General features: G+C 36.6%; 2 long non-coding RNA genes, 1 other non-coding gene and 1 pseudogene across 7 annotated transcripts; all 4 read left to right on the top strand.

Annotated features, from left to right (window-relative positions):
* The first annotated feature begins 35,532 nt into the window (after window positions 1-35,532).
* LOC119865342 lies at window positions 35,533-86,014 on the top strand. 5 transcript variants are annotated; one of them, XR_005376825.1, is made up of 6 exons: window positions 35,556-35,679; window positions 35,870-36,003; window positions 52,823-52,985; window positions 64,448-64,538; window positions 66,519-66,627; window positions 85,775-86,014. It is a non-coding gene; the product is annotated as an uncharacterized LOC119865342 (long non-coding RNA). The 5 variants fall into 5 exon arrangements; XR_005376827.1 differs by lacking the exon at window positions 35,870-36,003 and adding an exon at window positions 42,660-42,728 and having other exon boundaries at window positions 35,558-35,679; XR_005376826.1 differs by having other exon boundaries at window positions 35,571-35,725.
* Window positions 86,015-125,103: 39,089 nt separating this feature from the next.
* LOC100685466 lies at window positions 125,104-126,976 on the top strand (annotated as a pseudogene).
* A 2,789-nt stretch (window positions 126,977-129,765) lies between these two features.
* Window positions 129,766-132,094, top strand: LOC111091907. Its single transcript, XR_005376832.1, has 2 exons — window positions 129,766-129,963; window positions 131,423-132,094. It is a non-coding gene; the product is annotated as an uncharacterized LOC111091907 (long non-coding RNA).
* An 11,936-nt stretch (window positions 132,095-144,030) lies between these two features.
* LOC119865475 lies at window positions 144,031-144,166 on the top strand. The gene has a single exon (XR_005377305.1). It is a non-coding gene; the product is annotated as a U4 spliceosomal RNA (small nuclear RNA).
* The last annotated feature ends 13 nt before the right edge of the window (window positions 144,167-144,179 follow it).

Here is a 144,179-nt window from a genome sequence, read left to right as displayed (position 1 = left end):
TGTATTTTCCCCTCACAGAGCACTGTGCTTTTCCTTATCGAATGAATGAAGAAAGGATCAGAGTTCTGATCTAACCTCTTAAAAGCCTAAGTGGAATTGTGGTATTTTACTAATTTAGTCAGTCTCAGTTGTCTTATTTGTAAAAAAGAAGGAAAAGTCATTTATGACACAGGTTTGTAAAGATCTATTGGAAAACATAATAATGAAAGCACCTTGTCAAGCACCTTAGTCAATATTTATTATTTTCATTGCCATTGTAATTTGTCATGAGCATAGATCCAGGAGCATATGCTAAACCTGAAGGTAATGCCGAATGTAAAATATGCTGCCCAATTTCTGAGGTGACAATGTAGATCTTTTTGAGAGGATTGGTGCTAGAAAGCACTATGGTGCCAAGCTGTCAGTGAAAACCTTTAATAACCCTCTATTTATGTGCCATCATGGCTTTCCCCAAAATTATCTTCTGGAACCATGACTAGCCCTCATCTAAGGGTTTGGTAATTGCTTTTGCCCAATCTGAGTACAATCTGTTCCGCTACTTTTGAGTTATGCAAGGGTGAAATAAATACAGAACAAGCTTGCAAGTTACATTAAAGAAAGTCAAGATGTGCTTTGCAGACGGATAAAACTTAAAAATGCCTGAACTTTCAAAGTCAAAACTTCTACAAGGAAAAGTATCAGAAGTAAAATTTGGAAAACCCAGCAGAAACAGCCTGTGGTGCTTTGAATACAAGAAGCGATATTTAATCCTCCGACTTGACTTCTCAGTGTGAAGCTAGACCCCTTTCCTCCTTAACAAAATAGGGAAATAAAGGATAGCTTTAATCACTTCTGCTCCCTGAAAGACCTGCTTCTCAAGAGGAATATCTATATATATTTGTATTTTTCCCCCGTCAACGACAATGTAACTAATCACATTTCTTTTTCTTCCTCAAAGCAATATTAGTAATTTGCAAAATGCCTCACTCTCTTGACCTACTTTAAACTGTCTTGTATTTTTATATTATTTAAATTATCCATATTTGGCAACACATATTGTATTTTTAGTTGTATCATTTTTGTTCTAGTTTGATTCCATTGTGACCTTTTTGAAACAGTATGGAATACAGAATGTTTAAGAGCATACAGAAAATAATTTCAATCATAAACTGTTAAGCAAGTCAAACTCTGGTAAAACCTGAATTAAATTAGTAATCAGTTAAAAATGACCTATGCTCAGGAAGAGTCTAGAAATTTATGACTGAGAATGTGTGACATTGCTGGATCGGTTAAAATGCCCAGGGCAAAAACCTCAGGAAGATGAAATTTACCAACATACCTGATAAACCATAATTTAACCAATTACAATAAATGTATAAAATGGACATAGTCATCATCAATTCTAACAATGAGGCCTGAGTATACCCTTATTGGTGATAGCAATAATATTAATGTATGAGAAAGCATTAACAATAGAAATGACAAACAACAAAAGCAATAGGTATAATTACTAGCTTTATCCAGTTTAAAATATATAGACCTATTATCACTTAACAGAGTTCCTAGTAATACTCTTAATTAATTTAAATTGTAAAGATAATTAACAATCATGTTCTTCTCAAATACCGAATTTACTGAGTGCGTGATTAAACTCTTTTAAGAGTTAACACATAGTAATCTGTGGTTAGATACTGGAAGTAAATTAATCTCGGTGACTTTTCCTAAATTGCACTGTCTATAGATTTGTTTCACAAGTAAACTCCGTGTCTCAGAATAGACCAAATATTAGATAGTAGTGAAAATCTTCCTTCTCAGGAACAATAAGCACATTTGCTGTATTTGCTGTTATTAACTTGTGCCCCCAATATCTAGCGCTACATGGATCACAGATGTAATATATTTTGCTCATATTTTGTTTTTCATGTTGATTGTAACTTATTGACTATTTACATTGAGCATCCATCTTTGATTTGTCCTGCATTATTTCACTAGTTTTTATATTTCCAATTGTTCTTTTCCTTCTTTTACTGTTAGAAATTCTTGTACAGTTTCTCAAAGTTCTTACACATTTTTAGAGGTCTTAAAGTTTAAAAACATGTAATAAATTAAGGAAATGCTCACCTACCAATTTATATGTTATTTCAAATTTTAATCTCTATGAATTTTGAAATAGTTGATGTGTTAAAAAAAAAAAGTAACACTCAAATGCATGCAATTTTTAGAGTGGCTTCCTCCCTGCCACCTCTCAGTGATCAGTACTCGATTACCACAAGTTTGCATAGTTATTGGGTTGAATGGCCACATCAAAGCAATGTGTAGTTGAATCCAGGTACAAATATAGCGGAATGAGAGAGAGACAGAGAGAAAAGCATAAACAGAGAAAACAGTCTCTATGTTTTGTTGTGTGTGTACTATGTGCTGAATGTAGGACTAGGTACATTATCTCTTCTACTCTCACAATATAACTGAAGATTAGGTATTGCTTTTCACATATTATGAAGTAGGCTAAGAAAGCAATCAAATTGTTTGAGTTGCTCAAAGTCATTCATAAGTAAATAAATAATAAGTAAATAAATAAGTAAATGCTGGCCTGACTCCCAAACTTACTTGTATGGTGAATTGCATTTCATAAGTTGATGTGTTTTGGGCCACAAATGAAAATGGCAGCCTGAATGGTGCTCAAGGAAAGATGAGCAAAGATAAAGTAATTAGTGACCATAACAAGAATGTCTATGAGAGATCCACTCCATTGAACAAGGCAAGGTACTTTCTACATCCAGGGAAAAAGCTCTGAGGTGAAGCAAAAACATTTCTGCTGGTTTTGAACTGATGAGTTATGCCTATAACCTTCCTTCCTACTGTCTATGCCCTGATATCATGTTTACCAGATGTCTTTTGGTCTTATATGGCTCTGATTACCCTAGAGAGGTGTATAATTCAGTGGACATGAAAAATTGGGTCAATTCAGAGCCATGGAAATTAAATTAGTTTCCTGGTTTGTTTATAATCCATTTGAGAGTTCAGTTAAGATAGTCACTTCCTGTGAGTCAGCTCCAGCACCAGGACAGCATCAGATTTCCTGACCAGTACAGTTGAGTTCCAGAACCAGGACTGCAGTGACCCAAATAAGGAGCTTCTTTTGAAATTACCTTAGCATTTAAAGTATGTCCGCAGGCAACATCTCTCTCGCTCTCTTTTGTTCTCCCTAAACACAAACTGAAGTCTAAAACATGAGGACAAAGCAGAAAGGACTTTGAGTCATAACTTCTTTTGTTGAGGCTTTGTGCCTTACCTTATAAACATCTTTATCATACCAGAAGCTCCTAATAATGATCTGCAGAAAGGACTGACATTTCAGGGGACCTACTCTCTGAGTGTTTTAATCTGCAAAGTTGTATTACATCTATCATCCAATCAAATGTACCTACTGAGCTAATTCTAGGCACTCAATAATGTTCTAACTATAAAACCCAAAATGTTATTTTTGTTTCCTCCTTAGTGTATCTTTCTTTGACTTTTAAAGGGAAGGACTCCTCCTTAACACTACCTTTATTTTGATAATATCCTTTCCAGATTCTGCCTCTACCTCTCTGATATGACTCTAAATTCTTGGGACATTTTTCTTCTACTGTCTGACCCTAAATTTTGCTGTTCCCCAGCAGACTGTTTCACTACTGTCTACATTCTGTCATCTCTGAGTGGGTTCTGACACCTTGTATGAATTTAGTACAGCAGGTATACTGCTGACCACCCCCCACCCCAGTCTATACCATTAGTACAGTGTCTTCTTCCCACCTCTTATTGAGGATCCCTTCAAGTCATCCGTACAATCACCCAGAAATGACAGTATCTCAGGCCCAGTGTATTCCAGCTGAATGCATTATTCTCATTCTAATGTATTTTTTAACAGTTTATCTAATTTGGCATTTCGACTATAAACTTTATTTTAAAAATGTGCCCTCATCCTGTCTCAACAACAAATCACTTTAAAGTCATGATCATCTTTACCATCCAGGTATGTCTCTTTTCCATCCAAACTTTCCGTGTGGCTCAGTCTCCCATTATATCTTACCTACAGTACTGCACTAGTCTCAAAAAGCTCTCCATGCTCCAGTGTTCTTCCTCTCAAATCGCTCCTTCTGCAGTTAGGAGAATGATGGTTCCAAAATACAGATCTATTCATTGCAACCCTCCAAATAAAACACTTCGATGTCCTCACTATATACAATATAAAATGCAATCTCTTTAAAGAGATAGGGACTTCTTAGGATGTAAATAATAATAATGATGATGAAAATACTAATTATTATTATTATATCATCATTATTTTATATGCAACCATCTTTTTTTAAAGATTATATTTATTTATCCATGAGAGACAGAGAGAGAGAGAGAGGCAGAGACACAGGCAGAGGGAGAAGCAGGCTCCATGCAGGGAGCCTGATGTGGGACTCGATCTCAGACTCCGGGATCACATCTTGAGTCAAAGGCAGACACTCGACCACTGAACCACCCAGAGGTCCCTATATGCAACGATCTATAAGGCAAAAAAAAAAAAAAAAAAAAAAAAAAAAAAAAAAACCTCTACAGACACGAGTTGTTCAGAAAACAAGCCAGCAAGCTTCTGGAAGGGCAATTACAGTAAGAGACTCAGAAACAAGCAGAAATGACATTTCTCTTCATCTCTCACTTCTGCTTCCTTCTGATATATAGCATCATCCAGGCTCCTTGCTGTCATCTGGCTTTCATCCCATGATAAAAAGCATGGCAGGTCACAATGTTTCTATGCTTTATACCTTACTTCAACTACCTTGAAGAAATAAAAACAATAATATAAAATAAGTGAAATAAATGAAATATGTGTCAGTCCAAAGAGATGCTTGGTCCATTTCAGTTCAAGTGCCAGCTGCTTAACCATAACTATCAAAGCATTCAGGACAAGGTCCTAGCACAGGAATCCAGTGGCTATCAAGAGTCAAGCATCTCATCTCTGTTAGGCAAAGTATTAGGCATTTATATGCACATCTTTTCATTTAACACTTATGACAAAAGTATAAAACCAAGAGATGGAATTTTTTGTCCAGGCTTCCACAAGTGATGTAGCTGTGAATCCTAGATGTTGGACTCCAAATTCCATCTATATGAAAATATTTCTATTCCTTTCTTGCACAAAAGTTTATTTAAAAAGAATAGATGTTCTGTGTTGGGATGGGGGGGACCCAGTTACCAATTAAACTTATTGGTATAATAGTATACAAATTTCATAACAACAGTAAGTCCTGTTGGCTTTACATCTTAAATGTTTCAAGAATCTGATGTGCTTTTGGTATCTTTAAAATCACCACCTGGAACCAAGATATCACCTTTCATCTGTCTCATTGCTTCCTAATTGACCCACTAAAGCTGCTGATTGTTCACCCACTGCTTCTCTCCCCAACCTCTGCCCCACCAATCTAGTCTCAAGATAATAGCCAGAGAGATTTTGTTAATATGTAAGTCAAAATATATTCTTACTTGGAGTAAAAGCCAAAGTCCTTACCATGGTCTTAAAAACACTACAAGGTATACTGCTTCCTTCTGTCTACCTCTACACTTCTTTCAGGTGGTTGAAATTAACAAGCACACTTCTACCACAGTGTATTCATTATTCACTCTTCCCTCTGTCTAAAATGTTCTTCTCCCATACCTCCTCCTATTCCCCTCCTTCATTTGCTTATACTTGTGTGCTCCATTACCCTGTTGTCTAAAATAGCCACAGCTTGGACCAGCAGGGCCATCCTTTCTCTCACATCTAGAGGGGGGCAACACATACACAGAATGCAATGTATGTCAACCTTGAAGTCTAATAAAGTGTTAGATCCTCTATATCCTCTGTACACTGCCTTATTTTTTCATAAACTCATGAAACTTGAGGTTTTTATATGCATTTGTCCATTTGTGTAAAAAGTAAATTCCACAGAAGAAGAATTTGTTGTTGTTTTACTCTTCTAACCCAAAACCCAAATATTCTAGCATGCAGTAAATAGGTAATAAAAAGTGAATGAATTAATGAATAAATATGTAAAATCAAGTAATCAGGGTTCTTTGGATCATACTAACTTACCTTTAGTCTGTGATTTACCCTTGGGAATGTCATAAACTCCCTTACCCTTTCACTTATCTATCAAAAATGCCAGCCTTGCATAAACCCAAATAGTCACTTTTTATATGCCTACAAGATGAGAATTTGAGCACTTATAGAGAATCCTACCTAATAGCATAAACTAATTTCATTATAAGTTTGTGATAACCAATTCCAAGTGGGTATGCAACACTGCACACCTGTCCTACTATATTTCTTAGTCAATTTAGTATCTAACTCTCTATGTAACATTGCACTATTTTTTATTAAAAATAGTAGATTTTTAGGATTAATAAACAAATCTCTATATATCTATTCTACTTATCCTTTCCTTTTAATTAATTTATTCCCATGCATTTAAGCCTGTTCAAGACTCTCTCATTAAAAAGAAAAAGAAAAACTCTCTGTTCTTCTTTCTATTTTCTACTTTTTTCCTTTCTTTTTTTTTTTCAAATAGATTTTATTGTTAGAACAATTTTAGGTTTACTGCAAAGTTGAAAAGTAAGTATGGAGAGTTCATAGATACCACCCACCCCCATATATGCACAGTTTCCTCCATTACCAACATCCTATACTACGATGGGACATTTGTTGTAGTCTGTGAATCTGCATTATTGATACATCATTATCAACCAAAATCCTCATTTCATATCAGGTTTGCTCTTAATTTGTATTCTATGGATTTTGAAAAGTATATAATGATATATATCCACTATTATAGTATCATAGACAATAGTTTAACTCCCTCCCTTAAAATCCTCTTTGCCTTGTCCATTTATTGCTACCGCCCTCTAATCCTTATTAGCCACTGAATTTTTTATTGTCTCTACAGTTTTGCCTTTGCCAGAGGGTCATACAGTGGGAATAATACTAGGTATCCTTTTCACAATGGTTTATTTCACTAATAATATGCAATTTACTTAGTAATATGCATATTCCAGGTCTTTTTGTGCCTTGATAATGTATTTCTTTTTACTTACTTACTTTACTTTTATCTGAATATAGTTGACATGCAATGTTAGCATTAGTTTCAGATATAATAAACCTTGGTGATTCAACTTCTCTGTATCTTACGCTATGCTCACCACAAGTGTAGTTCCCATCTGTCACCACACAGCACTATTATATCACTGATTATGTTTCCTATGCTTGCGTTTTGTTCCCATGACTTATTCGTTTCACAGCTGGAAGCCTGTATCTTCTACTCCCCTTCACCATTTTGCCCATCCTTTTCTCACCTCTCCTCTGACAACCATCAGTTTATTTTCTGTATTTTCAGGTTTTTTTTTTAATAAAATAATTTTTTATTGCTGTTCAATTTACCAACATACAGAATAACACCCAGTGCTCATCCCGTCAAGTGTCCCCCTCAGTGCTCGTCACCCAGTCACCCCCACCCCCACCCTCCTCCCCTTCCACCCCCCCTAGTTCCTTTCCCAGAGTTAGGAGTCTTTATGTTCTGTCTCCCTTTCTGATATTTCCCACACATTTCTTCTCCCTTCCCTTATATTCCCTTTCACTATTATTTATATTCCCCAAATGAATGAGAACATATAATGTTTGTCCTTCTCCGATTGACTTACTTCACTCAGCATAATACCCTCCAGTTCCATCCACGGTGAAGCAAATGGTGGGTATTTGTCATTTCTAATAGCTGAGTAATATTCCATTGTATACATAGGCCACATCTCCTTTATCCATTCATCTTTCGATGGACACCGAGGCTCCTTCCACAGTTTGGCTATTGTGGCCATTGCTGCTATAAACATCGGGGTGCAGGTGTCCCGGGGTTTCACTGCATCTGTATCTTTGGGGTAAATCCCCAGCAGTGCAATTGCTGGGTCGTAGGGCAGGTCTATTTTTAACTCTTTGAGGAACCTCCACACAGTTTTCCAGAGTGGCTGCACCAGTTCACATTCCCACCAACAGTGCAAGAGGGTTCCCCTTTCTCCACATCCTCTCCAACATTTGTGGTTTCCTGCCTTGTTAATTTTCCCCATTCTCACTGGTGTGAGGTGGGATCTCATTGTGGTTTTGATTTGTATTTCCCTGATGGCAAGTGATGCGGAGCATTTTCTCATGTACATGTTGGCCATGTGTAGGTCTTCCTCTGTGAGATTTCTCTTAATGTCTTTTGCCCATTTCATGATTGGATTGTTTGTTTCTTTGGTGTTGAGTTTAGTAAGTTCTTTATAGATCTTGGAAACTAGCCCTTTATCTGATACGTCATTTGCAAATATCTTCTCCCATTCTGTAGGTTGTCTTTTAGTTTTGTTGACTGTATCCTTTGCTGTGCAAAAGCTTCTTATCTTGATGAGGTCCCAATAGTTCATTTTTGCTTTTGTTTCTTTTGCCTTCGTGGATGTATCATGTATCTTGTAGCCGAGTTCAAAAAGGGTGTTGCCTGTGTTCTCCTCTAGGATTTTGATGGAATCTTGTCTCACATTTAGGTCTTTCATCCATTTTGAGTTTATCTTTGTGTCTGGTGCAAGAGAGTGGTCTAGTTTCATTCTTCTGCATGTGGATGTCCAATTTTCCCAGCACCATTTATTGAAGAGACTGTCTTTCTTCCAGTGGATAGTCTTTCCTCCTTTATCGAATATTAGTTGACCATAAAATTGAGGGTCCACTTCTGGGTTCTCTATTCTGTTCCATTGATCTATGTGTCTGTTTTTGTGCCAGTACCACACTGTCTTGATGACCACAGCTTTGTAGTACAACCTGAAATCTGGCATTGTGATGCTCCCAGCTATGGTTTTCTTTTTTAAAATTCCCCTGGCTATTCGGGGTCTTTTCTGATTCCACAAAAATCTTAAAATAATTTGTCTAACTCTCTGAAGAAAGTCCATGGTATTTTGATAGGGATTGCATTAAACGTGTAAATTGCCCTGGGTAACAATGACATTTTCAGAATATTCTTCCAATCCATGAGCATGGAATATTTTTCCATCTCTTTGTGTCTTCCTCAATTTCTTTCAGAAGTGTTCTATAGTTCTTAGGGTATAGATCCTTTACCTCTTTGGTTAGGTTTATTCCTAGGTATCTTATGCTTTCGGGTGCAATTGTAAATGGGATTGACTCCTTAATTTCTCTTTCTTCAGTCTCATTGTTAGTGTATAGAAATGCCATTGATTTCTGGGCATTGATTTTGTATCCTGCCACGCTACCAAATTGCTGTATGAGTTCTAGCAATCTTGGGGTGGAGGCTTTTGGGTTTTCTATGTAGAGTATCATGTCATCGGCGAAGAGGGAGAGTTTGACTTCTTCTTTGCCAATTTGAATGCCTTTAATGTCTTTTTGTTGTCTGATTGCTGAGGCTAGAACTTCCAGTACTATGTTGAATAGCAGTGGTGAGAGTGGACATCCCTGTCTTGTTCTGATCTTAGGGGAAAGGCTCCTAGTGCTTCCCCATTGAGAATGATATTTGCTGTGGGCTTTACGTAGATGGCTTTTAAGATGTTGAGGAATGTTCCCTCTATCCCTACACTCTGAAGAGTTTTGATCAGGAATGGATGCTGTATTATGTCAAATGCTTTCTCTGCATCTAATGAGAGGATCATATGGTTCTTGGTTTTTCTCTTGCTGATATGATGAATCACATTGATTGTTTTACGAATGTTGAACCAGCCTTGTGTCCCGGGAATAAATCCTACTTGGTCATGGTGAATAATATTCTTAATGTACTGTTGGATCCTATTGGCTAGTATCTTGTTGAGAATTTTTGCATCCATGTTCATCAGGGATATTGATCTGTAATTCTCCTTTTTGGTGGGGTCTTTGTCTGGTTTTGGAATTAAGGTGATGCTGGCCTCATAGAACGAATTTGGAAGTACTCCATCTCTTTCTATCTTTCCAAACAGCTTTAGTAGAACAGGTATGGTTTCTTCTTTAAACGTTTGATAGAATTCCCCAGGGAAGCCATCTGGCCCTGGACTTTTGTGTCTTGGGAGGTTTTGATGACTGCTTCAATTTCCTCCCTGGTTATTGGCCTGTTCAGGTTTTCTATTTCTTCCTGTTCCAGTTTTGGTAGTTTGTGGCTTTCCAGGAATGAGTCCATTTCTTCTAGATTGCCGAATTTATTGGCGTATAGCTGCTCATAATATGTTTTTAAAATCGTTTCCATTTCCTTGGTCTCCTTTCTCATTCATGATTTTATTAATTTAAGTCTCCTCTCTCTTCTTTTTAATAAGGCTGGCTAATGGTTTATCTATCTTATTAATTCTTTCAAGGAACCAACTCCTGGTTCTCTTGATCTTTTCTACAGTTCTTCTGGTCTCGATTTCGTTGAGTTCTGCTCAAATTTTAATTAACTCTCTTCTGCTGGGCATGGGGGTCCATCTGCTGTTTTTTCTCTAGTTCCTTTATGTGTAAGGTTAGCTTTTGTATTTGAGTCTTTCCAGTTTTTGAATGGATGCTTGTATTGCGATGTATTTCCCCCTCAGGACTGCTTTTGCTGCATCCCAAAGATTTTGAAGGTTGTATCTTCATTCTCATTAGTTTCCATGAATATTTTTAATTCTTCCTTAATTTCCTGGTGAACCGTTTCATCTTTTAGCAGGATGGTCCTTAACCTCCACGTGTTTGAGGTCCTTCCAAACTTCTTGTTGTGATTTAGTTCTAATTTCAAGGTATTATGGTCTGAGAATATGCAGGGGACGATCCCAATCTTTTGTTATCAGTTCAGACCCGATTTGTGACCCAATATGTGGTCTATTCTGGAGAAACTTCCATGTGCACTTGAGAAGAATGTGTATTTAGTTGAGTTTGGATGTAAAGTTCTGTAGATATCTTGAAATCCATCTGGTCCAGTGTATCATTTAAAGCTCTCGTTTCTTTGGAGATGTTGTGCTTAGAACACCTATCGAGGGTAGAAAGAGGTAGATTGAAGTCACCAAGTATAAGTGTATTATTATTTAAGTATTTCTTCACTTTGGTACTAATTGGTTTAAATATTTGGCAGCTCCCACATTTGGGGCGTATATATTGAGGATTGTTAAGTCCTCTTGTTGCATAGATCCTTTAAGTATGATATAGTGTCCCTCTTCATCTCTCACTACAGTCTTCGGGGTAAATTTTAGTTTATCTGATATAAGGATGGCTACCCCTGCTTTCTTTTGAGGACCATTTGAATGGCAAATGGTTCTCCAACCTTTTATTTTCAGGCTGTAGGTGTCCTTCTGTCTAAAATGAGTCTCTTGTAGACAGCAAATAGATGGGTCCTGCTTTTTTATCCAGTCTGAAACCCTGCGCCTTTTGATGTGGTCATTAAGCCCGTTCATGTTCAGAGTTACTATTGAGAGTATGAGTTTAGTGTCATCATGAGATCTATTCAGTCCTTGTTTTTGTGGATTGTTGCACTGAACTTCTTCTTAAATGGGAATTTTAAGAGTCCCCCTTAAAATTTTTGCAGAGCTGGTTTGGAGGTCACATATTCTTTCAGTTCCTGCCTGTCTTGGAAGCTCTTTATCTCTCCTTCCAGTTTGAATGAGAGCCTTGCTGGATAAAGTATTCTTGGTTGCATGTTCTTCTCATTTAGGACCCTGAATATATCCTGCCAGCCCTTTCTGGCCTGCCAGGTCTCTGTGGAGAGGTCTGCTGTTACCCTAATACTCCTCCCCATAAAAGTCAGGGATTTCTTGTCTCTTGCTGCTTTAAGGATCTTCTCTTTATCTTTGGAATTTGCAAGCTTAACTATTAAATGTCGAGGTGTTGAATGGTTTTTTATTGATTTTAGGGGGGGATCTATTTCCTGGATCTGGAATGCCTGTTTCCCTTCCCAGATTAGGAAAGTTTTCAGCTAGGATTTGTTCAAATACATATTCTGGCCCTCTGGCCCTTTCTGCGCCCTCGGGAACCCCAATTAAATGTAGGTTTTTCTTCCTCAGGCTGTCGTTTATTTCCCTTAATCTGTCTTCATGGTCTTTTAATTGTCTCTTTTTTCCTCAGTTTCCCTCTTTGCCATCCACTTGTCTTCTATGTCACTCACTCGTTCTTCCACCTCGTTAACCCTCGTCGTTAGGACTTCTAGTTTGGATTGCATCTCATTCAATTGATTTTTAATTTCTGCCTGATTAGGATCTAAATTCTGCAGTCATGAAGTCTCTTGAGTCCTTTATGGTTTTTTCTAGAGCCACCAGTAGCTGTATAATAGTGCTTCTGAATTGGCTGACACTGAATTGTAATCCAGATTTTGTAACTGTGTGGGAAAGAGGACTGTTTCTGATTCTTTCTTTTGAAGTGAGGTTTTCTTTCTAGTTATTTTGCTCAGTGCAGAGTGGCCAAAAACAAGTTGTATTGGGAAAAGGGTAAAAAGAGAGATAGAGAAGGAAAGAAAAGAGAAAAAGAAAAAAGAAACAAGGAAGAAAAAAAGGAAAAAAGAGAAGAAAAAGAGAAAGAAAAAGAAAGAATGGTGAAAAAAAAAAGGGTGGGGGAAGCAATCAGAAATGAAAAAGAAAAAACCAAAAGCACGGGGGAGTATCTTCTGATTCTGTGTACTTTAAGTCCCTTGACTTCCCCTGGAACTTGTCCGTCTAGCGGGTCTTCTGGGGGAGGGGCCTGTTGTGCTGATTTTCAGGTGTTAGCACTTGGGGGAGCTGCTCTGCCCCCTGCCTGGTGCAGGGCTCAGTGGGGGCTGTTTACCCTGTGAGGCCCCGGGAGGAACAACCCCAGTGGCGGGGCCAGCTCTAGAGCCCCGGATTCAGCCCCCGCAGGAACTCCAGAGCTCTCCTCCGTCTGCAGGGCCTGGAGGCTCCGGGCGGGGCCGCTGATCTGCTCAGCTCGCGGCAGGAGCGTCCTCGCTGTCCTGGGCCCTCCCGGCCTCTGCCTGTCCCGGGGTAGGCCGGATCCTGGGCTGTGTCTCGGCGCCCTGTGCTCCGGGGCTGCGCTGTTGGATTCTCTCCCGCCCCGCAGCCCCCTCCGTGGAGCCGCCCCCGAGCCCCCCGAGCTGCTCCCGCCCCGCAGCCCCCTCCCCGGAGCCGCCCCCGAGCCCCCCGAGCTGCTCCGGGTCCCCCGTGCGCGCTGCAGCCCTTAGGGAGCTCGGCGCACTCTCCCGGGGCGCAGGTGCCTGTTAGTGTCCCCGGGAGCCCGAGGGCATCCCCGCCCTCCTGGGTCCTGCTCCACCTCCCCGCGAGCCCCTTTCCGCCCGGGAAGGTCGGTGCAGCTCCTGCTCCTCCGGGACGGGGCTCTCCTGTCCTGGGGACACTCGCCCCGGCCTCAGTCTAGCTCTCGCGGGCCCCTCCCCCTTGGAGGCCTTTTGCTGCTTTATTTCTTTTTCCCCGTCTTCCCACCTTGATAGAAGCTCGAACTCTTCTCACTGTAGCATTCCAGCTGGTCTCTCTTTAAATCTCAGGCCGAATTCGTAGATTTTCAGGATGATTTGAAGGTTATCTAGGTAATTTGGTGGGGACAGGTGACTTGGGGACCCGACTCTTCGCCATCCTGCCCCTCCCCTCCTGTATTTTCAGGTTTGATTCTGATTTTTTTATTCATCTATTTTGTTTTTTTAAATTCCATATATGAGTGAAATCATATGGTATTTGTGTTCACTTAGTATAACACCCTATAGGCCCATCCTTATTGTTGCAAATGGCAAGAATCTCATCCTTTTTATGACTATGTAATATTCTTCATGCATGTGTGTAAAAACACACATCACGTCTTCCTTATCTATTTGGCTACCTATAGGTACTCAGTTTGCTTCCATATCTTGGCTATTGGAAATAATGCTGCAATAAACACAAATTAGTGTTTTCATTTTTGGGGGGTAAATACGTGGTAGTCGAATTACTAGATAATATATTTCTATTTTAATTTTTTAAGAATTCTCCATACTGTTTTCCACATGGCTGCACCAATTTACATTCTCTCCAATGATGCCCAAGGATTCCTTTTTTTTCCACATCCTTGTCAACACTTGTTATTTCTTATCTTTTTGATTTTAGCCATTCTGATAGGTGTGAGGTGGTTTTTATTTGAACTTCACTGGTAATGAGTGTTGTTGAACAGAAAATACATTTCTTTTTAACACTGAATAATATTCCATTGTCTGTTTTTACCACAGTTTATCCATTCACTGAAGGACATCTTGGTTGATTCCAAGTCTGGGCAATTATTAATAAATCTGGTATAAATATCTTTGTGAGGCTTTTGTGTGGCCATAAGTTTCCAACTACTTTGGGCAGATACCAAGGAATATAATTACTGGATTATGTGGTAAGAATATGTTTGGTTTATAAGAAACTGCCAAAGTGTCTTCCAAAAATAGATGTGTGTCATTTGGCATTCTCACCAACAATGAATGAAAGTTCTTATTGATTCACAGCCTCACCAGCATTTGAAGTTCTCAGCGTTTTGGATTTTAGCCATTTTTATAGGTGCATCTAATAGTCACAGCTCATTGTTTGATTTTCATTTCCCTGACTGTATATGAAATGGAGCATCTTTTCATATACTTCCTTGCCATCTGTATATCTTTTTTGGTGAGATGTTTGTTTAGATCTTTTGCTCATTTAAAAAAATGGATTATTTTCTTATTGTTTAATAGTAGTTTTTGTTTTCAATTGTTTTGTTTTTTTGAGGGGGCAGGGATATTTTGAATACCAGTCCTTTATCAGATATGTCTTTTGCAAAGATTTTTTCCTGGTCTGTGGCTTGTCTTCCCATTCTCTTGATCTTTACTGCTTTTTACACCAAAACTTCTCTTTCCCTGTACTCCATTCTCAGCCACTTTACTCTCTCCTTCATTTGCACTTCAAGCTGAATTCTGCTGCTATAATTCTACCAAAACCTAAGAGTAGTGATGGCTATTAAATTTAGTGATTATTTTATAGATCTTATTTTATTTGATAATTGAGCAGCACTTGGAACTTTGGGCTTCTTTAAATAGGCTTGTGTCTGGGTGTCTGTGGCATATTATTCTCTTGGGGTTTTTTTGTTTTATTTTGTTTTTTTGTTTTTCTTCTTTGAATATTCCTCTTCTCTGACTCATTTACATTGTTTTCTCTATGGTAAAAGTTGGAATTTCTCAACATTGGGCCTGTGGTCAATGGGGTGTTTACTCTAAATGACTCCTTTTTTTAAATACCACCTTCTGAGATTTGTCCTTCAAATTCTAGCCTGATGTAATAGACAGATGACCTCACATATTCTCTGGGATATTTGAGAGATGCAAACACAGTACCTCCATATTCCTTTTCCAGATCGACCATCACAGGAACTCCCATAAGCTTCTTCAGTTCTTCCCATCTTGGTGAAGGGTTCCACCACTCATGTACTTCAATAAGCCAGAAATGTAGTTATTCTTACTTCTTCCTTTTTCCCAATCTTATCATTTAACAAAATCCATGTACCTTCAATTTCTTTACTCCTTAACCTCTATCTCTCTACTTTTTGTTAGCTTAACTTATGTGCCCTTTAACAAGCTACCAGCCCCATAGCAGGACCCACCATCCTCATGCACCCTCCTCACTCTGAATGCCTTTCTATACTAAAACCACAGAGACTTTTTCAAAAATACATATCTTATTTACTATCTGTATCTATCTTTAATTAAGACACTACATTTGCTTTTCGGATGAAGTTAAAAATCACTTAAGGAGATTTAACAAAATCCATGTCTGACTTTTGCTCAGTTTCATCTTACACTACATTCCCCGCCAGTTTTGTCTTCCAGTCATACTGCATATGCAGTGTTCTTTCTTGTCACTGGGACTCTAACCATGCTGTTCCTTCTGCCTACAGGAGCTCTCTCTCTCTCTTTCTTTCTAGTATTAGTTAGTTAGTTCACTTCTAACTGAATGTAATGCCTCATTACATTCACTTCTAACTGAATGTAATGCCTCATTATGTTATCATGCTTCTCCAGAGAAACAAAACCAAATAGATAGATAGATAGATAGATAGATAGATAGATGATAGATAGATAGATAAGAATAGAGTTATTACTGGAATTGGCTCACATGATTATGAAGGCTTTGCTATGCTATGATATGCTGTCCATAAGCTATGGAACCAGGAAAGCTGGTGGTATAACTCAGTCCAAGTCCCAAGGCCTGAGAACAAGTGGGGCCACTGGTATAAGTCCTGGAGTCCAAAGTCTATAGAACTAGTAGCTCCAATGTGCAAGAGTAGACGAAGATAGATATCCCTGCTCAAGTAGAGAGTGTGAGAGAATTTGCTCTTCCTCCACTTTTTTGTTCTATTTGGGCCCTCAACAGATTGTATGATATCTGTAATCATTAGGGGGCATACTCTTCAGTCTACTGATTCAAATACTAATGTCATCTGGAAACACCCTCATCGACAAACCCAGAAATGTTTCACCAGCTATCTGAGCATCTCTCAGCCCAGTTGTGTTGACACATGAAATTAACCATCTTGTTCACCTTGAGCATTACATTTTTAGGCTATCTTCCCTCAATATACCAGATCCCTATAACATTGTAGTTAAATTTTCAAATTTTTTTACTTGTTTAAATTTTTCATCAATCTCTTCACTTAGAAGAGTGTATGCTCTATCAGGAATTTCGATGTTTATGTTCTTACTTATGTTCTGTATCTCTAGAACCTAACTCTGAACCTGGGTCATTGAATAAATGAATAAATCATCTTTATGCACTTGATGTCCATAAAGCCTCTTGGCTCTTTTATGTTCATATCCAAGTATAGTATTGAAATGGTGGTAAATTAATGTTATTTTTGTATCTTGACAGTTCTATTGCTTGAAATGTGTTAAAATCAGGTGAGAGTTATCATATTACTGGGCTTTTCTTACATTTGGCATTCCCCATTTTTCTAATTGTGAAGTGCACATCCTACTGACTTAACTCCTGGGATTGCTATGCAAAATAATGTGTGACATAAGACATTTTACTCTTCCAAAGTGCCACACAGAAGCTCAATGATGGACCATCATCATCATCTTATACTATAAAGTCTTCGTGCTCTGAATCCTTAGGAATAAAAGCCAATAATTCCATCATAGGGGCTAACAGAAGAATATTCTAAGACCTATTTACTTTTGGTTTAATGATTATTTTATTCATATAATGTATATGGTAAATGCAAAATATAAGTTAACAAGAAAATAAGGAGTTAATAAAAGCTCCAAATTAATTTTTTTCTACTGAGGATAAGGTATTTTATCATAAGGATTCTGTGTTGAAAATATTTATTTAAGTAGCCTTCTGACACTTTTGCAATCAAACATGGCATTTACAAACTTATCAAGTGGTCATGTTCCCTTAAGCATCGAGTATTGTGAATTGAGCCAGGAACATTGGAAAAAAGCTGTCTTTGAGGACTTGCTCTGTTAGTGACTTCTTGCACAATCTTGGGGAAAGCACTTCACTTTCTGAGACTTACTCATGAAGATGTGAAATCACAAGGCTTCCCCACTAAGTTTGCTGGGAAAACTACAAACCAGTATTTGAGATAGTATTTATTACTTACAGACTGTTGTGTGGTTATCCCCTTCACTATAACCAAGCCTATCAGGTTAATTGTGAATCAGAAGAGGCAAGGATAAATGTGGAAGTAGTTTTCCTTCTCATCTAAGGAGAGAGACTCGGGACTGCATCAGAGTTCTTTTGAACTCTTGTAACATAGATTTTCAAAAATATTCTCTTAAACGGTGAGAAACTACCCACTCCCAACTGTATTGTCTATGAGGTACATGGCACTGAAGTATTTGAAACATATTTCAATCTAAATATTCTATATTTTAGACACAGAGCTGAACTGATTGCTTAGTCTCTTATTTCTTAAAGTACCTTGATCAGTTTCTTTTCAGCTCCTCTCTAGTCTTTCACAGCTCTATTTCCTATTTAACAGATGAATAATCAGATTCAGAGAGATTAAGTGGTTTGCCGAAAGTCACTCCTCTGTAAATTTATTGCTAAAATCTTCTAATGATTATAATATAATCTGATTTCCAGAACAGGTATCCTACACATTCTCTCACCCATAAGCCAGGCTGCTCTCTGAAAACAGCCTGACTTTTCATGATGAATTATGATCCTTTCTAAAGAGGCTTCTTTGTTTTTGCAATTATTTTTCCTCCTTAGAAGCCTAATTGGTTCTAATTAGCCTAATTAGATAGACTAATTGCCAGAGTGCTCATCACCTTCTGACCCCATCTCTAGTATAGTAAGAACATTTTATCTCTTGTACCACCTCTAGTCATCAGATAGTAATTTTCTGGAGGTCTGTTCAAAAAAAATTCTGAAAAAAAAAATTTGCCAAAATCAATGAATTGCATCTGCCATGAAGTTAGAAGAAGATTAGAGTCATTTGCCATCCCAAGGTCAAGTATGTATGTGGTCAACAAATACAAAAATATTTTTTTAAGACAAAGGTGTTTGTGGGATTCAATGGAATTTATAAGGCCTTGAAAAACTACACATAAACCATAGTATATCTAAATGGAGAACCAGGCTAGAGCTCTAATAATAAAAATATGACAACACTCCAACAATAGCTCAAATATATTTTCTTACTATGTATCAGATACTGTGCTAAGTTCATAATATATGGGAATATAAATATATTCTTATTTTATCTTCAACAACTCTATATCACAGATATTATTTTTACCCCTATTTTACAATTAGAAACAGAACCAAAGAGAGTTAAAGAATGTGAACATTATTAGTCATTTGTGAAAGGTGGGGTTTGTGATATTTTGACTCCAAACTCAAACTTCAGAGCTACACTGCACTACTCTATTTATTCTCTGTGGTAGATTACAAGAATGGTTGCAAGCTTTTGCCCACCTATTGAGAGTTGGAATCTATGTCGCTTTTCCTCTTCTAATATTTGATTTGAATTGTTTAATAAAATGCAATCAAATGTCATTTTGTAAGTTCTGAGGCAGTCTCAAGAGAACTTGTACATTTCCTGTCAGCACTGGGTTATCCTGCCCTGGACTCAAGTGAGTAGGCCTGGTCTTGCCTGCCGAAGGATGAAAGAGCAAGTGAAACCAACCAACAACCTGGGCCACCTTTGACCAACTAATCCACAGCCAGTCTGGAAGCTGACTCCTGACAAATGGATGAGCCCAGTTGAGAACAACCAACCCTGGCCAGATAAGCAGAACTGTTCAGTTGAGCCCAGTGCAAACTGACAATGCATAGAATTGTGAGCTTAACAGATGGTTATTGTTTTAAGTCATTAATTTTGGCATGACTTGTTTTATAGCCTAACTGATAAATGTCTCAGGAGAGAATAAAAATATGTGTTATGATATCCAGGAAAAAAATAAAAGAAGAACAAACGTGTCCTTGAATCATAGGAAAGAAAGATGACTATAGGATAAGGAATGTAACAAAAGCTGCAGAGCTTCCTTTTTTATTTTTATCTGAGCTCCCCTCCCTTTCCATTCTTTGATAGTATTTATTGTGTGAAGGACCTGAAAGAATAAGCAAAATCATAGCAGTCAAGACTTATTACATTTAGGAAAAAAAAATAAAGAATTAAAGGATGGAAGAAGGAGTGAAAAATGGCAAAAGGAAAAGAGAGGAGAGCAAAAAGATTATATACGATAAGAGGCAAATGTCAACTTCTCTATTATTTTTCAGCATTTCCACATCTTACAGTGTTCCCAGGTGGTTAAAAACAACAACAAAAAAAGTTACTTCCTTGGAGAGAAAAAAAAAAAGTAGACAAGAAAAAGTTAGAACAAATGTGCTGATGTTAGGTATGCTCGCTTATGAAAGACCAAAAGCCAGATTTGAAAATATGGCCAAAGGCCAACTGCAGCTCTATGTCCTATATATAAATCCCCCGGGTGGAACTTTACTTGGGGATGACAGCACTTGCAGAAATGGCATCTCAGAATATAAAGAATAATTTTGGGTGTATAGAACAGGCTCTCTTTTAACCAGGGGATAGATAATCCTAAGGAACTTCTAGTCTTACTTGGGGTGAGTAACCTCAGTCCAGAATTCTTAGACACTATGACATACTGGACACAAATGTGCTGACTTCCCATTGTTTGTCTCTGGGATGCCTCTCTTAGTTCAACTAAAAGAATCTGGGGGTTTATGTTTAAGGCAAGAGGATGCACACCAAAGAAAAACTCTAGACATGTAGTCAGTATGAAAGACCTTTTAGTCAGGATCGAACACTTATTTGACATTGGCTCATCCATAAAAAAGAAAAAATGTTATCAACGTCTTGAATGTGGAGAAGCCTTCAGTTGGTATTTGACCCTTATTAGCTATCATCAAAGGCACAGCAAACAAAACCAATGCACTGAACATGGAGAATTCTTTAGTCAGTATGTATATCTCTTTCATTATCAAAGAACTCATACCAAGAAGGAATTTTTTGAATATAGAGGATATGAAAAAACCCTTTAGTTTTAAGGCTATTTCCTTATGTCCTCTTCAATTTCTTTCATAATTGTTCTATAGTTTTGAGAGTATAGATCTTTTACTTCATTAGTTAGATTTATTCCTAGGTATGCAACTGTTTCTGGTACAATTGTAAGTGGGATTGATTCCTTAATTTCTTTTTATGCTGCTTTGTTATAGGTGTATAGAAATACAACAGATTTCTGCAGAATGACTTTACATCCTGTGACTTTGCTGAATTCTTGTATGAGTTCTAGGAAGTTTTTGGTGGAGTCTTTCAGGTTTTCTACATGGAGTATCATGTCATCTGCAAATAGTGACTTCTTCCTTGCCAATTTGGATGCCTTTTTTTTTTTTTGTCTGATTGCTGAGGCTAAGCCTTCCAGTACTATGTTAAATAGTAGTGGTGAGAGTGGCCATCCTTGTCTTGGTTCCTGACTGTAGAGGGAAGGCTCTCAGGTTTTCCCCATTGAGGAGGATATTAGCTGTGGGTCTTTTGTATATGGCCTTTATTATGTTGAGGTAGAGCAAACATTGTTAAAATGTCTATACTACCCAAAGCAATCTCTACACATTTAATGCAATCTCCATCAAAATGCTACCAGTATTCTTCATAGAGTTAGAACAAACAACCCTAAAACTGTATGGAACCACAAAGACCAAATAGTCAAAGCAATTCTGAAAAAGAAAAACAAAACTGGAGACACCATGATTCTGGATTTCAAGCTATATTACAAAGCTATAGTCATCAAGATAGAATGGTACTGACACAAAAACAGATACAGACATCAATGGAACAGACTAGAAAACCCATAAATGGACCCACAACTACATGGTCAACTAATCTTCCACAAAAAAAAGGAAAGAATATTCAATGGAAAAAAGACACTCTTCAACACATGATGTTGGGAAAACTGGACAGCAACATACAGAATAATGACTGGACCACTTTCTTACACCATACAAAAAATTAATTCAAAATTGATGAAAGACCTTAATGTGAAATGGGAAACCATCAGAATCCTAGAGGAAAACACAGATAGAAGTCTCTGACATCAGCCATAGTAACTTCCTACTAGATACTTACTTCACTCCAGGCCAGGGAAACAAAAGGCAAAATGAACCATTGTAACTTCATCAAGATAAAAAGCTTCTGCACAGGGAAGTAAATAATCAACAAAACTAAAAGGCAATCTTACAAATGGGAGAAGATAATTGCAAACAATGTATGTGATAAAGAGTTAGTATCGAAAACCTTCAAAGAACTTATGAAGCTTAACACCCAAAATACAAATAACCCAATTAAGAAATGGGCAGAAGACATGAATAGACACTTTTCCAAAAAACACATCCAGATGGCTAATAGACACATGAAAAGATGCTCCATATCACTCATCATCAGGGAAATACAACTCAAAACCATGATGAGATACCACCTCACACCTGTCAGAGTGGCTAAAATTAACAACACAGGAAACAACAAATGTTGGTGAGGATGTGGAGAAAGGGGAACCCTCTTGCACTATTAGTGGGAATGCAAAGTGCTGCAGCCACTCTGGAAAACTGTGTGGAGTTCCTCAAAATGTTAACAAATAGAACTACCATATGATCCAGCAATTGCCCTGCTAGGTATTTACCCAAAGGATAGAAAAATACAGGGATCCCTGGGTGGCGCAGCGGTTTGGCGCCTGCCTTTGGCCCAGGGCGCAATCCTGGAGACCCGGGATCGAATCCCACATCAGGCTCCCGGTGCATGGAGCCTGCTTCTCCCTCTGCCTGTGTCTCTGCCTCTCTCTCTCTCTGTGTGTGTGACTATCATAAATAAATAAAAATTAAAAAAAAATTAAAAAAAAAAAAAAAAAAGGATAGAAAAATACAGATTTGAAGGGATATGAACACTCTGATGTTTATAGCAGCATAATCAACAATAGCCAAATTTTGGAGACAGCCCCCATTCACTATTGAAGGGCTAAAGATATGATATGTACAGGACAGGACAGTGGGGTTACAGGATGACCAAGGTAAATAATTTATAGGTTGGCTCAGTCATTCCAGCTCCTTCTCTGGTGAGTTTGTAATCCCTTGGATTTATGTAGCCTCCCTGTCTAGCAGATTTGCAGGATGAGAGTCACTCTGATTCCATATAATATACATTAACTCACTGGGAAGATAGTTTGATATTTTCACAGTTTAAGAACTAAAAACAAAATTGCTGATCCATCTTGTTCTCTCTAATAGTGGCCTAAATAATGTCAAGGATCTCAGTGATTCTATAGACACAAAACAAGGTTTTCTCAGAACAGGTCCCTGTCTCCAAGATAGGTGTTGCAAAAATATTACACAGTACATAGAAATATTTCCAATTATATTCTTGGCCAAAATGACTAATTATAGAGTCCTCAGTCAATATAGACTGTTTTATTTTATGTAATCTGAAATCTTAGTTTATATAAACTGAAATTCAGAGCAACTTTCCTGAATTCATTCCAGAAAATGTTAAGTAAAATGTAGTGCTTTGTTTGAAAAGCACCAACTCTCACTTTAGAGACAATTGTTAACATACTAAAACAGATTCTACCCCTGCAAATGCCCAAACTGAGGATTTGTGCAGGAGTAAGAAAGTAAGAAAATTAGAGCAGCATCAGACCAGATAGCAACAGCAACAGCTATATCTTCTACGAGCTCTGAAGTCCTAAGCAGAAATGAATACTGTACTTAAATATTTCTCTATTTTAAGATCTTATTTATTTATTCATGAGAGACCCACAGAGAGAGGCAGAGACACAGGCAGAGAGAGAAGCAGGGTCCTGGCATGGAGCCCGATGTGGGACTCAATCCTGGGTCTCTAGGATCACGCCCTGAACTGAAGGCAGATGCTCAACTGCTGAGCCACCCAGGCGTATCCTGTACTTAAATATTTCTGAGCCAATGACACAGAGAAATATTTAGGAATAAAACCTGACTTATAATATGAAACTTCCATTGCAATGAACTTCAATCTCAGAGTTAACTTTACAGCTTCGTCAGCGTAAATGGTTGGACGAGAAATTTATCTTTCAAATTCTTTCCCCCCATGCCACAAACTGAGGTCAGTTACCTGTTCTGTGACTTCACGGTTTATTTTGTTCATCCTTTCTCATACAAAGTCCAGGGTTAAGCTGATAGTTACTGGAACTAACCAAAATAGCTTAGGTTTCCTGGTATCATTACACCCATTCCCTCCCTTTATAAGTCACCTACTTTAACTTTGGCAAATGTACTATTTAGTTAATTGTCCACAGATGAGTAATGTTAACTGATTTCTGTATTCTAACCTTAAAACTTGGTTATTGAATTGGTTGGTGATATCATGAAAGATTAGAGTGGTACTGTTTCTATAAAACTGTGTATTAGGTAGTTAGGCACATACAGATTTCTAGAGAAACCTGTGCTTTACCTCATGCTCAAATGATAAGTTATCATGTGGATGATACCATTGGATGGTGGAGATTTTTAAATGGTCTGTGTATTCAACATACATGCTCTTTTGCTGTTACCACAGGCACAGAAACTCATCCTAGATTATTAAGGTACATCCCATGGCTGTGTGGTTCAGTTGGCAGAAGGGCTCTGCATTTCTTCTCAGGACTCCCTCCATTACCTATCTCCCTCCTTGCAATGTCAGTGTCTAACTTTTTTTTCCCCACAAGGTCTTCAAGATAAGTCAGGGAGGAATGCAAGGACTGAGACCTTCATAGAAGTCTGAAATCATACAGGAGTATCAAAAAATACAGTCAAGCACTTAGCATTATGATTAATTTTCTGTACCTATAGCTTCTGTATCTTATTCTTTTAAAAGATTTTATTTATTTTTTCATGAGAGACACAGAGAGATAGAGAGAGGCAGAGACACAGGCAGAGGGAGAAGCACGTTCCTCCCAGGAGCCTGATGTGGAACGCGATCCTGAAACTCCAGGATCACGCCCTGAGCCAAAGGCAGACGCTCAACCACTGAGCTACCGAGGAGTCCCTACTCCTTCATCTTATTATGCTGGAAGAGAGTCTAGATACTTCTTAGACTTGAAAAACATTAAAAACCATCCCATTATTTCCTTATTCTCAGTGAGGTCCAGAAAAGATGAGGAGATGGGCAAGAACTGGAGAATCCATTTCAAGTGGCAAAGTAATAGAGAAGGTAGAGTGAATGGCAAACCTGGGAGTCAACCAGTGGCAGGCACCAATGCAGACCTGTCCATGAATTCCCTGTTAGGGTCTAGGTCTCTGAGGGAAAGGATCTGAAGTTCTATACTGTCCTTAGCAACTGGCACTGTGTTTGGCACACATTAGAAACTCAGTAAAGAGTTTTGGATGATGTATTTTTAAAAATACAACAAGTTACATGTAGGCCAAATTTCCAATTGGTACAGAGATGAACATTGAGCTCATATCTATTTATTTTCCCTAGCTCTTAATTCACTAGGTCATAGGCCATCTGAAGAACATAAAAAAAAATAAAAAATAAAAAGATTTGAATCCTTTCCCCACAAAATGCAACTATAAAATTTTGAATATCACTTCAGGGGTTCATGTATTCTCCAAAGTCCATCTGAAAAATTCATAATCCATGGGAGTAGTAGGAAGGCAGTATCCTCCTCACTCTTGCAAAATGCTACAAAATGTCTGCTTGCCAATTTTATTCAAATAAAACATGAATCTTTACTTAAAGATATAGATATACTGATTCTATCTTATTGTTCTCATTTTCTACTGTACTAAATTGCTTTGCAATGCTTCATAAGCATGCACAGAGGTTAGATTCATCCAGCTATGAAAAAAAATGATGGGGCATCTACATATATTTCTCATCTTTGATCATGAAAGGAAAGCCACCCTAAACCCTAAACCTGTGATAATCTGTGGAGACATTGAATGGTTCTAGACTGGCCTGATATTTTTCATATTCTTAAGATATTTGCTAGGATTCCAAAGACTTCTATAAAGAAGCCCAGGATGGGGAGAAGGAGGAAAACACAGAGATGGCACATATAGAATCTAGCTCAGGCTGCAGTTAGTGAATCAGAATACCGCAGCACATCACACTCAGACCTAATTTTTGGAAATAGTTGTTGGCAACTCAGGAAGCAGAATGTACTTGCTGTCTGGAGATGTCTGCTGATATAGAAATGCAATGGCTGTACAAGAAAACATCAGAAAAAAGAACTCCTTCAGAGAGCCAAATGATTTTTGACCAAACAAACTTGGCATGTTTGACATAATCATAAACTCCTAGGAGTGTTGTAAAACAGAATTCTTAATAGAACAAGAGAAAAACACCTTATTGTTCCTTGTGTTTGAATTAAGTCAGAAGTCAGGAAGGAACCTCCTGAGAACGAATGTTACAAACTGTGAAATGGGTTCACAAAACATAAAACTTGTCAATTTTAGAATTCTTTCAGAATTACCTAAGGGATTAAAAGTCACATATACTCTAGTTTCCTTTCCCCTGCTCATAATCTGAGAGGAGCCTGGGAAGTAAGTGTTGGACAAAACAAGAAGGAAAACAACATTTAGCAGGCTTTACCCTGTGCCTCTTTAACATTTCACCTTTACTATGTTCATACTACATAAGAATGAATGTCCCTGGAAGGAGACGTAATTTTCTGACTTAAATAAATTGACTTAGAAAACATGGCCTGGGTTCAAATGCGGATGTTCTCACTTAGGTCTTTATCTTTTTCACACTTCAATTTCACATCCTAAAATGGAGATAGTTGTAGTCTGAGTTACTGGGTGATTATGGGCATTAAAATGGGTGAATTCATATAAAGACCTTAGAATGGAATTTGTCATAGAGTGACCATCAGGTAAATGCTGGCAATTACTCTTAGCAAAATTTTACAAGTGGGAAAATAGGAGGTTTGGAAGGTTAAGTGGTAGTTAGCTGAGGATCTGGAGATTTTTAAATGGTTTTAGCACATTGATAACCACTTGGGGACCCATAAAATATAGCCTTGAGGTGGGAGGATGATTTGCTATCTTTTCAAGAGCATGCCAGACTGTATTTACTTAGAGTAAAGGCTAAGTAAGGGAGCAGGGCTATACCTTTTGGGACATTTAAGTGAGTTTCCTTTTTGGAAGTACAAATAATAAGAGAAAATAATGTCACAATTATTTCTGTGAAAATCATCTTATTTAATATGAATAGATGCTTTGCTTGGCTCATGTGCTTCAACCCCGTGTATGCACATGAAGAAAGCCACCTAACCATTTTCTAATGCTCTGGCTTTGAGAGAGGTGAGGATTCTCAGGATCAGCGTCCCAAACCAAGCCTTGCTCTAATTTCATTGCCCTAATAGTTCTCCTAGCCCTTGCTCCTGAAATTTGGAAAATACTGATCACCACAGTGGTCTGCAACTCTGAATATCAGGCCTCCTTGTTATCACTCTTGACCAATTGACTAGACCATCATAAATATTCCACATTAATAACCCATTCCTAGCCCCAGCAAGCTTTTCCCTGAGCACAGAGATTTGGGGATTTTTCTCTGGGCTCTAAATTCCAAATTACTTTCTCAGATCTGTTTCCTGTCTGAAACTTTGCTTCTGATCTTGCTCTCACTCTGGACATAAAAGACGAGACTTTCTCGTGCTTGCTAGAGACTCTTGCCTGGGACACAGATTTCATTTTCTCCTTGCTTCATGTGCCATACTGAGGAGTCATGGTATCTCTCTTAAATCTAGTATCTTGCATAATCTTTCCTTGGACAGAGGTGAACACTCACCGAACCTATTTGATTTGGTTTGATTTGATTCAGCTTAATTCAATACAACTCAAGAATTCTGAGTATCTGCTTTGAGACCAGCCCTACTTTGGGCACTATTTGCTTGAAAATCAGAGGATAAAAATGCATAATAAGAATAAAATATCATGTATTAATGTGAATTCCTCTACCTCTTTTTTTCTCTCAACTTCAACTTCGAATAATTCCATCTATTCACTTTCTTTTCTTTCTTTTTTTTTTCTCCCTAGAACAAGCTATCAGGCTTTTAAGAGTCTTTGTCACATAAAAGGCGAGGCTCTGGTTTGAGATATTACCAGAGATCTGACAACTGCTTTGGAAGCAGAGTAATAGCACGCCTTTCCCATGGGTGCCCCGGGCAATTTGATTTCTCTCATGTATGTGTGAGAGTGTGTATGTCTGGGACTTTTGCTTTAAAAATGCAGCTGTGGGAATGAAGCTACTTCTACCTATGTGCACCAAATCTCACGTTAAATTCCACCATTCAAATTCTGCTCCTGCTTGGTGGGCAACGGATTTAAAAAACAGTACCAATCCACACACACTCCTACGCTCACACAGTCAGATCCTCCCTTGTAGCTCGCACACTGGCACGTGCGGCGCCACTGCATCTGCTAAATGTCTGCACCACTGACATCTGATACTGTTGTGCCAGTCACTTCCCCAGAGGTGGGACTTACACAGCAACAGACTCAGCAAGCTCCATGAAATCTCTTCTTACCCTTTCCACAAGGCAGTAAGTGCCCATTAAGAAATCCCAATGACTCTGCATACCCTTCTGAGTCATCACTTAGACTTTCAGCTGGCTGCCTGGCCAGCTGTGCTTCATGCCTGTGTCTCTCTCAGGGCCGGGGCGGGCATGTGTGACCACACTTTATTAAACATTCCTCAGTCAGAGGTTGGTGTAACAACTTAAGACAGGCAGAAATCTATGTGGTGGTAGCAGTGACCCGCTGTTGGTGGTAAACTTGTGGTTACCATCCAGGCAGTCACTGCTAACACTAAGGGGCCAGGACAAAATGAAATGCACCTTAGAAATGAGGTTCCAACACAGTGAGATGGTCCAAATCAAATATCTTTGGAAAAACTTACCCTCAAAACTCTTCTCTTAGAGAAGCATTGTTCACCTTAGTCTATTGAAGGTTCTGATAAGGTTTGCAATTGAAAATCTACTTAACTTTGCTTGACACAGTCCTTCAAAATTTTGACCTTGGAGAGACAGATCCCAAACACATATACATACTTAAGCAGACATACCATGTATTGCACCTTAGCTCAGGCTGCTGTAACAAAATACCATAGCCTGGATGGTTTAAACACCAGTTTCTTTCTCACAGTTTTGAAAGCTAGAAAATCCAAGATCAAAGTGCTAGAAGATTCAATTCCTGGTGAGAATCCTCCTCCTAGTTTGCAGACAACTGCCTTCTGGTTACACTCCTACATGGTGAAAAGAAAGCTAGTCTGGTATATTCTCTTTTAAAGACACCAAAGCCATCATGATGGCCCCACCTCTGGGACCTCAACTCAACCTGAGTATCTCCCAAAGTCCCTATGTCCAAACACTATCACACTGGGGCATAGAGCTTCCACATATGAATTCTGGGGGAACACAAACATTCAGTCTGTAACAGATTCTGTGTACTTGATTTTTTCTAAAGCTTATTTTCCTTAATAACTTGAGAGGTATATTACACAGTGTCTAGGGCACAGATTCAAGAGCCTGCCAGAGCTCCATGGCCTGGCAGGGTGACCTTCAGCAAGTCTAAAAATAATGACTATCTTACAAGGTCATTGCAACAGTTAAATATATTAACAAAAGGACCAAGATCAGCACCAGGCTCCTCATAAGCAGGCAATAAATGTTAATTATTGTTAATTTCCTGTGTAGAAAATATTTTAGGAAGCACTAAACTAAATTATGCTTGCTGGTCCACATTGTTCACTTTTCCTGCACCAAGTCAATTTTGATTTCTGATTTTTTAGCATCTGCCAAAATGGGGTCTGTTATCAGTATTAAGCTCAGCATTTAATTTTTTATCAGCAAGGTAGCCAATGCAGTGACCTCCTGGGAACCCAGCCACAAACATATCATGCTCTGACTCAAGCAGAGCTAATGCTGGTCAGGAAACACAAGGGCTCAGTTCCTGCTGTGTCATCTGGGTTCCACTTTACTTGGTGTGCATGGCTTTGAATTGATATTCTTGGGAAAATGGAGGAAGGGCTCTGGACCACCCTGTGAAGTGCAACTCGTGCTGCTGAGATAAAGGGTCAAGAGGGATTTAATGGAGCTCATTGGGCCTATCGTCATGTAAATCGCAGCTCTGGGGAAGTGACTGGCCAAACAATGTGAGAACAGAACATCTCCATCTCCTCTCTTCAATCCCTAATTAAGATTGTCCATAGCTTGCTGTCAAAGTAAATAAAAACAACCAAATAAATAAAAATCTTGCAAACAACCAAACCAAATACAATCATTCCAGTTAAGCTCTGGGCTTAACAGACTTTGTGTTCTGCCCTGATGTTTTCAATTTCATGGAACAGTAGGAGGTTCTTCTACTTCCATGGCCTTGTAAGGTCCAATGGCAGAGGCCTCCCCTACTTTTTGAACACTTCTGGTATCTGCTAGCTTAAGCCAGATTCAGACTGCTGAAAAATGAGATTGAACATATGAAGATGATCATGGAGTTACAGAGCCTGGAATGGGATGAGGCAAGTAATACACTCAACTTGGGTGCAAAATTAAAGAATCCTCAAAAAACTTCAGTAACACAAACGTAACTTAAGCAGAAGGTTTGGAAGGAAGAAGAAACTCATGACGTCCGGAGGGTCCTTCCTTAGAGCGCGTGCCTCGCTTGCTTCGTCTGTCTTTTTCTTTATTTCTTCTTCTTTCTTTCTTTCTTTCGTCTTTCTTCTTTCTTCTTTTTCTTTTTTCTTCTTTCTTTCTTTCTTTCTTCTCTTCTTTCTTTCTTTCTTTCTTTCTTTCTTTCTTTCTTTCTTTCTTTCTTTCTTTCTTTCTTCTTTTTCTTCTTTCCAAAAGTAAGCTCTACACTCAACTTGGGGCTTGGACTTATGACCCTGAGATCAAGTGTCACATACTCTACTGAAAGTGAGGAAAGTGTCCCTCAATGTAATATATATATATATATATATATATATATATATATATATATAACTTAAAATTAATGTAGAAAATTCATGATGAACCAAATATCAAAATTTTAGGCTAAGACAAGATCAGCAATATTGAATGTTCCCTTAGCTCTGGATCTAGCATGGCCTCACTATGAGATGGAATAGGAATATGTGAGTGATAGAGAAAGATTAGGTCAATAAGTAAAATTAATGAATGATTTCCATCAGACTATCTTATGTTTCTCAAGCCTGGCAAATTTAAAGAAGCTGTATATAACAACAAAGGTAGTAACATCTTTCTAATTGTCATAAAGCAAGATCAACATTCAAGATTTCCATAAACAAAGCTAGAAAATGAAGCAGAAAAGAAAGAAGATTTATTGGATACTTGTTATTCCCTGATACATGATCCTTGACACTTCATGACAACTCCAGAATTAGATATTTTTATTACCATTGGATTGCTGGGGGACGCAAGCCTGGAGAGGAATGCCTGAACTAAAAGCTAATGTGAAGATAGAGGCAAAATTTATGATGGATCCTCTTTGCTCTAAAGCCCTTGTTTTTTCTTCCATATTGTTCTGTGTGTGCCTTGGCTTTTTTATTTGTAAGGCAATAATAGCACCAATTCCTGCCATTTCTTATTAGGGCTTAAATAAATACACTTTTAAAGAAACTTAAAAAGCACTACAGAAATATAAAGTTCGTTTATTCCTTAATTCATTCATTGCCTGTTTGTTGAGTACCAGTGAGTTAACTATTTTGAGCTGGAATATTGCATAGGAGGATAAAAAGCCTATCATTTGATCTTAAAGTTTTTACAGATTTGCAGATTCTGAACCCTGGAATTGACTGTTCTTACTTCTCCTTGGTTTTCATGCCAGAAACAAAAATGTATCTAGTTTATTTCTGTCTAGAATTGTTTATGAAGGCAGGTAAAGTATTCTCTAAATAATTGTTCAAATGTTTGTTTGTTCTTTGCTACTAGAGATTTGGCCCACAGGTACAAATGAAGCTTCACATCTTAAAAGTCCCATTATTTTCTTTTGGTTCTTCAGTTTACCAAATACAACAAGATTTCTCCAGGTAGGGTGACTTGTTGGCATTCTGTAGGCATATCTCGAATGAGTAGACAAACCTCATATTTGTCTTCACAGCAACTGGAAATTGAATTCTGGTTTCAGAATTCAGTACTGGGTTTCCTGAGCTGGTTATAAGTTCATGAGCAGAGTGGGTTGTGAGAAATGCTGCTTCAAGTCTTCAGTTGGATAATTTAATTATATTTAATAACGTATGCCAGCACATTCAAAGTGTGGTCTTTTATAGTGAATATCTCTGGTAGATAGTTTATTATTTATTAAACTAATGACTTAAAATTCTACAATAAAAGCTTTGGTACATGAGATTGTCTAGCTTTACCTGAATGACTACTAATGGGTTGTTAATAACTGTTACACTGGTAACAGGTCTATTAAATTATGTAGACTAAAATTGCAGTGATGACCTCAGGTGAGCAGCTCTTTTGGGAATGGAGATACACTTGAGCAAGCAGGAGCAAAATCAGAATGCTCAGACAGGTTCTTTTAAATACAATATCTCCCTTGACAAAAACGTTCAGGTGAAAAGGACAGTTTATACGAGAATCTGGACTTTGATGTTCTTTTTGGAATTGTACCTCAGGAAAAAGTAGAGCAATACCATAGAGTTAAGGAATGGGCATCAAGAGCAGAACATCTGTCTCTAAATCATTATTCCTTCATTCACAAGACTATCTACTATAACCTTGGACAAGAATTTGACCTCTCTGTGACTTGCTGTCCTCACATGAAAATATAGTTATGGTATCTAACCCATAGAGTTGTCAAGAGAAGTAAATGAGGTCACAGGCTTGTGAGAGGAAAATATTAATAAGGAAGTACTAAGATATTCATGCCTTCTTCACTCTACCGAAAAGAATACTTCAGTTGTAACTCCAAATTTCCAGTGTTTGACCCATATTTAGAGTACATCTCTGCCAGAGAAGTCTTGTGATACAGAATAAGCCCAAAAGAATCAGACTTAAGACTCAGAGTAAGAGCCTATCAGATGGGAAGAAGATGGGAAGAATTTAGCAGAGAAGTTAAATGAATAAACAACAGAGTAAAGAGATGGGAGGAGGGCGTATAATGAAAGCCTGGGGAACACAGGAAGGCCAAGAGCTAGGAAGGTGAGGAAAAGAGGCAGACTAAGTTTCCATTTGTACTCTTTGAGAGATTGGAATAAGGAATTGGTCTCTTCATTTTGTTTTGTTTTATTTCATTCTGTTGAATTCTGAAGCTTTGCATATGACCTTATTAAGGAACCTGTCCAAAGGCCCTAGATTTCAATGGCTGTAGATGTAAAATGATTATTATAGAATATGGCACAAAGGAACTAGTGAATACATTAAAATGTTTATAATAATAGCTACAGCAACAGTGATGATGATGATGATAATGTTGATTATAATTATAATCATCATTATTATGTCTGAAGTGAAATTCCAACAAAACATGTGTGTTCTTTGGGCACCTCATTAGAGAGAATAATGATATTTCATTATCCCTTTCCTATTTGAAATATATTTACTTAGGAAAATATTGGAGGACTTTATTATTGATGAGATGGAAAATGAATATAGGCTGCTGGATCTCCTTTCTTAAAATCAGAATAATACAAGGGTAAGAGGATTTGGGGGAAATATAAGGCTATCATGCTCCAGGGTGTGTGTGTGTGTGTGTGTGTGTTGTGGGTGAGGGTGGTGCTAGGGACTTGAGGCAGTTAAGAAGCTAGACATTTACGGAGCTATTTCTTGACCTTTTCCCACAGAAATTGCAATGACCAGATTGTTGGTGTTGAATGTTTAGTATAAGAGCAGTATAAAAGAGCCTGTGGGGTGAAGGCTTGATTAAAACAACTCTTGAGTATTCATTATTTTAGCCCCTTCCGCCCAATTCTCATGGCTGGTGGATTACAGTAATGAAAAATATCTTTATATCATTTTACCTTAAAAATCTAAAAGTGATTTGCTGACTGGCAGCATTGCTTGTGAGTACATCCAAAGCCATTCTGTGGTATCTCAGTGGGGATACACACCAAGACCAGACCTTTTACCCATTACATTATACATTATATATATATGATATATATATCAAATCAACATGACTAGACACCTGAAAGTTACAAGTGCTTTATGAAAGAAAGAAATAGTCAAACAGATGACTTTTTAAAATGAGTACAATAAATATTCCTCAAGTGAGGGAAATACTGGCAATATGAAATGAGGAAGAGAAGTCTTAAATTTTAAACAAGTAAAAATATTTTGTAGCAAATACTTAGTAGACAAAATATAATATTTGGTGGATGGTATAAGTACCAAAATGGACACAGATGAAACTGGTTAAAAAAGTGAAAGACAAGATGGAAGAATTTTCTTAGAAGATAGCAGGGTATGATACAAGGAAAGTAAGGTGAATTAAAGTAGAGGTGGTAAAGACTGGATAATAATGTTCCAAAAGGAGTCAAAGAATGGATCATAGGAAATACTTGATGAATATACATTTTCCATAATTAAATAAAAATAAAAACCTAAGATGGAAGTGGCTCATAGAAAGTCTAGCAGGACTAAGAAGGAGAAAATGCATGTTTCAGCATAATGAAGTAAAATCCCAGAACAGAAGAGACACAAAGAATGCTCTAAAAGCTTTCAGAGAATATAGACCATGTACAAAGAAACAAAAATCAGACTGACATCAAATTTTTTAACAGAGCCTTTTGTACTCTGCCATCCTTCCTGCAACTGGTGGCTTGTCACTCATCCCAGCACAACTGGGACTGTGCACTATCACTCATTCTTGAGTCTGGATGAGTTTTAATGACTCACAGTCAATAAAACATGGCAGAGTGACACAATTCCTCTGAGGCTAAGGTCAAAATAAGTTGCAGCTTCTGCTTTGATCTGTTGAATTGCCCATACTCTAAATCATCCCTCTCTAAAGTCAGTCCCCATGTTGACAGAAGCTCAAGTCCCATGTGGGAGTTCTCCTAGATAAGCCCAGACTTTCAGCAATCTCCAGCAGCACTACACTTATGATTGAAGAAGGATCTTGTAAGTGCATCCCTCAATTCCATATCTTTCAGTGTCCAGCTGTAGAAGTCATCCCCAGTTGAGGCTCCAGGCATTCAGGGGAACAAAGAGCTCTCAACACTATACTCTTCTTGAATTCATGACTCACAGAAATCTACCAGTATAAAATTTTAAATGATTTTTTTTTTGCCACCACATTTTAGGGTTATTTGTAATAGAACTTTAGAAAACTTCAACATGTAGGGTGTGCTTTCTCACGAGGCACTTTTTAGCAGATGTGAAGAAACTTAGGTAGGCCTATTGTGTCTCATTCACATGTTCATCATTCATTTGCTCATTCATTGATTCATTCAATTATGCCCCAAATATTTATTAATCATGTCCAAAGTGTTAAGGATATAATAGTGAACAAGATAGACACAATCACTGAACTCATAAAAAGTATATCCTTTTCTTCCTTTTCTGGATTCTTGGGGGAGAATAGAGCTTGACTTAAAGCTGAATTCACACACACGCACACACACGTATTGTATATTGTACACAATAAGTTAGATAGTTTCTTTGAATAACAAGCTACATAATCAATAGTAAATGATTACATCAATAATACTTCTAGTGGAGGTTTTCTTTTTTTCTTTCTTGCAACAGCATAGTCAAGCTTAATCATGAAGAACTCTAGAAGTATACTCTGTAAAATTCCTAAGACTCATAACATTGTGAAGCTCACATTAACCTTTGTGCTTGCTGAGTCCAACCCTTTCATTTTATAGCTGGAGCAACTGAGCCCCAGCAGTATGAACTGGATGGGTCATACTATCAGTGGTGGTGCCGAGCAAGCTAAACTCTGTGAGGTCGGCTGAGGTCTTGTGTAACCCAGAGGAATTCTGGCATGAATTTCAAATCGTTTTCTCAATTCTGGCACCATTTCTAGTATCCATATGTCTGTGCATACATAGAAGCTGAGGCAGAGAAACTCGTGAGAATTGCCAAGGTCTTAGAATCCTGAAAACAGTTGCTATGTCCTGTTGCCATGACAACCCACTCAGGAAAGTACCTAGGTGCCAGACTTAGATGTTTTTTTTTTTTTTTTTTTTTTTTCTTTTTGGGTCCCAGAGGAGTACCAGAGTGAGTTCATAACTCTTTTATTGCTACCTGGAGAGAAGCCTTTCCCACTCAGTGTGGCATCCAATGGCAGATCAACACTCTTGGAATGGTAACTGATGTGACTGTGGCTGGATTTATCTTGTGTAGAGACAAAGGTCACTAATGATTATTGTGTTATGAAAAATAAGGAGCTTGTATAAGCTAATATGTCTGTGAAAACTTGTGATTTCTTTAGCCCCAACTTCCTCCGCATTTATGAGTCTCCCTGCTTTATTTCCCCCCTCCTTGTTTTCCACCAGAGCATCTGCTCCTTTCTGCAGAGGAAACATTTGTACTGTTCAAATGGTTGGACTATGAGTCACAGATTAAGCATAAGGGACTTTTCTGAATGATGCCGAGCAAGGCCATAATTAAAAGAGAGGAAGAAGTTCTGGTGAGTGGGAGCAAAGTTGGGGTGTTGAGAGCTATGCAGAGTGCCAGCTTCTCCCTGGGTGCCACACTTTCCTTCTGGCAGGAAAGCATCATCTACTTTTAGGATGTACAAGATATTATACATTCTCTGGAAATTCTCAGATGCTACCAGACTGTCCACCTGGATGTTGGAATAAGATAATGATTGCCAACACTCCCATTGTGTTTCCTATATGTCAGACACTATTTTAAGCACTCTTACATTTTAATGCATTAAGTCTTCACAATAACTCAATAAGGTAGGTACTAGAGAGGTAATGTCTCAGGATGGTAACTATGTGACTTGGCTGGTTTTATTTCCTCTAGAGATTAAGGTCTCTGATGATTGTTGTGACATGAAAAATGAGAGGCTTGTGTAAGCAAACAAGCCTATGGACACTCAGCAGAATAAGTGGCGATTCCAGGATTCAAATTCAGGCAAAGTGTGCCCTCATCCACCATATCATGTCACCTCTGCTGGTTCATCCAGTTGGTGTTAGATGGAAATCATATGCCTACATCACCATATGTTCAGTAGACCACCACTTTCATGTTCTTTGCTCTTCTCCAAAACTCCTTTGGCCACCATCTTCTTCATCTCTATCCCCCCATATTCTACATTATGCCCTAGTTAAAGTATGAATTCTTTCCTCAACTGGACAGTCCAACAGCCATGTATCATATCCTCCTGTCTCTCATGTTGGTTTTGTTCAGTCCATTCCCCACATTATAGACAAAGAGATACTTTGGAAATATATCAGATATGTTGCCACATCCTTTCTTAGATCTCAAACCTTTGACAGACTATCCTTGTGTCTTATGCATACTTTTGCTATAATTGGGTTCTTCTCTATTTTATTTGTCTATTTGTTTGGGGTTAACTGTGATCTAATCCAAGGCAGAATTTTTGTTCTTTATCCTTTTTTCTCCACTTCCTAAAATACTTCCTGACCTCTGATAAACATAGAAGAAGCCAAGGGAGGTTGATTTAATGGCTATTGAATTAAAACAGCTAGTTAGGCCTTGGTCTCCATGTTAGGAAGCTATCATGATACACTCCTGGTTGTATTTTAAGCCTCATTATGGCATTAATATTTTAAAATATTACATTTATCTCAACAGAGCAACTAAAGAACATGAATCTGACAGCTGCAATTAGTATACTACTCTGAAGACAAAATTTTCTCAATCATAAAAAAAGTGGCTTTCAGTCTCAATCCAGGAATCACTCTCAGAAGCATGTTTTTGTTTTTGTAAATTAATACCTGCCTTTTCCTTAGGTACCAGAAACTGTGCTCATTCTGCTCAGCTAACATTGCTCTAATTGCTTTTAATGTACATGATCCATTAATGTCATATGTCATAATACACCTCATTAGAGATCATTGTTTCCTGGTCTCAGTCATCATCAACCACATTTTTGGGCACATTGTATTGAGAGCCAGATATTAGGCCATTATTAGATGGTTCAGTGAGGAACAAACAGGAAATGCTCTCAGTTTCTTAAAGAGAATTTCCTCATTTCACTTGGTGCACCTTCTTCTTTGCAGCCATCTGTCTACCATTTTGGGTCTTCCTTCTCCCTCAATTACCACATTCAGTGGCAGATCAACAGCTTACATGGCTGTTGAACACTCATCCTCCTCATCTTCACTGCAACTGCTTTTACCTGGCCTGGCCTCCTTAGTGGGAACTGCAGTTTCCTCTTAACTCTTGCCCCTCCTTCCTGTCTTATCCATTCACAATACCTTTAGAGTGTTCCCTATAAAGAGCAAAGCCTACTATGTCATTTCCTCATTTAAATCCCTTTTTAAACTTGCCGTGATCCAAGAACTGTACCCTAGCATTCAAGGCCTCCTATTGTTTGGCTAACAATTAAAGATTATTTACTGGGTGTTGGGAACTAAAAAAGTACAGCACTTTAGATATATTGACTCATTAATCCTTACAACACTTCTATGAGGGAAATGCTATTTGATCACTCCCTAACTCTCAAGTTTCAAATTTTTCCCACTGTGTGATTTGATGTACCTTGTAAGATTTTGTTCATATTCCTTCCTCTTTCCATTTGCTTCCCATCTTACTTCTCAACTGGTTATTCATCCTTTAAAACTCATTATGGGTCTATTATTTTCTTCCTAAAGTTCTGTTCTTCCCTCTCTCCCTAAGGCAAGCAAGAAGTCATGTCTGTGCTTCTACAACACCTTACGTAAAATCTGAACATGGTATTCACTCTGCTGAACTTTCATTGCCTATGGACATGTAATTATCTGAGTCTCTAAAGGACAGGGGTTTTATTCTGTATCTGTATCTGGCTTTGTATCCCACCTCTTCCCAGTGGAGGTCCAATGAATACTTTTAAAGAGAATGGGTACTTTGAATGAGTATTCATGAAAAAGAATATTTACCACTAGTGTAAGAAGGATGTTGGCAGGGGCAAGAAAGAGAAGTAGGTAGAGATTAAAGTAGAAAAAACAGGTCTAAATCATGTAAAAGATTTGAAATAACAGGGTAGTAGATAAAAGAGTGAAGGAAAAGAAAAATTACTGCAGTGGCTAGTTTCCTGTGGTGTATTTGTAAGATGTTATTAAGGGATGAGAATAGGATAGGTTTTACCAAGCTATAGAGAAAATATTTGGGAGAATGGTAGTGCTATTGAAGAGTGCAGTAAAATATCTTAAATATTAGCCATAGAAGAATTAGTGTTATTATAGGCAATGAAGAGCTACTTATGTTCCTAAGCTGGCAATTAAGAAAGATTATTTAAGCAGCTGTTAGGCAGAGGAGATCAAATAAGATTCTATAGCAAACTACAAAAATTAATTATGGAATATTTAAGTGATAGAGTACTATATAGCAGTGAAAAAGAATGAACTAGAAGTACATATGTCACCACAGATGAATCTCTGAAGCATAATGCCAAGAATTAAAACAGCATGATAACACTTACATGAAATGTAAAACATGAAAAATATCAGTTACTGCTTAAAGAAATAAATATAAACAAAAATGTATAGCTTTACTTTGAAGTCATGCATGGGAAAGATAAAAAATGAATTTAGTAAGTCGGTTGTTATTTGTGGAAAAAAAGACTGATCACAGAAGAGTGCATAAGGGGCTTCAACATTTTCTAATATTGTGTTTCTCATTCTGAGTGGTAGGTATATGGATATTAGATATTTCTTCTCAGTATACTTTATATTGCAGAAATATTTTATAATAAAAGTACTAATGAATAATCAGAAAACAATGGAAACATATCTTAATGTATTTCAATATACTTTGTTGCAAATGCAACTGCAGGTGGAAAACGTAAAGAAAGATCCAAGGAATTAATTAGTATAAGAAAAAAAAAAGTTAAGATCTTTGATGAAACATTCCAAGGGAATGAAAGTAAAGAGTGAAGACAGTAGAATAACTTAGGCAAGTGATATCCTAGTGAGAGAGTTCCACATTTCTAACAGAGTTATGACAGATAAAAAGAGATTGAGAAATAGCAAGGAATGTAAAACTGTAGAAAGAAGGAGAAATGAAGAAAACCAGAGGAAGCTGGGTACAATCTGAGCCTGGGTGATAGCTACAAACACATGAGCAGGGAGTTCATTGAGGGATAGTGCCTTGAAGAAGAAACTAAAGAGCTTGGAACAATGCATCGTTAGTGAGCCTGCCAGGAAGGGGAGTCAGCAAAGGAAAAGTGTGTTTATTTGCTGGCAAAGGCTCCAGAGACAAGTCAGCTCTTTATTGAGTTCGAACATAAGGAGAAGTACCCAAGAATGTAAGCCTTTCATCACATTTGTTTCATCTGTCACTTTATTTACTTTCTCTTGAGAATTGAAATGGAGAGAGATCTGAGTGAATTTGAAATTTGGTATTTTATAATGTTAAGTCCAAAGCTTCTAAATAGTTTTGAAAAATCATCAGGTCTGTTAGAGATTTATTTAGAACACTTTTAAAAAATGTGCCCGACTCTTAAGTTTTAAGTCCCTCTTCCATATTTTACACATTGTCACCTTCATTTGACTTTCAATAAGAAAAAGATTATGATCACCACTAATATTTGTTGGGAGATTTCTGTAAAACAATACACAATGCCAAACCTTGTGCATAGGTGACCCCATCTAACCTTCACAGCTTTATAAGCAAACAATTATCTAATTGGCAGCTATTTATTGAACATGTATTATGTGCAGACACTGCTCTGGGTGCTGAACATACTGCAGTGAACAAAATAGATCCATATTCCTGCCCACATGGAGCTTACATTCTTGTGGAAGGAAAGAGATCATGATATAAATTGGCATAATATAGCATATAGTTATTTTTGTATTGACAGAGGTAATGAGAGAAAGGGCACGGTGTTCAACTTCCAGTAAGATGGTCAGAGATGGCCTCACTAGAAAACAGTCTTATTAGAGCTTGAGTATAAGGAGTCAACAGTAAGGATAATGTGGGGAGCAAAGTTGGGGCCCTGAGAATAGCAATAACTAAAGCTCTCACAGTTCTAGCACATGGTGGTTGATTGTCTAGAGAGGGAATTGTACTCTCAGGGTGAGCAAAGCAGTAAGAAACAGGGTGGAATAGAAGAGAAAGTGAAGGAAGAGAAAGCAAGCAGGAAGGTGAGAAGGATCCCAGAGACACTTGAAGCCCCTCTAAGTGAGATGAGAAGGCCTTGGCAGGTTCTGAGCAGATGATTGTGATGTGAGTTCTGTTTTAGCAGAATAAGTATAGGAAACAAGGGCAGAAGGAGTGGTGTTCAGGGAGAGAGCAGGTACAACTTCAGGGTGACTTAGACCAGGGTGGGGGCAGTGGAAGTTGGAAGAAGTGACATGTTTCTGGCAGAGCACTCTTTGATGTGATATAAATATGAAATTGCTTGCTAATCCATGTGTGATTTTAAGGCTAGCATACTTGTAAGGTCTATGTGATGGGACCTTTTATTTTTCTCTCTCTCTTTCTTTTTCCTCCATTTTTTTTTTTAACAGTTGGGAAACCATCACTGTCCTACATGCTATGGCTACACTTGCATGCCATGACTTTCATTTTTTGTCTATAGATGGTTGCATACTAAATTATTTTCTATGCTTTTGTTGTTCATTAGACAACAATGAAATTAATTCCATTGCCTCCTTTACATTGGCATTTTCATGATGTCAAATCAATGCCTCATTTTATTAAAAACTTAACCACAGAATCTCATTCTGTAGAACTATCCTCTGATTGTGAGTTATTATTGTGAGAAGAAGTGTATCTACATTACTGGTAATTTAAAACAGATGTAGGCCTGAGATGACTTTGGACAAGTTGACATTAAAACACACCCTCCTGATGTCAGTCAGGTTTGCTTACCAACACATTAATAGCTAAATGCTGTTACTATGAATACTTACTTGGTATCAAAATAATTGTAAATATCAAGCAAATGCAATCACTAAAGTAACACAATGACTCCTATAAATAAACCGGCCAGACAGATGATCCAGGATATAACTTTGTATCTTTTTAAATTCCTTTCCATCAAAAATTATGAAAATAAATAATAATAATTAGCTCAGATAATGATTAATAACTTACTGACTTATAATTGTAAAAATAGGATATTATTTCTTTAACTCTCAGAAAGAATTTGATATGTTAATCACACACTACTACACTAATACCAGGTAACAAATTACTTCTAAACTCAGTCTCTTGTAATAGCAATCATTCATTTGCATGGATCTCAGCAGTTGTAGGTCTGTCTGCTCAAGCTCCGGGAGACGTTAGCAGGGAGGTTCTGCTTCAGGTTGCAAGCTTGTGAATAAGCTGGGAGACACTGCTTCATGTCTTTATTCCCCTTGAACCAGTGAGCTGGCCCAGATGCTTTCTTCTCAGAGAAATGGCAAGGATGAGGTGGAGCATGGCCAATGAGAAAAGTTCATTTCAAGCAGAGGTGTGCTGCAGCTGGTTGTACTTATTTATAAGAGTTGATTGTTACGTTTTCAGCCTTTTGTAGGCTGATTGTTAAAAACAGCCATTATTAAGACTTAAATTATATACAGTTAAATACATTGAAAACAAATATTCAAAACTCACCATTTCTGCTGATTTTTTTTTTAATATTCTCTTATTATCTAGAAACTTGAGGTCATTTAGGTCTATTGTATCTGTATGGTAGGGGCCAAAGGGCAGGCTGACTCCAAATGTGCCACTTTGGCAAGCTGATTATTTTAAATACAAATTACTTAAGAGACAGCCTGTGCAGGAAGGACACTAAGACCCTCTGTCCCTCTGACAGCAGGAAATAAATCTCCATGTGAAAGATGTCGTCCATGTACCAAGAGGTAAAGAGACATCCTCATCACCAAATATGGAAATTTAGAGCTGAGAAGTGTATATATAAACAACCCTGTTTCTTTTTATTAATTTATTACCTCAGTCCAAATAAGGCTCAGAATTTCTTACTAATTGAAGCTCACCTAAGTTAAGTTGTCTTTGTTCTGTCAATTTCTCAGATTGATTATCTCTTTGTCTAAAAAGTATAAAAACTGCCTGCCTTGGTCATTTCTTTAGGTCTCCATTTCATTATTGGGACTCAGTGCACATGTAATAAATCTTTAGGTTTTTCTCCCCTTAATCTGTCTCACGTCAATTTAATTCTAGTCCAACTGGAAGACCTTGAAGCGTAGAGGAAGGATGTTTCCGTCCCTTCATTGGACATCCTATAAAATGGTATTGTTACTACATATTTCTTCCCAGTTTCACATTCACCAGTGTCTCATGGGTAGCTTGAAACTGGCTATGGTGGGAGTATTTATATCATAGAAATCATTAACTGCACCAAATCAGAAACTTTTTCCTTAAGTTGTTTAACAGTTGGTTCTGCCCTTAAGCTGTTAAATAAGCAGAGTCAGTTAAGCATTTTCAAGCAGCATTCAGAGCCTTTGCTTGCATCAGATCTGCAAATATCCCATTGTCCAAAATCAAGCAGTGGGAAACGCGCTCTACCTTTAGTGAAAGAGACAGCAAAATGACATGGCAAAGGTGCATACAGATGGGAGGATGACTTGTTGAAGGTAATAGTTCAATTCTAGCACATTTGGGAAAAGGTATAATAGGCATGTAAACAGGCCATCAGTGTGTCCGTGTATGTGTGAATGAGTGAGTGTGTATAACTTTGATATTCCTAAAAAGTGATTCTTCCTCATTATTTTTAACATTTCTCAAAGGAAAATAAATATTTTAAAGTGATAATCTGAATTACAAAATAGATTTTTATTTATTTGCACTTATAAAATGCTCTTTAATTATAATAGTACACAAACCTAAATAGGCTGGCAAGAGTTTCTCGTTTATGATTCCTGAGCTCTATAAGCATACTTCGTAGTAAAATTTTATTCCATTCTAAATCTATCATATTCCACCCCAACCATGATTCTTTTCAGACATGGGAAAGCTGATGTAGCCTATGAGAAAAAGCCTCCAAACTCAACTGTAGAATGTTAATAGTCTTACTTTCCTTACATGGAGATTTATCTGTTAATTGGAAATAGCATTCCCAGCTGCACTGAGAATGTTTTCTGAACAAAGGGAGGAGGACATCTTAAAGATTGCAGTGGAAGTCAAGGCAAACCATAATTTACATTTCAGAATATGAATGCTCCCGGGAAGCCTTCTTCCCCGGCTGCCTAGAACTTTGATTGACATTTCAATAGGACTCTACCAAATTGGAGGTTGGTCCCAGGAAACCCATCCTCATGGTTACCAATGACTGTAATTCCAGGAGTCTGATCTGAAAAAAATAATGTCTAAGAGAACAGGACATTTAAAAAGTCAAGACGACTGTGAAAGCCAATGAGAACCAACCCGAGGAGGAGAGCCAGGACATGAGTACTGAGGATATGTAGACGATTCATTCTGGAGATGACATGTATTGCTAATTTAAGTTAATCTTGCTTGTGTGGTTGCCAATAAAATGGCAAAAAGCAAATATATTTCACTTATCCCCACCCCCAACTCATCTTCCCCAGAGAGGATTATCTACCATAATCTCTTTTTAAACTTAAAGCATTATAAAAATTGTAGTTCTGGGAATATAAAATTGCTAGAATTTTTTTAATAAAAATTCTTTTTTACTTCCTTCTTTTCTTTGGTCTTTAATCATTTTTATGAAGATAAAGTAATCTATGTTTTTATAAATACGAATAAAAATAGGAACATACAAGAATATGCCTGCTGACATGGAGAAATCTAGTTTGCAAGGTGAGAAAAATAAATCTAATAGTGTTCCCCCAAAGGTTACCAATAAATTATCAACATATTAATTTATTAAAGAGTCTATTTTGACCTCAGTGATTTAAAGTGTGAAATTAATCATAAAGATCATTTTCAGTTAGTTATTCATGGGTCTTTCTCCATGGAGTCTGGCATTTACCTATCTATTCGCATGCTAATATTACAGTGGACTAATTATTGTTTCTTTAGAGTATTTTTTCTGCATACTGACAAAGATCTCATAATTTCATAAACATTGTCTTGACTTTTCTTGCACTTTTTTTTTCTAGTGGAGCAGATAAATTTTAAAATATCCTTTCCAAGAGTCTTTAAAAATTCTTTTGGGACTTCAATCATGATGAATTTGGAAGGGATTGACATCTTTATAATTTCACATTTTACCATCCCATAATGTGTATGTCATATTTCATTTCAATCTTATTTTATGCTTATTTAAAGCTTCATTGTTGTTTTCTCTTTGAGAGCTAAATCAAATTTTGGAGTTTTCCTTAATCTTAGGCTAAAATCTAGCTTTCCAAATGAGCATTTTAAAAAATCACCAATTGTATTCTTGCCATCAATTGAAATGACATATTCCTACACTTCCCACAAACATTTCACTTTGCTATTGTAGGGAGTTACATTACAGATGAGATTCTTACTCAGAATTTTTGCTAAAATTATTAGGAAAGAGAAATTCACTTTTACTTGCAATTGCTATACTAGTAGGATGCAGATCTGGAAATGCTTGATATTGTTTTTGCCAACAAGCATAAAATCAACACTTGAAAAAGACCACATAGAACCCAAGGCTGAAGAGACAAAATGTGAGGACATCCCTTGAAGAACTTGGACTCATTCATGTCTCAACTAAATCCACTCAATGGACACTTGCATATGGTGAATCCTAATTGATTAAGCTTCTGTCATTTACATACGTACAGTGTTTTGTGTTCAATTTTTTGATTTTGTAAAATTATTATTATAAAGATAAATCCTATTTTGCAGAAAGATGGAAACAAACATACACTTTCCATCTCATTCTCCAGGGATAGTTTACATTAAAACTAATGCAGTTTGCCTGTTATATTTTCTCTGACTACTTCTGACTACATTTTGTGTAACCAGGGACAATAATTTAAACTTTCAGTGGAAAGATACTTGGGAGCTCTATTTTTTGTGTCTGTATGTTCATTTCTGTGTCATGGTCAGGAGAATAGCATTTATGATTACTGCTTTTTGTAACTTGTGAAGATTTCTTTGCAGCCTAATATCACATCATATCACATGTGATGTGGGAAGTATAGGCAAAAGAAAAATTAAATTTTCTTACTACTTACAGCCCATTCACAAGTTCTTGAAACAAGCAGAGCGACCTTCCTCTATGAACTCAGCTGCCTGGATGTTAATACATTGCTAAAGGCAAAAGATATCTTAGCCCAACCTCTAGGATCCTGTAAGTCCACTTTCACATGTAAAAATTCCTTTGGAAACTTCCTTTATCTCTACCCCCTAAGATGCATGTTGGCAATCATCCCCCAAGCATATGACCTACCACTATACATCTGAAGGGTCTTATGACTACGGTTTTATTAGACAGCAATAAATGACATTTCCCCAACAATAGCCAGTCTTTCATGGCCCTGGAAATCTTTATTTTTTTTTTAAGATTTTATTTATTCATGAGAGATACAGAGAGAGAGGCAGAGACATACACAGAGGGAGAAACAGGCTCCATGCAAGGAACCTGACATGGGACTCAATCCTGGGACTCCGGGATCACACCCTGAGCCAAAGGCAGATGCTCAACTGCTGAGCCACCCAGGCATCCTGGTCCTGGAGATCTTGCTTCTAAAATTCCTTAGAGACTTATGCTGCCCTTGACCCCCTCCCAACTTGAAGGTCTATAATGGGCCAAGCCTGACGACCTCAGTGCAGCTCTTTCTACAATCCCTGTCCTCGTGTTTTAATAAAACCACCTTTTTGCACCAAAGACATCTCAAGAATTCCTTCTTGGCCATGGGTTCTGAACCTCACATCTTTCTTACATCAACATGTATTTGATATCATAAATACATTTGGTAAGAATTAGCATTCTATATTTACTGGACTCAAAGATTCTTTCCTTCCTTCATCTTTCTTTTATTCTTACTGCATCTATGAAATAAGACTTGTTCATTTTTAGTGTTCAAATTTCCTCTCCCTTTAGGTTTTTTATTTTCTGATCTGCCAACTTCTGAGAGAGGGACATGAAATTGCTCTATTATTATCATAGATTTTGCTTTATTGATATAAAAGATATGTTGCAGAGGCCCTAAATATTGGAGGGAAATGATTTCTCTTCAAATCCTTTATCCTGCTTGCCTCATGTCAATTTTGGCCAATGTTAATATTGCTTCACTTTTTTTCTGTTCAGCATTTCCTTGGTATAACCTGTATGTGTGTGTATGTTGTGTTGGGTTATGAAATCATGCATGAATAAAATACCCATTTAACATGCAAGATAGAACAATGAGTTTCAATATAACAGTATGAAAATTTTCATTGATATGGTTTCAGATTCTACATTTTAACTAACATTTACAAAACGAGCACTTGAGAAGAGTGGCGTGTTTCAAAGAAGAATATCTGTATTTACCTGAAAAGGCTCTGAAAATCACCCTCCCTTTCCCAACTGTATATATGTGAGGCCAATTTTTTTTTCACTTACTTTAACTAAAACAAAAGGCCACAAAACATTTCATGCAGAGGCAGTATGAGAAACCAGTTGTCTTCTTTCAGTTGGAAATTAGAGATATTTGTAAAAGGTAAAACTGTGTTTTCTTCTCAGTAAATTCATTTCGCCTTGGGGAAATATAGTTATTTTTTAATGTGTCATTTCTGTTAAAATTTAACAGGTTTATTCATGTTATTTTAAGATAATAAGTAAATATTTTCAATTATTTTTAGTTTTAATTCTGAAGCCATGAAATAGCTATAACCCACATGAACAAGAGAAGTGGAGGCCACTTGGTGAGTTCTTCACAAGTTGGTCACATCCTATTCCTAGTCTCTGTCATCTCTAGACTGGAAGTACCAATGGGGCTACTGTCTTCTTTTACTGCCACTTTTTATGGAAGTCCTCTTCTTAGTATGTTTTGGGATGTTATTTCCTCAATCATGTGGGTCCCATTAAAGTTTCATTACCAAGATAATTTTCAGCAACTTTGGTATGCCTTACGAGATACAGTACAAGGAGCAGAGAATGTTCCACATCCTGTATTTGATCCTAAGCCACTATTTTAAAATATACAAGTATAAAACATACTAGTGATTTTGGAGAGATAATGATGAAGGGGATATTTTCTTTTGGTTGACCATTACTCAAATCAGAGTGGGGATTCAGCTAATATGCACCAGCTTATCCACACTAGCGGTGTTTAGTCAGCACCTATTTTGATCAACTCCTGCCCATGCCATGCCTGTTATTAAATAGTATGAATATCATATTTAGCTGCGGTGCTTGCAAGGTATGAAAAGAACAATCTGACAGTCTGGAAAAAAATGATAAAGAAATAACACTTTGGAAGCCCTTGTTTTTATTTTATTTTATCTTTTTTTTTTTTTTTTAATTGGTAAAGTTGCCAACATCTTCTCTGCCTTTTTGCTACAGGAACCTACCAAGGGATCAGAGGAAGATGTGCGTATGCATTGAATGGAAAGTGATATGTAGGGTAGACATCCCCAACCAAACATCTTGTTTCTTATGCTGCTGCTGCTGAGCCTTACTTTCTACCCAGTAGAACCACAAAAAGTGGTCTCATGATTTTTGTTTTCTTCTAGTTATCTATTCTGATGTAGCCTAATGCCTATATGGCCCCAAACTTTAAGCAAGCCATTCCCACATAAATCTGCTTGTCTTTACCTACTGGGGTGAGAGGCAAATACCAGAAAGGATTAAATATCTTGCTCAGCATATCACTCTCTTGTGTTTCCTCTTTGATTTTATTCTTAATGTATCACGAATGCTATTTTTTGAAGATGGTCAGGGTCTGCTGCCCATGCTCTCATACATCTGCAGCAGACTGCCTGGAGCTCACTCTGAGTACATCTCCAAGGAGTCAGAAATAAAAAGATTTAAAAAAATAAATGGGAGTTCATGTGTTGGAATCCTAGGCAACCAAAGGGAAAATTCTGGAAATATCATTTTGTCTTGAAGAATGAAAGCTTGAGATCTTTGGGACACTGGAGGTGGTTAAAAGGAACTTCAAATTGCAGGCTTGGAGATTTCCTCAAAATGCCTCCTCCACAGCTGTCCTCCTAATGCACCTTTCAGAGGCTCAGCTGTGTTCTGTAATGGTTTTTAAAAGGTTACGTTCCTGTGTAAGGATTTTACCCCTTTTTTCTGTAAGCAACTATTATTGAAAGTATAACAAAGTAGGCCTTTGAAGTGGGGAAAAATCAAACACTGAAGACATACAAAGAGCGATTTCAAATTTGGAAGATGAATACCTCCTTTAGGACTTCATTTTGGGGGGCCAGTCATGTCTAGTAATTTCTGATGGCAGTTTGATGGCACTTTGTGCTGGGCATTGAAAATAGGAAACTTGCAGATAAGACAATACCACCAATATGCTGATTTTGGAGCTGTAGTAACTGCTTCCAATTGTAGTTAAACTAATCTCCATCAACAGTGGTTCTCAGAGTGTCCCTGGTTGAGCAGCATCCGCGTCACCTGGGAACCCACTGGAAATGTTCATTCTTAGGATCTATCCCACTTCTACTCAATCAGAAACTCTGGAGGTGTATCTCATGACCAATTTTAACAAACTCCTGTGTGGGATTCTGTGACACACTACAGTTTAGGAAGCACCATCTTGGAATATGTCCCCAGGAAGAATGTCCTCAAAGGTCACAGCTGTCCTACTCTCCCCTTCGATGTTTCTATATCTTCTTTACACATTTCTTTACAATTAAACAATGTCTATGTACAACTGCAAAGAACTGGCAGAAATTTCCAAAGTACCAGAAACTGAGAGGGGCAAAGTTGCCTTTTGACAAATAACCTGGGCCCTTGATCTCCTCACGGGAGAGACATGAGGGCTCCTAGCATCTCCCTGGTGCTGCCCCTCTAGCATCTCATACCTGCTCCGGCTGCATCCTTGTTTGGTGGCCAGTTCGATTTCCCCTGTTCCACTGATTTTCTCACGTATGTGGATCTTTTGGTTTGTGCTCTACCCTGCTTGCTTCCCCCACTTTGCTGTCAATCCTTCCACCATCTCTCTGGATGGAAAGAAGCTGAGCTGCAGGGGCACTGTTATGAGAGCAACCTTTCCCAGGAAGGGTAATTAACCCTCTTCTTTCAGCTCCCGATCCATTTTTATTTAAATTTTGCATCTACCGGGTAGCCCAGGTGGCTCAGCGGTTTAGTGCCGCCTTCGGCCCAGGGTGTGATCCTGGAGACCCGGGATCGAGTCCCGCGTCAGGCTCCCTGCATGGAGCCTGCTTCTCCCTCTGCCTGTGTCTCTGCCTCTCTCTCTCTCCGTGTCTGTCATGAATAAATAAATAAAGTCTTCTTTAAAAAAGATTTAAAAAAAATTAGCATCTACCTTTTGATGTCTCTAATGCAATTGCCATTTCAGGAATGAAGAAACCCCGGCTGACAGAAGCTCAAAATTACTCCCAAGCAACACAATTCTCAAATGCTTCATCTGGGAGCCAAAACTGTTTTCACCTGCCTGCCTGCCAATCCCTCGTTGCCCGTTCCTCACTGCTCTACCTTCTATGTAGCAGCCTCTGGTGTTGTCTGTGACACCTGTACTATACTTCTGGTCTGTGGGGACACATATTTGAGGCTTGAAATTTACAGGTGTTACTGAGTTAGCTTAGCTCTACTTATAAATGAAACAAAGCCAAATGCTTTTGTTTCCGATACCGATCACCAGGAAAACTGCAAGACAGTTCTTAATCACTTAGCATTTCTTTCCTCTTCTTTCATAGTCCCTCTGTGTTACTTTTTCATCTTCACTTTAAAAACACCCTTGCCCCTTAGGACTGCTTTTGAGATACCACCTCACACCAGTGAGAATGGGGAAAATTAACAAGGCAGGATACAACAAATGTTGGAGAGGATGCGGAGAAAAGGGAACCCTCATACACTGTTGGTGGGAATGTGAACTGGTGCAGCCACTCTGGAAAACTGTGTGGAGGCTCCTCAAAGAGTTAAAAATAGACCTGCCCTACGACCCAGCAATTGCACTGTTGGGGATTTACCCCAAAGATACAGATGCAATGAAACGCCGGGACACCTGCACCCCGATGTTTATAGCAGCAATGGCCACGATAGCCAAACTGTGGAAGGAGCCTCGGTAGTCCAACGAAAGATGAATGGATAAAGAAGATGTGGTTTATGTATACAATGGAATATTACTCAGCTATTAGAAATGACAAATACCCACCATTTGCTTCAACGTGGATGGAACTGGAGGGTATTATGCTGAGTGAAGTAAGCCAGTCGGAGAAGGACAAACATTATATGTTCTCATTCATTTGGGGAATATAAAAAATAGTGAAAGGGAATAAAGGGGAAAGGAGAAAAAAATGAGTGGGAAATATCAGAAAGGGAGACAGAACATAAAGACTCCTAACTCTAGGAAACGAACTAGGGGTGGTAGAAGGGGAGGAGGGCGGGGGGTGGGAGTGAATGGGTGACGGGCACTGGGGGTTATTCTGTATGTTAGTAAATTGAACACCAATAAAAAATAAATTAAAAAAAATAAAAATAAATAAATAAATAAAGGAGTAGGTATAAAATAAATAAATAAATAAAAACACCCTTGCGAAATGCTATTGAAGATGAAGGGAGGAGAGAAAGATGGGCTTATCTTGGCGTGCTTTGCAGGTCAAATGTAAAACAAAGGAGGAGCATGGAACATAGGAAAGGGGAGAAAACATTTGTATCTGTGTTGCTGTTGTGTTACTTTAAAATGTGAGTAGGACAAAAAGTAGTGAATATTTTTAAGTTGAAAATGAGGGTGCAAAAGAGGAATATTTTTGGTTATCTTTATCTCTCCTGCACCAGCAGCCCAGGGAAATAGGCTTCAAGCTGCAGCAGGAAGGATGGGAGCATGATTAAGTCAGGAAAGGAGGGCCTGGGGTTGCTGTCTGCACTGCTGCAGGACCAGTCCCTAGGACTTAAACACTAATCTTCCTCTCGGCTCGGCTCTTTAATTGCGTTGCTGCCTGTGGGCTTCTCCTGGATGTAGACCTTTCCCGGGATGGCTTCTATAGTTACTTGCAGAATAAGGATCTCACGGCCAATACCAACCTCAATTCAAATTATTTAGGTTCTATTCATTCTGATCAATGTGATGTGGGGCATATAAAACCATATCTGAGATTCTTACTTTGTTACCTAAGAGTGATTTAATGCCTTGATATGATCAAACTTCCTCATTGTGGGACATATTTGTGGGACTCAATATCAAAGGAAGATGAGAAATACCTTGTTCAAAAATTATTGAAAATGTCCAGACAATTACAGCAAAGCATTAAAGCAAGTATAGGGCCTTTTTTAGTGCAGAGCCCTGTGGGTCTGCACAGGTCATATGCCAGGCAAGACTGCTCTGTACCCCATATCCCCTAGATGATCATCCATGAATCCCTGGGGGAGGGTATGGCTCAAGAAGACCCAGATTAAGCAAACATAACTTGATGTGCTACCCTCTGCCAAGGGCCCAGCAGGCTTCGCACAGAGCTGCTGTGACTAGGTTAAGCAATGGTTTGAAACACGTGCTCCGTTATGGATATATTGAAATAGATCTAAAATCTCTCAGCTCCATTTTCTCCCCCAATTTGAACCCTCAGAATGAAATGAGATAACAAATGTAGACTGCATGGCCCATCTAGAAATGAATGAATACATCCCCGATTTGGTCCTGGAATGCCCTGCCTGAAAATCGTAAGGTGGCTTGTTATGGTGCAGTCCCTCAAGTTCCACAGCAGAGCTGCTGAATCAAAAGCTCTATGGCTGCAACACGGGAACCTGCATTTTTAACATGTATCCCAAGAGATTCTTATGCTACCAAAACTTTCAAATACTATATAAACTCCATACCCACCAACCCCCTCCCAATTTCAAAGATAATCTTACTACATAATTCCTGTTTGGCTGAAGCCTAGCTATTACCAAAAATATGTGAATCTCAGGAATGACAACTTTTATTTCCTATAGCAATGACAATTATTGCAATAACTCTAACGACACAAGCAATGGCTCACAAGCATTTTCTATGTGTCAAGTGCTTATTAGGATTTCATTTAATCCCATAATGACTTCTGAGGTGGGTATTGCCTTTCTTTGTTATAGGAAAGGAAATTGATACTCAGAGATTTTAAAGGATTTGCAGCTAGCAAGAGGAAGTGCTGTGATAAAAGTCTCTCTTTGAGGGCCCAACATCCACAGTGTTCCAATACACTAGGCTACCTTTCTAAGTAGGAAAACAACAACAACAACAACTATGAAAGCAGGTAAATTATATCCATAAATTTATTTTCATTTTTTTGTTATGTAGGTGCTCTGGCTTTCCTTGCAGTAAATTTGGAGTTTGGAGAAAGAATCCTCTGAAGAGCTAAAGCATCTCTTGCCCGGGAAGAGGTACTCAAAGGAAGAGCATTATTGAACTGCACTGTTTTCTCCTGTCTGAAGCTAACCCCAGCATGCCTAGTAGGAAAACTGTAAGACTACTTTTTTTACTTAATAAATCTGGCTAAAAATATCCCAAAGATGACAAATGCAAGAGACAAAGAGATTCATTTTTAAAATTCTGAATGGAGGTATGAGAAATAAAGCTGCATGAGGCAGCTAAGAAGTAAAATACCAAAAGAACTTTTGTATTATATCAATTTCTCTCTTTACAGAATGAGCCATAGAAATGAATGAGCTATTTTTTTTTACTTGTTTTGTTTAAGTTTTTATTTCAATTCTAGTTAACATACACTGTTAGTTTCAGGTGTACGATATAGTGATTCAGCACTTTCATAGAGCACCCACTGCTCATCACTACAAGTGCACACCTTAATCCCCATTCCTTATTTACCCCATCCCCCCCACCTGCCTCCAGTCTGGTAACCATCAGTTTGTTCTCTGTGGTTAAGAGTGTTTCTTGGTTTGCCTCTTATTCTTTTTTCCCCTTTGTTTGTTTTGTTTCCTAAATTCCACATATGAGTGAAATCATATGATATATGTCTTTCTCTGACTTATTTTGCTTAGTATAATACACTCTAGCTCCATCCACATCATTGCCAATGGCAAGATTTTATTCTTTTTATGGATGAATAATATGTTCCATGATACATATCATGGAAATATATATATCTATATATATTTAGATATCTATATATATAGATATCTATATATATAGACATCTATATATCTATATCTATATCTATCTATATCTATCTATATCTATATAATCACCTCTTCTTTATCCATTCTCAACTGATAGACATGCAGGCAGCTTCCATACCTTAGCTATGCAGATAATGCTGCTATAAACATAGAGGTGCACGTATCCCTTTGATTAGTGCTTTTGTATTTTGGGGGGTAAATACCCAACAGTATGATTGCTGGATCACAAGGTAGCTCTATTTTCAACTTTTTGAGAAACCTCCATGTTGTTGTCCAGACTGGTTGCACCAGTTTGCATTCCCACCAACAGTGGACAAGGGTTCCTTTTTCTCCACATCCTCATCAACAACTGTTGTTTCTTGTGTTGTTGATTTTAGCCATTCTGACAGGTGTGAGGTGATATCTCATTGTAGTTTTGATTTGCATTTCCCGGATGGTAAGTGATGATGAACATCTTTTCATGTGTCTGTTGGCCATCTGGATGTCTTCTTTGGAGAAATGTCTGTTCATGTCTTCTGCTCATTTTTTAATTGGATTATTTGTTTTTTGGGTATTGGGTTTTATAAATTATATATTTTGGATACTAACCCTTTATCAAACTTGTCATTTGCAAATATCTTCTCCCATTCTGTAGGTTGACTTAGTTTTATTGCTTCCTCTGCTGTGCAGAAGCTTTTTATTTTGATGTAGTCCCAATAGCTTATTTTTACTTTAAATGAGCTAATTTTTAATCTTTCCTTTTTGTATACCTGTAGAGAGAGAAAGGAAAAAAGAGACTATGTACTGCTTGGTCATCTTTTTATTTTAGCTTTCCTTCCTTACTCTTTATTGTATGCCACAAGGCAAGACAGAAATCTGGAAATTTGAAATTAATATCATGTATCAAACTCCAAAGTTCTAATATCCTCCTGCTTAATCAATCTGGGTTAGTAAGAATTGCTTAGCCTATCTATTCATATGCCTCATGATTATCACACCTCAAAAAATTTGATAGACATTAGCGAAGAAATAATATACATAGTAAGATTTAAAACATAAACACCTATGTTTAAAGTCAATACCTGGGCAGCCCAGGTGGCTCAGCGGTTTAGCATCGCCTTCAGCCCAGGGCGTGATCCTGGAGACCCGTGATTAAGTCCCAGGTCGGGCTCCCTGCATGGAGCCTGCTTCTCTCTCTGCCTGTGTCTCTGCCTCTCTCTCTCTGTGTGTCTCTCATGAATTAATAAATAATAAAATCTTAAAAAAATAAATACCTATTCTTATTTAGCATAAATTGATAAATTGGAGTTAAATAACTGGCCAAAATAAATTTATTATGAGCTTTTTTAAAGATTTTATTTGAGAGAAAGAAAATATGCACAGGTGAGAGAGTGCCCAGGAGCAATGGGAGGGGGAAAGGGAGGAAGTGGGGGAGGGGAAAAGGAGAAGGAAAGAAGGAAGGAAGTAAGGGAAGAAGGGGGGAGGGGAAGCAGACTCCCAGCTGAGCAAGGAGCCGGATGAGGGCTCCATTCCAGGACCAGGGATCATCACCTGACCCAAAGGCAGGCTTAACCAACTAAGCCACACAGATGCCCTAAACCTTTTAAATTAATTTAGGAAGCTTATGAGTACTGTTCTCTCTGTGTCTTCAAATTGAATTTTTCCTTCTGCCACAAGACTGTATGATCAGTGGTGTGCCAGTAAATGTTCAACAACCAGCTCTTCAGAGGCAGAAAAAAATATTTGTAACATTTGCTGATTTTCATGCTGTAAAAAATCCCATAAGGCTAACAGCTCAAAATTTTTACCATGAATATATACAAAATTTTGTGATGATTTGTCTTTATTGAGGTGATGATATTTTTTTCTCTTTTGTATATATAGTAAATTGCATTAATTGACTTTAAATATTAAAGCAATCTTGGATTCCTGGGATAAGTTTGACCTGACCTTGATGCATTTTCTTGTTTATATATTGTTGAAATTGATTTGCACATATTTGTCAAGGATTTTTATATCTGTGATCAAAAGGGATAATGATCCTATAGCTTTCTACTCCTCTAATACATTTTTCTGAATTTAGTATCAAAGTGATGCTGGTCTTTTGAGCTAAAAAGTGTTTCCTTTTCCACTAATTTCCAAATGAGTCGGTGTAGGGTTGGTATTCTTTCTACAAATGTTTGATTTAATTTACCTGTGAAGTAATCTGTGCTTAGGTTTCTTCAGGGAAATTTAGCTACGTATTTATTTTACTAGATTTCATAGATATAGAGTAACTCAGATATTTTATTTTTGTATCAGTTTTGGTAATTTGTGTCTTTCAAAAAATTTACCTGTTTCATCTAAATTGTAGGACTGCTTGGCATAAGATTTTTTCAAATATTCTCATATTACCCACATAATTCTCACGGGAATTGAAGAGCACTCCATTTTTATTCCTGATATTGTTAATAAGTATATTTTTGCTGGTTATACAACTTTAGACTATTGTGTTTTTACTTTCAATATTTTTTTGATGTCAATTCATTGACTCTAGTTTCCAGTGTTTCTGATGGAAAGTCAGCTGATGTTTTTAATTATACCATGTACTTAAGCTGTTTTAAATTCAAAAAATTTTTAATTTTAAATAAGTCTTCTTATTGTAGACTATAATATTATATAGAAAGAGCACTAGAATCAACAATGAGCTATTATGACTAATAATAGATTTCAGTAACTTTTCCAGATATATGATCAGACTAAAAGAAAAACAACAACAACAACAACAACAAAAACCCAAAGATCAAAACAAAAACAAAAACTTGATCTAAACCTCACACCTTCCACAAAAATTAACTCAGGGTAAGTCATGGCCTTAAAACGTAAATTATAAAAGTCCTAGAGAAGAATATAGGAAAAAATATCCAAGCCCTAGAACAAGGCGAAGAGTTTTTAGAGTTGACACCAAAAGCATGATCCATTAAAAAAAAAACTGATAAATTATACCTCATCAATATTTAAAACTTTTGTGCTGTGAATGACCCTGTGAAAAGGATGCAAAGACAAATAGCACACTAGGAGGAAATACCTGAGTCACATACCTGGCCGGGATCTAATATCCAGAATGTATTAAATTCTCCAAACCCAACATTAAGAAGACAAACAATCTAATTAGAAAATGGGCAAAAGACCATAAACAATTGTTTCACCAAAGAAGATATACAGATGCCAAATAAACTAGTGAGAAGATATCAAACATCATTAGTCATTAAAAAAATTAAAGTTAAAACTGCAGTGAGATATCGCAGTACATCAATGGCTAAAATTAAAAAAAATAGTGATAATAAAAGCTGGCAAGGATGTGGAGAAATTGCATCACTCATAGGTTGCAGGAGAGACTGTAGTCATGCTGAACACTAGCTGGGCAATTATTTTCAAGACTAAAAATGGATTTACTATAAGACCCAACAGTTGTACTCTTGTGCATTTATTCCATAAAAATGAAATCTTATTTTCATACAGGACCTTGTACACAAATGTTTATAGCACTTTAATTTATAAGAGCCCCAGACTGGAAATTATCCAAAAGTAAAAACAAACAAACAAAAACTGTAAATAAAATATTTGGTTATTTTTCAGAATTTCATTTTATCTTTAGTTTTCAGTGGTTTAATTATGATGCTCAAGGTGGAATTTTCTTCTAATATATTTTGGTTGGGGTTCACTGAATTTCTTGCATATGTGGGACAATGTTTTGCACCAGTTTTGGAAAATCTTAGCAATTGGCTTCTCAAAAATATCATCTTCTTCATTCTCTCTCTTTCCAATATTCTGGCAATTCAATTAATCATATATTAAACCATTTGAAATAGTTCTCTATTGTTCTATTTTACTTCTTCATTCTTTTCCCAAGCTGTCTTCAGTTTGGGAAGTATATAGTGGACCTTTTTTTTTTTTTTTTTTTTAGTTTCACTAATCATATTTATTTGCTTCTATTTTGCACATCCAAAAAATTCTTAACATCAGATATTAAATTCTAGAATTTCTACACATTTATCTACCTATCATGTATTTATTTATTTGTAATTAATAGACTTTATTTTTTGGGGAAGTTTTAGATTTACATGAAACTGAGAGATTAAATAGGTTTTGGGTCTTGTTTTTGTTTTTGTTTTTTTAAGAAAATGGGGGAGAGAGAATGGAAGGGGAGAGGAAGGGAGAGAATCGTAAGCAGGCTCCATGCCCAATGCAGAGCCCAATGTGGGGTCCGTCCCACAATCCTGAGATCATGACCTGAGCTGAAATCAAGAGTCAAATGCTTAACTGACTGAACCACACAGGCACACCTGTAAATAGGGTTTTTATATGCCCTATGAGCCTACTCCCAGTTTCCTTCTTATTAATATTTGTGTGGTCATTTGTTACAATTGATGAATGAATATTTGTACATTATTAACTAAAAATATATAGTTTATATCAGAGTTCACTCCTTGTGTTATATATTCTATAGACTAAGAAATGTAAAATGATCTGCATCAATCATTATAGCACATAAAACAGTTTCATTGCACTAAAAACTCCCTGTGTTCACTTATTTATCCTTCTCTTCTTCCCCCAGAAATCCTGGCAACCACTGATCTTTTTATGTCCCTATAGTCTATCTTTTTCCAAAATGTCATAAATCTGGAATAATATGGTATGGAGACTTGCAGACTGGCTTCTTTTCACTTAGCAATGTGCCTTTGAACTTACTCTATGTCTTTTTGTGGATTGATAGATCATTTTTTTATTGCTAAATAATATCTCATTGTATGGCTATACTACAGTTTACTTATCCATTCACTTATTTTACTGAAAATCATCTTGATTTCTTCCAATATCAATCAGTTATCAATAAAACTGCTAATCTAAAAATGAAACGGATAAACAAAGAAAGTAGAATCAGACCTATAAAAACAAAGAACAAACTGATGGATCCCAGAGGAAAGAGATCTGGGGGATGGGCAAAGTGGGTGAAGGGGAGTAGGAGATAGGGACTTCCAGTTATGGAATGAATAAGTCATGAGAATAAAAGGTACAGCGTAGGGAACACAGTCAATGATACTGTAATAGAGTTGCATGGTAACAGACTGTAGCTAGCTACACTTGTGGTAAGCACAACATAACATATAGAGAAGATGAATCACTTATATACAAACTAATATAACATCGTGTGTCAACTTTACTGAAAAAATTAAGATAAATAAATAAATGAATCTATAAATATTCATTTGCAGGTTATTGTGTGAATGTAGGTTTTCAGCTAATTTGGTTAAATACCAAAGAGCATGATTGCTGGGTCCTGTGGTAAAGGTATGCTAAGTTAGAAATGTCTAAACAGACTTCCAAAGAGCTATACCATTTTGCATCCCCACTTTCAATCAAACTTTCTGTTGTTCCACATCTTTGCTAGCATTTGGTGTTGTCATTGTTTTGGATTTTGGCCATTTTAATAGGTGTATAATGATACCTCCTTGTTCTTTTAATTTGCAATCCCCTGATAACAGAGGATATGAAGCATTTTTTATACGGTTGTTTTCTATCTTATTTCTTATTTATCTTGTATTTCATATCTTACTCTGTGATGTGTCTGTTAAGGTCTTTGTTCCATTTATTTAATCTGGTTATTTGTTTTCTTATTGTTGAGTTTTAAAAGTGTGTGCATATTTTAGATACCAATCCTTTTTCAGGTATGTGCTCTGCAAATATTTTCTCTAGTCAGGGGCTTGTTTTTTTATTGTCTTAACCAAATCTTTTGAAGAACAGATATTTTTCATTTTAATGAAGCCTAATTTATTAATTTTGCTGTTGTGTCTAAGACATTATTGTCAAAATTGAGGTCATCTGGATTCTGTCATATATTATTTCCCAGGAGTTTTATAGTTTACATTTGGCATTTAGGTCTATGATTCTACTTGAGGTAACTTTCATGAAAAGTATAAGGTCTGTATCTAGATATCTAGATTAATTTTTTTTGCACATGGATGTACAGCTGTTCCCAAATCATTTATTTAAAAAACTATCCTTCTCCATTGAATTGCCTTTGTTCTATTTACAAAAATTGATTGATTACATTTGACTCATTTCTGGGCTCTCTGTTTTGAACTGTTCATCTATTCTTCCTCATATATTTATATGTATGGTATGTAATATACATATATATACATATGTAATACATATTTCTAAATATTTACTTTTCTGTTTCATTTTTCTTTGCTGAAATTCTCCATCATCTAACACATTTTTGTCCATTTTTTCCAATAATTTCTTTACCAGATTTATAATACTGATTTTCAACACACTGTTTTAAAATTTTAATGTCAGAATATGTGTGGGTCTGCTTGTACTGTATATATTTACCTTTGCTTATGTGTCATATTTTCAAATCTTTTATGCTTTTCCATACATTTTTGTTGTATTCTGGACATTTGGTTTAAGTACAAACAATAAAGACTGGAGTAAAATTTTTCACCGAAAGGGCCATACAAATTCTATGGTCAGGAAGATAAGGAGAAAGAATGTTCTCTTTGATTTTTTTCAGGTATTGAACTGTGTTTGAGTTGTGTATAGCTTTAATTAGTTTCAATTCACATTTGGTTTTTAAAATCTTCATTGTGCATATATCTTGCTTTCTTTTAAATTTTAGGACTCTTCCTCTTGAAGATTTTTGGGATATAAATACTTCATGGCTATGAGAGATTTCCTTCTTGTAGCACACGCCCACCTCTCTGCCACCTCTCCTGCAATGCCAGGTAGTCGGCCAGAATAGCAGGCAAGCAGGGAGGATGAGATCTATATTTGGGGAGCTTCCAGATTCCTTTTATTGTACATGGCCATTACAACTCTGAAGCTTTTTTCTTATCCTAGCAATGTCCTGGGAAACACGACCCATAATCACAGTGCTTTAAGCACTTAAATATATATTGACTCATATAATATTAATGACAACATTGTATGAGATATACTATTTAATTCTCACTTAGGAAATGAGAAAACTGAGGCAAAGAGATGTTTAAAAAAAAAGCCAACGTTGCCCAAGGTCACATAGCTAGTAAGTGGTTCACATGAAATTCAAGTTCTGCAATCAGTGGAATGAGCTTGCTTTCAGAACTACCCCTAGAAAATTGCTTTCTGTGGCCTGGGCACTACAGTTATCAGTAAGAGGTATTTTATACATATCTCAATCTATCTTTATTTCTTTGAGACCTCCAGGTATAGTTGTTTCTTTTCTAAACAACTGTTTGAATAAAGAAGTTCATGCCATTTCTGTGCCTTTTCAGATTATACCATGAATCATACACTATACCGTTCCACTAGCTCAATTGATTGGCTTACACTTTCTCCTGATCATCATCTGTGCATCATGTGTGCCTGCTTCCTGATTCTACCTGGCTTTGACTCCTCTTGTCTTAGCCTTGTGCTTGTGCTTTGGGCAGATGGGGCATCTGGCTGTTCATTATCCCATGATCCATCTCACAAAGCCTTCATCCCTCGGGGCTGCTAGTCAATGGAATGCTCTTTCCTTGGCCCTGGGATCCCACATAAGCTTGGTCTCTTCAAGGTTTTGGTTAGGAGGAATTTTGATGAAAACAGGAATATAGCAGTAATAGCTTAGATATATTACTTATTAGACATTCAAGTGTGAATCACATGCTAATAAATATTATTCTGAGTGGAGAGCCAACTATACTACATTATTAAATTTTATATTTTGTGTTTTCACACAAAACTATTCAACTATAAATGGAGCTAAACCTAAATTCAAAAAACCCAGAGGTTAGATAATGTAGATAATAATATTTCATATCTCAGGCTTTGGGCAAGATTGAGGATGAAATAATTCATGTTGAAGTAATATTCCAAGTGTTACCTCACACCAAGCAAAGAGCCACTGTTCGCACAAGAAGTGGATATTCCACCAACACTCACATGTATGAGTGTGAAGGACCATCACTGGCATTTAGAGAACAAATATTCACAGTCAGAGCTCTCATCTTCATGACAAAGATCAGAAAGAAAATGGAAAATATCACACTATCAGTTATTTTTCCCAAAGTACAAGAATATGTCTCTAATGCCTTCTGTTCTTAGGAGCACATTTTCTTTAAGATGAAAAATGACAACTCAACATGATTGTTCTCTCCACAGAGCTGAAAACAAAGTCCACAGAGAAACATACTAATTTTCTAGCCAATGAGTATTTTGGTGCTTAAATAATCTAAATACTATGAGCAACTGCTTTAGTTGTAGAGAAAATACATTGAGAAATGAAGTAGCCATCCCAGCTAATGACAACTGCAGCCCACCCTCATTCCTGCATTTAGTGAAGGCCTGTCAGGCTGTCTTTTCTTTTGAAGTTCCACAGAGAGTCACATTAAGGGGGTGAATGCTTCCATTTCAGGTTCCATTTAGGCCACCCTATTAACTTTCTGTTAAAAGCTTTTTCTTTTTCTTTTTTTTTCCTTTCCCCCCCCCCCCCATTTGAACATTTTCTTGTAAAATCTCTGGCCGGAAGAAAAATTCCTTTCAGAAAACTTTGACTGAAATATAGAAGCAGTTTTTAAGTTACAAGCCTTTGAAAAGAAGTGTAGGTTCTCCAGCTTTCTAAAAAAAATCAGTTCTATCTGGTATTTTATATAAATATAGTCCGATATGAATATAGTCTGATATAAAACTCCAAATCTGCATTTATTTTATTGTACTCACTTGAAGAGCAGTGGGTAACATTTTTGGTGAAATTTAACTTATTACTTTTTTTAATTGAAATTCCTGAGCATTGCACCCCTCGGGTGATGCTATTTGCTGCTTTGTCCTATATTTGCAGGAATAAAAATGGCAGAATCGTTATCCTGAACCAATTCCCTAGATGTCCCCTGTGCAACATTTGTAAAGAAATCACTTGGCATCTCATAGAGGCTCGATAATGACTTAAATTATGATTAGCCAGAACAGCCAGTAAAGGGGTGATTCGAGGATGCCTATTAGGACCTTCTGCTCCTAAATACCAGGTGTGCTATTTCTTCTTATTATAACTTAAGTCCTTTGCATGCTGAGGACCTCAGAGAGGTTTTTGCAGTCATTCGTGGATGTTCAGACCTCTGGGAAGTACTCACTATTTTTTTTTTTACATTTTTTAAATTTTTATTTATTTATGATAGTCACACAGAGAGAGAGAGGCAGAGACATAGGCAGAAGGAGAAGCAGGCTCCATGTAGGCTCCATGCACCAGGAGCCCGACGTGGGATTCGATCCCGGGTCTCCAGGATCGCGCCCTGGGCCAAAGGCAGGCGCCAAACCGCTCGCCACCCAGGGATCCTGGAAGTACTCACTATTAAGAGCTAAGACCACATTAACGAGAATCCTATAAGAGTGATAGATTAGTCCTGTTTTGAGGAGCTTGGTACATAGAGATTATATTCATTTAAATCTTGATGATGAAAGTTCTTCAGTCAATGGAGGTAATGAAGGATGCTCTTACAGAGGAAGTGAAATATCCAAACAAACTCTGTTCCCAGGGAAACCACAGTATGCAAACAACATGGACATGTTTGTCAGAATGGTGGAGATGGGTTTACAAATGAGACAAGGGGTCATGTAAACCAGCTAAGAAACCTGGGTTCATCCATAGTCCTTCAGCAGGTAATGGAAGTATCTATGGAGGAAAATGATGACATATTTGAATTTGGAAAGTGCATTCCAACCTGGAAAAATCGGGAAGAGTAGATCAGCAACAAAAATCATGGGAGAAAGAAAACCTATCAAGAAATTTGTAATATGAGGGATCCCTAGGTGGCGCAGCGGTTTGGCGCCTGCCTTTGGCCTAGGGCGTGATCCTGGAGACCCAGGATCGAATCCCACATCGGGCTCCCGGTGCATGGAGCCTGCTTCTCCCTCTGCCTGTGTCTCTACCTCTCTCTCTCTCTCTCTCTCTCTGTGACTATCATACATAAATAAAAAAAAAATTAAAAAAAAAACAAAAAACCAAAGCCCCTGCAAAACCTTTAAAAAAAAATTGTAATATGAATGGGAAGGAATGGAGTTAATATCCTCTGGAAATAAAGAATATGATGTGGTCAAAGATGATTTGAAGATTTTATATGGGTAGAAAAGCAAAATTGCAGAGATAATTTTTAGTATGTTTATTGAGCAGTAATAATAAAGTGCTATAGAATTCTGTACTTACCTTCCATATCAAACTGGCTTGTCCTATCAAACTTCATTTGTCCTTCAGGTTGCTAGATCTTAAATGCTTTGATTTTTAGACATGAGTATCTGGTACTTCCTAGAACTTTTCCATGAATGTTAACTTCTATTCATGTGTCTACTAAATAGTACCTATTGGAAGAAATGGTACCATAGGACAGATAAAAGACAGGTTTTCAGAAACTATTTATTGAATAGATTGACTAGGAAATAATAACAATAAGCATCACCACCATGGCAATGTCTTTATTATACAGTTTATAGAATACATCTCACATGCATTATCATCTCATGGGATTGTATGTGAGCCAGGTAATTTTGTAGTTGGGAAAACTTCAGAATAGTTAAGAAACGTTCTCAGTGTAGGAGTGATGATGATACGGGCTCTGGTTTTGCCTCTCCATCTTGTTCATGCCTGCCCAATGACTTCTCTGGGGGCCATGTGTTCTGAACCTCATGTGGGTTAATGAATGCTCTGACCAAAATGTGGGGATGCTTGTTCTGATCTTCTCCAAGGTAGTGCATAGATGGCACCGTTTTAGACAACTACCTTGTGACCTTACCACCATGCCCTTTGCTCTATATGTAGGCTGGGGATTATGGCTGGGACTTGGCAGAGGATGGAGGAGCAGAATTGTGTAGCTGCATGGATCATTCACCAGCCCAATTCCCTCTTGTCAGTAAGTTACTCTGAATAAATGTTTGTATAAACAGTATGGAGTGGCTTCCCTCATTTTTGGTCTCAAAGTGCCTTCTCAATATGAAGGACACTTTACTGACTCTCTTCCAACTTCTAACACCCAAGATCACAGAGCCTGCAAATCTAAGGGGTGAGATGAGAATCACATTTTCCAGGTTTCCATTATACTAACTACTTCACCAACTAATGTTAAAACTGATGCTGAGGATTCAGTAATATTTACAGCATATTTCAGCATCAACTGAGTAGTCTAGCATTGTTTGGGGGTATTTCTCATTGAATATTTTTATGCAGTATTTCTTACTAATGGCCCGTGTTTCATGCTTCTTCCCTAGAAATGTTACCCCTTATAGTAGTATCAACAGTCAATTTGTCTTTGTTTTTACTTTTCATTAATCTAACTTAGGTGAATTTGTTATCATCAATTAATTTGGCAGAGCTATTTCCACTGTCTCCATGGATTCTCAGATAGCAAGTTTATAATTCTCATAATCATATACTGACATTTCTTTGTCACAATATCAATTAATCTTCTGAAAATCACAGTACTATAAAAAATACAATCCTAAAAGCTAGGTTTATTTGCAAACACATTGAGATGAATAATAATGAACAGTGACATAATAGTTTCACCTAACATTATTTTAAAAAGGATAATAGTAATACACACTATCATGAAACATCAAAGGAAGGAGCAATTAGGGATGAATAGGTTAATTGGAAGTGACAATTTGATTTTAAAAGAGGAGCAAGTTTATCAGGTAGATAAAAGGGGAAGGGCACTGCAGGCAAGGAAGAGATGATGACAAAGGTACATTAGACACAAAATGGCATGGCAACTGTGAAAGCCGCTTATAGTTGATTATACCTGAAGTGAAGCAAGGGAGCAATTGAGACTATAGACTTGGCTGTCCAATAGAATCTAGTGCCATATGTTTATTTGAATGAAATAAAATTAGGGCAGCCCAGGTGGCTCAGCGGTTTATCGCCACCTTCAGTCCAGGGCCTGATCCTGGAGACCCGGGATTAAGTCCCACATCAGGTTCCCTGCATGGAGCCTGCTTCTCCCTCTGCCTGTGTCTCTGCCTCTCTCTGTCTCTCTCTCTGTGTCTCCAATGAATAAATAAAATCTTAAAAAAAATTTAAAATTCCATTTCTCAGTCACAGTAGCCACATTCCAAATGCTCAATGGCCATTTGGCTAGTGGCTACCATATTGGATAGAATAGTAATAGAACATTTCCATTATTGTAGAAAGTTCTTTGGTACATCTCTAGTAATGGACAATGGCCAAGTGACAGCTTTGTAAGCTCATTAATAGTGTGAATGAAGACTAAAGGAATAGCAAATGAGAATGTGAAATTTTGAACCACCTCATCAATCCCATCTTAAACACACTATTTTATCTCCCTCATATTTATCCAGATTTACTTAAGCTACTATGTATATTTTTATAGCATTGTAAATGCACTGGAGCTTTAATTTTAACATACAAATGCAAAAATCTAGTCATTATAAATAAAACCCATAGAGAACATAATTTCTTACCAAAGTTATTTATTATAAACACAAACGCACAAGTTTCCAGAGGAACAAAATTAACTGATTCATATCATATAATTAGTAAGTGGGACCATCAAATGAAGACTTTGTTTCCTCCCTCACAATGAAGACCTGGGTGCACAAGATCATAATGCATCTTTGGACCTGGATTTTGAAATTTGAGGGTTATGACAAATTTCAATTGCCTCTGCCCTCATTTCCAGGATATTGTGGGATTTAACAATAATAATGTAGTAGAATCTCAACATCTATGCACCCCAAATAATTAGATTATGTGAATCCTGAAAACCTGGTATCTGGTTCAGGAATAAGGTGTGTTCTGTGAGCTCTGGGAAGGTTTTATTTTCTCTCCAATGAAAGAAGCACAAGACAAAAGTGACTAATTTTTGTTCTACTAGGTATGCTAATATGCACCTCTTGGAACTTCTATGCTCCGATAATACAGCCAACACAGGAGAATGGCAGAAGAGCAGAGCTGGAGGCCTTCCCTTCCTTCCACTTCTGGAGGTACTTGCCTCATTCAGTGAGATAAGGACTCTATTTTTGTTTATAACCAACAATTATAATTAATTTTGTGTACTTAAGAAAAGACATAGTACTATAGATTTTTCCTCCCTAGGGCCACATATATCTTTAAGTACACATAACATACAACCCAAAGGGAAGGAGATTGGAATCAAACTGGAATCAGTCAGAAAAATAGATGTGCACAAAGGCATAGAGGTTAGGAAGCTTGGTATATTCAAGGAATGCTCAGGGTTCATTAGTTTTCAGGGATGAATAATTATGGCACAGTCATGGTAGGTAAAGATAGGTGGGCAAGGGGAAAGTAGGAATAGATTCTGAAAGCCCTTGGTTGGCATACCATGACTGAGTTCATTTGTTTGTTTGTTTGTTTTTTTTAAAGATTTGATTTTTATTTGAGAGAGAGAGAGAGAAAGAGAGTGAGAGAGCATGAGCATTCAGGGAGGAGCAGAGAGAAGCAGAGTCTTTGCTGAGCAAGGATCCCAATCTTGGGCTCAACTTAGACCTTGGGATCATGACCTGAGCCAAAGGCAGATGCTTAACTGACTGAGCCACCCAGGTGCCCCAAGACTGTAGACCTTATCCCAGAAGTAAAAGCATGAACTCTATCAACAATCTCTGAAGATGGTCATGTACCTCCCATTTGAGTAGCACTCATGGATGCCTTGCTAGAGTAAGTATTCAGGCTGAATTCCTTGTTTAATAATAATATACCCTTAATTACAACATATTGTAATTTTCTGCGTATATTGTTTTAAATGTTTGTATTAAGACATCCTACTATAATATTAGGAAATAGAGGTGGTGATTTGTAAGATAAGTGGGAGAGGAACTGCTAAATCCCAAATGGATTCTGTAAAGGTCAGTTTATCTTTGCAATTCTCAAAAGGGTTAGAAATTCAAAAGCTCCTACATCCTCACGAGAAACAGTAATGATAAAGTAAAAGGCTAGACGGACCTATTATTTTAGATAGAAAAGATAGCAGGATTAACTCCATGCTCTTTTGGTTCATGACTTCCAACTTTAGAAAGGACACCAACAAAACCTCAGGCAAAGAGCACACACAGTTATCACCGAAATGTAGGTATTGAGATGTGAGTAAAAAGATCTAATTCATTTGAAAAATTATTCCTGCTTGTGTGTGGGTATACTTCTAGCTTTTAGACACATTTTCACAGTATAAGGAAAATGCTGGCCTCGGTGTATGCTTTAAGCAGGAAGTGTTCCTGTCTCTTGCATTTATGCTATTACTTAGTCATCACTAATATGGGTATGGGTTTTAAAAAGCACTTTCGGTCTGCTGTGCTAATAATTTTGTTGTTTGTGAACAAAAGAGTGAATTTTTCAGACAGTACATTTGAAGCTTAAGAGATACAGTCTTTGGCTATGAAGCCAAGGCTTTTCTTGAAAAAGCTCAGGCTCATTATTACCTAAATGCTACCTGTTCAATAGTTCCGATATGCTCAGCATTATGTAAGATGTTATGGGGGGGACACCAGAATATAATTAAAGGATAGTGAGTGGGATAGTGCCCCCACTCCCAAATTCACATCCACTGGGAGCCCCAGATTGTGACATAATTTGAAAATAGGACTTTTGCAGATATAATTAGTTAAGTTTAAATATGGTCATACTATAGTCCTAAATATTCAATGACCAGCATCTTTATAAGAGAAAGGAGACAGAGACTTGGAAGCAGAAATCCGAAGGATACACACAGAGGGGAGAAGTCCATGTAAAGACTGAGATAGAGATTGGAGTGATGTAGCTACAAACTGTGTCAAGAATGTCAAGAATTGCTGGCAATCACCAGAAGTTAGGAAGGAAACGTGCGGCAGATTATCCCTCAGAACCTCCAGATGGAACCCACCCTACTGACACCTTGATTTGGGATTTCTGGGCCACCAGACTATCAGAGGATACACTTGCAACATTTTAAGACATCCAGTTTGTAGTAATTTGCCATGTTAACCTTAGGAAACTGGTAGAGAAAGTAATCAGAATCTGCAGGATTCATGTTATAGGTCATCATGTTTATGCCAGACCGTCTGTTGTTCACTAAATACTCATAGGGAGTTCTACTCTTGCTTCACAGATGAAAGAACCAAGACTCAAAGAGGTCAATGCATCACTCTCTTAGCAAAAGATGGTCAGAGCCTTTGTTTCTTCTGTTAAGCTTATCACCTTAAATGCCTTGTGCATAAATGTATTAATCTTAAAAGTGCTGATGCTTTAGGGTTGTTCAGAGAACAACTTATGAATGGCTGGGGTATGAGAAGGCTTCCTCTATGAGGAAATGGAGCTAAGTGGAGGGCTTTGAGATTTCAGGAGAATTTGGACGATAGACAGGTCCAAAAAGCTTTTAATGGGCAAAGCTGTTCAAATTCTGAGTCCAGTTCTATGGTCTAAGCAGTCAAATGCTGATGCATCGGCTGAATTAAACCTTTTCTGTATAGGACTGCAACTATGGTGTTTCACAGATGAGGTACAGAGAAATGGTATATAATTACCTGTTCTAATTCTTATGGTCACCCTGTGGCATAGGAGTCTCCTCTCTCATAGCATGAAAAAGGAAATGAGTCTCTTAAAGCTTAATTGATTTTTCTTCAAAGTCACATAACTAGAAATTGAGGACAGGGAATTAAATCCCAGTTGTTTCTGACTCCAAAGTCCATGCATTCCGACTATGCAATAGTAGAATGATTCTTCCTCCTCCCTTCGCCATTCCTTCCCTTCTTCTCTTCCTTTGAATTTACTTAGTATTTTCAGAATAGAAACAGCACCAGTTAGAACAGAAAACTGTATAAGACACAAATCTCAGTGGGAGCACAGCATATTCACGTCTTTCTGAACATAAGAAGGTTGTAAAACCCAAATATCTGTATGCATTTGGTAGGAGGAACAAGGAATATTAATTACAACTGTGGGAATGCATGGCTTTTTGGAGGGGTCTTGCTCTTCAGCTTTGAGCAACACAAGAGTCAATGGTAATTGCTCATTTATCTCTGTCCTGCTAAGCTGACAGTTCCTGTGACACGGTTTCTGTCATCACTATTGCTATACACTTGGCTTCTGGCTGTGTGCCTGGCACATAGCATGTGGGCAGTAAATGTTTTCTTGAATGAATGATTATGTAGCATGATAGATAATCCATGTTCCTGTAGTCCTTACTGATTATTATCCTTCAAGCAGTTTATAATACACATGAAGCATCGAAGCTAAGACCCATAATTAAAATGGAGTTCTTCATGCAAACAAGTTTTACTAAAAGATTATTAAGTTATATTTAGTATTTACAGGTTTGGTAAAAATCTAATTTTCTTAAAAAAATAAATAAAATGGTCAACCTCTTTCTACTTTGATGTGATTGTCCTAAATATCAGGGTTCTCTTGCTTTCTTTTCACTTCTCTTCCAGTGTATTAGCAGTCTAGACATAACTCACAGTTAATAGGGAACACCTCAGTATACATGTATAAAAGGAAAAAAAAAAAAAGAGGAAACCTAGTTAAGAAGCCATACAACCTTTCTACTAAATCCTTAATTCTTTTTTTAATGATTAATTTATACAATCCAGAATGTAAACACATTTAGAAAGTTTTCTGATAATTTAAATCAGAGCTCATCAGAATAATTGTATTCCCATCATGTGTTTAGGAATCAGTCTTCCCAAACAGTATTGTATTAAGATAATGAGACAATATGCATATGCAAATTGCTCAAATCAAAAATTACGTTCCTGGACACATTAAACGGGAGATATTAGATATAATGATGATTTGACATACAAAATATCTTCATCTACTCAGAAAAATCATGCAAAAAGATACCACCATCACAACCTATGTTGCTTATTATCTACTGAGAAAGTGCTAGAGAAAATGAACCACAATGCCAGTGGCTTTATTTTACATTATGAAAAATATAAAGCAGTATTCTTTTTGCAATTTTGATGTGGAAAACTCCCAAATCCTTTCTTCTGCCAGTGGATCAAAATGCCAAGTGTACTGAAAGTCAATTGTGCCCTGATCCCACATGAAAGCTGCCAGGAATCAAGACAGATCCATAGGTCAGTTTCCCCTTCTCTCTCCTAACTCCTCTTCTGCAGTGTTCTGCATTATTTCTCTAGATCTCTTGTTGTAAGTTGAATCTTAGGAAACATTTCTTTGTATCAGTCTGCTTATTTACCTAAGCAGCCACCTGGTCCCCTTAGATTCTTTTGGTCTTCTGGGGGACATGGTTAACATAGAATGGCATCCCCTGGGGCATCACAAGTTGTTTCTAGGAGTGGACTGAGGCCCCCTTGGCCTTCTTCCATCCACACTGCTTTGCACAGGCTAAGGAAGAAGCCAGTTTCCTGTGGAGAAATATTTTCTCACATACAGGGGAGATGTGTCAGGAAAATGGCCTCCCAGTAACTGAAAAGAAAAGGAAGATTTTTTTTTTTTCCCAAGCTTATTTTGTTCCAGACATTGTTCAAGGACGTCAGCAAAACTCAGGAAGTAGGTATTATTATCTCTGTTTTTCAGATGAGCCGGTAATTTGCTCAAGGTCATAAAGATAAGTAGAAGGTGTAGAATTTAAACTTGAATTTATCTGTCCTCAAAACTCTTTCCACCATACGTACTGACCCAGGAATATACCTCCAGTCAGGGCAAAGCAAGCAGTTCCATATCAAGAATCTTACAATAGTTATATGACTTGGAATAAGAGAACCATAGTACTGGTGGGGAGCTTAATAATTACTTAGTCCAGTCCTCCCCTTTACAGATGAACACTGTGGCTCTAAAAGGTTGAGTGTTTCCAGTAAGGTCAGATGTTAACGAATATAATTCCCATCATCTGATCAGTTTGATATTTGCTGTTATAAACTGATTATTTGTGCATGTGCCCTGCCCCTACCCCACCCCCAAATTCATGTGGGGGAAAACTAACCACCCATGTGAAGGTATTAAAATGTGGGGCTTTTGGGAGGTGATTAGTAGGTCATAAAACAGAGCCCCCCCTGAATGCGATTAGCACCATTATAAAAGAGACCCCAAAGAGCTCCCTTTACCCTTCTGCCAAGGGAGGACAAAGAGAGAAGACCGGTGGCCATTTATGAACTAGGAAATGGGCCTTCACCAAACACAAAATCTGTTGGTGCGTGGATTTTGGATTTCCCAGACTCCAGAACTGTGAGAAATAAATTTCTGTCATTTATATATTACCCAGTTTATTGCATTTGTTATAGCTGCTTGACTGGATTGAAACACTCATCCTAATGATATTCTATCTTTCACTTGACAGTTTGGTTTACTTTGATGTCATTTATTTTTTTTTCCTTCATTTTTTTATTACCTTTTCTTATCCTCTATTTCAATTGATCATCTTCACTGATGAAAGAAACAAAAATTTGTGTTCACCAATTCTCCTATTTTCTTATCCTCTATTTCAATTGATCATCTTCACTGATGAAAGAAACAAAAATTTGTGTTCACCAATTCTCCTATTTATGACCATGTCTAATTTTCTAAGAATTCCTTAGAAAAAATGCACTTGAGATTACCATGAATTCAAATGAATGAGAACAAATATCAGAACTATTTGAAGCTTAATTCAAAATTGTGAAGTTTTCTACTTTCAACTTCTTTTGAACTGATTTTAAAATGTCATTAATGTTCTTACCACTTGCCAGTCAGCAGGTTTGCAACTTGCCAGTTTGCCTCTGCTCAAGTCTTAAAAATAAACAAACAAAAAGCAAGCAAAAAAAAAAAAGTCAATAAAATAAAATTGCATAGCTGCCTGACAGACAGACGGCTTCAGTGTTATCTTCAAGTCAATTCTGTCTGAAGATGCATTGCATTTTCCCTTGTTAGCCAATTTTCTGCCATCTTGGGAATAGTTAGCAATCTACCCATCACTATGCCTGGGCTACATAAAAATGGGAATGCTTGTAAAGGTCTTTTATTTTGCTCCCAAATGATGAGAGGAAACAAATGCTTGTTGTCTCTCTTAATGGAACTTGAGTGAGTGATATTAAAAATGGAATACAGTTAAGGATATATTCAAATATATCTCACAGGGAATTATAAAAATCTTATTCTCCATTTTGATACTGGTTTTTTGAAAAGGGTTTTTGTTTTGATATTTTACCTCAGTGCATTTATCGCTCACTCTGAACATTCTTGCTGACCTGGGATTGCATTTGGAGAAATTAAAAACAGGCAGAACACATTCCAGAGATAGAAGTGTTATGAACACCTTGCACAAAAGTTAGTTCCAAATTGGAAAATAAAGTCCAAATCCATAGTCATCACTGTTTGTCACCTTACTATGTGACTCGGTGTCTCCTTTTCAATGGATAGGGAGAAGTCCTACAGCCAACTGTGGTGGTTCCTATAGAACACCACTGTGTTCTCCAGTACAGGTGGAATTGGGAAGAGATGAGTAGAAGTTGAAGAGCAGGGAGACAGGAGTTATGGCAAGGCTGAGGTCATATCAATAAGAAATACGTCTGATTCATCATTAAATAATGACTTTTATGAAGCATTGGCTTAGATCAATTGTCCTAGAAGCAAAGCCCAAGATGAGAATTTTTTTGTAGAAGTGATGTATTTGGGGGAGAAATAGATGAAAAAAGCAGAATAGGTAAGGGGTAGACGCTAAGAAGTGATGTGGTCTTCACTAGGGATTGGCTTTAAGCTGATCTTATAAGGAGCTCTGGTCCTGCAGCATCTAGTAGAGTGGCCACTAGCCACATATAGCAGTCAGGTGCTGGAGATGTGGTTAACTTGAGCTGAGATGTGCTGCAAATGTAAAATATATACCAGGTCATGGATACAGTACAAAAGAAAAGTAAAATATGTCATGGATAGTTTTTTATTGATTACAGGTTGAAATAATATAATTGTGGATTAACTAAAGTATATTATTACAAATCACACCCATTTGGTTTTACTTTTTAAATGTTTTTTTTTTAACTCTAACTCTTATTTATTTATTCATGAGAGACACACATAGAGAGAGAGAGAAGCAGAGACACAGGCAGAGGGAGAAGCAGGCTCCATGCAGGGACCCCAAAGTGGGGCTTGATCCCGGGTCTCCAGGATCAGGCCCTGGGTTGAAGGCGGCGCTAAACCGCTGAGCCACCTGGGCTGCCCAATTGGTTTTACTTTTTAAATCTGACTACCAGAAAATTTGTCGTATATGGTTTGCATTTACTTCTACTGTATAACACTGCTGTGGAATGATAATCTGGATTTATTTTAGTCTAGAAAGTCTGATACAGTCATGTAATACCTTCATCCTTGCTTCCTTCTTTCTCCCTCTTGAAGCTTAATTCAAAATTTCCTTTATTTCCTCCCAAATTCCCTAACCACAAATGTTACTGAACACCTAGCAAGGCAGGATTGTTTTCCAGCTTTCTTCCACAAGTGACACACAGGCCTGTGATCTCATCATTCAAACACCCAGGCAAACATATCCATAAATGCACTACACTAAGCACGACTACAAAATGCTCCTGACAGCTTGGTGGTGGGAAGAGATATTGGCAGCAGCTCTTCAAAATAAGCAGCTTATCCAAAGTCCAAAAACACATTATCAACTGACTTCCAAATGCTACCATTTTTTCATCTGCAGGCCCATTTTGTTGATGGTGGGTGAGTTATTGTTGCAGGATATTTAAACAAAAAGGACCTCACCACATTCCGTTTCTGAAGCAATGTGATTTGCAGGCATCCAGAGGACACTTAAATATTCAGTAACAGCAGCCAAAAGCCAAATGATATACTGTAAAATTCATATTTATGTTATATCACATTACACTGCAATTTATACCACCATTTCTACCCCAGACTCATTTCTCAGGAATGTGTGAAATACGTTGGTGCATGCTCATTTTCTAGAAGTGCTTGATAACTGTACTAAATTCTTGCTGGAAACTTTTTATGACATAGGCTCATCTTCATCATTATCACCACCGTGTCACCACTGATAATGTTTTGCAACTTTTGTTGCAAATCTGTATTAGGTAAATGTAGGATACTTAAATCTGTATTAGGTATCATAGATGATTTATAATGTTGGACACTTGCATAAAAAGACAAACATTCATGTGGCAAATAAAATCAATAGTTTAGTCATTTTCTATCTACTTTGGCAAATTTTAGCTCAAAAGAATTGGAGGATAGGGAGCAATTCTAGAATATGACCTAACAGCATAGAATACTGGGCAAATCTTACTCCTTTGTCTTTTCTTGCAATTTCCTTGTATTTTAAAAGGCAGGCTCAACAGCCAGTCCTGCAGCATGACATACAGAGTAGGCAGCCAAAACCCCATTGTTAGTGACGGTAAATACAACAGTGGATACAGTGGCGGAGCAGGGAGGGACAGGATACAGTGCAATGATTTCTAGGTATATTAGGTATCTGAGAATTAATGAATATTTAGTAGGCCTACTAATATTTGATCTAGCAAGTATTAATAGTGCCTTGGTTTTAACATTTGGAACTAACAGTAATTTATCTAATCTCTGTGTCAGATTATAATTAATTTTTTTCAACAAAGGATGGAAGCCGTACCCCAGCCAAATAACAAAATGTTATTTGTATATGCAAAACAGTTAATTATGTGATGCAATTAAACTAGTATCTCAAGAGCAATCTGAAAAGAAGAATATCATTGTAAAAATGACTTCAACAAAAATTTAAAATATAGAGCTTATCTTTGCTGTGATTTTGAGGGAAAATATGCAAAATAGACCAAAAAATTAATCTTCAGTGTTTAATGTTTATTGTTTCCAAAAACTCAGCTCTCTGAGGGCAGGGCATATTTCCCAAGCATATCACTCTCTGGACATTAGCTCTTCGAATCTTTTTGAGTACTATTTTGCTAGTAATTTCTTGAACTAGAACCTTCCACTTGACTCTAATTTAATAAAACAATAAGCTCTCACATGTCACATGTCAGATCTTTTCCTCAAATAATCTCAAAGGACCTTCCTAACAACCATATTACCTTTTACAGAAATCCCTAGATATAAAGTAGCTCATATTTGGGAGCGACATATCTAAATGCCAAATACATTTTCCAGAGACAGAAAAGCCAGTGACTTAACCCAAGTCTCAGATGAGCTCAAGTATAAAATTCTGATTTTCATACCCCTGTATGATATTCTACTTCACTGTGACCACACTGTCCCCCATGAAGTTTAGTAAATTAATGATCAGAGCTTAATAAATTAAGTTCAGGGGGACAATGACAAACATTAGAACAGGACTAGCTTTTGGCCATTTTGTGGAAGAAATCATGGCTACTAGAGAGTACTTCCAGTTGGTATAATGAAATAGTCTTCTCATAAGTTAAAAATACTATGTTCTTCCAGTCAGTTCAGTTCAATTAAGTATGTACTGACCCTTTGCTATGTAGCCAAAACTGCACTAAGTTATGTTCTCAGGATACTGAGCTCATACTCCAAGATGAAAGTTCAATATGTATTTGTTTCAGCTCATCTACCTTAGAATATAGCAAATTTCCATTATTTGTGTTAACTGGTGTTATGTCAGTGCATCAGAATGGCTAGTAAGGATGGCCAAAACAGTGACTTTATATATTATTTTGAAAGATTACCTACCCTTCCAGTGGGGAAGAGTGATGAGCCAACAGAGTAATGGTTAGCCTTTCTCAAGGCATGTACACAGCTTCTATTATTATGGGATAGAAAGTTATAGGTAAATAGGTAGATATCTTAGGATACTTGGAAATGCATATCCACAGGGGTCCACAGTTGTCTGCATAAGACTCATGGGAACGTTTACACATCTGAAACACTGATGATTGGAAATGTTACTTTAACGAAGAATATTATAGCTATATGGGAAGGATTTCCAGATGCTTTTACTCCCATATCTGAAACGAGAACTCCATAATTGTTGACCAGTAAAACAAAACACACACACACAAAACAGAATATGACTGAGAATTGTATCCAAATTTCACTTAATGTTTTACCCTTCTATGCATGTCACTTGAGGCATCCTTGATGAATTGATGGCCATGCTTGCTCAGCTCCTCACCATCTCAGATCTATTTCCAATCTAATGCCCTAGTCCTCTCATTAAGAGGCAGACCTAATCATGGGACCCATAGGTCCTTATGTAAAGACCCATTACCTATGAGTAGCATACAAAAGCCAACTTATTCTGAAAACCTATTCCCAACTGTCAATTGTATTGATTGATACTATACTTTTTACATTTCCATGAAAACACAATACCTTGCAAAATTGTAGGTATTCCTGAAAGAATACCTTTCTTTCAGGAGGGTTACTCTTACTTTATCTGTCTGAGGAATGTATATGAACTTCCTGGTTAGCCATCTATACTATACTAGGAACATAACTGTATACTCTATAGAACTCTATACTAGGAACATAAATCCTTGCTTTTTTTTTCAGAAATACACATTCTGTATTTACATTATTAATTTCAATTATTTAAAGTTGCTTTAATTTAATTATTTACAAACTAGTAGCCATTGTTAACATATGAATTATCACATAGCAAGTACTTGGGCATTTTGGATGCTCTTAAATGTGTGTTCGTTTGCCTCCCTCTCTATTTTCATCTTATTTTATTTTTCCTTCCCTTCTCTTATATTCATCTGTTTTGTTTCTTAAATTCCACATGAGTCAAATCATATGCTATTTGTCTTTCTCTTACTGACTTATTTCACTTAGTAAAATACCCTCTAGTTCCATCTATAGGAAACAAAGTGAGGGTTGCTGGAAGGGAGGTGGGTGGAGGGATGGGGTTATTGAGTGATGGGCATTAAGAGGCCACTTGATGTAATGAGGATTGGGTATTTATGCAACTGATGGATCACTAAATTCTACCTCTGAAACTAAAAATACAGTATATGTTAGCTAAACTGAATTTAAATACAATTTTAAAAAATATATGTTGATCTGAACTAATTGTATTTAGCTTCATTATCTTTCTCTTTTATAAATCACCGATCAAAGAATACTCTCCTTTATGCAGATACTTAACAGGGAAAATATACACCATTGTTTCAGAAACTGATTATGCAGATTGACTCTCATACTAAGAAATTAGAAAATTAACTCGGCACCACTGCTGTGGGACTTAAATTATAAAACTAGTTATATTTTGGAAACTTTGAAAATCTGCCAAAAGAGAAAATTATGAGATTGATTCTGTAAATGATGCTGTTCAAAGTTAAGCTACTTCTCTAATGGATTTGTTAGAGAGGAGTTTTTTTTTTTGTCCCAGACATATCTTTTGTTTTCTTACTTTTGATCAGTAGGTATCCTTTGTTTCATCCTGGAGTGAATAATTCCACCTGCAGAAAAATGTAAACCTATAATCATTTGTAAAAGGCAAACACAGTCCTCGATTAAGTAAATCAATCATAAATAGTCTCAATACTTCAAATAACACAACCTCATCCCACACTTCTTATTTTCTTGAGTATTGTTCCTAAAATAACAAATATGAGTGATGGAGGGAGAGACTAAATTCCTTTTTTTAAAGATTGTCCTGAAGTGAGGCACTTTCCCCACATAGAACACATTTATTCGTTAATTTGGCTTTGAAGTGATGATACACACAGGAAAGTGCATATAGCATAAGTGTAAAGCTTAATACGTTTTTACAAATGTAACACACAATGTACTAACCCAGAGAAGCCCCCCTCATGCCTCTTTCTAATCATGATCTTTCTTTCACCGCAGGGGAGCCATTATCCAGACTTTTAACATCATGGATTACTTTGCCTCTTTTTGTACTTTATGTAAATTGCATTTGAGATAGGTACTTTTTTTCTTTCTGGCTTGTTTCCCCTCAATACTATATTTGTGAGTGGCTATATTTTGTTCATTCTCATTGCTATATAGTATTGCATTGTGTGAATATACCATCATTTATTTATCCATTCAACTGTTGATAAGCCTTTGGGTAGTTTCCAGGTTGGCTTTATGAATACTGCTGCTATGAATATTCATGTGAATGTCTTTTAGTGAACATATGCATGCATTTTTCCAAATGCTAAACCGACCTTATATTCCTGGAATAAACCACACGTTTCGTGATATATTATCCTATTTATATGTTGCTGGGTCTGATTTTCTAGGATTGGATTTAGGATCACTGCATTTATGTGGCTGAAAGAAATTAGTTGGTAATTTTCCTTTCCTTTAATATCCTTGTGAAGTTTTGGTGTTGGATTTCCCTGGGTCTTACAAAGGAGCTGGAAAGTATTCCTTCTTTTTCTTACTTGCTGGATAAATTCGTTCAATATTAGTGTTATTTCTTCCTTGAATCTTCAGAAGAACTGACTTTGAGGCCATGTGGGTTTGGGTTTTTCTTTCTGGAATTGTTTTTAATAACAGATTCAAATTCTTGATTTAGATTTAGATGAGATTAAGATTTTCAGTTTCCTTTTCTGTTAACTTTGTATCAGGATTGATGTCATTCATCAATTGTGGAAAATGTTTGGTGATTATCTCTTTATTTCTAATTTCTACCATCATGTTCATTCTCTTTTCTTCCTCTGAGACTCCATTTACACAACTATCAGACTCATTGAATATGTGGGACGTGTCTCTCACCCTTTTTCCCCTGCTTCTGTCTGTGCATCAGTTTTGTATTTTTCATTTATCTGTTTTTCTATTAACTAATCATGCTATGTCCAATTTATTGTTAAATCCACCTTAAAGTTCCTAATTTCAGGTATTTACTTTTTGGTTCAAAAATGTCCATTTGTTTTTTATAGGTTTCAGTTTTGGGTTGCAATTTTCCATCCTCTTATCTCTCTTTTTTCATTTTTTTTTTTTGTCTATCCCGTGAGCATATTTTTCATAATTATTTTCATATATTTCATAATCTTCTCCTGCTAATTCATATATTTCATAATCTTCTCCTGCTAATTCCAATATCCATGGGTCTTGTTCTATTGACTATTTTTTAAATTGTTGATTACAATTCACATAGTCTTGTACTTTTTCAAGTTTAGTGTTTTGATTGTGTAAAAAAGAACCACAGACTCCAGATTATGTAATAGTCAGCCAGACGGGTTTAACACTGTGCTCTGTTAGGCAGAAAGAATGTGGGGCTGACAACCTCAATATAAATCAGGTTACATTTTGGTAAAGAGATCTTTGATTGCCTCTATTTCTAAGGCAGGAGATTTTCTGTCAGGGCCAAGTCTGGATTTCACCTCCTCGCTTGCACACTGATACTCTCTGGTGTTTTCTAAAGACCAGGATGCTCCTTTGCCATTTAGAATGCTTAGGCTTATTTCTTTAGTTTTCTGTATAGCTTCAGGAATCAGAAATTTTAGAAGCAAGTCCACAATAGTATAAGAGGTCTCTCCATGTATATATTCTTTCTCACTTTAACTCTATATAACTGGTGAAAGATCTGCTGTCTTCTCTTCCCTAGGAAGGTCCCCCTGCCTGAAATGTGCCACACATCTCAATTCCTAACCTGCACTCAAACCTAGTAAATGTCACTAGAGCAAAAATGACTAGGATCTTCAGGTCACCTCTGCTGGTCTCTCCTCTCTGGACTTCTATTCCACTAGCCCTCATTTTCTTACAACCCTTGATGCTTTAAAATATAAGCAATGTAATATATACATATATATATTATATATATAATATATATATAATAAGTAATTTTTAAAACAGAAAGATAATTAAATTTTATTAAATAATTAAATTTTATCATTTTATTGGGAGTTGATTTCATCATAATTTTTTGGATGATCATTAATCAATGTATGAAACCATGCCTTCCTTTTTTTTTTTATTTTTTATTTTTTTTTATTTTTTATTGGTGTTCAATTTACTAACATACAGAATAACCCCAAGTGCCCGTCACCCATTCACTCCCACCCCCCGCCCTCCTCCCCTTCCAACATCCCTAGTTCATTTCCCAGAGTTAGCAGTCTTTACGTTCTGTCTCCCTTTCTGATATTTCCCACACATTTCTTCCCCCTTCCCTTATATTCCCTTTCACTATTATTTATATTCCCCAAATGAATGAGAACATATAATGTTTGTCCTTCTCCGACTGGCTTACTTCACTCAGCATAATACCCTCCAGTTCCATCCACGGTGAAGCAAATGGTGGGTATTTGTCATTTCTAATAGCTGAGTAATATTCCATTGTATACATAAACCACATCTTCTTTATCCATTCATCTTTCGTTGGACACCGAGGCTCCTTCCACAGTTTGGCTATCGTGGCCATTGCTGCTATAAACATCGGGGTGCAGGTGTCCCGGCGTTTCACTTGCATCTGTATCTTTGGGGTAAATCCCCAGCAGTGCAATTGCTGGGTCGTAGGGCAGGTATATTTTTAACTGTTTGAGGAACCTCCACACAGTTTTCCAGAGTGGCTGCACCAGTTCACATTCCCACCAACAGTGTATGAGGGTTCCCTTTTCTCCACATCCTCTCCAACATTTGTTGTTTCCTGCCTTGTTAATTTTCCCCATTCTCACTGGTGTGAGGTGGTATCTCATTGTGGTTTTGATTTGTATTTCCCTGATGGCAAGTGATGCAGAGCATTTTCTCATGTGCATGTTGGCCATGTCTATGTCTTCCTCTGTGAGATTTCTGTTCATGTCTTTTGCCCATTTCATGATTGGATTGTTTGTTTCTTTGGTGTTGAGTTTAATAAGTTCTTTATAGATCTTGGAAACTAGCCCTTTATCTGATATGTCATTTGCAAATATCTTCTCCCATTCTGTAGGTTGTCTTTGAGTTTTGTTGACTGTATCCTTTGCTGTGCAAAAGCTTCTTATCTTGATGAAGTCCCAATAGTTCTTTTTTGCTTTTGTTTCTTTTGCCTTCGTGGATGTATCTTGCAAGAAGTTACTATGGCCGAGTTCAAAAAGGGTGTTGCCTGTGTTCTTCTCTAGGATTTTGATGGAATCTTGTCTCACATTTAGATCTTTCATCCATTTTGAGTTTATCTTTGTGTATGGTGAAAGAGAGTGGTCTAGTTTCATTCTTCTGCATGTGGATGTCCAATTTTCCCAGCACCATTTATTGAAGAGACTGTCTTTCTTCCAATGGATAGCCTTTCCTCCTTTATCGAATATTAGTTGCCCATAAAGTTCAGGGTCCACTTCTGGATTCTCTATTCTGTTCCACTGATCTATGTGTCTGTTTTTGTGCCAGTACCACACTGTCTTGATGACCACAGCTTTGTAGTACAACCTGAAATCTGGCATTGTGATGCCCCCAGCAATGGTTTTCTTTTTTAAAATTCCCCTGGCTATTTGGGGTCTTTTCTGATTCCACACAAATCTTAAAATAATTTGTTCTAACTCTCTGAAGAAAGTCCATGGTATTTTGATAGGGATTGCATTAAACGTGTATATTACCCTGGGTAACATTGACATTTTCACAATATTAATTCTGCCAATCCATGAGCATGGAATATTTTTCCATCTCTTTGTGTCTTCCTCAATTTCTTTCAGAAGTGTTCTATAGTGGGAACATTCCTCGACATCTTAAAAGCCATCTATGAAAAGCCCACAGCAAATATCATTCTCAATGGGGAAGCACTGGGAGCCTTTCCCCTAAGATCAGGAACAAGACAGGGATGTCCACTCTCACCACTGCTGTTCAACATAGTACTGGAAGTCCTAGCCTCAGCAATCAGACAACAAAAAGACATTAAAGGCATTCAAATTGGCAAAGAAGAAGTCAAACTCTCCCTCTTCGCTGATGACATGATACTCTACATAGAAAACCCAAAAGTCTCCACCCCAAGATTGCTAGAACTCATACAGCAATTCGGTAGCGTGTCAGGATACCAAATCAATGCCCAGAAGTCAGTGGCATTTCTATACACTAACAATGAGACTGAAGAAAGAGAAATTAAGGAGTCAATCCCATTTACAATTGCACCCAAAAGCATAAGATACCTAGGAATAAACCTAACCAAAGATGTAAAGGATCTATACCCTCAAAACCATGCCTTCCTTTTTAATACATAAGCTACAATATTGTCTGATAGATTTCATTACTAAACATTCCTAAGGAGAAGATAGCTCCCCCAAATGCTGATTTAACCCATTCAGTTGTTTTAACATAAGTTTCATTTTTTTTTAATAGTGGGGAATAGGCAACTATGCCAGTAAATGGTACTGTCTACATTCAGATAAAAATAATGTAAACTCTGAGATTTATTTTATTTTATTTTAAAGATTTTATTTATTTATTCATGAGAGACTACAGAAAGAGGCAGAGACACAGGCAGAGGAAGAAGCAGGCTCCCTGCAGAGAGCCAGATGTGGGACTTGAACCCAGGACTCCAGGATCATGCCCTGGGCCAAAGGCAGACACTTAACAGCTGAGCCACCTGGGCATCCCAACTCTGAGATTTATATATAAAAGATGATAAAAGGAGGATGCCAGGGTGGCTCAGTGATTGAACATCTAACTTAGGCTTAGGTCATGATCCCAGGATCCTGGGATCGAGTCCCGCATTGGACTCCCCACAGGGAGTCTGCTTCTCCCTCTGCCTATGTCTCTGCCTCTCTGTATGTGTCTCATGAATAAATAAAATCTTTTTAAAAAGATGATAAAAGCTATATCCTAGCATATAAAAATCTGGGATTCTAAAGCTCTGGCAAATATAAGGGAAGAAAATAAATTTGTTTTTTTTTCTTTTTGAATTTTAGAACTTAGTGGTAGGCTGGTGTATATGGAGTTTCTGTTTTGAAACATAAAAACATGATTTTCCCACTATATTCAGTAAAGATCTTCCTTTCCAAAATGTGTTTTGAATAATGACATTAATCAGAAAGAAGAAAGACTTCAAGGAATGGTGTAATTAAATAAAACACAAACATAAGACAAAATGAAAAAAGGCTGTCTATTCCTATGAACAACTAGAGAAAAGTTGTAAAAGATAAAAGTTCTTGTAATTTTGAGTTCTCTTATTTGCCCTCATTTTCTTATCCTTCTTCATCTTCATTTCCCTTTATCAGTATTTTCCAAATTTACTCCATTTTGTCTTACTTTTACTTCTGTCTTCCACCAATATCAGGAATGTTGTGCATCAAGAATTATTAGAATTATTTGCTTCCATATTTCTCCCCTTTTAAAAGAGGCTCTATTCAGTGACTTGACTTCTGGCTCGTTTGATTTTGTCAATGTCTTCTCTGAGTTCCCCTTGTATTCAGTTGACATAGAAATAGAGCAACCTTCTTTCATCAAAATAAGATACATCATGGAATTTATCTTATTGTCTACATCTGGGATTTTTTGTGGTCATATAATGCTACATGCCAGTATTCATTTCTTATTTGCACAGTTTGCATGGTTGTGAGTGGATAACAAATGATAAGAATCAAATTTGTAGGACTTTGGCAATGAATTCTGTCCTCATCAAGACCTTTCATATTGTACAAGTCATGTTCTACAGGAAAGAAATGTTTATAGTGAAGAATGAAGTGCATTTATGATAATATTAACTTGCTTGTATCATGTCTCAGACACATGAACTTTTGTCATTAGCATTGATTGGAAAACTTGGATTGGAGCTATTTGTATGCTTATCCAGTTGTGGATTGTTTCTTAAATAGACATTGGAATTAAGAACTTCAGAGGCCAAATGAGTTACCTTCAGAAATAATTTCCTGCCTCCTTCTTGAAGAGAACAAAAACATAGATGAATTATGTTGCTTTGTGTAGTTGATTTTGTGAGACCATCAGAATCCATAAAGCTCAGTACAGAACCTAACTATAAGTCAGGCTCATTTATGAACACTGATAACAAAAATAAAGAAAATATGAGAACCAAATCCACCAATTACAAAATTATAATTAATACGAAGTATGATTCCTCATAAAAACTATAATGGTTAACATTTATTGACTGCTTAATATGTACCAGGTACAGTGCTACCCAATTTACGTGTATTAACACATTGTACCTGTTGAATAATCAAAATACCATATTATGATTATTATCATTTTTAACTGAGAAAATTTGGCACAGAGAGATTAAGTTGCTTCACCAGGTCACATTCTCTCATTCTTAATCTACAGAGACAGAAATTAGCTCAAAGCTAAATACATAGGCAAAAAGAAAAAAAATTAAACATATTTAAGAAATCATGGGTTAATATATACAATATATCATGGGTTAATATATATAAATATAAAAATATAATAAAAATCAATAAAAGAGCCCAGGGATAATCAGGCAAATATGAACAAGTAGGCCAGCTGAGGTGGCTTGGCGGTTTAGTGCCACCTTCAGCCCAGGGCATGATCCTGGAGACCCCGGATCAAGTCCCACATCGGGCCCCCTGCATGAAGCCTGCTTCTCCCTCTGCCTGTGTCTCTGCCTCTCTCTCTATGTGTCTCTAATGAATAAATAATAAATAAAATCTTTAAAAAATATGAACAAGTAATTCACAGAAAGAGAAAAACACACCAATAAATACATGAACCTATACCTAAATTCACTAGCATTCAGAGAAACATAAATTGATAACAAATTATTAGTTCTCATTCATTAAATTGGAAAAAAATCATAAGCATTGTTAATGTTTATATTGATAAGAATGTGAAGAAACAAGATATTTTCATTTACTTATGGTGGAATATTAAGTTTGTTAAGCATTCAAAAGGAATGCTAGTTAGTACTATTACTAACTAGGTTAGTACTAGTAGTGAAATTTAATATTTGATGAATCCAGTATTTTAAGGATTCAGGTTTTTTTAACAACACATGTCTAGAAATGTGCCATAGGAATATTTTCAATGCCTAAATAGCACAACTAAGATTTGTTATTACAGATTCATTTTAGAAGTAATTCTTGGGACAGAAACACTTATCCATAAAGAAACGTTTTTTGAAATATATATTAGAAAAAAATGATTTATTTCAACCCAGCTGGACCAATCGGCTATATGCTATGTTTCCATCAGGGACTACAAAGAAATGGAGATTTACCTCATGTGGGGATTTCTATCCCTGGCTATTCTCAGGCTTGAAGTCCATTCCTTTCTTTGATGTTTTGGAATTAGACTAAGGTTATGCAAATCATCTAACTTCGAAACAATGTTCTGATATTTTTTTCATTCTTTTGTTAGGACTGTGTCAGTGCCAGATTTTGTGTTGGTTGCCAGTGATTCAAGATTGAACAATGTACAGACAGTCCCACCTTTAAGGCATTATATGATCAAGACCTTGATTCACACATAAAAGCTTCCCCCCAAATGGGGTAATCATTCCTAAAAGAGAGAAAGTGGAGGAATAAAGCCTTCACCGAAATATTATAACCATGAGACCAGAATATGAAGGAATTCCTGTCCTGTGCTAGAATATTTTAGAGAAAATGAATTTGTCATCAATAAATTTTCAAAGTATTTTTTAAAAATAAAATCTACATTTCCAGTTTATTTAAGGTTTTTAGCACAGCAGGAAGCATTAGGGTCACTTTCCCACATGGCAGCAATTATCTGAATTTCAATGATTAATGCACTCTTTAGAATAAGAATGTACGCGCCGTTTTTTTTTTTGTTTGTTTGTTTGTTTGTTTTTGCAGAATTTTCACTTCTAGATGATTATTCTCTTTTCCCGTCTTCCACATACACATATCATATTTATATATATGTCTTTTTACCATGCTCCTTGTCTAAAGAATGTTCTTGCATCTTACCAGCCAGTTTACTTTCTACCATCACCTCTTGGGCTCCTGCAGATTTTTATATTTTGTCACTCTTGTCCTAGATGGCAGAGTTAAAAAAATAGCCTGGATAACTTTAGATGATACAACAGATTAGAAAAAGATTTCTCCACGTTAATCACTTTTGCAAGAGGAGAAAATGCATTAGCTACAATTAGAGTTACAATATCAAAATATCTGTGTTTCACATCTTAATCTAATTGTGAACTTCATAAAAAATTAATAAAAAGTTATCATAAAATAAGTTCTTAGAAGAATCCATTTCTTCAGGTTTTAATACTGTATGTTCTCCTGTGGGCTTTTTCCTTAACTTGTGTGTCTTTCCTCAAACCATTTCTTCTATTTAATATAAAGAAAATGGACAACTTTTCTGCCTGAGGAGGCCTACTATTACTTGAGATACTTTGCTCTGTGCACTGGCAAAGAAAATAAAGAATAAGTCCCTCATTGAAAGAAAAGAATCACATAAACATAGTCACTGGTTCACCTGCATAGCATTTTAAATATGATATTTAGGATTCCATTATAAAGTTTTACTTGGTACACCAGTAAGCCTATAGAGAAATCTACAGTATTTGGTTATTTGCTCACGTTCTCTGGTCTAGTGGCTGCTTTCCATTATTTTAGTCAAGTAGAGTGTGGCAGATTTCATCTATTAAAGATGGCTGTAACAAACTCTCATGCCCTTCAATGCAACTTTGATCCTCCTTCCATTGAGGAATGTGTCTCTATGTTCCCGCCTCTTGAACTTAGGCAGGCTCGTGACCCAAGCAGAAAGAAACTAATTGATTTCTGAAGGTAGGTCATACAAAAGTGATTCAGCTTCATCCTGGGTTTCTTGGAATGCTCACCCAGAGAGCACAGCTACCATGCTTTGAGGAACCCCAGGCCACGTGTCAAGGTAACATGAAGTGTCACAGCTGAAAAGTCCAGGTGAGCTCCTAGCAAATGGCCAGCATCAATTATCAAATATGTAATGAAGATAATATTAAAAAAAAAATTCTAGTCCCTAGCCAATGAGCCACCTCAGGCTCTGTCTGAGTCTTCCAACTTTGAGATGACAGTAGTCACAGAGCATATATTACCTGTCCCAACTGTGTTCTGTCCATAATATAAAACTGCTATAAAGATTAAATTATTTTATCTTAAAAATATTTTATTTTATATATTTTAATATTTAAAAAATCTTAGTGTCAGATTAGCTCACTCAACAGGTAGATATTTTACATACTAAATGCTTTGGATTATTTAATAGATCAGTAAATTTGTGAATCTGCTATTAGGATCACAGTTTAACTCTTGTTTTATTTCCAGCACTATGAACTAAGATAAATCACATACCTCTGTGGGTCTCACCTGAAGGAGAACCTTGTAGGAGAGGGCAGGGGACTCTTTCCCTGGTGATTCATGTGGAATTGGCCTGACATTTATTCTTGAATACACATTCAGGAACTGCCAGACAAGTTGGTTTCAAAGATGGGTCATCAGTATGCTAAGATGTTAAGCACATTCAACTCCCAGTTTGTCCTTTTTAAAATAATTCAATGGACAGGGCAGCGCCGGTGGCCCAGTGGTTTAGCGCCGCCTTCAGCCCAGGGTGTGATCCTAGAGACGGAATCGAGTCCCACTTTGGGCTCCCTGCATGGAGCCTCTTCTCCCTCTGCCTGTGTCTCTGCCTCTCTCTCTCTCTCTCTCTGTCATGAATAAATAAATAAAATCTTTAAAAAAAAAAAATCAAGGGACAGAGAAGGGGTGTGTGTCTTAGATTATTTATTTGCTATTCCTTAGAAATGTAATCATGTCTACCACTTCCAGGGTCTTCCTGAAGTACCCTTCATTTAAATGTCAAATATGATGTTCTTTCTAAAAGCATGCTTTATGTTGTGCCCAAACTAGAGTCCAGTTAGAACCTCCTTTTAAACTGTCTGGTGTCACTGACATGTGACAAAGCATTTGACACATTAACTGCTTCTGAAAAACAGGAACATGTGTCCAATAAAGCTGCTAAGCTAAGAAAATAAAAAAAAAAAATGAGGCTGAATCTGAGACATACCAATGTCCCAAATTGAAACATTTCATGCCAACATAATGCCTCCCTTCTGTGCATGTATGAACGTCAAATGCATACAAAGTACCTGTTTATCTGCTCATAGTCAGTCCATTTTTAAAGCTGAGCAGGAACACAGTTGCTGACCCAGGAAACGTAAATGACATCATTACCTAATGAACTGTTGCAGGATTCATTTGAATGTGACTGTCCTTTTGAAAAGTATGAATCTTTCCAGTGATTAAAGTGATTTAGACAGGAGTAGTTCAGGGTAGACAATATTAATTTAGGAATGAGTCATTATGTTCAGCACCAGTCTGGAACCTAATGAGCTGATTCAAATTCATTTAAATCACTTGGAAAATACATACAGAGGTTGCACAATATACATAATTTGGAACCAGAAGACAGTTCCTCTAAAAACCAATATATTTCAATCAGTAGAAATAAAATAAATCCATGGATTTTTTTTTTCCCAAATTGATGGGCTTCTTCAGTCCTGAAGTTTTAAAATTAACTAAGACTATGGAAGCACCTGAATTTAAAACTTCTTTTCAGAAGTGAATGAAAAGGCTGATTAATAATATTTCAAGGATGCTTGAGTGGCTCAGCAGTTAAGCGCCTGCCTTCGGCCCTAGGCATGATCCTGGAGTCCCAGGATGGAGCCCCACATTGGGCCCCCTGCATGGAGCCTGCTTCTCCCTCTGACTATGTCTCCACCTCTCTCTGTCTCTCTGTCTAATGAATAAATAAATAAAACCTTTTAAAAAAAGGAATATATAAAAATAATAATATTTCATTATTTACTTAAAGTGAGAGATTCACAAGATGTGGTGTCATCTCAACTATGAGAATTATTTTGTGTCTTGCCATGGTCAGTTTGGGAAGTGTGCCAGCAATGTCAGTTCCATTGGCAGAGAGATCAGAATTAGAATATTCATTAAATAATTACTAAATATATTTATAAGATATGTATATCTTATATAAAATATATATATATGTGTTATTTATAAGTGTTAATATGCCAAAATACATAAAGAAATGTGTCCATTTTGGTATTTTAGACAAGAACTTGTATAAGAGATGAATGGAGAATATGAAAATTTTTTTCCAATTTTTGAGGAATCATCCTGCATTTAAAAACAATGTGATTCCATAATGATTTTGCAGACACTGGCTATTCAAGCTTGGTTTTACATGTTTTGTGGGCTACTCATCAATCCCAATCACTGAATGTTGATTAAAAGGAGTTGTCCATAGGAATTCCTGACTTGACCAGTGATTATTTTGATACGAGCACAGAACACAACCCTAGTCAATGAGACATACAAGAAAATGTTAGAGGCCTTCTGGGAAGTTATTTTCACTTGTAAGGAGAAACGCAAATCTGAGATCTCCCTATCCATGTTTTGGATATGATGCTTGCTATCTGACAGCAACCTTACAATTCTGAGGTAGTCACAGGGAAACCAATGAGAAAGCCCTGACATCATTGAACCAATCTACTCACTGGTCCTGGGCCTACTCTGCCTCTCTACTTCTTGTTACACAAGGCTATCAAATTCCTATTTCTTTAAGTCATGTTTATTGGATTGCAGATATTTGTAGCTGTAAGCATCCTAATTGAGATCAAGACTCTCATAAATAGGAATCATCCAATCCCCTTCATGTAAATATTCCAGTGCACTGAACAAACTTGGTCAGTAATATTTTCTTATGTCTACCTTCAGTGTAAAGAGCCTCTAGGCTTATCCTTCTTTATACTGCAAGATGATTAGGAGAATACTTCTATAAATTCAAATTTAACTTCTGCTGACTTCTAGCTTCCTGTGTTACGTTATATAAATTTGAAGAAAGCAAATTTTCTCAGGGTGAAACTAATTGCATTGACCTAGAGATTAACATAAAGTGATACTGAATTCTTCTCTCTAAGCTCAGCCATAGACAGTAGCTATTGCTCACCTCTTATACAATACTTGTCACCATGTTACCTTATCGGATCTTTTCCCCTTGGGGATCCAAACTTGCTCTTTCATTCCTGAAAAGCAAATTCCCTTATCCTTAATATGTGGATAAGATCACCTACCTTGATGAATGAAAGGAAGAATTAGAAGCAGTGTTTATATAAATGTCTAGGGCAATCGCTGTCTCCTAGATGCTTAATGAGAATGACTTTTGCACTTAGAGTGAATTTTCTGAGATTATTGGCAGTAAGAAAATGCCAAATAACCTCCCCACCCCACCCCAGTCCCACCTTAACCCTCACCAAGAAATACTTGCTTTTAGAGTAGCCTTGGTTTGGTTAAGGAACAGACCTAAAGGAATATTATTATACTAAAAGATAACTTTACATTAAAATGGTTTAAACCGAGTCCTCTTCTCCTGAATAACACACAGCCTTTTACAGAAGACATGACACATAAGAGAATGGTAGAAGCAAAATTTGGGTTGAAGGGAGTATGCATTTTAAATTTTGATAGATAATGACAAATTTCCAAGCACACTTTATATTATCACCAGAACTGGATGAAAGGATTAGTTTTCTACATGCTTACCAGCACTTGTAAAATCAATAGTTTATATTTGCCAATTTGTTTGGTTAAAAAGTACTATCTCATTATTTTAATATATATTTATTTAATTCAAGTGTTTTAAAATTATTTTATTATAAGAAATCCTTTATTTGGGGGGCCTAGGTAATGAAGGATAGTTGAAAGGCAGGCAGGGACAAGCACCCCTTACCCCAATCCCAAGAGGAAACTATCCTTAAAAGGACTTTATACCAGTCTGTAAGGAGCCCAGTACCCTTTCCCGAGTCACAAAAACCGGATTGGATGACAGGCGCAGGGAGGGTTAATCAGATTAAAACAGCCAGCCAACAAGCCCATAAACGCCCCTAGACTTCGAAATGCAGGTAGCAGCCCTCTTGAGTCCCCTCCCTCCTCTGGAGCTTTGTACTATCACTTTCCTATTCCTCAATAAACCTTACTTTTCTTCCCACCACTGTCTGTTCTACCTCTTCATTCTTTGAAGTTGTGTGAACAAGATCCGCGGGCACCAGCAAAGAAAAATCCTGTAAATAGATGGCTCAGCTGGTTAAGCTCATGTCATGATCCCAAGGTCCTGGAATAGAGCCTGGGTGGGGCTCCCTGCTCAGCCGGGAGTCTGGTTCTCCCTCTCCCCCTGCCCCTTCTCCCTCTTCCCCTCCTGCTCTCTCATGCTCTCCCTCTCAAATAAATAAATAAAACCTTTAAAAAAAATTCCTTTATTTATTTTAGTTTCTGTGAAATATTTTTTCATATCTTTCCCCCATTTTTTTCCTGGATGAATTTTTTTCCTTATTAATGTCAGAGAACATGCATGATTTAAGTGTAAAGCTGGAATTAATCCTCTGTAAGGTATACATGTCAAAACTACTATTTTCCCATTTTTTTCTTTTAAAATTTTATTTATTTATGATAGACACAGAGAGAGAGAGAGAGGCAGAGACACCGGCAGAGGGAGAGGCAGGCTCCATGCTGGGAGCCCGATGCGGGACTCGATCCCGGGGCTCCAGGATCATGCACTGGGCCAAAGGCAGGCGCTAAACCACTGAGCCACCCAGGGATCCCCCTATTTTCCCATTTTATCGTTTGTCTTTTGACTTTATGTTTGTCACCTTATATTTTAAAAAACAAGGGTAGTAATCTTTAATGCTCTCACTCTGTTATGCCTTCTGTGTTCTCACAGGTTTTTTTTCACTATTTTCATGCTTTCATGCACCATTGTTTGAGCAAGAAGTAAGATAAATTGGCTTTACCTGTGTTCAGATTTTTTGTGCCTCTGTTTGTTAATGTTAGCCAACCAAGTCCTGCTGCTAGGCTTACATGAAGCCAGACACCTACACTGTTTTTTTTGTTTTTGTTTTTGTTTTTGTTTTTGTTTTTTTTTTGTGGCGGAGAAGAGGTGTTGTGGCAGGGCGCCAAGCAAGGGGAGTGGAAGAAATTTTTCAAATCCACCTCTGAGAGGATAAGGGGAACTGATTATTTATGGGATTCTATGGGTTTTGAAAGTGGATGCAGGTGATTGGAGGTTGGGAAAAGGTGAGGTAGGGAGAAAATATGGATGTGTCTGTGAAGGTGTCACCCAATGATCTACAGGTACATACCTTGTAAGTACAAAGTGGCAGCACTAGCATGAAGGAAGAGCAAGATCTCAGGTTGTGTTAGGTTACTTTCCTTCCCTCTTGGTCCCTTCTGGCATCTGCAGGATTTCTATCCATTTCCTCCAGCCTTTGGTAGTCTTATAGGTGGTTGGGTCAACTACTGCGGAACAGCTCATAAATCAAGTTAGCCAGAATTTCTTTAGGGTAGAATAATCAAGCATTTGGTAACTTAGGCTGTAGGTTTCATTAACTGATCCATTTCTTTCACTGATTTGGATTGTGAATCTCATTTTATGTTTATATCTACTTGAGTCTATTTCTATACTTTCTTTTTTGTTTCAAAGGGTATATTCCTGAACTATTAACATATTCTTTTAACTTCATCTTTTTTTTTTTTTTTTTTTTTTTTTTTTTTTAATTTTTTTTTTAATTGGTGTTCAATTTACTAACATACAGAATAACACCCAGTGCCCGTCACCCATTCACTCCCACCCCCCGCCCTCCTCCCCTTCCACCACCCCTAGTTCGTTTCCCAGAGTTAGCAGTCTTTACGTTCTGTCTCCCTTTCTGATATTTCCCACACATTTCTTCCCCCTTCCCTTATATTCCCTTTCACTATTATTTATATTCCCCAAATGAATGAGAACATATAATGTTTGTCCTTCTCCGACTGACTTACTTCACTCAGCATAATACCCTCCAGTTCCATCCACGTTGAAGCAAATGGTGGGTATTTGTCATTTCTAATAGCTGAGTAATATTCCATTGTATACATAAACCACATCTTCTTTATCCATTCATCTTTCGTTGGACACCGAGGCTCCTTCCACAATTTGGCTATCATGGCCATTGCTGCTATAAACATCGGGGTGCAGGTGTCCCGGCGTTTCATTGCATCTGTATCTTTGGGGTAAATCCCCAGCAGTGCAATTGCTGGGTCGTAGGGCAGGTCTATTTTTAACTGTTTGAGGAACCTCCACACAGTTTTCCAGAGTGGCTGCACCAGTTCACATTCCCACCAACAGTGTATGAGGGTTCCCTTTTCTCCACATCCTCTCCAACATTTGTTGTTTCCTGCCTTGTTAATTTTCCCCATTCTCACTGGTGTGAGGTGGTATCTCATCGTGGTTTTGATTTGTATTTCCCTGATGGCCAGTGATGCAGAGCATTTTCTCATGTGCATGTTGGCCATGTCTATGTCTTCCTCTGTGAGATTTCTGTTCATGTCTTTTGCCCATTTCATGATTGGATTGTTTGTTTCTTTGGTGTTGAGTTTAAGAAGTTCTTTATAGATCTTGGAAACTAGCCCTTTATCTGATATGTCATTTGCAAATATCTTCTCCCATTCTGTAGGTTGTCTTTGAGTTTTGTTGACTGTATCCTTTGCTGTGCAAAAGCTTCTTATCTTGATGAAGTCCCAATAGTTCATTTTTGCTTTTGTTTCTTTTGCCTTCGTGGATGTATCTTGCAAGAAGTTACTATGGCCGAGTTCAAAAAGGGTGTTGCCTGTGTTCTTCTCTAGGATTTTGATGGAATCTTGTCTCACATTTAGATCTTTCATCCATTTTGAGTTTATCTTTGTGTATGGTGCAAGAGAGTGGTCTAGTTTCATTCTTCTGCATGTGGATGTCCAATTTTCCCAGCACCATTTATTGAAGAGACTGTCTTTCTTCCAATGGATAGTCTTTCCTCCTTTATCGAATATTAGTTGCCCATAAAGTTCAGGGTCCACTTCTGGATTCTCTATTCTGTTCCACTGATCTATGTGTCTGTTTTTGTGCCAGTACCACACTGTCTTGATGACCACAGCTTTGTAGTACAACCTGAAATCTGGCATTGTGATGCCCCCAGCATTGGTTTTCTTTTTTAAAATTCCCCTGGCTATTCGGGGTCTTTTCTGATTCCACACAAATCTTAAAATAATTTGTTCTAACTCTCTGAAGAAAGTCCATGGTATTTTGATAGGGATTGCATTAAACGTGTATATTGCCCTGGGTAACATTGACATTTTCACAATATTAATTCTGCCAATCCATGAGCATGGAATATTTTTCCATCTCTTTGTGTCTTCCTCAATTTCTTTCAGAAGTGTTCTATAGTTTTGAGGGTATAGATCCTTTACATCTTTGGTGAGGTTTATTCCTAGGTATCTTATGCTTTTGGGTGCAATTGTAAATGGGATTGACTCCTTAATTTCTCTTTCTTCAGTCTCATTGTTAGTGTATAGAAATGCCACTGACTTCTGGGCATTGATTTTGTATCCTGCCACGCTACCGAATTGCTGTATGAGTTCTAGCAATCTTGGGGTGGAAACTTTTGGGTTTTCTATGTAGAGTATCATGTCATCGGCGAAGAGGGAGAGTTTGACTTCTTCTTTGCCAATTTGGATGCCTTTAATGTCTTTTTGTTGTCTGATTGCTGAGGCTAGGACTTCCAGTACTATGTTGAATAGCAGTGGTGAGAGTGGACATCCCTGTCTTGTTCCTGATCTTAGGGGAAAGGCTCCCAGTGCTTCCCCATTGAGAATGATATTTGCTGTGGGCTTTTCATAGATGGCTTTTAAGATGTCGAGGAATGTTCCCTCTATCCCTACACTCTGAAGAGTTTTGATCAGGAATGGATGCTGTATTTTGTCAAATGCTTTCTCTGCATCCAATGAGAGGATCATATGGTTCTTGGTTTTTCTCTTGCTGATATGATGAATCACATTGATTGTTTTACGGGTGTTGAACCAGCCTTGTGTCCCAGGGATAAATCCTACTTGGTCATGGTGAATAATTTTCTTAATGTACTGTTGGATCCTATTGGCCAGTATCTTGTTGAGAATTTTTGCATCCATGTTCATCAGGGATATTGGTCTGTAATTCTCCTTTTTGGCGGGGTCTTTGTCTGGCTTTGGAATTAAGGTGATGCTGGCTTCATAGAACGAATTTGGAAGTACTCCATCTCTTTCTATCTTTCCAAACAGCTTTAGGAGAATAGGTATGATTTCTTCTTTAAACGTTTGATAAAATTCTCCTGGGAAGCCATCTGGCCCTGGACTCTTGTGTCTTGGGAGGTTTTTGATGACTGCTTCAATTTCTTCCCTGGTTATTGGCCTGTTCAGGTTTTCTATTTCTTCCTGTTCCAGTTTTGGTAGTTTGTGGCTTTCCAGGAATGCGTCCATTTCTTCTAGATTGCCTAATTTATTGGCGTATAGCTGTTCATAATATGTTTTTAAAATCGTTTGTATTTCCTTGGTGTTGGTAGTGATCTCTCCTTTCTCATTCATGATTTTATTAATTTGAGTCTTCTCTCTCTTCTTTTTAATAAGGCTGGCTAATGGTTTATCTATCTTATTAATTCTTTCAAAGAACCAACTCCTGGTTCTGTTGATCTGTTCCACAGTTCTTCTGGTCTCGATTTCGTTGAGTTCTGCTCGAATCTTTATTAACTCCCTTCTTCTCTTGGGTGTAGGATCTATTTGCTGTTTTTTCTCTAGCTCCTTTATGTGTAAGGTTAGCTTTTGTATTTGAGTTCTTTCCAGTTTTTGAATGGATGCTTGTATTGCGATGTATTTCCCCCTCAGGACTGCTTTTGCTGCATCCCAAAGATTTTGAACGGTTGTATCTTCATTCTCATTAGTTTCCATGAATCTTTTTAATTCTTCCTTAATTTCCTGGTTGACCCTTTTATCTTTCAGCAGGATGGTCCTTAACCTCCACGTGTTTGAGGTCCTTCCAAACTTCTTGTTGTGATTTAGTTCTAATTTCAAGGCATTATGGTCCGAGAATATGCAGGGGACAATCCCAATCTTTTGGTATCGGTTCAGACCCGATTTGTGACCCAATATGTGGTCTATTCTGGAGAAAGTTCCATGTGCGCTTGAGAAGAATGTGTATTCAGTCGAGTTTGGATGTAAAGTTCTGTAGATATCTGTGAAATCCATCTGGTCCAGTGTATCATTTAAAGCTCTCGTTTCTTTGGAGATGTTTTGCTTAGAAGACCTATCGAGTATAGAAAGAGCTAGATTGAAGTCACCAAGTATAAGTGTATTATTATCTAAGTATTTCTTCACTTTGGTTAATAATTGATTTATATATTTGGCAGCTCCCACATTCGGAGCATATATATTGAGGATTGTTAAGTCCTCTTGTTGAATAGATCCTTTAAGTATGATATAGTGTCCCTCTTCATCTCTCACTACAGTCTTTGGGGTAAATTTTAGTTTATCTGATATAAGGATGGCTACCCCTGCTTTCTTTTGAGGACCATTCGAATGGTAAATGGTTCTCCAACCTTTTATTTTCAGGCTGCAGGTGTCCTTCTGTCTAAAATGAGTCTCTTGTAGACAGCAAATAGATGGGTCCTGCTTTTTTATCCAGTCTGAAACCCTGCGCCTTTTGATGGGGTCATTAAGCCCGTTCACATTCAGAGTTACTATTGAGAGATATGAGTTTAGTGTCATCATGATATCTATTCAGTCTTTGTTTTTGTGGACTGTTCCACTGAACTTCCTCTTAAAGGGGAATTTTAAGAGGCCCCCTTAAAATTTCTTGCAGAGCTGGTTTGGAGGTCACATATTCTTTTAGTTGCTGCCTGTCTTGGAAGCTCTTTATCTCTCCTTCCATTTTGAATGAGAGCCTTGCTGGATAAAGGATTCTTGGTTGCATGTTCTTCTCATTTAGGACCCTGAATATATCCTGCCAGCCCTTTCTGGCCTGCCAGGTCTCTGTGGAGAGGTCTGCTGTTACCCTAATACTCCTCCCCATAAAAGTCAGGGATTTCTTGTCTCTTGCTGCTTTAAGGATCTTCTCTTTATCTTTGGAATTTGCAAGCTTCACAATTAAATGTCGAGGTGTTGAACGGTTTTTATTGATTTTAGGGGGGGATCTCTCTATTTCCTGGATCTGAATGCCTGTTTCCCTTCCCAGATTAGGAAAGTTTTCAGCTAGAATTTGTTCAAATACATATTCTGGCCCTCTGTCCCTTTCGGCGCCCTCGGGAACCCCAATTAAACGTAGGTTTTTCTTCCTCAGGCTGTCGTTTATTTCCCTTAATCTATCTTCATGGTCTTTTAATTGTTTGTCTCTTTTTTCCTCAGTTTCCCTCTTTGCTATCAACTTGTCTTCTAGGTCACTCACTCGTTCTTCCACCTCGTTAACCCTCGTCGTTAGGACTTCTAGTTTGGATTGCATCTCATTCAATTGATTTTTAATTTCTGCCTGATTAGCTCTAAATTCTGCAGTCATGAAGTCTCTTGAGTCCTTTATACTTTTTTCTAGAGCCACCAGTAGCTGTATAATAGTGCTTCTGAATTGGCTTTCTGACATTGAATTGTAATCCAGATTTTGTAACTCTGTGGGAGAGAGGACTGTTTCTGAATCTTTCTTTTGAGGTGAGGTTTTCCTTCTAGTCATTTTGCTCAGTGCAGAGTGGCCAAAAGCAAGTTGTATTGGGAAAAAGAGAAAAAGAGAGGAGAGAAAGAAGGAAAGAAAAGACAAGCGAAAAAAAAAACGAAAAAAAAAAAGAAGAAAAAGAGAAAGAAAAAGAAAGGAGAAAAAAAGGGGGTGGGGGAAGGAAACAAATCAAAAAGCAAAACAAAACAAAAACAAAAACAAAAACAAACAAACAAAAAAAGAACCACCGGGGAGTATCTTCTGATTCTGTGTTCTTTAAGTCCCTTGGCTTCTCCTGGAAGTTGTCAGTCTAGCTGGTGTTCTGGGGGAGGGGCCTGTTGTGCTGATTTTCAGGTGTTAGCAGTTGGGGGAGCTGCTGTGCCCCTGCCTGGTGCAGGGCTCAGTGGGGGTTGTTTACCCCGTGAGGCCGCAGGAGGAACAGCCCCAGTGGCGGGGCAGCTCTGGAAACCTGGATTCAGCTCCGGCAGGAACTCCGGAGCTCTCCGTCTGCAGGGCCTGGAGGCTCCCGGGCGGGGCCGCTGATCTGCTCAGCTGGGGCAGGAGCGTCCTCGCTGTCCTGGGCCCTCCCGGCCTCTGCCTGTCCCGGGGGAGGCCAGATCCTGGGCTGTGTCCCGGCGCCCTGTGCTCCGGAGCCTGCGCTGGTGGATTCGCGCTCCCGGGCCGCGCAGCCCCCTCCGCGGAGCCGCCGCCCGAGCCCCTCCGAGCTGCTCCTGGAACCGCGCAGCCCCCTCCGCACGGAGCCTCTTCCTCTGCCCGAGCCCCTCCGAGCTGCTCCCGGGGCCCCGCAGCCCCCTCCGCGGAGCCGCCCCCGAGCCCCTCCAGCTGCTCCGGGTCCCGCCGGGTCCCGCCGTGCGCGCTGCAGCCCTTAGGGAGCTCGGCGCACTCTCCTGGGCGCGCAGTTGCTGTTACTGTCCCGGGGAACCCGAGGGCATCCTCGCCCTCCTGGGTCCTGCTCCACCTCCCCACGAGCCCCTTTCCCCCGGGAAGGTCGGTGCAGCTCCTGCTCCTCCGGGACGGGGCTCTCCTGTCCTGGGGACACTCGCCCCGGCCTCAGCCCGGCTCCTCCTGGGCCCCTCCCCCTTGGAGGCCTTTGTTTCTTTATTTCTTTTTCCCCGTCTTCCTACCTTGATAGAAGCGCGAACTCTCCTCACTGTTGCATTCCAGCTGGTCTCTCTTTAAATCTCAGGCCGAATTCATAGATTTTCAGGATAATTTGAAGGTTTTCTAGGTAGTTTGGTGGAGACAGGTGATTTGGAGACCCTGCTCTTCCGCCATCTTCTAACTTCATCTTTATAACACATTTTATTGCCCAGTAGGATATACTTTGTTCCTCATGCACAAATATGTTATTTCATATTTAATTTATAATCAGTTTATTATCATCATTATTATTGAAGTATATTTGACATACAACACTATATTAGTCTCAGATATACAACATATCGATTCAACAATTCCATACATTATTCAGTGTTCACCAAAATAAGTGTAGTCACAGTCTGTCACCATATAATGTTATTATAGTATTGCTGACTATATAGTCCCTATGCTGTAGTTTTCATCCCCATTATTTATTTTATGTATGGAAGTATGTACCTCTTAATCCCCATTATCTGTTTTTCCTACCCCCTCATCCACCTCACATCTGACAACCACCAGTTTGTTCTCATATTTAAGAGTCTGTTTGATTTTTATTTATTTGTTTGTTTTGTTTTTTGGATTCCACATATGAGTGAAATCATGTGATATTTGTTGTTCTCTGATCAATTTTATAGTAAAAAATCAAATATTTCAGTTAATTTTGTTTTAATAACTACTTTTAAAATATGACTATCATCTATCTCCAAATTAGGTGTCTTATACCATTTATTCAAATGTTCTTTATTTGCCTTAGGTTTTTTATAAATCCTAAATTTTGTTTTGTTGTTAATCATTTACATCTAATTGCCTTTAGTTGCTCCTCTGGGGCATTTAAGTTAATGATCATAGTAATTTAAAAATATAAACTTTTTTTCTTTTTAATTTATGTATTTTAGATTTTAATTCAATAGTAAATATATACTGAATTAGAGACAAATGTGACCCTTGTGGAGCTTAAATTCTAGAAGAACTTGTATCTTTCTCTTGTATAATTCCTCTTAGAAGCTTTTCAGTATCAACGAAGATAATATCTTTACTTGTCATATTTTGTATTTAACAAGAATGTTTCCAATAATGTGATCATAAGCATGATTGTGACTCTCAGCTTGAAATACATATCTCAGCTTGACATACATATTTTTAATGTTAAAATAGTAACTATTACTTTTTAAATTAAGAGTTTTCATCAGGAATGGATGTTGAATTTAATCAAACACCTTTTCTACAACTATGAAGATAATTGCTTTTTCTCCCTTCTTAACCTTTTAAATAATGTAGTATCTTAATAGATTTCTTAAAATTGAATGGTTAGTGGTCTCTTGAAAAGAAAATGCAATCTCAGCTGACAATTTTTTTTATTGTGTTTATAATTTAGCCATATGTGGTTGAAATCCTTTGTATCTTAACTTGATTGAAATAGCTGAGTTTTGTTAATCATGTTAACAATTTTTAGGAAGAATTAAAGTAATCTACAAATACAAAATTCTGCATATTCTAAATTCTATTTTTATAGTACAATTTTATCCAGAACTGAGCTCATCCACACCCCAAAAAACAAAGTAAATATTTTTATTTATATTTATTGTGTCTGTTTATTTTCCAGAGATTGATTTATTTATTTATTTTGTTTGTTTGTTTGTTTGTTTCCTGAAACCAAACTTTAGTTGATTTTAAAACATCAGAAGCTTAGGATTCTCAGTCTTCTCCTTAGCCCTGGTTTGTTAAATGCTACGGGTTTATTTTTCACGGCCTAACTAATTGGAGCTATTCGGGCTTAGGTTAATAATAAAACATTTTGGACAAAAGATGCAGGATTTGAAATGTTGGATTAGTTTATGTCAAAGGTTCACTTTGTATTCCTTTAAAGGAATAGTTTATTAGCAATGTGGTCTTGGATTTCTTTAAAGATTTATTTGAAATGTTTTGCCTCTGACCACATTACCTCACCACTCCACCAAAACAAAACAAACAAAAAATCCAGCCAGATTCTTAAATATATAACTTAATCTATGTACTATGTCACCTGTTTCATATGTATGTTATATAAATATACACTGCTCTGCAGTATTATCATATTTCTTTCTTTTGTTTTTATTAACTCAGATTCATTTAACATTCTGAAGTCGCTAAGTGTCACTTCTGCAAACAGCATCAAAAGATATAATCTCATTTTGTATTGATTGTGTAATGAGTTCAATAGGTGTCACTTAGAAAATAGAGTCTATATTCTTTAGCAGCAATTTGTTATTCAGAATCCATTTCAGAGCCTTCCACAGTTACATAATAGTGTTTATTTCAGGCCTATCTGCAATCTACATTACTTGCTAAGACAAATTAATTCATTACATCTTCATTATGAGGACAAAACAAATTCATTCATTTCAGAAGGACATTTTAGGGCTTACAATATTGGTCTTAATCATTCTCTGAACTGCACACAGTATGCAACTGTAGAAATCATTTGTGTTCCCTAATTTTTGGTGTAGAATTTGTAAGATTTTAATAGAAAAATTGAGGATGGATTGTCTGGAAGATACACATGTAAGTTTTCTATTTTCTCAGTGACAATTGTCCTGGAGAAAAATTAGAAGACAGAGGCACTCGCATGTCTTACCCGTATCTAGCATAACAATGGCACTGACAATGACACTAAAATCTCCCATCTGGTGACCTCTGCTTTGTCATTAGTAAAATGAGGCAGTTGAATTATGACTATTCTTCTCTGAAAGCCATATACACAAACTGATCCTCCGACTAATTTGGATTGGCTGGTCCAGGGTTGAAAAAACACTCTTCAGTTCTCAGGGCTGATCCCTGCTACTCATTTTTTAGGCAGTTAAGTTTGTGTCCCCATGGATAGTAGCTGATTCCTCAAAGTTCTCAAAATTCTTTTTTTTTTTTTTAAGATTTTATTTATTTATTCATGAGAGACACACAGAGAGAGGCAGAGACACAGGCGGAGAGAGAAGCAGGCTCCATGCAGGAGCCTGATGTGGGACTTGATCCTGGGTCCTTGGGATCACGCCCTGAGCCAAAGCAGGCGCTAAACCGCTGAGCCACCCAGGGATCCCAGTTCTCAAAATTCTAATGATCTCTAATTCTACAAGCAATACTCATCATTTTGTTTGTCAATAAATGCGTATACTGACATTAGGTTAAAAGTAACCTTACCATAAAGTTACTTTTTAGAATGACAAAAATTTTAAAAATTCAAATGACAAATAGACGTTTGTGGGGTTTTGTTTGTTTGCATTTTTTTCCCATTTTATTGAGATGTAATTGATATATGACATTGTATAAGTTTAAGGTATATGATGTGTTGATTTGATATATATTACAAAATCATTACCACTATAGTGTTAGCTGATACACCAATCTTATCTCATAATTATCATTTCATTTTTGAGGTGAAAACATTTAAAATCTACTCTCTTAGCAACTTTCAAATATATAATACAGTATTATTAATTATAATTATCATGTGATACATTAGATCTCCAGTACTTATCTTATTACTAGAATGTTGGGTTCTTTGAACATCTCCCATTTTCTCTACCTCTTAGCTCTTAGTAACACCCATTCCAGTTTCTGTTTCTGTTTGGCTTTTTTAGATTCTACATATGAGTGAGATCGCACAGCATTTGTCTTTCTATGTTTGACTTATATATCACTTAGCATAATATTGTCAATTCCATTCATGCTGTTACAAATGGTGGGATTTCCTTCTTTCTTGTGGCTTTATAATATTTCATATATATAATATTATATATAATAAATACATAATATATTTATATACTTCTATATAATAATATATATTTTTAAAATTTAAAATATATATATTTCATTATATTTATATAAGAATATATCTCTACATAATGATATAAGTAGAGTATATAAGTATACTTTTATATAAGTATAATGAAATACTATATATTATTAAATATATTTCACATATATATGTGTATATGTATATGTGTACCACATCTTTATCCATTCATCTATTCATTGATATTAAAGTTGTTCCCATACCTTGCCTATTGTGAATAATGCTGCAATGAACACGGGAGTACACATATCTCTGTGAGATTCAATTTTCATTTCCTTTTAATATATCCCCAGAAGTGGGACTGTTCTTTTCCTATACTATATTCTTGGCTACTTTGTCATGAGTCAATTGACCATGCCTGGGTTTATTTCTGGGCTCTCTATTCTGTTTCATTGATCTGTGTATCATTTTTACCATACTCTTTTGATTACTATAGCTTTATAATAAGGTTTGAAATCAGAAATTGTGATGTTTTCAGCTTTAGTCTCTCTCAAGTTCCCTTTGGTGATCCAGGATACTTTGCAGTTCCATACAAATTTTAGGATTTTTTTCTATTTCTGTGAAGAATGCTATTGGAATTTTGATAAGAATTGCACTGAATTTGTAGATCACTTCAGGTAAATGGATATTTTAGCAATCTTAATTTTTCCAATCCATGAGCATGGTGTATCTTTCCACCTATCTGTGTCCTCTTCAGTTTCTTTCTTCAGAATCTTATAGTTTTCAGTGTACTGATCTTACACCTTTTTGGTTAGCTTTATTCCTAAGCATTTCACTCTTTTTGATACAGTTGTAAGTGGAATTGTTTTCTTAACTTCTCTTCCTGATAGTTCATTATTAGCATATAGAATTACAACTGATTTTTATATATTGAATTTGTATCCTTCAACATTACTGAATTTGTTGATTAGTTCCAACAGTTTTTTTGGTAAAGTCTTTAGGATTTTCTATATGTGATATTATGTCATCTGCAAATAGAGATAATTTCACTTCTTCCTGTCTTTTATGGATCCCTTTTATTTTTTTTTTCTTCCCTAAAAGCTCTGGCTAGAACTTCTAGTACTACATTAAATAAAAATAACGAGAATGGGCATGCTTATTTTAAGTCTAATCTTAGAGGAAAAGCTTTCAACTTTTCACCAATGAGTATGATGTTAGCTGTGGGCTTATGACATACAGCCTATATTATGTTGAGGTATGTTCTCTCTATACCCACTTTGTTGAGAGTTTTTTCATGAATGGATGTTGGATTTTGTCAAATACTTTTTCTACTTCTATTAAGATGATCATATAATTTTTATCCTTCATTTTTTAATGTGGCATATTCAGTGATTGGTATGATTTACAGATGATTGAATCATCTGTAAAAATCTCACTTGATAATGGTGTATGATTCTTTTAATGTACTGTTGAATTTAGTTTGCTAATATTCTGTTGAGGATTTTTGTATTTATATTCATCAGGGATATTGCCCTATAATTTTCTTTTCTTGCAGTGTCCTTGTATGGTTTTGTTATCATGGTAATGCTAGAGTTGTAAAATGAATTTAGAAGTCCTTTTTTTATTTTTTGGAAGAATTTAAAAAGGATTGCTATTAATTCTTCTGTGAATGTTTGGTAGAATTCATCAGTAAAGTTATCTGGTCCTGGATTTTTGTTTATTGAAAGGTTTTTGATCACTGGTTCAACATCTTTGCTAGTAATTGTTCTGCTAAGATTTTCTATTTCTTCCTGATTCAGTCTTGGAAGATTTTGTTTCTAGAAATTTGTCCATTTCTTCTAGGTTGTCTAGTTTGTTGGCATATAATTGTTCACATATAAACATTTAAGGAGATCTGTTCTTCTGAGCCACAGATCCTGAAGAACAGCATTTGGGAAAGCCAAAGGACTGATTGCTGTTCGTGTGTGTGTGTGTGTGTGTGTGTGTGTAAAGTTCTGTAATCCCAAACAAGAGCATCACATACCAAATACAACATGTTTAACTTATCCATGAGTTGATGATAATGTGAAGTGGTTGACAACATGATATTGTGAAGTTAGATTTCACAGGGGTCCTTGAGAACTGAAAAAGAAGTCACCAAATTCATGATTCATTTTTACATTCATATGATTTTGAAACTATTTTTCCTCTGGGCAGAGAAAATTAATTATGGACTTTGAAGAAATAACTAGTTCTGTACATAAGTTCATGGACATTTTATAGATAAGGAAGAACAAGAATGTGGGACCAGGTCAGAGCAAGACGGAGAGTTGATTCCACATTTACCTTCATTCTCTTCCAAGTTCTCTCAGAAATGACCAAAAAATAAAAGAAATGGGCAATAAGTAAGCAATAAACTTTTCAACATTTCTGGAAGGCATTGTGCAGGTGTGATGGGATGGAAAGAGTTTTGAATACCAGCAATTTCACACATGCTTAAGTAAAGTTCATTTGGGAAGCAGTGGTATGGGGATAAGCAGAACCCCAAACTGTACAACTCAAATTAGAAGAGACTAGAGCAAACCTGGTTTGTCAAAGAAACATCGTTAAGAGTTGCACATGGTATTTACCAATCCTTATGTGGCTTTATAATGGCTGAGGCAAAAGTAACTTAGGATACCAGGTATGCATCACAAATAATACCTGCAGCCAGAACAACTGGATTAAAGTTAATGAGTCACCAGCAGCAGGGAAGTTGCAGCCTATCTGTGGCTCAGAATTAAGACTAGGGAGGGAGGCAGGTCCAGGTGCAGTTGATGTGGTTAGATTTCAACTGGAAATGTACCAGCAATAACCTGAGTTGCCGTTAGCTTCAGTAAATATACCCAGCTTTACTAGCATGGGAGCCTGCTAAATAAAGCAAAACTGTTGGCACAGCTCTCTGAGACACAACAGGCTTAGTAGTTGGAGTAAAGACAAGGCTCCTCAAGTTAATTTTTGCTGATGACAAGGGGTGAAGATATGTTCTATAAGATTCCTTTGGCAAGAGTTTCCTCCCTTTTACAGGCCACTGAAATCCTAAATATGCAAGATTTAATTATGAAGATATAACATGGGGATGTAGGAAAGTGTCCAACATGGACAAAACATAATCATAAGTCCCAGTGCTAGACAATCAAAAAAATTTTCTATGAATGCAATGAAAATAAAAACACTTAATCAGACATATGATAATAATTCTAAAATAAAAGGAAAATTCAAAGTAAAAAAATTACAAAAAAATAGAATTTTAAATTTTATTGTTTGATCAATAAGATGTAAAAGAATATTGAAATGTTTAGCAAGTATAAACTCAGATCAAGATTAAATGAAAATAAGAGTATAGATAAAAGCAAGAATATTCTTGAATTAGAGAAAGAATAGATTGTGAAATCTAAAAGGCATATCATATTCTAACAGCATATTTGTACAATGAGTACACAGACACATGTTTAAGTAAATGAATTTTAAAGACAATGAAAGACTTCTTTAAGAAAAAAGGAAGTTAAATGAAATTCATAGTCAGGTTGAGGCTGGGGGAACACTCTATGCAATCTTCAGCTGACCCCAAATCCAGGGCTAGATGGAACTGAGTGAGTCTCACTATATCTAAGACATGGTTTGATAACTAGTTGCACATTGGAATCAACTGGGGAGTTAACAAAAATATATACAGAAAAAATAAAGACAAAACAAAAATGCTTGCTCCCCACCTCCACAGATTCTGATTTATTTGGTCTGGGAAGCAGCTTGGGCACTGAAAGATTTAAAAGCTCTCTAGATGATTCTAATATGCAGCCTGATTTGAAAAACAGTTTTGAGGAGAACCAATGCAAAAGTATAGTATACATAGTCAAGTTATAAGTTATATATAAGATTGTCAGGTAAGTTTAGTCAAACCAAAAAAGCTCAGGACCACAGCAACAAAGTAAATTATGATTAATCACACACACACACACACACACACACACACACACACACACACACCAGTGTGCATGTCTACCCAACAAGAGTTGAGAGAAAAACTCTTGATAATTATAGGTGGGAATGACTTCATTAGAATACAGATTTAGTGACATATCAACTTTGCAAAATATTTTTTAATAAAGTACAAATTATAAAACTTGAAAATGTAAATTCAAACAACAGTGCAACAGGGGTGCTTGGGTAGCTTAGTTGGTTCGGCATCTGACTGTTGGTCTCAGTTCTGGTCATGATTGCATGGGTCATGAAACTGAGCCCCACATTGGACTCTATGCTCAGTGGGGAGTCTGCTTGAAAATTCTCTCCCTCTGCCCTTCCCCCCACCTGTATGCTCTCTTTCTTTCCCCATCTCCCTCAAAAATAAATAAACAAATCTTCAAACAACAATGTAACAAACCCTCAGAATAGATAGAAAAAGGAAGAAAATATAATAACATTGGTTTAAAAAACCCAAAAACACAGTGGTTTTAGTATATTGTATGAAGAAATGAAAGAAACTCCAGAAAAGAAAAAAAAAACTGGAACTAAGAATATAACCACATAAAACCAGTAAATGAAAATAGGTAGATTGTATGTCATTCTATTTTATAAAACTAAAAGTAGGAATACCATATAATCTAATAATTCCACTATTGTGTATTTTCCAAAGAAAACAAAAACATTAATTTGAAAAAAATATATGCACCTCTATATTTATTGCAGCATTATGTACAATAGCCAAGATATGGAAGAAACTCAGGTGTCCATGGATAGATGAATGGATAAGAAAGTCACTTTATACACACACACACACACACACACATATATATATGTATAGTCTATATAGGCTATAGATAGACTTACTCAGCCATAAAAAAGAATGAAATCTTGCTATCTGCAACAACATAGTGGATGTAGAAAGTATTATGCAAAATGAAATAAATCAGATAAAGACAAATACCATATGAATTCACTTATATATGGAATCTAAAAAATTAAACAAACAGAAAAAGAAGAAACAGACCCATAAATACAGAGAACAAACTGGTGATTGGCAGAGAGGAAAGAAGTGGTAGATGGGAAAAATGTGTGAAAGGGAGTGGCAGATAATAGGCTTCCATTTATAGAATGAATAAGTCAAAGGGATGAAAGGTACAACGTAAGGAATAAAATCCACAGTATTATAATAGTGCTGTATGATGACAGATGGTGGCTACACTTGTAGCAAGCACAGCGTAACATATAGACCTGTCTAATCACTATGTTGTACACAACATTGTGTCTACTTCAATAAAAGAAAATAGAGAGAGGAAGTGGGACTGATATGATTGTGCTAATTTTCTCTGTTCTCCTAGTATATCCTAGTAGTCCATGTATTCGGACAACTAAGACAAGAGCTGGATGAGTAGAGTCCACTCCGGTTTACAACAGTAACTACTAGAAGCTCTTATAGGAATCCATTACTTCCAAATTAGCAGAGGAATATGCTTATTCAAATATAAAGTACTACAAAATAACTGGAAGAAAATTTATACGATAAATCATGGAAGCATAAAACAAAAAAGGTATAAAAAGGATTTGAAAGGAAGGAATAAAGGCAATTATAAAATATAAATAGAATGTTTGTACATCTTAAAATAACCAGATTTTCTCAAATTTTTAAACCCAACCTGTATGTTGAATACAGGATTTTTCAAAATTCAAAGAATAGAAAAACAATTGCTAAATTTAAGTTAATAAGATAGTTGGAATGCAATAAAAATAGCCAATAAATTTGATTTCAGGTCTAAAATATTAAACAAGAGAAAGATAGTATAAGATAATAAAGGTAAAATACACAATTTGAACCCATCCATGGGCATCACAGTATAAATCAATTTAAATGGATAACTCAGATGTTGCAAGAAAAAATTGACAGAAAGTACTTACTCATAGCATCTTATATAGATCATGAAATTGAGATGCAGATTGCCCAGAGAAAACAATCAGTTTGAATAAATGAATATATGTGAAAGCTTTATACTCCAGTAAAAGCCTCTGTTTAACCACTCATGAGGAATTTAGAAAATCATTCCTATGGAAACCTTAAAGAAAACCTCAACACACCAACCTAATGAAACACAAAGATGAAATCAAAACTGAAATCGCAAAAGGATACAATCATGACGACACGTGTGCTGTTTATAGTCTTCAAAAAAATGTAAAAATCACAACCTCTTGACATGGGTGTTTTTATATACTTACTTATTTTTTAAATGAGTTTTTATTATCAGCCCAGAAATAGAAGTTGACCTTGGTTCTTAAGTCTGAATAGGAAGTATCAATTTGCAACCCAATGATATTGAGGCAAAGCACTTACCTGGATCTTCTCCACACTTCTCCAAACTCCATCTTCATTGACTTTCAAATTCTTCCTCTTTATGCATTAGCTTTCTGTACTTTTTCACACTCTACCTTAAGATTCCAGTCATTTGCTTCACTTCTCTTTAAGTTCTACTTTTAACTTTCATGACATCAGCCTACAAGTTTCTTCTAATTGCATTCTCAAAGGATAAACAATTGGGAATAATGGACATTCATTTCCATAAGTACCATCTAATTTATAGCATCTATCTTTAGAAAGTGTCATAAGGCTAAAAATAAACATTAATGAATGTTCCCAGGCCACAAAAAATTGTAAGTGGAGCATATGTCTTCTTAGGAAAAAAATTACAGAATCTGTGTGAATTATATATAAAATAATCCCTGAGAACTAACAACACTATTTGGGGATAATATTTATATCATTTTTATGCTGTAGGTATAAAAATGAGATATTTTCACAATGAAAAAAATGCCAACTGTGGTGACGGTAATATAATAACAAATAAGTCTCTTCTTTAATCCCATTTCCTAGAGAAAAAAGTAAATAAAAATTTCTGGTTAGTTTCCTTGGTTATCATTTTTACATTGTGTAATACATGTGTACTTCCATTTTTGATTCTTGTTTTCTAGACAAGTTTTATTATTTCTGTGCTTTAGAAAATTGGTTCATACATTACTTCCCATTTCCAAACTTTGTTCCCATCCACCCTCCACCCTCAATAATTTTGAATATATTATTGTTCTTTGTGTTTCTTGCAAAGGTTGACATTTTAGGATTAAATACTAAACCTTAATTCCCATTCCTTCATTAATTAAACTTTGAAAGCACCTACTAATTTCCTGCTATAAAAGAGAAGGGGTTAAAGGTCTTATTGTTTCTTCCACCTCACATCCTTATTCTAATTATTATAAATATTGTATTTTACATTAATAAGGTTTATAGCATATACATTTTGTTCTGTTAAATAACACTGAATTCTTTGTGATTTGTCTATATTATGATTTTAAAAATAAAAATAGTAGAATTCATAATATGATTATGTGCACCTGTAGCTCATTAATAAAACAATGGGATCCTATAGCTGAAATCACATAGAAGAAAATTAACCTTAGATCCTATAAATTTTTAAATTATCAACTTGAATTGTACTTGTATTTCAGTATGCTAAGTTACAGGGTTTTTTTTCTAGCTTTCCTGTTATGTATCATGATCAATTGCCATTGTTTATTTTAGCGCATGTCATTCCTTATGTTACTTTTAATTTTGCTGAAGCAACATCCTGATGAATGTGTTTTATAAAGTGTTTTGATCATGAGAGTCCTAGCGTCTTTCATGTTCTTTACTTTGTTCCCACCTTTGATTGGGGATAGAAAGTTCAAAAGTGATTCTTCTCCTTCATAATTTGAGGATATTTTTCATTTTTTTGTATTCAATATTGTTGAGAAGGTGGATAGTTGTCTTCTTTATGAATAACTTTCTGTTGCTCTTTGGGAGGTTTTATAATATTCCCTTTGTTTCTGAGGTTATGGATTTTCAGTGCATGTATATGGGAACAATATTTCATTAATCCTGTTTTCCACTCAATATGTCACCTCATTATATAATTATTTCTTCATTCCAGAACACTTCTTTTTTAATTCATTATTTTTCCTTTTCATTTATGCCTGTTTCTCTCCATTTAGAATTCTTACTAAAGGATGACAGTCTACTTGGATATTTTCTCCAAACCTCTACATTCCTCTATGAGGTTACTTATTTCCCTCTGTGGTGGATATAAGGCTATTTGGTCACTAAATCATGTCATTTCCCATTGAAACTCAGTAAAACATCATTTCCCAGTGCCCCTGTGTGTTTGAATAGTCTGGCCAATGGGAAGTTAAAATAAAGTTATCTGTGTCCTTTCAGTACATGTTGATGTAGATAACAAGTGGTTTATGTCATGTTCTCTCTTTCCTTCACCTGAAAGCTAACAAATGGCAGTGCAACTTGGAAGTCATGAGATGGTGAAATGAAGGTGTAAGAAGGTTGGGTTCTTGAATCTTTGGTTAGACAAGAGCTTCCCAGAAGTGCTGACTTACTTTTATTAAAGACATGTAAAGTTCTTTTACACAGCAAATAGTTTAAAGTACACTAACAAGTACTTATTGCCTTTTTAATCTGGATTCCTGTAATAAAACTGAATTTACCTTCAAATGAATTTAGTTGTCAGCTATAAAAAGTATATCTATTCAACCTCTGTGTTAAATATTTTAAATTATTTTGACAATTATAATGTTAATTTATCTCTCTCCTTTTTAAATATTTTATTTATTTAATCATGAGAGACACAGAGAGAGGCAAAGACATAGGCAGAGGGAGAAGCAGCTCCTTGATGGGAGCCTGATGTGGGACTCCATCCCAGGACCCCTGGATTACAAGTCTGAGCCAAAGGCAGACTCTCAACCACTGAGCCACACAGGTGCCTCTATAATGTTAATTTCTAAGATGTTCTGTCTAATTTCTGTTTGCTCCTTTCCATTGTGTCCTGTTCTTACATTTTATTTCTGTAATATCTCCTGGAATCTATCAAATTAAGATTTCCTTCCTTGAATTATTCTATTGTTTATGTAGTGTTGCTTATTCCCTTTTTATACCCTCATTCTTCTCTCTCATAACTTGGCTTTATTAAGTTTTCATCATATGGTCTTTTCCATTATTTGAATTTTTAACTATGAAAATATTTAAATCTATAAAACAGTGAAATAAAATTAAGTTAAATTAGTTTAAAATACATTAGGGAAAATCCTAAACTGTTTGGCATATCCTCTTCTATGTGAGATCTCCCTTGCTCTTAAATTTGTTGACTTTTAAGTCTTTTTTTTTTTTTTTTTTTTTTTTTTTTACTACATGTGATTGTTTTACACTTGAAGATTTTTTGACTTTACATTTGACTCAGCTTTGAGCATTTCTGGGTCTCTGCTCATAAATCTTACTTTTAGTGTATTGGACTCTAATTTAATGTTTTTATTTTTTATTTTAATGTTTTATTTTTCTTTAAAATTAATCTCATCCACTATATATCTTCTAGTTAATTGATAACTTTTCTTGTACTCCTTTGCATTACATATTTGTTTTGGTTTCGCTTAAACTTTTGCCATTATAATGCAGTTTAGGGTAGACATGAAGAGAAATGTTTGTGGCAATGGACAAGAATTAGGGTAAAACAAGTGAGGCAGCATTGTTCAAGAGTGGGGTTGGGTATTATCCTCATTTAAAATTGTGATAATTTGTTCATTATGGATTCCTGCACTATTCATTATGGATTCCTGCATAATTTTGTTTTTAAAATATTATTCTAAGGTACTGCTCTAAGATATTAATCGTCTTGATTATTGAGATTTTGCTCTTCTCTTAATTTTACATCTGATATGAGTGTCCCATTTGCCTCAGCCTAGTCCAGGCCCTGCTGAACTATCATAAATCATGAAGTGGGAGGTACTTCAATGGAAAAGGAAAATGGATATTTAAGTGGGTTGTAAAAAATCTATTTTGAAGCTATTAATGTAATCTTATTTTTGCTTCCAGAATGTGTGCCCTGGAGAACAGAGGTCATTTTTGCTTTTCATAAATGAAATTTCTTTAAATAATAATAAACAAGCCAGACAAATTTTACCTTTATGACTATAATGTGAAAGAAGTATGCCAACCACACCTGGGATTGTGAATCAGCACAGTTCCTGAATCCAGATATTATTCCCTGTTTGTCACATCAAATCACTTTTACTTTATTTTTATTCACTTCCAGTTTTATTGATAAATGATAGGCATACAACACTGTATAAGTTTAAGGAATACAGCATAATAACTTGACATATGTATACATTGTGAAATAATCATTATGTGGTAATCACCACATAAGTTTACCTAATTTCCATCACCTCACATAGCTAAAGCAATTCCTTTTCTTGTGATGAGGAATTTTGGGATTTACTCTTTTAGCAACTTTCTAATGCCAAATTTATTTTTCACATGTCCCTACCATGCTCCATAACCTGAGAGACTGACCCAACACTTCCTTATTCTAAGACTTCAGGTTGTGTCCAGTCAATAAGAGACCTAAGCAGATGTTTGGAATAAGAAAGAGACATTGTTTTCAGTTTCCTGGATCTCTTCCTCCTGACCATGGATTGGTGGTGGTTGTATTTCCTTTTGACAGGCCACATCCTGCTGGGGTCCCCACCTGATAGGTCTTGGTCTGTGTTGTAGCAACATCTTTTTTTATTTATCCCCTCAGGCTTACACTTGACAATTGCTTCATTCCATATATGCGAAACCTAACCATGTATATGGATGCCTATATCTGATTTGAGGGCATAAAAATGTCAAAGGGTTGTATGAGAAGATGAATTTAATATTCCTAAAGTGATATGGTGCCCTTAACTTTTCCTAAGCACTAGATAATGTCTTAAAGTTTCAGAGAACTAAAATGTCCAAAGGCCGAGAGAATCTGCAAATGTAAGTCCTATTCATGGGGAAGCTGAGTCAAGTTATTCAGGACACCTGGATACCATCTTATGCACACTTTTATTCAAGCATCTTTAAAATCTTTTACTTAATGAGGCATATTATAAGGAGAAAAATGACCAGCACTGTATGATGTGTTTGGTAAAGGTAGCAATCTGATTGATAAATTCCTATCTCCCAACCATCTGGAGGTACCAGATTGGCAGAATTTCTTGTCAGCATTCTGTATATTATCCATGCTTCACAAGACAAGAAAGGGTATCACTCAGCACTCTCAAGTGCTTAAAGTGATGGGTTCCTTTAACATGTTGCTAACTGGTTTGCAATATTTCTTTAAAAATAGTTTTTTGGTATCATGCTTCACTTAAAGGAAGAATTAGAATTTAATGGTATAAATTGCATTCGTTATAGATAATAGCAAAGATTCAAACATGAAAGACCCTCCTCACCATTAAACCTCAGGGTGTATTTTCTTTCTTTCCTCAAACCTCTTGTCACCTGGGTTAAAGATAGCAGTGCTATGTCAGTCTAGAAAAATCCATAGATTTAGGAAGTGCACATAATATGGTGAGCTCATTATTTTTGTATTAAAGCATGAGCAACACAGTGAAACATGGGGTGAGGCAGAGGTAGGAAGAAATAAAATAACAATAAATTTTAAGCATGTATTCTACCTTTTGAGTAGTTTTATTAAAATATAATTGGATAGTTCTCTTCTCTGTTAATGATGTGCACTTTTGATGAACTTAGCTTCTATTTAATCCAAATATGAGCTACAGGCCTCTGTGAAATAAGTCTTCTATTTATATTACAGGTTGTAGTATGTCTGAAGCCAGTATCTATAACATAACCAATAAATTGAAAGGAAATTTTAACTTATTCGAAATTAAAGAAGTAACTACGACACAACATATGAATCAAAGAGCAGTTTCTCAAAGTGAAACACTGTCTGAGAACTTCCTAAGGCTAGCAGGTTCAAGATATAGCTACATGCTCACTGATAGAGACATTTAATCTGGGATTTTCTATAGTCTTTCAATTTTGGGTTATAACAACCACAAAAAAACAACTTACTGAGTCATTACTCTAGTGGGAGTGAAACATTTTTCTGATTTAAGGAAGTAGAAATCTCAAAGCTAAATATGTAATCCTTAAAAAGTGGGAGAAATTGAGAATTCCTATTTCTTGGAAATAATACTGTACTAATACATTTAGGATCCAGCTAGACAAAGAAGCTGAACTAAAGGACCATGAGTTTAAATGTAGAAAAGAGAAAATCAAACTTCAACTCTGTTTTGTGTGCCAAAAAATGTAATATTAAGAAGAAAATAGTGCCTTGATTTCTGAGAAGCAGACTGTATATAATTTTAAAACACTAAACTGATAACCAAGAAACCCAAGAGCAATAAAAAAAAAATGTTTCTGCCTGTAACATTCAAACTTAGTTCTGTTCTGTTTTGTTTTTTACGTTGAAAGACTCAATTTATGTTTACTGGAAATTCCAGTTGAGAATAGTGCATATATTGAAGAAACGGCTGAGATGGATTTTAATATTTCCAGAGCACGGAGCAGAAGACTGACTCTGAATCATTCAAGTAAAGCTGAGAAACCCTTCTTTACAAGTGTTTTGGTGGATGATCCCAGAAGAGATGGAGGAGTAGGCTATTAGGGAAATAAGCTGAACTGAAGCCTGGCATCAATTTCGAATTTACCCAAGTTCAAATAACATTTAGGTTGAAAGCTCAGTGAAAACACTGGTGAATTGAAGCAACAAAGAGCATAGGAGTTTATTATCAAATAATGAATTCTACAACAGAAAAGGAAATATAGATTTACATTGTTTTGGCCACAAGCATATAGATAAATATCACTGTTTGGGGAACATTCTTTGTAGTATATGGTCAAGGAAATGCAGTTCCTCTACAAAGGATGAACAACCTTTTGTGACCAAAGCAAAAAACAAAACAAAACAAAACAATAAATAATTCTTCTTTTCCACTCTCCAAAACATTTTGCCTACTTTGCCATTCTTCTTTTCAGTAAGTATTCCATGCTTTCCTTCCTAAAATCATGATATTTTCAGGAAATATCTGCCTAGAGTAAAAAAATTTTCCTATCATGTACTGTGCATGGGATCATTAAAGTCACAGACTTTAATGTTAGAACACAGGGCACCTTGTTTTACTGAGGAATGTCTTTCAGAATACTTATAACAGCTTGCCGTGTGTGTGGTGTGTGATTTATTTTTGTCTGGCTCCCCTGTGATAGTAAGGTCCTGGAGAACATATGTCCTATTTGCCTTTTAATTACCAGCATCACCAACCAAAGTACTTTTCACATTATTGCCATTAATAAATGTATATATTGGACTGAAAAACAAAGATGAGGGTTTATTAATAAGATAAAAGGAGAAAGGGTTTTCCAAATTGAATTCTAAAAAAATCTTTAAAAGTATAATATGGTAAAAGAGAAAAAAATCTATATTCATCAATAAAAATCTAAGTTCATATTCTAGGCAATCTAGATTGCTGAGCTGGATGGTCCAAAAAGTCTGTCATGTATACATTATTACTATTTTTAAACAAAGAGGTACTCTCAACAACAGAAAGTCAAATAATCTTATTACTAAGATATAAAATCAGGGGAAGGTAAGAAGAAAATTAGAAAATAAGAGGGAAGGATAACAAGTTGCAAGTGTTTCTACAGAGATATGAAAACTCTAAGATCACAGTTATCTTCAGGAGTTAATAATAGGAGAGGATATTTTTACTCATGATTATATTGAATACATTTGTAGATGTTATGGGATAACTTCCAGAGGTTCTCCTAGCAGAACTTGCAATCCCACAGAAGCATGGAAATGGTAGCAAATCTACCATGGGATCAGCACCATGAGGGTGAAATTACAGAGCAGAACAGCTGACTTACTAGTGAGAGAGTCCTAAGTGAAATGTGAAAGAGAACACGTTGTCCAGGTGAAGAGAGCAGGGACAAAGGATAATAGGGAGAGAAGTGATGATGACTCATGATATAAATCTTTGAATTAATTCATTACTTCATTATAAGTTTAGATGATTGAACCTTTCCCAAAAGAATTAGTTTCCATAGACTGGTGATAATATACAAGATCTTCTTGGAAGGAATCTGATGCCTTGCTTGGGCTTCAAGGGCTCCTGTCTATAAGCAGATTGTTGCAAAGCAGTGCATTTCCTATTCCTTTGTGTCTTTGCACATGGTCTTTGTTTTCTATTTCCCAGATACACAGAAGTGTTGAGGGCATGTTCCATTTACAGCAATCACTTTAGAATATACTTCAGAGTATAGGCTTTGAAGACAAGCTTCAGACAGACTTGTGCTACCAATATGCAAAGTTGAACAGTGATCTATGCTTTAATTTTTTTCATCAAAAATGCAAAATATATGCATCATTAAGCTATTTTGGAGAAAATATTTGAACAGTTGTGAAAGTTAATTATTATGTGAACATTATTAATTTTGTTCAGTCTTTTTTTTTTAATTTTATTTATTTATGATAGTCACACGCAGAGAGATAGAGAGGCAGAGACACAGGCAGAGGGAGAAGCAGGCTCCATGCACCGGGAGCCTGACGTGGGATTCGATCCCGGGTCTGCAGGATCGCGCCCTGGGCCAAAGGCAGGCGCCAAACCACTGTGCCACCAGGGATCCCAATTTTGTTCAGTCTTAAGGATGTTTCCAGTTGACAAGAAATTTTAAGTCACAAGAATAACCAGATAAGTTTTTCTAAAAATAGTGGGCATAAAACTTTTATCCAAGCAAAATTACTGAAAATTTTATCTGTTTTCACAAGAAATTTAGCATCTTAATAAATGATTACCAATTTAAATGCTAAGTTAACTGAACTGCAATTAGGGTGATATTTACCCTTTTTGTAGAATCTGAAATGCCCTAGTTATAACCTCTCCAGATAAGAGGAAGATGCTCATCTTAACAACAACTGATATGGGTCTCCTTTGACAGGGGACATAATGATCCTTTAAGTCACAAACAGCAAAAGCATGTATCTTCACATTACCCTTATGGCTATATTAGGGAATCAGAGAAAAGATTAACAAATATGTGAAGAAATTGGAAAAACTAAAATCTAAACTAAAAACTAAAACTAAAATCTAAATAACAGGTAGAATAGAAGTAGAGAGGTTGGGGCAATCTGTCCAAGATAGGAAACCTCAAGAAATAAGTGTCTACCAAATTCATGACCATGTCCTCAGTGAGGTCAGAAAGGGCAAAATGATTCAGGAATTAGATATTGAAGGAAAATAATTATTAATCAGAACAATTTAGGGACACCTGGGTGGCTCAGCAGTTGAGCATCTGCCTTTGACTCAGGTTGTGATCCCAGAGTCCTGGGATTGAGCCCTGCATTGGGCTCCCTGCAGGGAGCCTGCTTCTCCAGCTGCCCATTTTTCTGCCTCTCTCTCTGTGGCTCTCATGAATAAATAAATAAAATCTTTTTAAAAAGAATAATTTTATTTGACTATACATTAGAAACCTACTGAGGGTTGGAGCTCCAGAGTGGAGGAGCAAGCTCTGCAGAACATGTGCCAAGCAAAACAATAATTTATCTGGTACAAATCATTAAAAATTTTTTTTCTTTAAAGTTCTGGAAATTTTCTAAAAAGCACATATAACATAGAAACACACTTACTCAACAAAATCAACTATATCTCATTAAAATACCAGGAGTCAGTGGTATTTGAGATACCCAAATTTTGTCCCCGCTTCATGGAAACCAGTGGGTACAGCTGAGAAGACAGGGGCTCCCAGTCTAGGGCTACATGATTTCAACACAAGAGATGCAGACCACTGGTTTTTCTCATCCCCCTTACTCCCTTCCCCAATCTTGTGTTGCAGAAGCTCTATTCTGGAGGGCAAAGAACAAAGGACTAAGACTTATTTTCTCCTGCATAGTCTTTACTCATATGGTGAAATATCTCCTGAGACATGACAGGCTGTGGATGCTGAAGCTTGTCAGGTCCACTATTCATACTAGCTCTGGTTTAGTAGCTTAGGGATTGTGCCCAAAGGTGAGAAGCATGCCTGAGAGGACTGACTTTATTTGGATCATCATGTAAAGAATTCCATGCTTAAACAATAGAAGCCTTGTCAAGCAATGGACAAGAAGAAGTGGAAGAAAATTAACTCTCCCAGAAATGACTCTGACAGCAACATATAAAATGGGGGGGCAGCTAATTTAATAGAGAGCACCAGGAAAAGACATAGCAAAGAAGAGGCCTCCTAGGATCACAAACAACCTTTGGGATTGGAAACACTGCACTTGTGTGAGGCTTCGTCTACTTAGGAGTGATCAGAACATAATGAAGTAGGCTTGCAAGCATTCCCCAACTAACACATCCATCAACGAGGGTGAAGCCTCACTGATCAAAGGTTAAGTCTATAACCACTGACCAAACACTGGTTAAATAGTAAGTTATTCTTATCCAGTGGAAATTTTTAGGAAGACAGACTTTAAAAAATAATCACACTCATTTTCAATAGTCTGTAAAACTGCATACATGCCCTAGGCTGCTCTTTCTGAAGAAATTAAAGAGAAAACTCCAAGCTACCATTTCCTGGTTGTATATGGGGCAGAAATGTAAATAAAATAGGATAACAACCTCAAAGCCACATGCATCTAACATTAAAAGGTAAGAAATAAATAGCTAGGGGACTCAAGGGCAACCTTTCACTAACAACTACTTTATGCTGACCCAGAGGCAACACATAGGTAGCCAGCAGCCTAAAAGATGAAAACAAGGAACAATATATGAATAGGGACATCAGAGTCTGTATACAGTGGGGGAAATAAACTTCAGAGAGTTAGTTCAGCCAAGCCACTAAACAATAAATACATGACCAAGCAAAAAATAATATCAATCTCAAGGAGGGGCTAGGGAATCATTATTCAGAGTTACTGCAATATGTTTTTTAAAATGGCCAATTTTCATGAAAAATATAAGACTTATCAAAAAATGGGAAAGCATGCCCAATACACAGGAATGAAAGAAAGCAAAAAAATGTAGCATGGAGGAGGGAAACAAATATCTAACTTAACAGACAGAGAACTCAGAGAAGATACCATAAATAAGTGAAAAGAATGTACAAAAACCACATCTAACAATTTAAGGGAAAGTATAATGACATTGTCTCACCAAATGTAGAACATCAATGTAGAGACAGGAAAAAAAAAATCTACATTTATATCTATATCTACACCTACATCTACATCTATATCCAAAGGAGATTCTGGAGTTGATAGGTATTATAACCAGAATTTTAAAAACAAGAGAAGGGCTCAACAATAGATTAGAAAAAAAAATAGATTAGAACTGACAGGAGAGAATAATCAACAAACTTGAAGATATATTATGCAATCTGAAGAATAGAAAGGAAAAAGAAAGAGGAAAATGAATAGAACCCTAAGGAAAAGTGGGAACATAGCATCATATGCACAATGGGATTAACAAAAAAAAAGATAAAAGGAGAGAAAGAAATGTTTAAGAAAGTAATGGCTGAAAACTTCCCAAATTAGATGAAAAACATTAATCTACATATCCAAAAAGCACAATGACTTTCAAGCAGGATGAATCGTCAAAGAGATTCATATCACAGTAAAAATTTCAAAAGCCAGAGTTAGGGAAAATCTTAAAACACTAAGAGATATGTGGTTCATCATGCACAAAGGAACCCCAATAAGATTAACAACTGACTTCATATTTGAAACACATTTAAAGGGCTAAATGTAAAAAAATTGTCAGTGAAGGATCTTATATCCAAAAACAAGTATCTTTCCAAAAGGAAGACAAAACAAAGACATTGCCAGAAAAACAAAATCTTATAAAATTGTTGCTACATATTCCTGATTAATACGGTATACTGAAAGAAGTTTTCCAGGCTGAAAACAAGGAAAACCAGATAATAAATAAAAACCACATGAACAAACAAGAGTTCCAGTAAAAGTGTGACTCTACAATAGATTTTGATAACATATATATTGTAAGCTCTTGTGTAATCACTAGGAAAAGTAAAAAATATATTTAACAAATCATTAGAGGTATCAAAATATTATAAATATTCCATTAATACAAAAGAAAGCAATATGTGGAGGAATAGAGAAATAACTAAAACAAGAAACAGAAAATAAAGAGCAAAATGGCAGGTGCAAATATAACCAAATCAATCATAACATTAACTATGAATGAATTATTAGCAATAAAAAGGAATCAAATGATGCATGTCACAGCATGATGAACCTTGAAAACATGCTAAGTGAAAGAAGCAAGTCACAAAAGATTACATAATTTCAAAATTCCATTTGTAAAAAATATTCAAAATAGGGAAAACCATGGAGACAAACAGTATACTTGTGGTTGCCTAGGGCTAGGTGTGAAAAGGAATCATGGGAGGAATGTGTAGTTGTTGCTAATGGGTATGGCAATCCTTTGGGGGATAAGTTCTAAACTTTGTTTTTAGTGATAGTTGCACAACCCTTTGGATATACTAAAAAGCATTAACTTGTACATTTTTAAGCGAGTAAATTTAATAGGATGGGAATTATATCTTAACTAATGTTTAAAAATAGAAAAATGATCAACAAAATGCCAAACTGAAAAAAACAAGAATAAAGGTGTGTGGCTTTATCAACATTGGTAATCTCCACCCCCTGTCTCCAAGCTAAGCAAACACTCAAGCTTGTGTCTTTAGCTTAAATATTCTTTACCTACTGTTCTTTTTGTAAATCTAAAGTCCCTTTTTAAGTCAAAAGTAAGTTGGAGTAGCAATACTTATAAAAGATGAATTAGATTTTAAACCAAAGATAAGGGGATCCCTGGGTGGCGCAGCGGTTTAGCGCCTGCCTTTGGCCCAGGGCACAATCCTGGAGACCCAGGATCGAGTCCCACGTCGGGCTCCCAGTGCATGGAGCCTACTTCTCCCTCAGCCTGTGTCTCTGCCTCTCTCTTTCTGTGTGACTATCATAAATAAATAAAAATTAAAAAAAAAGACAAAGATAATTAAAAAAAATAAATAAATAAACCAAAGATAAGAGATGAAGAAGGACACTCTATCACAGTAAAGAGGTCTAACCAATAAGAAGATCTAATAGTTGTAAATATTTATATACTCAAGTTGAAAGCACCCAAATATATAAAATAATTACTAACAAGCATAAAGGAACTAATTGATAAGAATATAATAATAGTAGGGGACTTGAACATCCCACTTATAGCAATGGAAAGATCATCTAAGCAGAAAATCAACAAGAAAACGATGGCTTTGAATGAGACTGGACTAGATGAACTTAACAGATATATTCAGAACATTTCATCCTAAAGCAGCAGAAGACACATTTTTTTTTTTTTTTTCCTAGTGGACTAGGGGAATCCTCCAGAATAAATCATGTACTGGGTCACAAATCAGATCTCAACAAGTACAAAGAGATTGAGATCATACCATGCATATTTTCTAATCAGACCATGAAACTTGCAGTCAACCACAAGAAAAAATTTGGAAAGACCACAAATACATGGAGGCTAAACAACTTGCTACTGAAGAATGAATGGATCAACCAGGAAATCAAAGAAGAAATTTAAAAAATACATGGAAACAAATTAAAATGAAAACAGGACAGTCCAATCCTTTGGGATGCAGCAAATGTGGTCCTAGGAGGGAAGTATATAGTAATATAGGCCTACTTCAAGAAGCAAGAAAAATCTCAAACAACCAACCTAATCTTTTTTTATTTTTTTTCAGTAGTTTTTTTTTTACATATTTTTTTAATTGGAGTTCAATTTATAGTTCAACCTATAGCATAACACCCAATGCTCATCCCATCAAGTGCCCCCCTCAGTGTCTGTCACCCAGTCAGCCCCCAACCACCTCCCTTTCCACCACCCCATCAACCAACCTAATCTTAATCTTAATCTTAAACCTAATCTTAAACTTAAATAGGAAAAAAAGAATAACATGAAGCTTAAAGCCAGCAGAAGAAGGGAAATAAAAAGATAAGAGTAGAAATAAATTATATAGAAACTAAAAAATCAGTAGAATACATCAATGACACCAGGAGCTGTTTATTTGAAAAAAAATAATAAAATTGATAGCCACCTAGCCATATATATCAAAAAGAAAAGAGAAAGGACTCAAATAAAATCACAAATGAGAAAGGAGAAATAACAACCAACACCACAGAAATTTTAAAAGTTATAAGAGAATATGAAAAATTAAATGCCAAATTGGGCAATCTGGAAGAAATGGACAAATTCCTAGAAACATATAAACTACCTAAGCTGAAAACAGGAAAAAAATAGAAAACTTGAACAGACTGATAACTAACAAAGAACTGGAATCAATAATCAAAAATTTCCCAACAAACAAAAGTCCAGGGCCAGTTGGCCTCACAGGGAAATTCTGCCAAACATTTAAAGAAGAGTTTATACCTATTTTTCTCAAACTATTCCAAAAAATAGAAATGGAACAAAAACTTCCAAACTCATTCTAGGAAGCCAGCACTGCCCTAAGTCTAAAACCACCAAAATTTACTCCACTAAAGAGAGAATTATAGGCCAATATCCCTGATGAACATGGATGGAAAAATTCCCAACAAAGTATTAGTAAATTGAATCCAATGGTACATTAAAAGGATCATTCACCATGATCAGGTGGGATTTATTCCTGGGCTGAAAGAGTGGTTCAATATTCTCAAATCAATCAACATGATACACCACGTTAATAAAAGAAAGCACAAGAACCATATGATCCTATCAACAGATGCAGAAAAAACATTTGACAAAGTACAATATTCATTCATGATAAAAACCCTCAACAAAGTAGGGTTAGAAGGAACATACCTCAACATAAGAAAGACCATATATCAAAAAACCCCACAGCTAATATCATCCTCAATGGGGAAAAACTGAGAACTTTTCCTCTGAGGTCAGGAAAAAAGACAGTTGTCCACTCTCACCAGTTATTTAACACAGTACTAGAAGTCCCAGCCTCAGCAATAAAACAACAAAAAGAAATAAAAGGCATCCAGATAGGCAAGGAAGAAGGCAAACTTTCATTATTTGCAAATAACATGATATAGAAAACCCAAAGTTTCCCCCCAAAATTTTGCTAGAACTGATACATGAACTCAGTAAAGTCACAGGATATAAATCAACATACAAAAATCTGTTGCATTTTGATATGTCAATAATGAAGCAGCAGAAAGAGAAATCAATCTCATTTACAAATTCCATAAAAAATGTAAGATATCTAGGAATAAAACTTACCAAAGGTGAAAGATCTCTATTCTGAAAACTATAAAAAACTGATGAAGAAATTGAAGATGACACAAAGGAATGGAAATATATTGCATGCTCATGGATTGGAAGAACACATATTGTTAAAATGTCTATACTACCCAAAGCAATCTACACATTTAATGAAATCCCTATCAAAATAACACCAACATTTTTCACAGAAGAAGTAATCTTATAATTATTATGGAACCAAATAGACTTGCCCTACAACCCAGCAATTGCACTGCTGGGGATTTACCCCAAAGATACACCTGCACCCCGATGTTTCTAGCAGCAATGTCCACAATAGCCAAACTGTGGAAGGAGCCTCAGTGTCCATCGAAAGATGAATGGATAAAGAAGATGTGGTTTATGTATACAATGGAATATTCCTCAGCCATTAGAAACGACAAATACCCACCATTTGCTTCGACGTGGATGGAACTGGAGGGTATTATGCTGAGTGAAGTAAGTCAATCGGAGAAGGACAAACATTATATGGTCTCATTTATTTGGGGAATATAAATAATAGTGAAAGGGAATAGAAGGGAAGGGAGAAGAAATGGGTAGGAAACATCAGAAAGGGAGACAGAACATAAAGATTCCTAACTCTGGGAAATGAACTAGGGGTGGTGGAAGGGGAGGAGGGAGGGGGGTGGGGGTGAATGGGTGACGGGCACTGAGGGGGGCACTTGACGGGATGAGCACTGGGTGTTATTCTGTATGTTGGCAAATTGAACTCCAATAAAAAATAAATTTATTATTAAAAAAATATTATGAAACCAAAAAGTCCCTGAATAGCCAAAAGAATGTTGAAAATAAAAAGCAAAACTGGAGGCCTCACAACTCCAGACTTCAAGCTATATTCCTACTACAAATTGTAGTCATCAAGACAGTGTGTTACTGGCACAAAAATAGACGCATAGATCAATGGAACAGAATGGAGAACCCAGAAATGGACCCTCAACTGTATGGTTAACTAATCTTTGACAAAGCAGGAAAAACTATCTAGTAGGAAAAAAAATTATCTCTTCAACCAATTGTGTTGGGAAAACTGGACAGCAACATGCAGAAGGATGATACTGGATCACTGTCTTACACCATACGCAAAAGTAATTCAAAATCGGTGAAAGACTTAAATGTGACACAGGAAACCATCAAAATCCTAGAGAAGAGCACACAGTAACATCGTTGATGTTACTCAGCCACAGCAACTTCTTACTAGATATGTCACATGAAGCAAAGGAAATAAAATAAAATAAAATAAAATAAAATAAAATAAAATAAAATAAAATAAAACTATTGGGACTTTATCAAAATAAAAAGCTTTTACACAGTGAAAGAAACAGCCAACAAAACTAACTAAAAAGCAACCTACAGACACACTTCTGGAAGGATTTAGGCAGTGTGCAGGGGCAGAGGCAGAGGTTGTGGGAAGGAACTGACCATCAAAGCACCTGGGGTCAGGAGACTGTTGGGTAAGAGGATCCAATGGCCAGGGAGGTTCTAGTCTATTCTGCCTCACAACAGCTTTCCCCTTCCACACGGTCATTCTGAGCTAGTACCCATGCCTGGAATCAGGCCCCAACCTTAGCAAGGCCTGCCACACCTCTGGACCATATAGACTCTTGTAAAGTTAGGGAGCTTCTAGCTTTTATGAAAATGTGTAAGTCGGATCTGAGCGCTCTGCACACCAAAGACATGTCCTTGCTGTGGGGTGGGTGGAGAGTATGGGGGGGGTGGTAAAATGCTACCTGCTGCTCAAAAAACTAAATCAGAAGACAGTATCAAGGAAGAAAAAATAGATAGTAAGAAGGAGAAGGAAAACATAAAGACAGAAGAACCATCAACTGAGGACAGTGATCTAGAAATTGACAATGAAGGTCTGATTGAACCAGATACTGATTCCCCTCAAGAAACAGGAGATGAAAATGTACAGATAACCGAGGAAATGATGGATCAGGTAAATGATTAAAAAAAAAAAGTGGCTGCTGTGGATGCCCTAAATGATGGTGAACTACAGAAAGCCATTGACTTGTTCACACTGCCATCAAACTGAATCCTCACTTGGCCATTCTGTATGCCAAGAGGGCCAGTGTCTTCATCAAATTACAGAAGCCACTTTCGAGACTGTGACAGAGCTATTGAAATCCTGATTCAGCTCAGCCTTTAGAAGTGGCCAGGGAAAGCACACAGACTTCTGGGCCATTGGGGGAAAAAAAGCACATGATCTTGCCCTTGATGGTAAACTGGGTTATGGTGAAGATGCTAGTGCAATGCTGAAAGAAGTTCAACTGAGGGCCCAGAAAATTGCTGAGTGTCAGAGAAAGTATGAGCAAAAATGTGGAGTGAAAGATCAAAAAAAGAATAGAAAGGGTTGCAAAGGCTTTGGAAGAACATCAGAGAGCCCAGAGGGAGCAAGAAGTCAGCTGACAACCAGGAGCTCAGTATGGCTCTTTCCTAGGTGGCTTTCTCAGGAAAATGCCTGGTAATTTTCCCAGGGGAATACCTGAAATGGCAGGGAGATGCCTGGAGTGGCAGGAATGCCTGGGGTCAATGAAATTCGTAGTGATCCAGAGGTTCTTTTTTTTTTTTTTTTTTTTTAATTTTTATTTATTTATGATAGTCACAGAGAGAGAGAGAGAGAGAGGCAGAGACACAGGCAGAGGGAGAAGCAGGCTCCATGCACCGGGAGCCCGATGTGGGATTCGATCCCGGTTCTCCAGGATTGCGCCCTGGGCCAAAGGCAGGCGCTAAACCGCTGCGCCACCCAGGGATCCCATGATCCAGAGGTTCTTAAAGCTATGCAGGATTCAGAAGTGGTGGTGGCCTTCCAGGATGTGACCCAGAACCCAACAAATATGTCACAATATCAGAGTAACCCAAAGGTGATGAATCTGATCAGTAAATTGTTAGCCAAATTTAGAGGTCATGTGTAATGTCCTTAAAAATAAAGCCTTTCCTGAAGGAAAAACAACTTTGATCACCAATGGATGTCACAATAATATAAACCAGTATACTTCTGACCGTTTCATGAAGAAAGCTGGTGTACTGTGAAGAGAATTCATACCCCTCTGTGGCATATACAACTGAAACATTCTGCAGTGGTTTGCCATTTGGGTATTCATTCAGATGTCTTCCTACTAGGAATTACAAACTTTAAACATTTTTTAAACCTTAAAAATACTTTAAAAACTTATTTAAATAGTGTGTTAGTCCTTACATTTTTCTTTACTAATAATTTCAGGGTTTTTTTCCCTTTGGACTAATTGGGCAAGGAAGATACTCAGTGTAGAAGATTTATCTCTTAGTTTGAGTGAAATAAAGACTTATTAGCAGAAGGCAAATATAACATTTAAATAGATGAAATTGAGTTGGAGATATGGTTACTGAGACACTTTGACCTGTCTTTTTAAATGCTTTATTTCTAAAATATGATTGATTTGGATAAAACCATCCAGACCACTGATATTACAGTAGGACTTGGGTCGGGACCAGAAGTGGTTGGCAGGGTAGCAGCAACTTTACTCCTCTATATAGTGTGCACCCTTGTGCAGATGCATTTAAATCTTATAGTGTGGTGAAGGGATGATTTTTATAATGCTGCAGTAGAGTTGGATTACTTAGCCGGGTTCTCAACTGATATAGAAAATACATGTTTTGCATTATTCCACATAGGGGCAATAAGGGAATAGTTTTCTTTTTATATTTCTGTGTTTAGAGTGACCTTTCCTGGAGAAAGAGAAAATACCCATCTCTTTAGGTGCTTTCTACTTGTTTTCACCATGCCTCCCTCTGCTCCATTCTCTTTTTGGGCAAAAGATAGTCCTTGTTCATTGTCATCATCAATACTATTATTCTTCACAGAATAATGGTATTGGGCAATACTAATACTAATTGGGCAAGCATCTGTAATGCTGGGTATAATATGTAATACCTATAGTGATTATGTAAGGCAATACCCATAACAGCTGTAGTTTCTTACTTGGCCAATAATTTCATATTTAAGTGTTAGATTTTGACTTTAATTTAATTCTTGCTTTATTAAAAGTCATGCAAATAAAACAGATAGATAAAAAACTTCATCTAAATTAAAAACTTTTTTACATCAAGATACATTATCGAGCACATGTAAAGACAACCTATAAACTGGGAGAAAATATTTGGAAATCATATATTTGGCAAGGGGCTAATCTCCAGAACATATCAAGAACTCCTAAAACTCAACAATAAAAAGACATCCAGGGATGCCTGGGTGGCTCAGCAGTTGAGCATCTGCCTTCGGCTCAGGTCGTGATCCCATGGTCCCAGGATCCCACATTGGGCTCCCTGCATGGCACCTGCTTCTCCCTCTGCCTCTGTCTCTGCCTCTCTCTGTGTTTCTCATGAGTAAATAAATAAAATCTTTAAAAATAAATAACTAAAAAAAAATACAATCCAATTTTAAAATGAGCAAAGAACTTGAGTAGACATTTGTCCAAGGAAGACATACAAATGACCAATTAATATATGAGAAGATCCTCAACATTGTTAATTGTTACAGAAAGACAAATTAAAAAAAAATCCTACAATGTGATACCTCTTAACATCTACTAGGATGGTCATAATAAAGAAGACAATAACAAGTCTTAGCAAGGATATAGAGAAATTGAAACCTTCATGCATTGCTAATGATATTATAAAAGGGTGCAGACACTATGGAAAAGAGTTGGCAATTCCTCCAAAAGCTAAACATAGAATTCCCACATTCTGGGAATGTGATCTGGCAATTCCATTCCTAGGATATAAACAAAGGAACGGAAAGTAGGAAGGCAATAGGCACTTGAATACCGAGGTTCATTGATGTATTAGTCACAATAGCCCAAAGGTGGATACAACCCAAATGCAATATGTACCATATATATATATATATATATATATATATATATATAGTAATATTATTCAACCATAATAAGGAATGAAGTAGCAGAACAAGCTACAACATGGATAAGTCTTGAAAATATTGTAATAAGCCAGGCACAAATATTATATGATTTCTCTTATATGAAATAATTAAAATAAGCAAATTCAAGGAGATAGAAAATAGATTAGACCCTCCCCCCTGGGAGCTGGAGAGAGAGAGAAGTGGAGGGATTATTGCTTAAGGGGTATAGAGCTTCTGTTTGGCATAATGAAAAAGTTTGGAAACAGAAGTAATAGTTGCATAACATTGTAAGTGCAGTTAAAGTCAATGAATGATATACTTAAAAAGATAACAATGACAAATTTTGTTACATGCATTTTATCACAACTTAAATTAATTAATCGTGTAATATGCCAAAGATAATTGTATACTTTAAATGGGTGAAGTATATGGCATGTGAATTGTATCTCAATGAAGATGTTTTACAAAATGTTGTTTAAGAGCAGCCAAGGGACTGTGTTAACCATGAGGGCCTTCTTACAGAGAAAATGTTAAGGACAGAGTTGAATTTTAAGGACAGAGTTGTTATCTTTGAAAATGAATCCTTTATGCTGCTATCTTCTTCATGATAACTATTTCCATTTATTGTATGGACCATCCCATCTAGTGAAGAACTGCACCTGGATGGGAACATATGCCACTGATTTTCTCTCCTGTATGTTTTTTGTGCTTAGTCTGTGTCTCTCACTAGATTGTTCACTGCTCCAGGGAAGTTCGTGGTGCCTAGAGCCAAAGAATTTAGAACACACATCAATGGCTGGTTCCAGAATTCCGCTTCTTATAGTTCAGACTAAGGATCCCATCTTGTGCCTGGTAAATGACAAATGGCTTCCTTGGTTTCTTGATGGCCCAATGAAATGAAAGAAAAGTCCAGTCCTAGTTAGCCTTGCCTTGCTTGGAGCAGTTTTGATCATGCAAACAGGCCATTAACCAACTTTGAAATTAGTAAATGCAATAATCATGGTAAGAGACACCATTGTACTTACTAATTATAACAGTTTTTCTCATTAATATTTACTAGTGGAGGCAGAAGTATTAGAGAAATGATGACATGTAGAATGGAAGTATTACTGTTCATCACATCTTCCAAAACTTATTAAACTTCTAGGTAGGTAGAGATCTCTTTTGCCTGGCATATCTCAGGCCTGACTGTCACATGAATGAATCTATCTACATAATGTTTCCAGAGACTGTATTTATGACAGAGTTTTGTCCCCTAGTAATTCAAATGAAAATAATCCTCCCAATAGGGTCTTGGAAAAGGGAATACATAATTATTTAAAGAATCCAAAAGATTCTTTTTGCATTGTTGGCAAAAACAAAACTAAAGCTTTTGTTTTAAGTCTTCAACATATATCAACACATTTTTAATCCATATAGAGTTGTTATTAACAAGTATATAAAATAATGCTTATAAATGATTTTTAATTTTGGCATTATATAGCATGCCTGTGCTAAATCCAAAAAGAGTGTGAATATAAGGCATGGACTTTCAAATATTCATTTCATAGCATCAGGCTACACATGCACCGATTATTATTCATACATTTTCCCCAATAGCACAGTGTTGAGATGTGGGCACATCACCCAGAGAACACAGCAGCACGGTTGTTCCAGACACAGTGCAGGTGGAGAAACAGTTCTTCACAGATGTGGCTCCCCTCAACAGTCATGGTGGGGGTGGGTAAGCCATAAAAAGGAAACCATGAACCTCTTCAGGTGGGGCAGAGTAGGGTGAGGTGAGTGTGCAGATAGGACTTCAGGGAGGGGAGGAGAGGAGCATAACAAGATGGCACAAAGACTGATATTGGAACAGGCCTACTTGTAGCCACAGACAGAAACTGTAACTGAATGTAGCAGCACCAGCTGTGGCAAATCGTCTTGGAACACATTGTCCAGGGAGCCTTGATCAGGCCACATATGGTGATGCAGAAGCAGCATTAAACAGGGGAGAAAGAGAAAAGATGGATCTGCTATATTGCAGGAATGGTAAGTGGGCAATGGATTTCTACTGAATATGGAATTCATATTTTAGATCACTTTAGGATTGAGGAATTTCCTCAAGATAATTGCCTGAGACCTGTGTTACCATTTTGTAAGAGGAAATGCTTTCTTAAAGTGAAATTCGATTGATTGCTCTCTAATGTGGGTGATTTTACACCCCTAAGCCCTAGCCCCTCCAGAAAATATTTGGCAATATCTGAAGACTTTTTTGATGTCTGTTGGAGAGGTGCTATTGACCACTGACATCCACTGGGTAGAGTTCAGGGATGCTACTAAAGACCCTATTAGGCACAGGTCATCCTTTTACAACAAACAACTATCCACCCTAAAATGTCAATGGTGCTAAATTTGAAAAGTCCTGGTTTAAGGTGATGGGACAGAATGTTTAAAAACCATCTTGTCTTTAAATTACACGCAGAAACAGAGTCAAAGAAGTGGGTGACTAATGCAAGAACTCACAACCCTGAAATTAAAGACTAAATTCCTACAACCTCCAGGATTCGCTCATGACAGTCCCTAGATGGAAAAAAAGTCACAAAGTGAGTAATTTTGATGGCAAGGAAGATCCAGGATCAAAAGTACCAGAACATGAGAACTTTATACAATGGGAGCAAGTGGAGGGACCTCTGAATTTAAGAATCAATATGCCTACTATTATTGGGAAAACCAAATACATACAAGGCTGTGCTACACTGTACAGCAAGACCTCATCATCATTTACTTTCAGCAGGCCTAAATGGGAATGAGGCCTAAATGGGAATCCAGGTAACTAACTGACTTCCATCAATGTGAAAAGAGAAGTCTAGGGCTCAAGACCAACTCAAGATGGACTCTAAGCCAAGTTGAAAACAAACTTACCCAGTGTCACAGTTTTGTCAATAGTTTATCCCTTGAAAAGTATCATATAAACTATTGCCTTCTTCAAATGAAACAACAATTCTTTATTGAATCTGAAGAGAAATATAGTCTTGCTATTTTGAGAGTGGGAAGAATTTATTTTTTTTTCTTGCCCATCTTTGGACCACATTTCTTTGCCAGAATAAAACATACTGATATGTGCCCCTCTGGATTAAAAAATTATGACAACTTATTTGAATTATGTCTATCTTCTTTCAAGGAATATAAAAGCAGACTCCAGTGTTTACAACATTTACGGAGCTGTTCCAGTAGCTGTTCTTAAGATCTCACTTGGTCTTGTCACATCCCCTCAGATAGTAATGCAACTAAACTTACCTCCCCCTTTAGTAAGTTTAAATTCTATGAAATTTGATCTTTTCAATTAGTTCCACTCATACACTCACAGAAGTATTCCCCAAGAAAAATATGAAATGAAAAGTTTGTGGTAAGAAAATCTTTTCAAAAATTTTTAAAAAGCTAAATGGAAAAGATTTTGATACCTTGGAACAAATAACATATTTTGTGATGATTTTTCTTCTATGGATATCTGAATTCAAAAGATAAGATTGTGATTCAGGATGAGCATCTATCTAATGAGGGGGTCAGTGGGTCAGAGCAATACCGTTGGAGACCATCTCAATGACAAACTGGAGCAAAGATGGAAAAACCCAGGCTTTTTATGTTAGCTTGAAAGATTCCAAATAAAAGAACTTTGATCATTTTCTGCTATCCACATACTTTTCATTTCATTTTCAATGATTTTACTTATTTCTTTTTGTCTCAACAGAAATAATTCTTCCCCCTCTTTAATGTTTACCCCTTTGAAATATATCTTTGCAGGCCTGACCCTCCATTAGGCATTGCCTAACAGAATGATAAACTACATGTCCTCCTTTAATCTTGCCCTGTAGATCAATCCTTTCAGCCTTTGAATTATTTTCTCAATCTTTTGAGGACTCAATGGGAAAGGCTTCATTTCTCCAGTAGTCTGCTCCAGGTGCCCTGGAAAACACAAACCTCAGTCAGGTATAGTGGCCTGATCTGGGAGGGTCCCAATCAGCAATAATATTTCAAGTGTATATGATATTGTATGATCAAAATTCTCTATCACACATATATTCCTTTTACACTCTTATGAACTCTGTAAGACAGATCAATAAAGAATGAACACCCTCTGTTATAAACAGTAAAGCAAGACCTTGTGAGTCTGTGCTCGTCCAAGATACACAGCTACTAAGCTACTCAAATCAAGTATTTGGACTCAAAGTCAGGTGAACAAGAATATATCCTTTTGCTTGGCACATTGACTTCCAGTTGGTAGATGTTCAATTCAACAGTAAACAGTTATTGCTTAGTGACACATTTCCAACTGTCCCAGCTCTCAATGGGATCAGCACATACACAGGTACATGTAGACTTAAGACTAGAGATGGTCTTTCTCAGGTGAAAATACATAGACATATATAGTACTACCCCCAGAATTCTAACTTACCACATATGGTTTCCTCATATTCCTATTTTCACTCTTTATTCTTATGTTAGCTTGCATACCTAAAGAGAGACACCCTACGGATTTTACTACCACCACTTTTGAGTTCATTTATTTAAACTATGCCTCCAGATTATTAGTATTGAAATATTTTAAGAATCATTATTCTTATGGTCCACAATACAGGTTAATTGGTTTTGCATTAGTGTTATGTTACTGGAATCCTGAAGTGTCATGGTGGAAACTGGATAGACCCTAGGCCCTTCATATTTCACATTTTGCCTACAACTAGTTTGGAAGCCATACTTTGGGCTCTTTTCTTCAACCTTAGAGATTACTTTAATTTGAAGCACATGAAACTTAGCCACATTTACTCCCCTGGCTTATTCACTCATCTATCCATGGATTGGATAATATGAATCCCTTTTAAATCAGACACGTAAATGAGAGAAGAGAGCCTTGAGGCTACTGTACATGATAAGTCAGGGTTGGAAAGTGTCTTTCTTCATGATGGCTGGTGACTGTCCTGTCGTAGTCTCTGTTTCAGTAAACAAAGCCAAAGAAAAAGGTACACAAGTGGATACTTTATTTTAGGAAGTGATTCAAGGTACAGGAATGCAGAAAAGGCAAGTACAAAAGCAGAAAAGAGAGAGAGCAATTCAAAGAGTGCATTGTTTAGCTTATCATTGCTCTGGCAACTGGGAATCAGTCCCCTGCTGGATTCCTCAAAATGTCATGCATCACTTGCCCCAGAACTTTCTACTCAAGGAATAGAGCAGTTTTCTTTTGGCTCCCATGCCTCATTGGTAAGAGTTGTCACAAGAGGTGCTAAATCCCTCATATTTCCATATTTGTGTATAAGTGAGAGTGAGGGGGTTCCTGTAGATCTCTATGATCTTTGAGAATACCTATGGAAGCAATATATACCCTTGGACAGCTGAGACAAAATGTTGTCGATTTACCCCTGTGTCTAGGTGTCTACTACAGCAATGGATGGAATAAAAGGGAATAGAAAATTGTGCGATGTGGCATAAGAAGTAATGGATCTGTTGTCAAATAATACAGAAGCCTAAAATAGAGGTGCTTAGTCAGCTAGATGACAGCTTAGTGTACCTCATGGAGGGAAATAAAATATGCACTGTGTAGTCAAGCTATTGTTTCCATGATTCCTTGAATTCTTGAATTTATAATTAAAACACACCACCATCTATCTTACAATATTTTAAATTAAGACAAGGGCCTAAAATAAGTAGGCATTTGATAAATATCAAGTTTTATTATCCTTTTACATTGAGGTTATCAATTCTGAGGATAATTTTGGTAGCTGGACTTCACATTAATCTTCCGATTTAATCCAAAGTTATACAAGGATTGACCAATATAAGACATATCTGAAATTCTCTCCAAGGTAGCTAGGGAGTTTAAGAGCTGGGAAGGGATGTGGGGATCCCTTGATCTGGGGATGGAGATCTGAATGTGGACATCCCTTGGAGATTCAGTGCCTCACTATCTTCTCTCTTCTCTGCCATCACTGAAGTGAAGGTAAGACTGTACAAAGCCTAATCTTTATCATTTATTAACCATCTGCCTGAAATGTGCTGTCTTTCTTACCTTTGATAGTTTTTAGTCTAAGAATATGTGCTAGTGGCAGCAAGGCAATCTTGGCAGATCATGTAAATAGCATTTGGAGTCATTGGGTGAAATATTTTTCCAATGTTAGGCTACCATCCATCTTGAAGCCATGCCAAAATGTCTGACCAACTTGGTAAACAAGGCAAATAATGTAGATAAATAACATCATGGAGAAAGTATTTCCAGATAATATACTGAATCATTGAGTAATGTGACTGATTTTTTGGTTTTCTATAGACATGGTGTCTTGTTTTGTATCTTTACCATTTCAATAATAAGGAAAAATCCATTTCTTATTTTGGAAGCCTATTATTACTTGAATGCAAAACTCAATCATTCACTATTAGAAAACCTGGATTCTTGTCCTGCAAAAACTTTAACCATTTTCCAGTCAATAAAGCGATCTTTGGTTCTTTTTCCTCATCTATGTTATAGGATGATAAATCTATTATTACTAAGTTATTATCTCTGCATTAGTGTCAGAATTAAGTGGTCAAAGAAAAAAATGTGTTTTGTAAACAGATAAATAAATGCCTTTAACAAAGCATTTTGTTTTCCCATACTTAATTGTTAATGTGTTTTAATTCTCAATTGGACTTTTGAAGAGTTGAACAGTGTCTTGTCTTTGAATTTCCATGCTTAATTTGCCCATTTCAATTTAAAAAAAAAATGCTGCTAAGTACTTGAAAGCATTTTTAATTTCATACATTTTTTCTTGAGGATTTTATTTATTTATTCACGAGAGACACAGAGAGAGAGAGAGGCAGAGACATGGGCAGATGAAGAAGTAGTCTCCTTGCAGGGAGCCAGATGTGGGACTCGATCTCAGGACCCTGGAATTAAGCTCTGAGCTGAAGGCAGATGCTCAAACACTGAGCCACCAAGGCGTCCCATAATTCCATACACTTTTAAAGTTCTTGATGTCTCATAGGACCATGGTGAGTATACCGATCCTCACCATTTTTTATTTTCCACTGGTGGGAAGGATGCCATTTAGGAGAAATTCATCATCTATGATCACAACATGGATACTGCAGCTGCATTCATTCAGCACCTGTGCCTTTTTTTTTAAAGTAAATTTTAACTTTTCTTATTCACAAAAATGACATAGTTGACTTCTTATGATTTTTAAATGAATTTTTAAAGTTAATAAGCAATTTCTCTTAGGTCTTATTCCACACTACCAGAACTGCATGTTTTTTATGCCATAAATATTTCCTCCTTACCACTAGATACTGGTATCAGCATATGCTTTTCCCTGGTACTTCAAATGCAACATTCTGTGTTAAAATGAGATAAAAATGAACTTTTTGGCTTTTTTTGTGTTGATTTTGCCTGTTAGTTCATCCTATTTATGTCTCTTTCCCTGCTCATACCCTTAGCACACATGTCTATTCTGGAATCTTAAACTTATATACAAAAGCAAATCTCTTATCTTGTTATAGGAAACCTACTTCTTTGGTCAGTTCTCATTATGTTTCTCAGAAACATCACTATCATACTTTATTTCTTCTTACTCATAGATTTTACCAAATGGAAGTTATTAGTATACTTTTATTATTTATTGATATGTATTTGTCTACTCTAGTCTGCGACTTCTTGAAACATAGGTGGTTGGGTTTTGGACATTTTTTCTTCTCTTTGTCATAGCCTCTCACCAAAAACAGAGTTTTTCTATAATAGATAATCAATTTTGGTTGAGTGAATAAATCAGTGCATCAAACTGCTGATGTCTCTTACTCTGAACCATTGTCTTCCCAACCCCACTATAGCATCCATTTTGAAACTGTTAGTGTTCTCACTGGTCGTCTTATCTATAGCATTCTCTTCTCCAAATGTGTTGTTAGAACTCTGCCAGTTTAATACCTTCCTGAACCATGCCCAAGACCTAGGATGAGCAATTTCGAATTTTTCAGAGTGGTGAACTTCATTCTTCAATGTACCTCCCTCCCTTTCCTCACTCCAATTTTCCAGTTAGTTTCATGGTTAAGTAGGCTCCTGGGTCTTCCACTGATGCCTAAGAGGAAAACTCTCCTGGCCACGTCCACAGAAATAGGCTTCCTGGTGGTACACTCTGCAGCTGTGTCAATACCCAGAGTCAGGACATATGCATTACATGAGCTTGGTAATCTGTAGTCAGATTAATCTCCCCTCTCTGCTAGCATCAGATCTGCCATTGCATGTGCTTTGGGCATGGATGCTGCTATGGAAGTGAATGGCAGCAAACTGCAATGGGGGCATTTTATTTTAGAGTTCAGTTTGTGATTGTTTTGAGGTCAGCTCAATTATTCCACTGACACTGATCCTATATAGTCAAACCAAAAAGGAGGCCACTAGATTGACAAATATTACAGTATATAGTACTTGTTCCTTAATTTATTCTTAGGCCCTACTGTTAGATAGCTGGTTTCCAAGAAAAAAAAGGCCATTACTTGTTTGTAAAGTATGGGAGATACATTTCAGTTCTCTAAAGTTTTCCAGCAACAACAGTCACAGACATTTTTTAAGTACCTACCATGTGTATGTGTGCTAGACATTTTCACAAAGAATATTTTATTTTCCTAATCTGTTTCTGTATAAAATTGGATCAGCATTATGTTCCCCAATCTCCTTTATTTTTTCCCCAATCTCCTTTATATTATTATTTTTACCAAATAATTTCTTTCCCCACATCTGTCTCTCTTTCTTTTTGCATACAATATATTAAATGTTATAATGTTTATCAAACCTGGCAAATGACAAGTGCTAATATTATTACTGAAAATCTACATGCTGGATTCTATATGCTACACTTAAGAGTTTGTAGGCTCTTGTGGATTACAAATGATCTTTCAGTAACATGGACACATGCTATGCCAATAATTCTAAGCACCAGGAGAATGCCAAAGTACCTGCTTTGAGCAAGCATCCAGTGATATATCATAAGGACTCCACGGGCCTATATTCAGAACAGCTAGGTTTAAGAGCTGGCTTTGGCATTTTTTTTCAGCAGAATGAGCTTGAGCAATTTCCTAGTGTCTCTGTCTGTGAGTTTCTGTTTGTATTCTGTGTGATGTCTATGTGTCTCAGAAAGCTTTTGTGCCAAGGAAGTATAGTGTATTTTAAAGTGTGTGGTGACATGGATTGTTTGTTTTACCTTGAGATTCTACAGGAACCATAAATCACAGTGTCTCCCTGTATCCCTGTTCTCTGGCCTCAGAGGTGGGTTGATGGATCAAGTTTAGCCAATTAGACTATCCCAGTTTGTTTCTCAGTGATGTGTTCAGGAATGAGGAATTCACTAGGGCTTTCTTCTACAACTGCTTGTGAAGTCTGAAGTGTTATGTTTCTCAAACATTCAGCAGGGAAACTACTAGCCAAATGTGGCTATTAAACAGTTGCACAGTGGGGCTAGAACTGGAGGGTATTATGCTGAATGAAGTAAGTCAATAGGAGAAGGACAAATATTATATGGTCTCATTCATACGGGGAATATAAAAAATAGTGAAAGGGAATAAAGGGGAAAGGAGAGAAAATGAGTGGGAAAAATCAGACAGGGTGACAGAACATGAGAGATTCCTAACTTTGGGAAATGAACAAGGGGTAGTGGAAGGGGAGGTGGGCGGGGGGGATGGTGTGGCTGGGTAACAGGCACTGAGGGGGGCACTTAATGGGATGAGGACTGTATGTTATACTATATGTTGGCAAATTGAACTCCAATAAAAAATATACAAAAAAAATGCAGAAGGAATTCATGCAAAAAACATTGAACTTATTGTCAAAAAATAAAAGTAAATAAAAATTTAAAAAAAATAAAAAGCTAAAAAACAGTTGCAATGTGACATGTGACTAGTGCAACTCAGAAATTGAATCTTAAAAAGTTAAAATTAATAAAACCACATTGGCCTAGTCACTACCATATTGGGCAGTGCAGGTCTACACTTTCCTATTTGCTATTTTGCATATTGTGTTATTTGTTCCCTGTTGCTTTTCTAGGATTATTTTTAAAACTTTTTTTTCTCTCTCTCTATGCCCTATTTATATAGCACTTAAGATACCTGCTCTTTGAAGGTTTTAATAATTCAACTGAGAAAACACCTTGACCCGACATTATTTTTAACTTCCTTAGTATATTCTGTAATCATAGATCTAATTATATTTTCTTTTTCTTCTTGAGTAATTTTTGTCAAGATGTTTTTTGAGAAGCCATCTATTTTGTATAGACCTTCAAATGTATTTGCATGACTTGGAGAATACTTCTCACTACTTATTTCCAAATCCATATGTTTGTAATTATTTCTGAATTCTCAGTTCTCAGTCTATAAACTTTTATCTTTTTATTTATCTAGTGACTCGTTTTGTTCTTTGTTTTCCTAATAATTCACTAAGCTTTTAAATCATGTGTGCTTGTTATTATCTTGTAAGTATCTTGTTTATAAGCATATAAGTGTTGCTTTATATTTGCAAATGCCTTCCTCTTAAATTTTTCTTTTTCTTTTTTTTTCCAATTTAAACAAATTGAATTTCACTATTTTACACATTTCTATTCTTTCTTCTTCAGTTATCTGAATGTTTGAGGCAAAAATTTCCCTTTTACACTAGGGTTACTTACACTCTGTGGGTTTGGATATATTTCACTTATATTAAAAAATAAACTATGAGAAGGAGAGAAATGAAAAGATTGATCATGGAGGAATTTTAAGGCAGTGAAAGTACTCTGTATAGGATTACAGTGATGAATATTTATCATTCTACATCTGTCCAATCCTATAGGCTATACAAACACTAAGAGCAAACCCTAAGGTAGGCTATGGATTTTGGATGATTATGTTGTGTCAGTGTAGGTTCATCCCCAGTAAAAATGTAGCATTTCAGTGAGTGATGTGGATAATAGGGGAGATTATGCATATGTGAGGGAAGAGGTGAATGAGAATTCCTGCACCTTTCTCTCATTTTTATTGTAAACCTAAAATTGCTCTAATAAGTAAAGTCTTAAAGATGTAATAAATAAATGATAAAAACGGTTCTTGTTTAACTCAAGAATTATTTGAGAGAGATAGTTTTAAATTGCATAGAATTTAGTTAATTTTTACTACTTTTTCCCACTAGTATTCAAAACATTGTAATATATGCTTACAGATTTTGGAATTTGTTGTGATTTTTTTGTGGCTTAATGTATAGCCATTTTAAATTATTTTAAGAATGCTTTAAAAGAGTATGTTTTATTGAACAAATTATTAATCAAAGGCTCTATAGGCTTATTTATTTTAATTTTTTTCATCTACTATTGGCTGAAAGAATTATTGAGCTTTTAGTTCTACTTCAATTTCATCCAGTTTTGAATCTATATTTTTGATGCCAAGTTGTTTGGTTTATAAAAAGATTCATAACTGTTACATATTTCTGTAGATTGCATGTATTATAATTATAAGGCACACAGCACATTTGTCTTGTACAATGCATTTGGCCTTTAATTAACTCTCATGTGATGTTAATGTCAGGACCCTGCTTAATATTTGTTTGCATGTGCCTGTGTGTCTTTGCCAATTCTTATTATTTTCAATAATAATGTGTCACTTTCTTTTACATATGTCTCTTTTATACAAGAATAACGTTCCATAACATTGTTTTTCCCATTTACTCAGCCAAATTTTCCAGTTTACTTTTATCATTGTTAGAATTAACTTTATTTCCTTTGTATCTATCTTTTGTTATATGTGTTATATTTGCTATATTGCTTTTGCTTTCCTTTTTATTTTATCTTTAGTCACTTGAAATGTATAGAGCCTAAATTTTAATTTATTACTGCTGCTTGCCTTTATATTTTCTTTTTTTTTAAATTTTTATTTATTTATGATAGTCACACAGAGAGAGAGAGAGAGAGAGGCAGAGACATAGGCAGAGGGAGAAGCAGGCTCCATGCACCGGGAGCCCGACGTGGGACTCGATCCCGGGTCTCCAGGATCGCACCCTGGGCCAAAGGCAGGCGCTAAACCACTGCGCCACCCAGGGATCCCGCCTTTATATTTTCTAATGAGAGACTAACATCTCAATTTCTTAATTGATCAACTTTTTAGTATAATAATTTCCTACTATGAAAGGTAATTAAATTAGTATGTTTAAATTTGTTTAACATCCTATTTTCTTCTATTTCTCTCTCTCTCTTTTTTCTTTTTAGAGAGAGAAAGAGAGAAGGAGAGATGGGCAGAGGGAGAGGGAAAAAGAGAATCTCAAGCAGGCTCCACACCCAGCCCAGAGCCCCACAGGGCCTTGATCTAACAACTCTGAGATCACAAAGTGAGCTGAAATCAAGAGTCAGACATTTAAACAACTTTGCCACCCAGGCATGTTGCCTCCTATTTACATTGCCAGTACTCTATTTTTTCTTACACAAACACATTTAAAAAAATTTTTTATTATGTTACAAAGCTTTTCTTTAAATGTTTATGATTCTTAACATTGTATTTCTTCATAATCAACACATATTGTCTTCAATTAAAAACATTAGATCATAAACTTATAATTTTATGTTCAGGTATCTACACATTCAGGACATACTAATTGTGTAGCCTCTCTCTGTCAGACCCTACTGCTGGTGTGGGGGCATAACAGCGAGCAGTAAGGCAGAGAAGACTGCAGTCATGGAGCTTACATTTGGGTAGATGAGAAACTAGCAATGACAACATAAATAATAAATAAATAAATAAATAAATAAATAAATAAATAAATAAATAAAACCAATACATTCTACATAAAAAAGTAACACTAAAAAAAAATACTAGTCAGTCATGTTTCCTTCTAGATGAATGTTAAGGGAGGCTGTTTTGAATTAGAATGCTAAGACTCAATTGATGAGAGAAAGGAGCATTTTAGTCAGCCATACAAAATATGAGGAATGGGCATTTTAAAGGGAAAACTAGTGTGGTATTTTATTGGTTCTATCAATACCTTGGTTAGAAATTATCGTTTTGTCTATTTTTCCTCTTCTCTCACTTATGTTGAATATATTTTTAATGTTTTTACATGTATATACTTTTGGATATATATATCTCGACAAATTGATTTTTTTAGTGTTATAAAATTCCCCTTTTTTTCTCTGGTAATACTAAGTGTCTAGGATTTTATCTTGATTAACATTAAGAATAACAAATGATTTTTCGTGCTTTTAAATATACATTCTTTTCCATCTTTTTACTTTTCTTTTTTTTATTTTTATTTTTTATTTATTTATGACAGTCACAGAGAGAGAGAGAGAGGCAGAGACACAGGCGGAGGGAGAAGCAGGCTCCATGCACCGGGAGCCTGATGTGGGATTTGATCCCGGGTCTCCGGGATCACTCCCTGGGCCAAATGCAGGCGCCAAACCGCTGCGCCACCCAGGGATCCCCTCTTTTTACTTTTCAACTATGTGAGCCATTAAGGTATATATCCTTATATAGTTTGTTATAAACAAACTACACTGACTTTTTTTTCTTTTTAATCAGTGTAACAATCTTTGCATTTATTTGGAGTATTTAGCCCATTTACATTTAATGTATGATTTTTTTTGTGATTTAATATATCATCTTGAATTTTTTTCCCCACTGGATCATTCTGTTTCCTGTTCCTTTTTCATTATTTTATTCCTACTTGTGGCTTAAATATGTTACTTTCAATATTTTATTTTAACACTTCCATGGACTTTTTTTAGTTGTTGTTGATCCTCTGTTTATGTGTGTGAGTGTGTGTGTGTGTGTGTGTGTGTGTGTCCTAACTTATCTCTGTTTGCTTAGAATTAATATTGTACCACTCTGTGTAAAGTGTAAGAAACATTCAGTGGTATAATTCTACTCTTCTACCACAATTTTTGTGGTAATGTTGCCATGAGCTTTTAATTTATATGTTGTATATAACAATTTACAAAGTTATAATTTTTTTTAAAATTTCAATTGTCTATAAAGAAATCAAAAGAAAGAACAAGGTATAATATCTTATATTTGCTTTCATATTTGTCATGTTCTTTGTTTCTCATTTTTTTCTGTAGACTCAAGTTTCCTTATGGTGTATTTCCTCTCTCTGAAAAACTTTCTATAGCATTACTTGTAGAGCACATCAGCAGTCAATAAATTCTCTCAGCATTTGATTATCTTAAAATGGCTCTGTTTAATATTATTTTTTAAAGGATATCTTCACTTATAGATAAACTTCTAAACTTCTGGGTATATAAACTTCTGGGTAGCTTTTTGCTTAATTTTAGTCTTACCTCTAATCCTATTATGTCTTTGTCTCTACTGTTTTTGACAAAAAGTAAGCCATTAATCCTATTTTTGTTCCTTTCTAAGAAATGTGGTTTTTTTTTTTTCTTGGTTTGTTTTTAAGATTTCTTCTTTGAGTTTGGTTTTTGGCACTTTTGTGTCTATATATAGTTTTAGTTGCCTCTGTGAGTTTATATTTTTAATCAAATTTGGAAAATTCTCAAATTTAATTATTTTTATTTTTATTTTTTTCTGTTTTGATAACTCCCTTCTCTTTCTGGGACTCTGAAATTTTAATATTAAATACCTTCACATTGGGCAGCTCGGGTGGCTCAGCGGTTTAGTGCTGCCTTCAGCCCAGGGCCTGATCCTGGAGACCCAGGATCAAGTCCCACATCGGGCTCCCTGCATGGAGCCTGCTTCTCCCTCTGCCTGTGTCTCTGCCTCTCTCTCTCTCTCTCTCTCTCATAAATAAAAAAAAAACAAAATAAAATCTTAAAAAAAAATCCCTTCACATTGCATACTGATCATTAATAACCTACCTGCTTTGCTTTCAGAAGTTTCTGTGTTCTTTAGGTTGTTCTCTAATTTGTTGGCTCTTCTTTTCTGCCCTCTACCTCTTCCTGTTAAGCAAATTGGATGAATTATACATTTCAATTACTGTACTGTTATTTTTGGAATTTCCATTCTACCTTCTTAAAATTTCTAAGTTTTCCTTTCTAATCGCCCATTATGCCTTATTTCTCTTTAAAATGCCAAACATACTTTTATTAGCTGCATTAAAGTTGTTAACCTAGCTTTGCACAGTGGTAGTATTGTAGTCAATTAGGTTTATCCAAGGCACCATTATTGCTAGTTGTAAAGTTTCTAATCTATTTCCAACATTTATATTGTATCAGAATCTATTGACTTTTTAAAAACTAATTATTGGCTATGTTTTCTAC

The sequence above is a fragment of the Canis lupus genome, chromosome 23 (genome assembly GCF_011100685.1).
Source record: "Canis lupus familiaris isolate Mischka breed German Shepherd chromosome 23, alternate assembly UU_Cfam_GSD_1.0, whole genome shotgun sequence".
In the NCBI taxonomy this organism is placed as follows: Eukaryota; Metazoa; Chordata; class Mammalia; order Carnivora; family Canidae; genus Canis; species Canis lupus.
This window is presented reverse-complemented; position numbering and strand designations above follow the sequence as displayed.